The following is a 143,198-nucleotide window of genomic DNA, read 5'->3' on the forward strand; positions in this document are numbered from 1 at the left end:
CTAATCTGTCCAGGGAGAATACTGGCTTCATTACACTTGTATAGTTGAGTTCTTCCAGCATTACCGCTGTTTAATAGAACATGATTAGTCATCACCGAGAAGAAAGCATATTAGCCGAGGAGGTAGTTACGCAGTGCGCTCTGATGATTGCCACGATGTGATTGCAATACTTCTTAGCAGCACCACATCATCCCAGACGTGTTCTTTCGAGCCCTTGGAGCCCTCCTTTCTAAATTCACTGTCATAATTTAGTATCTGTTTAATTTTTCAGTCCAAAGAGAGGAAATCAGTTGCTGAGTATCATTTGACTGGAGTCTCCTTGGTGCAAATACAAAATGGAAAAAATAAATAAGAGTAAGTCAGAAATTCAAAAGGAAATCACGAATTCAAGCTAATAACATTTCGAGACCATGTAGTAAACTCAGTAAAGGCATAAAAGGCTACCCCCTGCCAAACCTAGGAGATATTTTACTTCCTTTTGCCAAGGTGGATGTCTTGGGTCTCGGTCACTGCCGGGCCACGCCAGAGTGTCCCACAGGCTTCTGTGTCATGTCTTTAGCTAAGATTGTGAAAATCTGTTTGAATAAAGGAAGTTCATAAATATGCATTGATTTTTGTACAGACAAATGGCACCTCTGTTAATTTATAAATTGAACTGGATGTGAACTAATAACACGCAACTAGTTGAGATAAGAGGGTTACAGATCATTGTACATGGAAAGCGCTCCTGGCAGCAAACGCTTCCATTACTGTGATCGACGGCTTTGAAAAAGGAACCTACCCGAAGAAGATGGTGGTACAATTTGCTTATTAAAATCGAGAAAGAAAAAGAAGACACTTAGATCCTATGAGAGAAGAGGGGGTGGGGAGGCGGCATGTGATTTCGCCTTACTTAGATCTGATGCCGCTTCTGCCAGCCTGGAGGAAGAGGCCGTGGGGAAGCCGGGGATGAGTTTCTGAGTCCCGGCCCTGGGTGGTGGGCAGAGGCAGGCCATGACCGGCCGCCCACAGCTCGGTGGCACCAGCTGGCCCGCGGGCCTCGCTAACACTTCCCTGGGTGGCCAGGCCCTCCATCTCCTTTACTTGGTCACCTGACCTGCTGTGTCCAAGCTGTGGGGTGGCTTCAGACTTCCACCACCTTCAGCCTGCTGGCCAAACGAAGTAAAAACCAGATCAAGACACCTTAGGTTAAAAAGGAAGCGGGGGTGGGGGGGGGGGGCGTGCCTGGAGCCCTTTAGCAAGTCCGAGCAAGAAGAGGGTCGTCCCCCTGGCAGGCGACCCTGGCCCTGCTGCCACACAGGAGCAGGGCCACGTCCGCCCAGCAGCCTCCAGGCAGGTCCTTTGCTCTCCTACATTAAACCTTCTATTTTGTAAGAGTTTTTCCTCTTCTTTCACTTTTTAAGAAAAAAAAATTTAGGTGGGCAAAAAATAAAGCTTTACACAGAATTTATATGTGGGTCAGTGTTTCATGGACATTTGTAACCTTGATTCCGCTGCATGGAAGCCAGGAGGCTCCGGGAACAGCAGGTGCAGAAGCCACGAGGCTGAGAGCCTTGACAACAGGTCCCTAATCCTCCCTCCCCACCCCCACCCCCGCGATTTTTAATTCTGTGTTTCATCACTGTGTAGTTATTTTAAATGTGAATAGGAAAAAAAATGTCTGCCTATTTTTGAAGAACGCGTTACTGTTCTAATCCAGCTATACACATTCGCCTCCACACAGCCTTTAGCATAGAATTTATGTAGTGAACGCAGATATAGTATAAATGAAATTCTTAAATTATTTCACTGTAGTTAATTCCCACTATAGGAATGCTCTATCATATAACGAAGCCTTGTTTTGAAAAGAAACGGAATTCCTTGTAAGGCTTCTCTTTGAGATGTATATGAGTGTGTACATATTATTATATGTGTTTATAATATAATATTTTCCCAAATGACTTCTTTTTTCACTTAGCCTTTCACGACCTGAATGCCAGATTTGTTTGGGGGGTTTTGTTTTTGTTTTTTTCTCCCTTCCCTCTCTCCGGCGCGGGGACTTCATTGATTCCTTCTCAGAAAACTTGACCCCTCTTCTGCTATTTCTAGCAATGTTGATCTGCGCCAGGAGGTGGCCAGCCTTCCTGAGCCTGAGTTTGGGCAGCAGGGCAGGGGCGGTGGTGGGTGTCAAGGGTTTTCCTCAAAAATAAAGGTGGCTGGTGGCCGATCTGTTTGTATTTCAGCGTCACACCAGAAGGCCTTTCTTCACCGGCAATATGCTCTCATTCCCATCTTAAAGCCTTGCTAACACTCAGGCGGGGAAGCAAAAAGCCACAAGGGCCGGTGTTAGAAATGACCAGCTCAGGAAGGCGGCCGAGTTGTCACTGCTCCCACGGAAAACACCAGTGCATTATCTTCATAGCCTTTTCTCTTCAGAAGTAAATTCCCCTGAACTTGAAACCACCTGCTGGGGTAGGCACAGGTGCACATGGTCACCAGGGAGGGTAGCTTCACCATCTGGCTGGATTCCTTCTGTTGGCCACAGAAACCCTGCAGAGGAGGAGCCTTGATTCTGATCCTGTGGGAGCAGACTCCCAGGCCTGGTAGGAAGATGGCTCACCAAGCCCAAAGCCCAGTCATGGGGCCCCGGCCCCTCCTGTCTCCTGTCATCCCAGGAGATGAGCAGCTCGAGGGTGAGTGAGTGACACGTTCATGAGTCTTGGGCCCCATGAGCGGGCGCCGTTCCATGTCTCCCTGTAAGAGCACGCTGCGCGACTATCCCAGAGAACAGGGGAAGGCAGTGGGGTGCTTGCTGATCCCAGGGCTGTCAAGGGCCCTTGTTGGATTACTCTTGACCAGAATCCTAAAAGGAGCCCATTCTCTGCCCGTGAGCCCGGGCACCGAGGCAGGGCCTTGCTGTTCACCTGTCTTTTGAAGTTTCGTCTAGCCTGATGAGGTCGGCTCACACCCAGCCTCTGCCATCTGGCCTCAGGACCCGTCCTCCCAGTTTTGTAACACCTGCCCCCTCCCAGGGTCATTCTCTCCATCCGTGAAGGAGCGGTCACTGACCTGATGAGGGGGAGAACAGGGTCCGGTGATGAGAAGGACAGCCCTGGGGCTGAGCAGACCCGGCCTCGGCTTTGCTGCCCCTCCTGGGTGGCCCTGGCCAGGTACCCAGCCTTGGGGCGCTCTTTCCTCAGCTGTGAAATTGGGGGGAGTGGCCTTGCAGCACCCGATGACCAGTTGGTTTCCAACCAGTGTGATCACTGCCAGCCAGACACTCCGCCGGGGCTGGATGCTCAGGAAATGGGAGTGTTCATTAAGAACAGAAATGCTGACGGCCCCAAAGCCAGAGCGCCGGCCTGGAGAGCTTGCTTCCTCAAGCCGGCGCCCTAGGGAGCCCGGGACAGCATGCTCGCCAGCCCCCCTCCCCTCTGCTGAGCCAGCAGGGCCCTCCCCCACCCCCGCGGGCAGGGAGCAGTGTCAGAGGAGGGGTGAGGCTCTTTGTGAGCCCCGACGACGCCTACAGAGCCCCTCTCCCAAGGGGTGAGCCGCACTGCGCACTTCCTGGCATTTATCCCCGATTTTTGTAGTCTGAGTTTGCTTTCCCAGAGGCAAAGGAAAGGTTGAGTCTTACCCTCATGTGCTCACTGAGGTCACTTGAGGCCCAAGGTGACCCCTTCTGTCCAACACCCTCTTGGGTTGTTGGCTCAGACAGGCCTCCCGCTCTTCAGAAGCCACCAGGAAGCTGCTGTCCGCACTGGGTCCTCAGAGCGCGCTGAAGAGCACGCTTTACTGGCAGAGCGCCGGGCCTTGCGGCCTCTTGCTTGGCGTGGACGGTTGGACGGTGAGCGAGCACCACGCTGTGAGCTACTCCCCCTTTTGAGGCTGGCGCTTGGCTTGTCTCGTGCCTGCGCTTGGTGGACGCGTCCTCCCCTCTCGACGGTGGCCATGGGGTCCTGCCCAGCCCCCAGCCCCAGCTGTGCTCCAGGGTGACATGAGTCACCGTGGCTCCAGCTCTGCCATTCCTTCCTCCTTGCATTTAGAATGTTCTGGAAATAAGAAATCCACATTCCCACCTAGGGAGGTTCAGAAGCCTTGCACTGATGTAGAGCCTCTACAAGTAAGTATGATCTAGGCTCCAAAACTTCTACAAAGGCAAAGATAATTTGAAAGCAAATCCATTACCCCTCCATGGGCTGTTTCCCCCTCCCCCACCTGCTCTATTTCCATCCCTCACGCGCCCCACAAGGTCGGCATGACTTTCTAGAACTCCCCTGGATTGTATTTATGTCCTTCAAGCAAACAAACTGAAAAGCAGTCAGGAAGGAATTCAAATAGAAATGTGCTGAAGATACACATCTTTCTTTCCCAGGAAATATAATTTATTCAAACTGCCTCCTCAAACGTGGGCTTCACACATTGTGAGGTACTGTCTTCAAGTGATTTTCACCCTCATCCTTCACCAAAAAGCTAAATAAGGGCCTTTGGCATCCAGAGTTGGATTCTTTCACTTTGGGCCATTATCGACACGTTGCTTTTTTGAATTCCCAAGAGGCTTTCTTCTGGAAGTCCTGTGGTCAGTGAGTCTTTGGTGTGGGCCCCGCCCCTGCCGTGGCCCCGCCAGGCCCCCAGGTGTGTGGCTCACGGGGGCAGGGGTCTGGCTTCCCCACCTGGCCCGCTGGGGGGTGGGGTCGGCTCCCTGCCCTGCTCGGTGCCCTGCACCCTGATGGGTCCTTCGTGGTTCAAGCATCTCAATCAGGTCGCCTTTCAGTCAAAACGTGGAATTGCTTTGTTACGCAGAAGAGAGAAGGGGGAGTGGGTCAGTCCATGGAGCAGACAGGAACAGCGTCAGGCTTTTATTTCCACCGCGGCCCAAAGTGATCCCTGGAAGCCAGAACGGCCAGGCGGCTGGGGAGGAGAGAGCATCCGTGCGGCTCGGGGTCAGCAGGCCCCCGCCGGGCCCTCCCCTCCCACCTCTCCAGGAAGAAGGGACAGGTGACAGCTTAGAACTCGTATTTCAAAAACACAGATGTTCTTCCCCTTAGAGAAAGGCTGTCCTTACAGAGATTTTTTTTAAGCAATATTAATGGATTCCCCATTTCATTTCTGATGTCTGCTGCTTTTTGAGCACAGAGTGACACTTCTTTCCAGTTCCAGTGTTTCGGTGTGGGTCAGAGTGGAAGATTAGGGACATTTCATCAGCACGGGATTCCATGAGACCACAAAGTCTGGGTTTTAGTCCGTGATTTTTAAGTGCCCAAGTTCTAGAAGTAATTCAGTTTCACTGGTGTGGGAAACACCCTCCCAAATCAAGGATTCAGGACCGCAGATTTGAAAGCCTCTCCTTTCTGCATTTCATTTGGGGCCGGGGGCTGGTTTTGCTCTCAGAGGACAGCATTTGTTTCTGGGGCTCACACCTTGTTGGTAAAAACGCCCTTGTCCAAGGCCCTCATCCCATGCAAAGGGCCTGCGGTGCCCAGAGGCGGGCAGGGTGAGGCAGGCGTGCCCAGCAGCGACCCGCCGTGAGCCGCCCCCGCCAAGTGGACAGACAAGCTCGGGGTCTGGCCGGGTGTCACCCGGCACCCGGCAGCTGTGGGGTCCTTGCGGGGCAAGCCACCTTCGTCGGGGTGCAACAGGTCAGCTCGGGGCTTGTGTTTCGTGTGGGCCTGGTGTGTGGCTTCTGCAGAGAACGCCCCCCGGGGGTCATGATGGCGCCATAGGATAGAGACTCGCCTGTCAAAGCCAAGCGAGGTCTAGTCTAGAATTCATGGTCCGTGGGAATTCCGCGTCCTTTACCTTGAGATACAGGTGAAAGAAAGGAACCATCCTAGATGTAAGAGCTTTGGGGAATCTTCCAAACGGAACAACCAGGTGTTGGGAGCAGCCGCCCCCAAATAAGAGTGTGCCCTGATCTCCCCGTGCCAGATGGTGTCCACGATGGCCCGGGAAGCGAATGTCTGAGTTGGCCCAAACTCGAGTAATAGGATGTGGCACCAACCCCTAGAAGCTCACGTAGTCAGTGATGCCTCAGGTAAGCTGGTGAGTGTCCAGGCTTGACGAAAGACGTTGAAGGGCTTTCCACCCCTTGTCCAGAACCCAGATGTAGAGAGCCTGAGTGACAGGCCTCTTTCAAAGACGCTGGGGGCAGCCCAGCTGACGACCACTGCACCTAGCTCTGCACCTGACATTCCACTGAGTGGCCTGGGGGAAAGGTTCGTCCTGCCTGGGCTCTTCAAGGGTCAGAGGACAGAGGGGCCCAAGGGTGCATGAGCTGGAGCCAGAGCAGGGAGTTAGCCCTCACTGACCACTCCCAGGAGCACATCACTCCCTCCCCGCCCCGCCCCAGGGCGCACGGGCAGACCCGAGTGAGGATTGGGCTGTTCCATGGTGCATAGGCAACAGGTATGTTTAGAAACTGCTTTATGGCACATCACAAGTCTCGAGGTTAGAAGTAATGCCTTCTCCAAACCCTGAAAAACCTCAGCGGTTTCCCTCCTCCAACTGGGCTTTGGTCTAAAATATATCAAACTCTTGAGGCTGCAACCACTGTCCTGATCTGAGCACCCACGTGCTGGGGAGGATGCCATGTGGCCTTGGCCAAGGGCACTGCACAAAGCCTTGGGAGCCATGAGCTGGCTGCCCTGGGAAGGGCTGGAGGAGTTGGCCGCTCCAGCCCCAGGCACGGCCACGTGGGTCCCGAGAGTGCTTCCTGCCCCCAAACAGCCCCCCACTCTCCTGCCGGTGACCTTGAACAGGGTACTCATGGGGCCATGGGTGTGTTTCTGAACGGGAGCCCGAGGAGGTCAAGGGTGACAACCGAGAGGCATTTCTCAGAGGGAACAGGGAAGGCCAAGTCTCTGCCCACCTCTCAGCACATTTTTCTGTTTCTGTAAATAACAATGTATAGAAGATGGAAGAGTGGCCCAGGGTTTATCCAGAGATGGGTTTGGTTTCTTTGGGGGTTTTTTTGGTCGTTTTTATATTACCTCATTCAGCAAGTTTGTTTCACAATGACTCAATGATGCTTTATTTATATTGTTTGTACTGTAATTAAAACCATTGACAGACATTTCACTTTGCTTATTATTTCATATGATTTTGTTTTGATTAAATATGCCAGTTTGTATTTTCCTGCATTGGGATTTTCTTTGTGTCAGCTGTACAGTATTCTAAGGGGGAAAAAAAGAGAAAAAGAAAGATGTGTAAAGTAAAGGGGAGAGGTGGCTATAGGGTAGAGGCCTCTTTCTAATAAAGAAATGAAAATATGTCTACACTGCTTCCGTGGAGGTTTTTGTGGGGCTTGGGGGCGGGGGGGTGTTGGCCATTGGTCACGACTAATTGGATGTGTGTGCTCAGGCGAGGTAAATCAGAGAGGAGAGGTGCTTACAGAAGGGAGGCGCTAGGCCCAGGCCACCTCTCTCGAGAGGAAACTGATGCACACACACGTGCTGTAGTCACGGCGTCAGGATGATAAGGAGCATCTCTTCCCACTTGTTCGTCTCCAAGCCACTCCGAGGGGCCGTGGCTCCCCAGCCAGGGATTGGCTGGGCCTGAAAGTTCCCGATGCTTGTGAAGTGTCTTTCGCTGGTCCACGCTGCCCCAGATGTGTGATAAGGACTCCCAGGTGGCTAGGAAAGAAAACTGTTCCGGAATGCTTTTATCAATACTCTCTGTGTGAGAAAAATCACATTTTTCTCACACAAAATACATTGTATCTTTACCCCCAAACTCAGAAACTTAAAACACCCAACTGCCACCACCCAGACATCACCAATTTGGTGAGCACCTTCCAGATGCTTCTCTCTGCAGACAGGTGGGTGTCCTCCCCCCTCACCCACGCTCGCAGGGCAATAGACATAAAGCCCTGTGATCCCACGACATGTCCGTTCTGATACTGGCTGCGGAGATTTTCTCACGGCATGGGGGGGGGCCACAGCATCCCACCCGGCCACACAAGGTCCCACGGCCCCTGGCAACGTGACCCCACAATAGCCGGCAGGCCACATGCAAAATGTGACGAAGGCTCCTCGTCTTACAGGGGAATCAAAGCAAAAGGAGGACAAAAAAGTGCTCGAGGAGGAATCTGTTGCACTTACACGCATGTTGGTTCTCTTGGATCTGGTAACCGGTGGCTTAAATGAAGTAAGGGACTGGGCAGCAAGCCAGGGCAGGCACGGGCACCCAAAGACCCCTCCGGGGCCCAGCCTCCTCCTGGCCATCTGGTCAGCCGTGGTCCGTGGGTGCGTGTTCCCTCCAGGGCCCCACATGAGGCTCTTGCATTCCACACAGGAAGGAGAGAAAAGGCAAGGGGAGAGGCAGCAGCCTGGCCCCTCCTACCCAGTGTTCCCCAAAGCCCCACTCGTGGCTCCATTGGCCCCCCATTCCTTGGCCACACCGGGCGAGGTCATTTGGGGCTGTGAAGGAGGCCGGGGGATGTGGCTCAAGGGGGCAGGTTCTGGTGGTAAGGAGGGGGGAGAACGGGTGTTACACAGGAAGCACGCAGTCTCTGCCCATCCACCCTATGGTTCCCCAAAACGCCCGCCTCCATCACTACCCAGAACAGTGGCTCCCCCAGAGACATGCCCGGTGGGCTGCCTGCCCCGGTCTTGCTGCTGCTCGGCGGCTCCTCAACGTCCCAGTCGGCGCTGCCCAAGACCGTCCCCACCTTCCGTCCAGCGCTCCTGAGTCGACCTCAAAGCGTCCGTCCAGGCCCTGGAGCACTTTGTCAGACCGGCCAGGGAACACACGCAAGACTGAAGCTCTAGATTTTACAGCCGAGGGTCTTCTAAAGCGATCGTCAGCGCTGGCCTGACTCCGGTGGGACTGACACGAACACGCCATTGAGGGAAACGAAGTCGACCCGCATTTCTGCAAAGCCGTACGGGATCGTGTAAAAGGCCCTGAGAGCCTTCCCTCGGGCGCAGGAGCCCGGGGCCTACACAACACCTCCACCCGCTAAACATGTGGTGACTACGTGAATGGATTTGATGCCGTGGAATGTGCCCGAGGAGTAACGTGGCTACTTCAACATTTGCATGAGAGACGTTCGTGACTACGGTATTTGTCATACTATATGGGGAACAAGCCCAAAGTCTAACAGGAGGGGGATAGTGAAATAAATCAGTGTACATCTATAAATGGAAAGATGAGTCATTTCAAATGTATTTATCGCATGGGGAAATGACACCACGTAAATTAAAAATTAGGATACAGAATATACTCTATTAGTAATGTATATAAGGTGTCTTAAAGATCTTTTTATATCCTTATTTCATATGGAGGAAAAAAAATCCAAAATGCTTGCAGTGCCACCTCTCTGGGGAGTTACTGTCCACCTTTTCTCTGTATTTTTAAAAAGTTATTTTGAGGTACATTTTAAAGCTCAAGGTTTGCCATTGACTTTGAAGAAAGTGGTTGGGTTTTTTATGAATACATTTTTCACTCATACTAAAATCGGAGAAATGGTTGGTTAATTGATTAATAAACGCCTGAAACAAATTGATTAAAAATTAGGAAGCATTCGGGCTAGGAGCAAACCATAATTCACAGAATCCGGAAGAATAAAGTTCAAAGAGACCTCTCACTGCTGACTCGGCACATAGAACCTTCTGGAAGGCCTAGCCACCCCAAGCCCCCTGGTCTCCTCCCCTCCCCTTGCAGGTGCTCTCCCTCTGCTCTCAGCCTACCCAGCCCTGCCCCAAGGGGCCACAGCTGCTCCCTCTGCCTGCTCTTGTCCACCCCACAACAATCCTGGGGATCTGATCTCGCTGCTACCTGCATGAGATCCTTTCACAGCTCCCCACTGCTTTGCTTTTCCCTTTTTTTTTTTTTTAAGATTATTTATTTTAGAGAGAAAGCAGGGAGCAAGGGAGAGGGACATGCAGATGCCCCACTGGGCACGGAGCCTTACCCTCAGCTGGATCCCACAACACTGAGATCATGACCCGAGCCAAAGTCAAGAGCCCGATGGTTAACCAACTGAGCCACCCAGCCGCCCCCCAACTCCCCACTTCTGACAGCAAGTCCGCAGTCCTAAAGGTGGTCCCCCCCGTCTGCTTGCTCTGCCCTCCTCTCCCCCTCACCTGCTTCCTCAGGCCTCTTGGCCCTTCAAGGTCAGCTCCAGCCATGCCCCAGCATCCTGGTCTCTCCTGCTCTGGACCTTGGTCCACCTTTCCCTCCCCCTGGGAAGACCCCACTGTTTGTGGCTAGCTCCTTCTCATCTTTGGGGTCTCAGATGAAACACCCCTCTGAGAGACATCCCCCACACTAACCCCGGCTCCATCAGGCCTCCCTGCACTTGCTCTTGGCACCCTCCCTGACCTTCCCTGTGCATTTTCTCTGTGGGACAAGTCAGCCCCCTCCTGTGCCTCCCGTGGTTCCAGGACCCTGGGTCTATCTGGGTCTGGGATACTGGCCCCGCTAAGTGTCCCCTGACCCAAGGCAAGCATGAAGAAAGGAACAAACTCCAGCCGCCCACGGCCTGCCCCACCCGGGCACCGGGGCGCCCAGGGTCCACTTGCACCTGCCATGTTCTTCAGGTCGGTCTGCTTTTCAGGAAACTGAGCCTCGTCGTCACCATGGAAGGTCTGAGGAGTGCCCCCCGCTGGACGCTCGGGGCCTGTGGGGACCACGCCCCACCAGGCCTGTCCCACATCCCCCCCAGCCATCCCAAGGCATGCGGGTGGGACCTCGATTGTGGCAGGTGGGCCAGGGCCTCCATCCGGGGCTGGATGTGCGGAGCTCGCTCAGGCTTCCCTCACACAAGGCCCCCCGCCCGGGGGGAGATGCCCCTGGTGGGTCCTGGCCTGCCCCCTGCCGTGGCCCACACCGGGACAAAAGCCTCACTCGCCCGCTGGGCATGCCAGTGGTGAGCACGAGCTCCAGTGGCCCCACGTCCCCAGCACGTTCCCAGAAGCCGTGGAGTCACAATTTATCACCGTGCCAGTCCAGTAAGGCGCCTAATTGGCCCATAAATGTGGCCCAATAACCGCACCTGACACCCAGAGACACTGCAGGCAATTAGCGCTTATTTATTTGCATATGGTATTGACCAATCTCTAGCTCCTTTCACGTTCAAGATCTGTTTATTTGCAAAGCTGGAGGGACACGAACCTCATTTACCGCACTAGACAGAGCACACTACAAATACACACCCATCCGGACAGACACACACACACCCCACAGCCGGACAGACACACACCACACACACACACACACACACACACACACCACACACCACAGACACACACACACCCCACACATCACACACATCCATACACACCACATACACATCACACACACCACACACATCATAGATGCACACACACATACACACCAGACACACACACAACACAGACACACATCACACACACCCCACATGCCACACACATAACACAGACCACACACACACAGACCACACATATACAACACAAACACCTTCACACATACACACCACACACAAACACACCACAAACATCACAGATGCACACACAAATCACAAACACACAACACAGACACACACTCCACGCACATCATAGACACACACACACAACTCAGACACATACACACATCACACACACACACCACACACCAGACACACACACACATTCACACACCACACCACAGACCCACACACATCACAACACACATCACACAAAACATACCACAGACACACACACAGAGACACCACACACACACACCACACACACCACACACACCACACACACACCACACACACCACAGACACACACCATACACTACACTCACACCATCCACGTTCACACATATACACCACAGACACACATACAAACAGAGCACGCATTCTCACACACACACACACACGCAGGGATGATGGGAACTTGGCACTGCTGCTAGCTGAGGAATTCAGTGATTAACATGTGTGCAGGGCCCTCTCTCGTGAAATACTCAACGGATCGGGCACCAGAGTGGCTGCCGGCTCAGGGCAGTCTGTCCAGGTGACTCTGCATGGGGCAGGCTGGGGAGAGTGGCCCGGGACCTGTGGCCTGGTTGTGCAGACTTTCAAAATGCACAGAGATTTGGTCACTTCCATTCTGTTCCATTCATCTTGGTTTTGCCAAACCTCACACAGGAAAACGACTTCCTGAAAACAAGCGATGGCCTTGTTGCCGAGTTCCCCAGAGAGCTGGGGCTGCAGCTTGTCCCAGCCCCTGAGCTGTTGGGTATGGAAAAGACATTACCTTCGAATGGGGGAATGCCATGCTCATTGCCAAAGCCACGTACTGGGCTGGTGAAGGCGGGGGCTGTGCACCCAGACAATCTGGGCTTCCGAGGCCCTGTGAGCGCTCATCTGTAAAATGGGTGTGAGTTGTGAAGACTTAATGAGTTAATAATACATAGAAAGAACTCAGAACCGTGCTTGGTCCTTCAGGAGCTCACAGTAAGTATTAAAACTCATCATCATCATTATTGTCACAGAAAATTTGGAACATCCAAATAAGGAACATCATACATAACATTAAAATTCTCCCTAATCCAGGTGCGCCTGGGTAGCTCAGTCGTTAAGCATCTGCCTTCGGCTCAGGTCGTAATCCCAGGGTCCTGGGATCGAGCCCCACATCGGGCTCCCTGCTCAGCGGGAAGCCTGCTTCTCCCTCTCCCACTCCCTCTCTCGCTGTGTCTCTCTCTGTCAAATAAATAAATAAAGTCTTAAAAAAAATAATAAAATTCTCCCTAATCCATATGCAAGGAAAAAAAACTATCCGAGATGGAAAAATGTTTATAAAGCAGAAGGAGAATGTGCAAAAGCAAGTTATCAGACAGCATGGATAGTGTGAGTCCTTTCTTAGCAGGAAACTATGTAGAATTACATACATGTAAACATCTATATACATAGAGACCCTCCTGAAGAACGTGCAGCAAGTGTTAATGGGAGTTCTCACGGAGATTAATCTTGATTTTAATTTGTTCTCTGCCTGTTTGGATTTTCTGATTCATCTGAACATCGATGACTTCCATAACTATTTTTAAAAATAAAGAAAATGAAATGAACAATTTCCACCCCACCCCCACCCCGGATAGTCACTCCCCACTTGAATGTGTGTCTTTCAGCCTTCTGAATTCACATATATGTGTACTTTTATTTGAAACACAAAATAGGGGTGCCTGAGTGGCTCAGTCGGTTAAGTGTCTGCCTCCGGCTCAGGTCATGATCTCAGGGTCCTGGGATGGAGCCCTGCCTCTCCCTCTCCTCCCTGCTCATGCTCACTCATGCTCGCTCATCTTAACTCATGCTGTCGCTATCTTTGTCTCTCTCTTAAATAAATAAATAAAATCTTTAATAAAAAAGAAAATGAAATGAACAATTTCCAATCCCCCCAATAGTCACCCCCACTTAAATGTGTGTTTTTCAGCCTGCTAAATTCATATATATGTGTACTTTTATTTAAAACATAAAATAGGGGCACCTGGGTGGCGACATCAGTTGAGCATCCGACTCTTAATTTCGGCTAAGGTCATGATCTCAGGGTTGGGAGATCGAGGCCAGTGTTGGTCTCCACACTGAGCGCAGAGTCTGCTTAAGATTCTCTCCCTCTCCCTCCCTCTGTCTCTCCCCACCTCTCTCAAACCAAATAAAATAACATTCTTCAAACTATTTTGTAGCCAACTCTTCCCTTCAAATATTGGTTTTGAAGCTTTTCAAGCCAACAGAAAAGTTGAAGAATGGAATATTTCAGCAAACACTCAGAGAAACCTCATCTGCATTCACCAATTATTCACATTTTCACATCTTGGTGATGTACAGATAGATGATACAGAGACGGTACATGGATGATACCTAGATGACAAGAAGTACACACACTTGCTGAGCCATTTGAAAGTAAATCACCAACATCATGATTTTTCACCCTTAAATAAATAAGCACAAGGACTTTCTCTGTCGTAACTACAAGACCATTATCACTCCCCAGATAGTTACCATTGATATGATATAATATGCAGTCCATATTCAAATCTCCTCAATTGTCCCAATAATGTCTTTTATAGCTGATTTTCCTCTCATCCAAGATCCAATCAATAATCACACAGAGCCCTTAATTGTCACGATAACCTACTTCTTTAAACTTAAATGAGCATGAACAACTTTTCATGTCAAAAAAAAAAAATAGCTAATATGATTTAAACACTCACCAGCCAGGAAGGAGGCTGCCTGGTTCCCGGCACTTCACCAGGACCAGGACTAACATTTTATTTAAGTTTTTCCAAATTTAAAGGCAAAAATTAGTATCTCTTGGTTTTTCTGCATTTCAACACTGCTGGGTTGCGATTTTTTATGTTTAATGACACCTGGCATTTTGTCATTGTTCCCCCTGCATCTTCTCTGCTCACGTTTCTTTTGGAGCATTTATCTTTCTCTTAATGATGTGTGAACTTGGAGGGCGTTACCCCCTCATATGTCACATGTTATAAAACGTTTCTCATGGTTTTATTTCCCTTTTAAACTTTGCAAGTTTTTAATGTGCAGAATTTTGACACTTGTGACCTCCACTCAGCGTTTACTTTTATGATTCTTGGCCATAGTGCTACAGTTAGAAAGTCCTCCCTCACCTCCATTTCTCTTCTAATACATTCCTGTTGTTTTCTGGTACTTCATTACAGTTTAACTTTTCATCCCTCTTCCGTTTGTGAAAATTGTATGTTTCTCCAAATGGTTAGCTAATCATACCAATCCATTCATTTTTCTTTTACCAATTCCATTTATAAACAACAGGAGGGAAGTCCTTATTAAATGAATGACACATAAATTATGGAATTTCCATGTAATGGACTAATAATTGGCCGTTAAAAAGAATAAGGTAGACAGATAGGTCTTACAAGGGAAAAACAAAATTTCAAGCTGCAGAGCAGTGCACATACATGTAGCATGTGACCCCCAAAGCAAATGTGTATTTGTGTGTACACACATACACACACACAATACGCTCTCTTGTCCCTCCTGCTCTCCTTTGCTGACTGTTCCTCCTCCTCTTTTGACTTCCAAATATTTGGAGTCCCAAGACTCAGGCCTTGAGCTATTCTGTACCTACAGGGTCTCCCGAAGTGACCTCATCTAGGCCCATGGCTTTCAATATTTGCCCTTGACTTCCAAATTTATCTCTAGCCTTCCCTCTCTTCTGAGTTCTAGACTCTTCTATACATTGCTAAGTAGATATTTGGATAGTGTATAGTTAGGAATGTTTTGGCTACAAATAATAGAATACTCAAGTAACAGAGGCTTGAACATTACAGAGATTGAATTGTATCACATACAATATTTTGAGGCAGACAGTTCAGGGCTGGTTCTGTGGCTCAGCAGTGTTATTTAAAAAAAAAAATCAGGTTCTTTCATGCTGTTATTGTTAGCAAGATAGCTGCCACAAGAAAGGGGAACCCTCCTACACTGTTGGTGGGAATGCAAGCTGGTGCAACCACTCTGGAAAACAGTATGGAGGTTCCTCAAAAAGTTGGAAATAGAGCTACCGTACGATCCAGCAATTGCACTGTTGGGTATTTACCCCAAAGATACAAATGTAGGGATCTGAAGGGGTACGTGCACTCTGATGTTTATAGCAGCAATGTCCACAATAGCCAAACTGTGGAAAGAGCCAAGATGTCTATCAACAGATGAATGGATAAAGAAAATGTGGTATATATATATATACCACATATATATATATATATATACACAATGGAATATTATGCAGCCATCAAAAGGAATGAGATCTTGCCATTTGCAATGACGTGGAAGGAACTGGAGGATGTTATGCTGAGCAAAATAAGTCAATCAGAGAAAGACATGTATCACATGACCTCACTGATATGAGGAATTCTTCATCTCAGGAAACAAACTGAGGGTTGCTGGAGTGGTGGGGGGTGGGAGGGACGGGGTGGCTGGGTGATAGACATTGGGGAGGGTATGTGCTACGGTGAGCGCTGTGAATTGTGCAAGACTGTTGAATCACAGATCTGTACCTCTGAAACAAATAATGCGATATATGTTAAGAAAAAAAAAAGAAGAAGATAGCAGGAGGGGAAGAATGAAGGGGGGTAAATCGGAGGGGGAGACGAACCATGATGGATGGTTCGATGGACTCTGAAAAACAAACAGGGTTCTAGAGGGGAGGGAGGTGGGGGGATGGGTTAGCCTGGTGATGGGTATTAAGAAGGGCACGTTCTGCATGGAGCACTGGGTGTTATGCACAAACAATGAACCATGGAACACTACATCACAAACTAATGATGTAATGTATGGTGATTAACATAACAATAAAAAATTTTAAGAAGAAAGAAGAGAAGAAATAAAAGCTGCCACAGCTCCAGACATTGCATTCACATCCATGGGATAAATGGATGGCAAAAGCCACGTCTATGCTTTTTATCAGGAAAGCAAAGATGTTCCCGGATTTTCCACCATCCTCCAGCAAATTCTCCCTATATGACTGTCTCATTGGGCAGAACTTGGTCATGTAGCCATATGCAGAGACATTGTAAGAGAAAATATGGGAGCTCTCCTTTCCAGCCTCTGTTCTGTGGGTGGAAAAGAGAAAATAGAGGCTGGGAATAGGTGTTGGGTTGGCCAATAATAGTGCCTCTGATAACTATCAGTCATCTCAAGTGCAGTTTCCAAACAAAAATCCAGTATTCCTTTCCAACACAACCCTCCCACATATGCCTCATCTTAGTAAGTAGCACCTCGTTCTCATCAGCACCTCTTGCCCAAATGCACAGGAACCATCAGGGACTTCTCTCCTTCTTTATCAGCCTGTTCTCTCTTCTCCAAAGATACAACCTAGTGCTGACTGCGTCTTATTCTCTCCAGCTCGGCACCCATATCCAAGCGCCAGGTTACTCCCATAGCCCCAGGCTGCTCTTCCTGCTTCTTCTGCTGACCTCTTTGTTGAATCTCCGTCTGGAAGCCAGAATAACCCTTTTATTTTTTTAAAATTTTTAATGAACAAATAACGTATTATTTGTTTCAGGGGTACAGGTCTGTGATTCATCAATCTTACACAATTCACAGCGCTCACCACAGTACTTACCCTCCCCAATGTCCATCACCCAGCCCCCCCATCCCTCCCACCCCCTCCACTCCAGCAACTCTCAGTTTGTTTCCTAAGATTAAGAGTCTCTTATGGAAAAAAAAAGAGTCTCATGGTTTGTCTCCCTCTCTGGTTTCGTCTTGTTTCATTTTTCCCTCCCTTCCCCTATGATCCTCTGTCTTGTTTCTCAAATTCCTCATATCAGTGAGATCATATACTTGTCTTGCTCTGATTGACTTACTTCGCTCAGCATAATATCCTCTAGTTCCACCCACATCATTGCAAATGGCAAGATTTCATTTTTTTGATGGCTGCATAGTATTCCATTGTGTATATATACCACCTCTTCTTTATCCATTCGTCTGTCGATGGACATCTAAGCTCTTTCCACAGTTTGGCTATTGTGGACATTGCTGCTATAAACATCGGGGTGCATGTACCCCTTCGGATCCCTACATTTGTATCTTTGGGGTAAATACCCAGTAGTGCAATTGCTGGATCGTAGGGTAGCTCTATTTTCAACTTTTTGAGGAACCTCCATACTGTTTTCCAGAGTGGTTGCACCAGCTTGCATTCCCACCAACAGTGTAGGAGGGTTCCCCTTTCTCCGCATCCCCGCCAACATCTGTCGTTTCCTGACTTGTTAATTTTAGCCACAGAATAACCCTCTTAAAATGTAAGCTCCTAAAACACTTGTGTTCTCAACGCTGATGGCTTCTAGCATCCCTAGAATAAAATCCAGTCGCTTACCTTGTTCTGCCCTTCTCCTCCTCTGACCGCTCCTCCACAAGCTGCCCTCCCACAGGTGCCCTGGGCTTGCTCTTCCTCAAATGTGTCATTTGATGGCCTTCCCATCTTTGTACATGCTGTCCCCTCTCCCATTCTGTTCCTTGTCCTGTAACAAAGATATCAAAGTTTTATCTATGTTCTAGGAAATGGACCAGAGACAAGGGAATTTAGAATATGATAAAAGTAGCACTTCACATCAGTGGAAAATATGAACCATTTAATAAGTGAGGAGGGACAATTGGCTATGCATTTAGGGTCAAGTATACTTCAGCTCTTACTCCACCATAAGCAAAAATAAATTCCAGATAGATTGAAGCAAAACATAAAAACAGAAGTTACAAAAATACTAGAAGTGGACAGAATATTTTTATAATCCTGGAGAAGCCTTGTCTCATTGAGACATAAAAACCAAAAGCTTAGAAAAATGGAGAGTTTGACTACATAAAAATGAAAAGTTCTTATACAATAAAATGCACTGTTTTTCTTTTCTTAGAGCCATCCTATGCCCCAAGGACTTTAATTACCTATAGGAAACACACAGGACAGAGAAAGAAACACTATTTGGACAATTCTAGTCAGGAAGGCATTCTGTGAGAATATTCGCCTAAAGCCTTCAAAAAGTCAATGTCAGGGTCCCCCGGGTGGCTCAGTCAGTTAAGCATCTGACCCTTGATTTTGGTTTAGGTTGTGATCTCAGTGTCATGAGATCAAGCCCCATGTTGGGCTCTGTTCACGTGGAGCCTGCTTGAGATTCTCTCTCCTTCTCCCTCTGCCCCTCATGCTTGTGCTCTCTCTCTAAAGTAAATAAATCTTAAAAAAAAAAAGTCGGTGTCAGGTGTGTAATTCTAGAGTAAGAGAGACTAAAATTTATAATCACCAAGTGCAATTTATGAACCTTGATTGGATGCTGGTCTTTCATGAAGCTATCACATGTGAGATGTTGGGGGGGGGGCGCGCCTGGGTGGCTCAGCTGATTGGGTGTCTGCCTTAGGCTCAGGTCATGATCTCAGGGTCCTAGCGCTTGCTCTCGCTCTCTCAAATAAATAAATAAATAAAATCTTAAAAAAAGAAGCGAGGTGGTTGAGGAAATCCAAACATAGGCTGGGCATTGGAGAATTCCTGTTAGTCTTCTAAGGGCGGTGATTGTTCAAGTAATGTGGGCCCATGTCTTTACTCTCAGAAGATGAATGAAGCTTTAGAGTGACTCAACAGCCATAAATTATAAAAATAAGTTGTTGACAAATGGAGAATGTAAGCAAATGGTATACAGATGTTCACATGCTGTTCTTTTAACTTTTCTATATGTTTGAAACTTTTCAAAATAAAAATCAGGAGACATTTGTAATTAGATGAGGTGCGATAATGGAATGGAGTAAATGTAATCAGCTATGAAAATTAATAATAAAGTAACCCACCATCCCAGTGCCTCCATTGGAGATAAACACTACCTTGAATTTTGTGCTTATCTTTTCCTTGCTTTAAAAAAAATACTTTAGTCATATAGCACATTGCTTTTGTTTGTTTCTGGGCTTTCTAAGTCTGAAATCCTATTTTTTTCCCACTCAACTGATTTTCTAAGATTTATCTATGCTGTGTGTCACTGAAGTTCATCCATTTGTACTGTTCCAGAATGTGAATGGACCACAGTTTATTTATTCATTCTCCTCCTGATTTGAAGTTCCAGTTTTTGCCATCACCAAGCAGGCTGCCAAGAATATTCTCATACACTTTTCCAGCGCAGGTTTTTGAGAGTTCCTGCAACCTGGTGTAATGCACCTAAGACTGGGCTTCGTGGAGGGAAAGTGGAAGACGGTGTCTTGGTGAAAGCAGAATGGGTAGAAAGGAGGACATTTGGAAATTTGATTAAATAGGTTTCCTTAAAATCATCAGTTTCTCATTACTCCTTGGAAAGTCTTTGTATGCACCACTGTTCTAGAATAAATACGTAAAAGTAAAATTGCCACATGGCTGTGTGCATGTTTGACTTCACAATACAAGAGACAAGTCATTTTCCAGCATGGTTGTATGAATTTACATTCCCACCATCTGTATGTGAGGGTTCCAGGTCTCCACACCTTTGCTTTTAAGTTTTTGCCAATCAGATAGATGTAAAATGATATTTCATAGTGGCCTTAATTAAATTTCTCTGGTTACAAACTAGATTGAGCATATACTCATAAGTTTGCTTGCCAATCATGTTTCTCATCTATGAAATATGTACTTTTCTTATTTCTTCCTGACCAGTCTGTTCCTTTTTCACTAGTAGCAGCTCTTTTATTGTTTTTTATACCAATTCCTTACAAAGATTTTCTTCTAGTTTGTGGCTTTTAAAAAATGCTCCCATTTGATGAGCAGTACATTTTGTAAACTGCTGAAGAAATCTTTTAGAAAACAATAGTCTTCTCTTTTTGCTTCTAATTTTTCTTTAACATGGGGCTTGAACTCATGACCCTGAGATCAAGACCTGAGCTGAGATCAAGAGTCAGACACTTAACTGACTGAGCCACCCAGGCGCCCCTGCTTCTAATTTCTTTTAGATTTTGTCTTTTCCATCAATATCTTTAACCTATTTGTAATTTGTGTGTGTGGTGTATGGGGGAAGCATCAGTTTCATTTTTTTTCTGGAGAGATAATCAATTGCTTTAGCACTATTTATTTAAAATGCTGTGATAAACCAAATTTCCATATATACATGGGGTATTACATGCACTAGGCCTTCAATTCTGTTTCACTGTTCAATTTGTCTATTCCTAGGGCAATACTACATTTCCTTAACTACCAGAACTTTATAAGACTTGATATCTTATAGGATATACCCCTCCACTCCACCTATTTTCTTCTTCAGGTGTATCATGGTTATTCTTAACCCAAGTTCTTCAAAAATCCTCCTAGGGTTTTGATAGGAATGACTTTGAATCTTAAAACCAGTTTGGGAATAGTTGACACATTTATGACACTGAATCTTTCCATCCACAATCATGGTGTCTCTCTCCATTTATTTTTATATTCTCTAATGTCTCTCAAGAAAAATTTGTAATTTTCCCCAGTTACCTTATATCTTTATTGTTTTTAAATGTATGCTTTCATTTCCCCCTCTTCATCTTTACACCTTTTAATTTTTCTTATCCTACTGCTTTGGTTAGGACCTCTAGTTACAATCCTGACTAAAAGTACTAATGGTGGTTTTTTATTCTTTTTTTTTTTTAGATTTTATTTATTTGACCGAGAGAGACACAGGGAGAGAGGGAACACAAGTGGGGGAGTGGGAGAGGGAGAAGCAGGCTTCCTGCAGAGCAGGGAGCCCCACACAGGGCTCGATCCCAGGACTCCCGGATCACGACCTGAGCCAAAGGCAGACAGACGCCTAACGACTGAGCCACGCAGGCGCCCCTTCTTATTTGTTTTTTGATAGTAAAGTTTAATGCTTAACAAATTTAAAATAGACTGAGAGAAAATTTGCCCTACCTCTTGAGCCTGGATCCTTTGTCTCTCTTGCCCACAACCACCTCTGTGGCTCCTTGAAGTCTGGCTTATGGTGGCTGCTCAATCATTATTTATTGAATGGACGTGCTTCCTCCAGCCATGAATGAGTGCCACCTCACTGTCCTGTATCAGTGTCTGGTCTTACAAACTTTTTGTATTGTAAATTCTTCTATTATTTTTATATTATAAACTTTGTTAAAGGATTAAAGTGTTACTTCATTTTAGTCTTAATTTATATCTCTTTGAGTTTGACCTATTTTATCTTTTTTTTTAATTTAAAGATTTTATTTATTTATTTATTTATTTATTTGAGAGAGAGAGAGAGAGCACAAGCTAGAGGGGGAGAGGCAGAAAGAGAGGAAGAAGTAGACTCCCTGCTGAGCAGGGAGCCCAGGGTGGGGCTTGATCGCAGGACCCTGGGATCATGACCTGAGCCTAAGGCCGACACTTCACTGACTGAGCCACCCAGGCGCCCCTGAGTTTGGCCAATTTTATATGTTTATTAGCAAGTAAAGAAAAAGTATGCATTCCTCTGCCCAAACCCCTCCAGTGGCTTCCTGTATCACTTGAAATAAAATCCAAGCTTCTTTCCAGAGCCTCCAGAGCCTTCCATGATCAGATGCTTGGTTAGTACCTCTGGGACCCCAGTGTCCCACACACCACTCTCCTCTTCCCCAGTTTGCTCCAGGCGCAGTAGTCTCATTGCTGGTCCCTCTGCCTGGATTGTTTTCCCCCCAGATCTGTACATTTCTTGCTCCCTCCTTCTTTCAGGGAGCTACCCACTGTCACCTTATCAACGAGGTTGCCCGTGACCTTCTTATCTAAAATAGCACCTCCCACCCCCGACCTCTTTACCTAGGCTTGTTCTCCTTCCTATCACCTACTTGTCTGCAAAACACCTGGTATTATATGACATTCACTTATTGGCTTGTTTAATGTCACTCTCACCCCCCAGAATGCCAGCTACATCCCAAGACCAGAACAGTGTCTGACAAGTAATGTGTCCGCATAAATATTTGTGGGATCAATGAGTTTGCTTTTCACCTGCCGTGAAAGGCCCATCCATGCCCCTTCCCAACTTCCTTTCCCTTTTACTCTAGTCATTGAAGTGGAAACATGTTTCTGACAAAGTATTTTTCCCAGTTGCTCCTGATATTTTTAATTGTTTTGTCTTTTTAATGAAAAGGAGGTTCCGTTTTTATATGTAGACAGCTTTGCTATTCTTCCCTGTGTCCTCCCCACTCAGCAGATAATTATTTAGCTAATCCTCTTTTGGAGGTTTTGAAGGTTTCCCTTTATACATTGAATTCTGTAATCCATCTGTAATTGATCCATGGTAAGGTGGGAGGTGAAGATCTTCTCTTTTTTCCCAATTAACCAGTTTTAGCAAATACCATATATGTAATAATTCTTCATTTTCCACAGATTTGTGGAACTTTATCATAGATTCAATCTTCATATATTCTAGAGTCTATTTCTGAGTATCTAGTCTGTCAATTATATAATGTAATCTCATGAACCTTAACGCTACAGCCAGTCTGTCTGGATATATATTCTGAATCTACCAATTGCTAGCTGTGTGAACTTGGGACCATTACTTAGCCTCTCTGTGCCATGGTTTTGCCATCTGCAAAATGTAGGTGACAATAATACAAAATTGCCACTTTGTAGGTTCAAAATGCTAGCAAATACCAGCCATTTCATATGGTAAAACATAATACTTACCTCATTGGGTTGTTGTGAGGATTCAAGTAATTAATAAATGCCAAGTGCTCAGAGGAGGGCCCATCACCCATGGATGTCAGTTGTTTGCTCTTATTAGAGCAAATGCCCCTCCTCATTATGCTTCTCTTTAAAAATTCCCGTCTTGGGGCACATGGGTGGCTCAACGGTTAAGCATCTGCCTTCAGCTCAGGTCATGATCCCAGGAGCCTGGGGACTGGGCCCCGAGTCAGGCTCCCTGCTCAGCAGCGAGTCTGCTTCTCCCTTTCTCTCTCCCTCTGCCTCTGCCCCTGCTCATGCTCGTGCACTCCCTCTCTCTCTCAAATGAATAAATAAATCTTTTAAAAAAATAAAATAAATAAAATAAAATAAAAATTCCCCAGCCACATTCATCTTTTTGCTTTTTCCAGATGTACGTTGGAATCATTTGCTCACTTTCACTAAGTCTTCTGCGACTCTGGTTGGGACTGCATGGAGGTAATCAGTTCATTTGGGGAGCCCTGGCGGCCTTAAGATTCCTGTGCTCTCCCCAGCCACGGGCTGGTCTCCAGCTGACTCCAGTCTCCTCCCATGTTTCTGCACAGAGCTGAGGGAGGAGCAGGATGAAGTACTGGGAACTCTCCCGCCTGGAGGGGGAGTCCGGGGGGGTGGGGCGTGGATCTGACCTAAGGGCTGGGGGGGCGGGGGGGGGCACAGGGGGTCATCTTACTAAATCATTATTTCAAGACCAAGGCAACCCTGTCAAGGAGAAATCACGTCAATGAGAAAATTTCCTGAAAGCATCACCGAATTCCTCCCGCTGAGGCAGGTGGAGGCGCAGGGATGTTGGCCTGCTACAGGCCTCATCTGCTGAATTGCTCAGAATCTGTGGGCTCTGACCTCACCAAGGACTTCGCTAAATGTCTCCATATTAGGCTGTAAACCCCTCCACTTACTTGGCTGCCAGGTGGCTAGAGCAGGGTAATGCGGGGTGGAAGGACCATTATCCTTAGTAGTGGTACTGTTATTAGGAGCAGGTGGGGAGCGGGGCCAGCACAGCCCCCAAGAGCTCAGGGCGGCCTGGGGCAGCCCACCATGGAGACCCTCATGCCCCCAAGACACATCGAGGCCATGGCTGTCCTAAGTCCCAAGAAGTGGGATGCTGAACCAAGTGTGTCTCAACCTTTGGGAGCGGGAGTTGTCTCTGAAGAGAGAGACTGCCCCCGAGGTGGGTTCGTTGTCAGCTCAAAGCCCAGGTGCCCTGAGAGCTGGGTTTCCACAGGAGCTAGCCCAGCTGCTCAGCTCAAATGGGTGACGTTACTCCTACAGCTTCCGAAGCAGGATGCGGCTTATCCGGAGCAGGAACGCTGGAGCCAAGGGGGCATCTGCGTGGAAGAATCGGGTGACCCCTGAGGGCACGGAGCTCTAGGCAGCGAGTCTGGGGGAGGCTTGGACACGAGCCCTGCTCTGTGGATTCCACGGGGGACCTGGAGCTGCCCTGCACAGACTCATTGCCCGGGGAGCTGGGAGAGGTGCTGGTGAATGAATACCTGCTCATCCCACAGCCACTGCCCAGGCTCCCCCAGCCTGTTTACCCTTTTTGTCCATGCTGGTTGGGGATGAGAGCCTTGCCTTTAGCCTCAGGGCACACTGGTCTCTCCACAATCAAAGTTGCTGTCTCACCCTTGGCTCCAAGGGCCCAAGGTCGTATACAGCACCCCGACAGTCCCGTCGGGCCCCCCATGCCTAGCACAGTGCCAACAGAAGTACTCTCAACCAGGGACAGTTCCCCTCTCCTTGAGGGCACTTTTGGCTGTCAAATGATGGGTCACACCTCTGGCGTTCTTGGGACACTCCCACACCACCACAAACAAAGACTGTTGTGCCGGCCAATGTCCGGGGGCGGGGGGGGGGGGGGGGGGGGGGGCGGTGCGGGGAGGCGCTCTGCATACAGGTGATGCTGGGGTAGGCAGAGTGCAGCCTCAGGGGCGCCCTCAGGAAGCCAGGACACTACTAGGGTCCTCTCATCTCACCCCCAGGCGGCCTCCACTCCTTCTGGAGGAAGAGAGTAATTAGGGGGAAGAATGGAAATCTCCTGACTTTACAAATGTGACTTTGCAAAATGAGGCAGGAAGACAAATCTGTCTTCACTATTATTCATTAAGGAAAGTCCTTTATAAATCCCAAATTAACAATTTCTCATTTAAAGATGGGCAATTATCATTCTTTTCTGGCAATTTATAGCTTTCAAAATGCCGAAATATGAAAATTATTGGCGAGAAAATTCCAGCCATGGTCATGGAAAATGGAAATCCACTTCAAAACTATTGATAAACATTTAAAAAATGACCCATCCTCTAAAGTCTAAAACCAAAAATCACATGCCTACCCGTGAAAGGACTGCTTTAGTATATTTCAGATGACCCCATGAAGGTCGACACACTGGATGGCACAGAGCTCCCTGTTCCTGGAAAACGAGTCTAGCCAGATGGTATACAACCCGGAGATTCACTGACCAAGGATTGTGACACCACGGCGTTTGCATTCTGAGTTTTTCAATGCTCAGGCTCCTACCAGCTTTCTAAATAATCCCTCCAGACACCTCTGGAGGGAGATGGGTGTCTGTGCAAAGGAGTAACGGCAAATATTAGAAATGATGAAGGCCTTTCTGAAATGAGACTTCACGTCATTAGTCATGATTTACACATCCACCGAGACCTCCCCTGCCGGTGTCCTGCTGAAGACTAAGAACAAGCCAGAGGAGGACTCCCGTGGACAGCCATGCCTCTCTCCCCCAGGGGCTCCTGACTCTGGGGGGTGCTAAGGTATCCCTGCACATGCTGAGATGGTCTCCGTGGGTTAACAGAAGAGGCAGCCTGCTGAGGTCCGAGACTTCATTGGCCAAGGATGGAAGCCCAGGCGGTCTGAGTTTGAGGCTGTGTACCTGGCCCTCCGTGGGCTGCTACCGTGGCAGGACGTTACTATTCACCTCATCTGAGTTATATCATTAACCTCCCCAGAAACCAAGACATCTTGAAGGTTGTGACCCTTGTGCCAGGTCATCAGGTGAAGAGACAATGGTTCAGATGGGTGAACTGGTTTGATCCAGTCCAACTAAGGGGAGTCTCTACAAGGATCTGCCCCCCCCCCTTCCTGTGCCCTTTGCACTGTTCTGTGCTCCATCTCCCCCAAGATCTAGCCAATCCCAAGGAAAGATGCTGGACTCTGTGAAGAAAAAGGGAAACTTGAAACAGGACCAAAGTGCCCCCAGCACCCACCCCACCATCCCAGATCCACCAGCAAGAGTGCCGTCTGGAAGCCCTTTCCTTCCACCGGCCTCCTCTTCTCCCACCTCATCTCCAGCAGGCCTATGGCTCTGCCTCCGCCCCTGACTGGGGGGCCGACGGCCTTGTCCTGAGCCCCCAAGGCTTGTGCAGAGACAGAGATCAGGTTTTGCAGTGATCCCAGGACAGACCCCACTGCAAGCACCACCCAGCTGGAGGCGCCTTTCTTGTGGCCTAGCTACTACTGCAGACAGGCAGCCTCACCCCTGCCTCCCCCAGCAGCTGTGAGATCTGAGTGGGCAGGGACAAGCGCTGAGTACAGGGTGGTGTCATTCCTGATTCTATTTGCACTCTAGGCCCCAGCTCCCCAGCTGGAGCCCTGGGAGCGGTGTCGTGGAAGCTTAAGAGGCTGAACCACCCAGCTTGGGTTCAGACAGGCTGGGCTGGGCTGACCCTGCCTGCAGGGAGGCCAGTCCAAGGCCTGGTGGGGTCACCCCCGCCCCCCGCCACCGCTGGTTTCCATCGCCATGTGGCCGGGCTCGGTTTTTGTCATTCAGAGCCAGGGCCATGCTCCCACCCTGGGGTCAAGCGGCCACTTCCAAACCCCCAAGGCGCTCAGCTCCCTGCAGGGCCGCCACACCAGGTGCTTGGGCAGAAGTCGGGTTGGGGGCGGGGAGAGAGGGAAGGGGCAGGGGATCTGAGTCCGCCGGAACCCGGGCCCTCCGGCCGGGCCTGGGGAAGCGAGGGTGGGGGAGGGAGGCTTAATGGGATCAGGTTGGTGTAATCCCATTTCAGTCTTTGTCGTTCCGGCGGCCGCGGAGACCAAGCTGGGGGGCCGGGCCCTTTAAGACGACGTGCGGCCACACCAGAGACAGACCAGCACGACAAAGGCCCCGAGGGATCCAGTGGCGGGAAATCAGGAGAGGAAGGCGGGTGGAGGAGGGAGGGTGGGCGCCCAGCATGACGTCCGCCTCCGAGGCTGGGCTCTGCAGCCTGGACACCAGGCCGCTGTCTCCAGCCTTGGGCGCGCCTTTGGGCAGGACCTGCAGTATTGGGCGCAGGGCCCGGGAGAGTTACCCCAGCAAGGTCGGTTAGGGTCGAGAATGAGAATCACAGCGGGATGGGCGGCCGCGTCCACGGACGGCCTCCCGGCCTCCATCAAGCTCTGAGCTGCGGGGGCCCCGGGGTGAACAGATCTGCTCCTCTCTCCTTTAGGGCCCATGGGGTACACGATGGATGGTTCGGGCAGAACAGCCCCTCCTCGTGGTCTGAGGACCCCTCCCTGAGCTGCCCTGGCCTTGGCTTTCCCCCTCCTTAGCCCAGCGCATCGCGCAGCTCCGGGGTGGACACGTGGAGTCGTTGGGATCTGTTCCAGGAAGAGCACAGTGGGAAGGAGTAGGCCAGGGTCCGAGCACTGGTGGAGGTGGGGGTCGTTGGTGGTGGGCTGCCAGGTTGGGAAGGAGGGACAGCCCAGAGGCCACACTCGGGGCTAGCTCAAAGGCCAGAGGGGGTGTGATGGAGCAGGACATGGACCTCAGAGGGGGTCATCCCAGAGACTAGAAGTGGGGGGCGGTTGGTGCCTGCATCGTGGAGGTCAGGGATGTGTGGGAGAGCACAGAGGCCAAATGCAGTGAGGGGACCCCGACTCTGGGGTAGGGGGGCCAGAGACCAGACTCTGGGCCTCCATGCAGTGGGAAAGAAATAGGGTGGAGCACAGAGGTGCAGGCCCCTCCCGTGGGCTTATGGCGGTGGACAGTGTGGTCCACGAGTCGGAGGAGCCCCAAGGCCAGGCTCGAGTGCACAGTGGGCGCTCAGCTTCGATGGGCGCTCAGCTTCGATGGGCGCCTCTGAATGGCGTTTTTGGTTCCTCCAGTGGGGTGGTTCTCTTGGCCGTTGGGGATCCAGGAAAACGGAGAAGCACGGCAAGGCGGGTAGAGACGTAGCAGGGAATTGCACGACTCCACACGCTCACACCCCCACCCATACGCACTCACACCCGCGCTCGCCAAAGAGCCCACTCCGTGGGGAGGGAGCACTCGCAGGGACCGCCAGGTCCGAACTAGAAATCCAGCGGCCTCAGGGCAGCTAGAGCAGCCCGCGCGGGGGGCGGAGGGGGGGGTGGGGTCCTGGGACCCAGACGGGGCGGTAAGCCACTGCAGCCCCACCGGCACCGTGCCTCGCAGGGCGTCCATGGTTGCGGGCCTGTCCCCTTCCTGGGGCGCGGAGCTGGAGTGTGCGCCCTGCATCAAGTGCGCTTCCCGCCCTGGCGCCACCAAGCCGGTCCGCAGCTCCCGCAGGAGACTCTAGGCCCAGTCACCGGGTCCGCGGCCAGTCGGGGGGAAATGCGCTCCCTGACCTTAAACCAAAGCCACGGAGGGCGGAAGTCAGCTGAGGTCTCTCACTTCTGAACTATTCAAATAGGCAATCCATTTTTATGATGTAATTTATAATTTATGCAGGTTGTCTTCGTACATATGGTGTTGCTTTTGTGTGTCGGGGTTTCAGGTGCTTTATTACTCTGACGCTGCGATTTGCATTCATGTTAGGTTACCAAGATCGTATTTCTCCTGTTTACACCATAAGGGCCCAAAATGAAGATTAATGCCTCCTCCCTTCGCCCGGGGCCGCTCCCCGTAGACCCTAGACCGCAGCTTCCCCCCTCGACCCCAGAGCCTGGCTCCCCGAGAGCCCCGGTGCCGAGCTTCCGGAGAAAGAGGCCCTGGCCTCAGGGTCTTCCAGGAAGCCCTGCCCTGCAGAGGGTCCAAGCAGGCCACCTGCTTAGGCTGTGCACGCTGGAGCAGAGGCCTGGGGTCTCCGGGGACAGAAAACAGGGGGGCGCATACAGGAGCCTCCTTCCCAGGGAGGCCATAGCTGGGCGTGGGCAGGCCATTTGGCTGCATGGTCACTCCAGTATCCCACAGAGCCAGTCGAGGTGGACTCTACTGCTGGGCCGCCGGAACCACACCCCCCCCCCCCCCCCCGCCAGCCGCAGATGGCAGATGAGATCTGGGAAGGCCTAGGATCGGGGAAGGTGGTGACCAGATCCTGAGGTTCACCGGAGTGACCCACCTGACTTCCAGTACATCCAGAAGCCCCTGCCAAGGGTGGGGGGGGGACAGCGGACGACTCCACTTGGGACAGACCCAGGCGGAGGGAGCTGCCTTGGGGGGCCCTCTGCCAGGCTTGCCCGACACAGCTGAAATGATTAAGCCAATTAAGCTCAAACAAACAGACGCTAGGCTAAGCGGGCTTTGACCCCGAGAGAGACCGCAGTCTTGGAATGCAGGTGCTTGGGCCAGCCATAGGCCGAGAGGGAACTGCAGAGGCTCAGGCAGCCATAGACTTGGGATGATCTTGGGAGGCACACCAGACCTGGAGGGCCCCCCCCCACCCCAGTCCACCCCAGTTAGCTGAAAAGCTCCTGTGAAAGAATAATCCAGGGGGCTGAAGACTAGGAGGCAAAAGCTGGATGTAGAAGCATGTGCTAAATCTCAAAAATTCCCTCCGGAATGGGGTTGGGGGAGGATCCAAGCGCTGGTGGCCCAGGCTGCCCCAAGGATGTCCCCAGCCCCTGAAGAGAGGGGTGGGAGGGGTTGCTTGGGGGCCGAAGACCAATCTCAAAAGGGCTCTGCTCAAGGAAGTGTAGATGTGTTTTCAAAGTACCCTTGGTTCTCCAAAAGGCGGGGGGGGGGGGGTCACCCAACACCCTGGGGAGCTAGGGCAGAGGGTCCCCGTTAGTGTGGCGGTTCCTTCATCCCCCTGCTACACACCCCTGTCCAGGTTGGTGGACAAGGGGTGCCGGCAGCCCCGGGGGGCTCTAGTGGATGGCTGGGGGCGCAGGGCCGGGAGCTCCCAAGCGTAATTATTTGATCTGCAGATGTAAGTGGAATTTATTGTAACAACAAATATAGTGATGTCAAAACCCAACCTTGGATTAAAGCCGGCAGCCAAAGGGGAAGTGTATTAATTTCCAACAGCATCTCAGGCCAGAGCCTATTAGAACAAGCTATTCTTCAGGCCCCCCCATCAGAATTAATCATTGGGAGTTAATTTGAAGCTCAGACAAGTTGCTGTTAATTTAGTGCAGGGAGGACGGGATGGAATAAAAAGCTGAGGTGCTGGCCGAGCCTCGTGGGTCTCATTAATCAGCCAGCTGAGACGGCCTGGCTTGATTACAATTTGCAAAAAAATTCATTAGGGCCCGGGCGATTGACAATTTTTCTCTCTGCCTGTGATGTGACTCATTAGGCAGCCAAATGAAAGCCATGATGACGGCCATGATGACAGCGGCCATCAAGGGCTGCTTGTTTATCTTCCTCCCCTCGGCCTGTCTCTCGGGCCTCGGCCTCCGCACCGAGCTCTCGGGGGCGCCCCGGCATTCAGGGGTTGGGGGGAGCAGCTTCCCGAGAGCGCAGAGGGGCTCCGCATCCATCCGCAGGCTGGGGGAGCCCTGGCCCTCTCCTTGTGCTTCCAAAGGGCGGGAGGGCCGGGCAACTTGGTGCCCCCGCAACCCCCAGCGGGGTGGGGATTCCTGAAGGTGGCCCCCAGTTTCTAGGGAGCTTCATTTTCCCGCGGGGTCCGTGTAGCCAAGGCTCTGGGTCCCTCTGTGCCTTCTATCCCTACCTTGGGCTTCTGGAGAAGATGAGTAGGAGTTACACCTGTTATGGTGTCAAGGTGTACGGGAAGTGAGGACACTCCAGGATCTGCCGCGGGTCCGGGGCTCTCCATACCCAGGGTTCTTCCCGCAGGCCCAGAGTGCCGAGTGGGGGCGCCCCCGCCCGGGAGGCCGCCGCTCCTTCGGCTGGGACTCCGCACCACCAGCCACAGTTCCGCCGGGGGCGCCTATCCATCCCGCCCTGGGACCAGCGGGCTCAGGGGTGTGGGGTGGGGGTGGGGGGGACGGGACGCGGTGGGGGCGGTGTCTCCGCTAGCCTCGAATGCGCGGTAGCGGCGTGTGGCCGGGGCAACCTGCCTCGAGCACATGACGCCAACGCGCGATCCGGGTGCGCTCGCCCGAGGGCCACTGGCGGGATCCCGGCGGGCGGCCGGGCCTGGCGGACTGGGCGCCGGGGCCTTTTGCCCCCGGGCAGTGGCCCTCCGGCGCGGGGTCAGCAAAAGGCCCCGGCGCAGCCCCCAACCGCAGGCCCCAGGGCCCTGGGGGGAGGGACCTCAAGGAGCCCTCAAGCTCTCCGCGCCCCGCAGAGCCGGCTGAGGCCTTCGGAGGTCTGGCCACTCCGTCTTATTGTGCTCGAAAACCAAGTCTGGGCCATTTTCCGCCCCTGGAAATCTCGGGAACACGGTGGGAAACGCTGCCTTGGTCGCCTCCGTCCCTCACCTTGCGCGTCAAGTGCCGGCGGAGGCCTCAGGCCCCATGGCCCTCCGGCGCGGGGAGGTGACGGGCTGTAAGCCGTGTAAATTAAGTCAATACCAGTATTGACCAAGGGCGACATGTCTCCCCTTCTAGGGCTGAGATCCGTGGTGGGCACCGCGCGCGGCTCCTTTGGAACCTGCTCCCCACGCGGAAGGCCGAGGTTGGCGAAGCCTCTGGCTTCTTTCTCTTCGCCCTTCAGCCTGCAGGTTAGCGGGCCGCGCTCACTCTCGCTCGCTCGCTCCACGCCCCTAGAGCAACCCCGGGCCCGTCCACGACAATCTCCAGTGGGCCTGGCTCCGCGCTTCGGGGTCGGGAAAGGAGCGGGCGTTCTGGGCTGGGCTCGGGGGCGCGGTGCCCGGGGGTGAGGGCAGTGGGACTTGGGGGGGTCGGGGCACGCCCTTCCCGCGCCCGGTGGGCCGCCCCGCCGAGGCGGGAAGCTGCCCAGCTCTCGGGCACACTTGCGGACCCGGCCGCCACCCCGCCGGCCTTCCTCTCCCCTACCCTCTTTGTGCGGCCGACGGCCCCAGAGCCCTTGGGGTGGGGCGGTGGCCGGGGCCCGCCCCTCCGACCCCGCCCGGAGAGGGAGGTGCCCGGCCCGCCTGTGCTCGCTGCTCGCCTCCTCCTTCGAGCTGAGCGCGGCCGGCAAGCCCAGCTCGCTTGGGTGGGTTTCTGCTCCCGTTGCAAGATAACGCCCGGAGCCTGATTTATGGGCGCTTGGCCCAGCTTGGGGAGCGAGCACAGCTCCTTTTCCGACCGGGGATGTTGGTAAGAAAACGCGTTTCCTCCCTGGCAGGGGTCGGTTTAGAACATCAGGAGTTTGTGAAAAGCCGCCAATACCCGCACTCGCTTTCTCTCCTCCGGGCGCCCGCCTCCTCCTCTGGCCGAAGTTTGCCAGCCTTCTAGGTATTGATTAGATCATGCAAAAGGGGAGATGTCAGCTTTCTAAGATGAAAATTAGGTTTCCTTAAATTTATAACTCAAGTAGAGCTCTTGCTCTTCACTTGAAAACCTGGTAAGGTGCAGGGTGGCTAGTGTCCAGCCAGCCTGCAGAGACCAGGACAGCAGACCTTTATCCACTACTGGCCCCAGACCAGCCACCTGGTCATACCCTAGTAGTAGCCTCTAAACAGTCAAGTCTGGACACACTTATGAGACCCAGAGATTGGTCCTTTTTTCCCCTTCTCTCTCTCTCCTTTTTATTATTCACAAGACTGCGATTGTTTAAATGTCATAACTTATAAGAAAATAAGCTACATTGAAATAAATTAAACACAACGGAGACGTGCTTCAAACATGGCTCAGATAGGATGTGCAACCCCAGGAAAGAAAGCCAGGCAAAACCAAAGCAAAGCAAATTTCCAGGCTGCCCAAAAACATCTGCTTTTCAGTCAACTAAAAAAAAAAAACAAAAAACAAAAAACAAAAAACCAAAAACAAAAACCAAGATAGAAACAAAAATGAGCGTAAACCCCATGGTTCGTTCTTGAGTGTCATGTTTACCTTTGGAAAAGTATGGAAAGGAGGCTGCTATGCATGGCGGATTACAGCAGAGGTTTTGTTTTCTTCTGGAATGTGAGTGGAGAATATTACTGGGTAGTTTGGTCCTATAACTTTCAAAATACTGCAGCTGAGATCCAGTTTATATAGATATATATGTACAAAGTAGGATAGTATAATAAATATTTAGTGTGTCTTCAGGTGTAGCGGTAGCCCCTTCGAAAGCAGTCTCTTAAGCCTTTTTAATGAATATACTCTCAATGTGCTTGGGATGTCCAAAGTTGAGGGGGGGTGACTTTGAGTTTTGCTTCAAACGTGGCAGAGGCCACCGTGGTTCCCTCCAGAGCTATGGCTTCCCCACGGTGGTCCAGGCCCTGGCTCTCCCGGGGCCCTCAGGGTCGGGCCTGCTCCAGCTGCTGATGCTGACTTCTGATAGCGAACCTGCTGACGTGGACGGGGATGGGGACGACGATCTTGGGGTTCCTGGAGGGCTCCCCTGTCTTGGAATTGGCATTGCCAGCCTTCACGCGTTTCCACTTGGCCCGGCGGTTCTGGAACCAGATTTTCACTTGCACCTCGCTGAGTTTGAGGGCGTGGGCGATCTGAGAGCGCTCGGTCAGCGAGAGGTACTTTTTGCAGTGGAACTCCTTCTCCAGCTCGAGCAGCTGCTCACTGGTGAAGGCAGTCCGCCGCCGCCGGTTCTTGCCGGTGGACGTGGTGCTGCCCGCGGCGCCGCCGCTCGGCGGGGTCTCCTCCAGCGCATGGCCGGGGTCTTCCTCCTTGTGAGCCGCCTGGCCAGTCAGATTGTCATCCGAGCTGTAGTCCAGATCACTCTCCAGCGAGAAACTCTCCTCCTTGCCCTTCGGGTCGTCTTCCACCTTTGACTCGTCTTTCCCTTGCCCTCTGACAGCCCCGACTGAAAGCAAAACCAAACGGCGTTTTATTACATTTCGCACACTGGCCTTCCTTTCCCCTTCCCACCCTCACTTGGGCCTTTTCCCCCCTTAGCGGATTGTCTTTCTATGACATTAACACATTGTGATTTCCTGGCCTTTGAGGGGCAAAGAAGGGGGGGGGGGGCGTGAGAAAGCTCAAAGGAGGAAAGAAGACAGTACAGACGACGGCCCTTTGCCCAGAACCATCACTCAAGGGGCCGCCAGGCCACGTCTGCACCCTCCCAGCCTCCGGCAGCTTAAGGCAGAAGTAACAGGAGGCGTGAGGCCCAAGAGAGCGTCCCCTTTGTCCCCAGGGTGGGGGCTGGGTGAGGACGGAGGGGGAAATTCATGATCCATCTTGTGCCCCCCCAATGAATATTTAGTGAACCTCAATTTACATCGCAGTCAAAGTGGGGACACAGGGAGGTACAGATCCCAGACCGTGTCTTTTTTTTTGAGACAGATAATGTTGGTAAAAGGGAAGTTCTGTAGCCTTAGGAGAAGTTCCCACCAGACACCCCAACGCACAGGCAGACGCACAACCTCCCAGGAATCCGCTTCTCCCGGGCAAGCCCAGTGAAGGGGTTTAATAGGTCTGGGCGCCCCCTTCCCCCCCCCTCCCGAGCACACGCACTGCTGAGACGCACAGCCCAACCCACCACCCCTAAGGGCTGAAACCTATCCAGGATCCCAGGTCTAGGCACGCGGGAGGGGGGATAGACTCATCCAAATTCGCCTCGAGACATCAGCCGCCCCGCGCAGCAGCTGGTCCCGGGAGCTAAATGCCACCCCACCCCCTAGCTTGTTGCTCGGCTCTAAATGCCCCCCGGAGGCCTCGCGGCACGGCTCCGCCGCGTCCTCCTGCTGCTCAGGAGGGGGGAAGCCGGGGCGGGGGTCGGGAGGGGGCTCGGCCTCGCCCCCTCGGCCCCAGCGGGAACCCGGAGCTGGCTCGCCCCCGCCCCCTCCCGCCCCCGCGCCCGGGTCGCGCGCGCCGCCGACTCACCGAGCGACGCCTGCACAGCCTCGGCCGCGGAGAAGGCAAGCAACGAGCCCTCCTTGGCCAGGAAGCCTTTGCCGTCCTCAGTGTCGGCTTGCAGCGCCTCCGCCTTGTCGAAGTTGCCGCCACCCGGCAGCGGCTGCGGCGCGAACTTGCGGGCGGCCGCCGCCTCCTGGTGCTGGGGAGACGCGGAGAAGCCTCCGGGCAGCGTAGCCATGAGCGTGGAGGTGAGCGCCATGCCCTGCGCCAGGCTGGAGCAGAAGCCGGTGGGCAGGCTGGGGATCTGGTGGTGAGGGTGCGCGGGCGGCAGCGCGGGCTGCAGCGCGGCCTGGGGCAGCGCGGGTGGCGGCGGCGGTGGTGGCGGCAGCACCACCGGCCGGTAGGGCATAAACATGGGGTAGCCGGTGTAGACGAAGTGGCCAGGGCTGGGCTGCGGCGGGCTGCCGATCAGCGAGTCTATGCTGAAGGCGGTACTACTCCCCAGCGGGCGCTGCATCATCATCAGCGACGGCGGGAACGCTGCGCTCATAGACGCGCTCGGGAGAGGCCAGCGAGAGGCGAAAAGTCCCCGCGCCGCGCCGCCGCCAGGAAGCCCGCCGGGCGCCGGGAGCACAGCCGGGTGCGCCGGGCAGGGACCGGCTGGGACCCTGAAAGCAGGCGCCGCCGACCCTCAGTCCTGGGCGGGTTGCATGCCCGGCGGGAGCGCGTGTGGGCGGTGCGCGGGGTGAGGCCGTGCGCCCGGGAGTGGAGAGGGCACCCGGGCCCCGCGGGCACGCTGAAGCCGCTGCCCGCCGCCTGCCCGTCGGAGCCCGCGCGCGTCTCGTCTGCCACCCTCGGCCCCGGCTCGCAGCCGTCGGTGCGTCCGTCTGTCGGATCCGCAGTCCGTCGCCTCCCGCGGGCCGCTGGGGAGCGCGCGAAGCTGGCGCACTTGTCTTCGGCGGGCGCCGCCAGCACCTTTAAATCGCGCTCCTCTTTCTCATTCACATTTTGCCTGCTGCCAGGCCGGGCTTACCTCACGTGGGGCCGGGCGCCACCGCCTATTGGCTGCGCCAGGAGGGGGCGGTGTCGAAATCGGGACTCCGCCCCTTCCACCAGGGCTGGCGGAGAGCGGGCTGCGGGCGCCACCGGCGGAGCGCGCGGGCCCGAGAGCCGGAACCTGCGCCCCGAGCCCGCGCCGCGCAAACTTGAAAGGGGGCTGTTGGTTCCAAAGCTCCACGGCTCGAACCCCGCGGCCCGACAGCCTTGTCGAGGCCTCCTCCCAGGGCAGCTTCCGGAGTTAGGACCTACCGCGGCTGGGCCAAGGGCGTTTTATTTCTTCCTCAAATGCACTGGAACAAACCTGCCCGCGGCTCACCCTAGCGTTGGGTGCTGCTGCTGCGCCCGTGGTCCAGAAGAGGTTCCTGGAGTTGGGAACAAGGTCCTGCCCCTTCACATCCGCCCCTAGGGCCCTGGTCGGGAACTGGAAGGCCCCGGCCACCGGCGGGAGCTGGCCGGGTTGCTCGCTGCGCCCCCCGCGCTCCCAGGCGGGGCGGGGAGGCTGCTGGTTCCCCCATCCCGACCTGGGCCCTCCTGTAAGCGATCCCTTCTCATTTTTCATGACATTCTTAATCATCGCACCTATTTACACACTTTGCCTGCGCGCACCAAAATAACAGCCACGATAATTATGATAATAAAGCGAGTCCTTTATCTGCTCCATCCTCGGGGAGGAAGGGGGAGTTGCTGTGCCTCCAGATTGTATAACGTGAGATTATCCTGATGAAAGCTTTATGATGTTTGCTCAAATAAAAGCTGCGTTTTGTAAATAGGCGCTAATTAAGCACGTTGAGAACGGAGGGAGCGCTCACCCCGGCGCCGCCACCCGGTTTCCTGAGCGAAGACTCGAGCGCGCGCGGTTCCCCTTTGCCTACTGCAGGATGGAGCCAATTCCCTCAAGATGTTTCCCCTGTCTCAACAATGGTAAAACCCCAGAATTTGGGAGTAAGGGAACTGGCGGGGAGGGAGTGGGAGCTAGGGAGGTGCTTATCTTCTTCTCTATGACAAAAACAAAAACTTCCAGGGCTTGAATTTCTCTTTAAAAATGGAATCGTTCGTGGCAAAGGCAGCCCGCGCAGTGCGCGCCAGCGCGCGCGGGGCTTCCACGCGCCTCCAGGGCCTGGGCTCCAACTTCCCGGGTCTAGACGTTCGCCCCGAACCGCTGACAAGCACCTGGCTCTCGAGGAGAGGAGAGAAGGGCATTGTTATATCAGTCATTAAAAATCAGCTCACGCCGAGGAGCTAGTGGTTGGGGAGTTGGCCCGTGTTGGACGTGTGCTATGTATCACTTACAAGCACATTTAATTGGGAGATAAAGATAAATCGATCTTTATGAATTTATCGACCCTATTCTTTGAAGCTCTTCTTTCTCGCTCTTCTTTCTCCCGCTCTAACCCCAAGGCCCCCAGGGGGACGTCTTAATTCCAGACCGCCTCTTCAGCCAGGAACCCACTGCCCACCCAAAGGGGCCCGGAGGAAAGAGAGGAGGGTGCATCCCCGGCGCCCCAGAGTGCTGGGAAAACTCGCCGGCCCCGCCGCCAGCCTAACTCCTCCTGCTCGCCGCCTCCCCCCCCCCCCCCCCCCCCGCGCCACCGCCACCCGGACAAAGACGTCTCGAGCGCGTTTCCCCACTCCAGGCCGCAGTAATAGATGGCTCCGGCAGCAGGCGGTTTGAAAGGAATTCATTAGGACGCTGCTGACTGCACCGCCTGCACTCCCTTCACGCCCAGACCCCGAGGTGGCTTAGGCGGCGTGAGGGGGAATCGTTGGAATCCGCGGGGCAGGAGGTGTCTGTGGGGTCTCTAAGCTCTATCCCTCTTTCTCCACTCCTACAAAAGAAGAAAAAGAAGAAAAGGAAAAGAAACAAAAAAAATCGAAGCCCAGGGCAAAAGGCTGGTTTCTTTATGGGCATAATAAATACTCCATCTCATTATGAGATAGTTAACAGACACAGAGTCTCTGGTATGGTTACCTTGTTTTTTGAATACTAAGGAAAAATGTTCGACTCCTTGCTTGATTTACGTTGCTACAGCCGGGTCTTTTCGCCGCTTGACACTGGGCCTGTGTAAGCTGTTACTCATTTTACCTAGGCAGATTTGCCATTCACTTTGCTATTTCGCCGGAAAAATATTGTTCTAGGGACTTCCGTCGCCTGATTACCCTCCGAGAGAGACAGGGATTCCTTTGATTATTTTGGTGATAATTCTACATTTAAAGTTCAGCAAGAAGATTTAGGTCCGTTGAATTATAGCTACACTTGAAATAATTTGATGGCATATTATTTGCATCCATAAATTGCTGTGAAAAGTATTGACTGCGGGGGTTACAATACTAATCTTCTTTTATTAGTGAGTTCAGAGAATTCTCATCAATATGAATTTTATTTACTAGTGTGCTTTTTCTCGAATGCAATGCAGTGATATTTTCTCATCTAATGCTTAACTGCTCAGAAAACGACTGTTGGCGTCAAAAAAGGATTCTTGTGCTTCGCCGTGATTAACAAGATTCATTCGGGGCACCTCAGCTACCTGCAAAGCGTTCAGAGCACGGGGACTGCGTATAATAAAAGCCCCTAGAGTTCTTCCTCGTCTCCTCGGAGAGATTTATGGGTAGCGAGCGACAGGTACATGGTTTATCCATCCTTTGGATTCCTACCTGCTTACCTCGGAACTGCCTCCAACTGCAGAGCCCTTGGGGTGACTCGGCTCAGCCCAGGCTGCGCAGGAAAACCACCGGGCGCAGATCTTTGCAACTTTGCCTTAAGAGGTCCCCCACCCCCAGCTCCCTGGGATTAGGAAAAAGGAAGGACACAACCGCAGGCACCTCTAGGTCCTCCAACTCTAGTTAACTTCTGCGAACCCCCCCACCCCCCCGCAAGGCTCCCGCGGGGATGAAGGTGGCCCACCCCCTGGGCACTTTCCTTGGCCGGTGCCAAGCTGGTGTCAAGATCGTATTAAGGCACTTAAAATCTCAGACGTCAGTAATACTGAGGGTAATTAAGTTGTATCCACGCTTCGGGGCTGTCCCAGTCAACGTTTGCATGCAGGTGTATGGAGGCCGAGTATAAAATGCTAAATGCACAAGTAAATGAATATTCATGTGGCAAACTTGCGTTGGCCCACCGAGTCCAGCACCGAGGAGGAAGCACCGCGAACCGCGCCTTTTCACGCCGCCGCCAGGGTGGAGGTCGCGGGCGGTCGTGGAGAAGGGGCAGCGTGGGCGCCCCAGGTCTCCGTGGGTGCGGAGACACCCGCAGACCTAGCGGGCCGGGTGCTCCCACCCGCCACCCAGTCCCAGGAGACAGGGTGGTTTCTCTGGCAACCGTGTTGTTTTTATTTATAGAGACTTTGAGTGGCCTGATCATTCGGTCATTGCAGCAGCTCTTGCTCCTGGCAATCGTTGGGAAATAGCTTGGGATGGGTTTTATTTATGGAAGGGCACTTGGGATTCACACCCAGCAAACCCACAACAGTCCCTCCCAAGCCCAAGACGCACTTACAAAGGGGTGCTTGTGTAAAATTCCCCATCAGACACACCAATTTGCAAGTAGCAGAAAGCATTGAAGCCTCATCTTTTTTAACTATTTTATTCAGTCTTTTTTTTTTTTTTTTTTTTTTTTTAAATCTGAAAGCCCAAAATAGACTCCATGTGGTTCTAAGTGAAGTCAGCCCTTGGCTGGCTTTGAAATAGCTCCTGCAATTATGTAAAAGAGCCATTCACTAACAGGACGGAATTAAAAGGGATCTCGCCCGCTTCCCTTTCATTGCCAACTTCTCCTGTTTGGCTTTTCAAAGCACTTCCAACACGATGTCTTTCTCCAGGACAAAAGGCAGAACAAAAAAGTCTCCAAACTTGTAAATTGAACGTCAAGGGAACTTTAAACAATTTAAAGCCCATAAATAATGATAAAGGGGACTGGCAAAAAAGGCAAACCCATTCAATTAATAGAGTTTCCCAAGCAAAGATCAAGTGGTTTATAAAATGAAAGTCTTTGGTTTCATTATCCTCCTCCTTGACCATGCAGAAAGCAGGACAGGGGGTTTTTCTAAAGCGCCCTGAAGAAGAAACACTTTACGGGACTGTGTGTGCTGCGACATTCTTATGTAGAAAGTTTTGCTTTTTGTCCCCCACCCTCAAAGTAGCAGAAACAAAACCGCAAACCAGAAACGTGACGGGGAGGAGACTTTTTTTTCCTGGTGCATTTTCTTGGGGAAGTTGGAAGATGTTCCCGGCAGGCCTGAAGGCCGGGAAACCTGACCCTTAACACCTGCGCCGCCCTCCCCACCCCAGTGCAGAGCAACACGCGGAGCCACGGCCCTCTGGCCTGCGAGCGGTGCCCTCGTGGGATCTAGAGGCCGGGGTGAGGGGGTTCCTGCACCGCCTAGGAGCCTGGGGGCTGCGGGCCTGGACTCGCCGACCTGTCACCCTATCCTGGGCTCGGCTGCAGACCCCGGGCCTAGGCGTTCCAGGGTCACTTTTGGGAATAGTCATACAGGTTGGAGTGGGGAGTGCGTGACCACTGGGGGTACTGGATGGCCCGGGAAGCCCCGCGCCCGCGCTCAACGCTAATCGCCCCGGGAATACCCAGCCCGGGGCTGGGGGGGGGGGGTGGGTAGTGTGGGGAGAAGGGGTATCTTCTGCAGGGACTGAGCCCGGCCGCCCGGGGTTCCCAGCATGGGAAGAGGGCGCTCCAGGCGGAGGCCCGGCGCAAGCCGGGGCCCCAGGGCTGCAGCTGGGGGACGGAGGCTGAGGCGCAGACGACAAGGGACGGCGAGGGCTCTGGCTGGGCTGCACAGGAGGAGCGTCCACTTGGGTCCGGCCCGGGGCTGGCTGCTCGCGGGGTCCGGGAGGCCGTGCGGTCTGCGAAACCCCGGCCCTGGGGCGCTGGGGGAGGGAGGCGCAGGCCGCGGGGCGTTTCTCACCTGGCTCTATCTCCTCGCATCTGCCCCCTCGGATTCCCGCGGCCCCACCTTTCAGGGACTTCAAACGACCCCCTGCCACCCGGCGCCCGACTTTCATCTCCCCGCACAGCGGGCATTGTTTGCGGGACTTCACAGATATGCTAATCCCGGGGCCGCGAAACAGGCGGCCTGGGAGGCGGGCAGAGGGCACGGAGGGGTGAGGAGGGGCGCAGCCCGGACTGGGGCCTCGGGGACCGCCTGTCGAGCAGGCGTCCTGGGACGCCGGGGTCCACTACCGTCCGCTCGGCCCGTCCGGCCCGCCTTCTCCTGGAAGGCCCCGGGCTGGACACGGCCGACTTCCGATGGATGCTGAAGTCGGAAGCGTCGGGCTCAGCCGTGCGCCCCGCGAGCTTCCAGCTCCCGAGACGAGACCGTGGGTCGAGGGAGAGGCCGGCCAAGGACTCGCGCGCGTCTCCCCGATGGCTGGGAGTCGGGAGACCCCCCTCCCCCAGGTTCTCGCCAAGCAGGGCCCCTGCCGCCGCCCCGCGATAGCCCAGACTCCTGTAGGCGGGTTGTCTTTTTAAAAAGACACGGTTTACCGCGACTTCATCCATTTAACCCTTTCGAACCCACCCTGGAGGGAGCAAGAGAGTGTTTGGGTCAACAGCTACCCGCATCTGGGGCGGCGCTCCCACTTTAACTTCTGCGGGGACCGAACAAAAAGCAGCCATGGCTTTTAGGCGGAACTCCGCTTCCCCTTCTTCCAGAAATACTTGCAAAGCGGAGCCCGCGCTTGCATTGGTTACCGCCCCTTCCGATTGGAAAACAGAACCTAGAGAAGAGGTCTCCAGACTGGGGCGAGCCATTGGGTGTAAACACAGGGGAGAGAAGTTGGCTAACCGGGGAGGGAGCATAAGAATGGCCTCTGTGCCTCCTGTGGATTTCCGGGGGAAAGGTCTTTGTAAAAGTGCGCTTAGCAGTAAGCTCATCTAGAAAAACTCCAGGTGGGTATGTGTGTACCTGACCAACCTAGCTCCGCTGAGGGTTCCCAGGAGGACAGTTGTGACTAGTAGGGACAGCAACTCAAGGAGGGCCACCTTAAATGTCAGGCTTTCCCAAGGAGAGGGTGGAAGGGATGTGTGCTGAGGAGGCCTGGGGAGAACCCTTCTATTAGTCCACAATTGGAGGAAGCTAACAATAGATACCAACCCCTTCTCAAAAGGCAGGCGGGGACACTTGGCTTACAATAGAGCACCCAGCTTACAGAACCAAGGAAAAGACACGTGCTTGTTCCAAAGCCACTGGGATGGACGCATTCCACATTGGAGGAAGATCCCAGGGTAGATCTTTGACTCTTGTTTGAGGGACTAAAAAGACATTGAGCAGCACAGCCAGTGAGGAGGGCCGTGAGTAGAGACTGGCCACAGGACTTAGCACTCTCTCCACCCCCCTTTGCTCACCGATCTGAGGTTAGCTGTAGGCCATTGCCCGTAAGCGAGTGAGCCAATTTCCTTCAGTGAGGTTTGAGAAGTGAAAATCTAAGTAGCCACCTGCATTTGCCAGGCGGGGACAATCTAAAACCATCCCCTAGTTAATCATACGTACTCACCATCTTGACTGCTCTCTGCTACTGCATGAGAAGCTTGCAGTGGTACAGGAAGGAGACCGTCCTTGTTTTTAGGCCTCTTAATTCCCTGCTGCCTCAGGTCCCCTAAATATACAGCCCCTCATTGGTGGGGTGATCGCAGAAATGATTGGAGATGCTGACCTGCCAGGCCTTGGAAACAGAAGAATCTCAGTATTCCCCCCCTCCCCGCCCCCCGCTTGTCATCTGAAAAAATGCAAGGGAACTGAATTTGCCTGACTTTGCTGCCGGCAGTGATCTCCCTTATGGGAAGAGTTCCAGAACTTTAGGGAAAGAAGGAACCAAGAGCAAGGATGGAGAGCGAACTCTGACATCCCAGAGTGTTTTCAGCTAGGGGCCAACCTGCTAGAGCACCTGTGGATCACACAGGAGAAAAGGGGAATGAGGAGAGAGGAGCTCTTAGAGGCCCAGCAGGAAAAAATCCAGAAAACTCGAATGCTGACCCCATACTGTCCTAGGGGACACTTCTGGGTTTTGTAGGAAATGAATTTTTTTGTGTGTGGGGGGGCATGTTGCCCTTGTGTGTGTGTGTGTGTTGAGAGTGTGCCTGCTTTTCCTCCCCCCTCCCTCCTTCCTTCCTCCTTCCTTCCTTCCCTCTTTCCTTCTGTCCTTCCCTCCCTCTTTTCCTCCTTCAATCCCTCCCACTTCCCTTCCTTCCTTCCTTCCTTCCTTCCAACAGAGAGTTAAAGAAAGCCTGCTGTTCCTCATACCTTACTATCTAGTGTTTATTCTGCACAGTGACTTTGAAACACCCTTTGAAGGGAAGTTATTCACGTGGGTGTCCACACTGAGGGTGACGGCTGCCTTCAGGGACATTGCCACAGACACCAGGAGAGGGGTTCAGAGGCTGCTTCTGGGGGCCCCTGTGGGTGTCCGATGCCTGTTCAAACCAGCCCACAGCAGAGCAGCGGTCCAGCGCGGTGACAGATCTGGTGATGGGGCAGGGGCAGGGCTGGGGGAGAGGGCCTCTTGCAGGCCTCTGCCTCAGGCTCTCCTTCCCCCCCCAGGCAAGTGTGAAAAACTAGGTTCTGCTGGGAAATGAACCAAAGCCAGAAGCCATCCTGCTCATCTCCACCCGGACAAACCTTCTGTTCTCTGAAGTCTGGGACAATAATGAACGGGAAGCTTCAGAACTAGCAGAAATTGATCATGATGGCTCAGAGAGTGAGGGTGATTGGCATCATGTGACCAATTTGATGCATTCACTGAGTTCAGGGACCTCCCCCCACCCTGCCCCGCTTGCTCACCATGTCCTCTCCTTCTAGTCATTTTGTTTTTGAGAAGATGAGTATTTTAGAATCTGTTTGTTATTGTGCTGTCGATAGTCCTAGCTTATCTTTTGTTTATTATAATTTCCCCCTGTTCTAAGTTTCTCTCAGACCCACTTAAATTGCGACAAACACCCACCACCACCATCACCACCACCAACAAAACCCAAGAAAACCTCAGGACACTTAAGAAATGAGAGACTTTTTAAAAGTTCAACTTCATTCTAACCCAAAAAACATTCAAATTCAGTTCATTCCATATTACTGAATGTTATTTGGAAATTTATACTTTAAAATGTAATGAACTGAATACGTTCTTGTATTTTGCAACACAAATTTCACATGGCACATTTTCAATTTAATGATGTAACAAGGCTATTTCCTATCTGTAAACAGAACTCAAATGTGTATTATGTATTTTAATAAATTAATGAGGGAATGACAGGAAACATTTTTATTTGAGGCTTCCACAATTTCCAAAGGATTAACAGCCTGAAAAGACGTGGGTGTGCAGAGCGCTCGGGGATCCGCATCGCCCCCTATGGGCCATGGAAGTAATGGCATGTGCTATAGAGCCTGTTTGGGCTCCGCTGTTCCAGGGGAGTAGACCGATCCCCGGCTCCCCTTCTCGGAGATAAGAATGCCTGAGACGTCTATTTTTTTTTCATGCCTACAATTACATAAGAAAAAGATTCCCAGTTTCTTTTCATTATAAACGTCCAGGGCACAAGAGAAGCTTTTGTGACAAACGAAGGGGGAAAATCAGAGGCACGAAGTACTAGGAAATATGATCCGATTTTGGATGTGATAATAGAAACCCCACCTCGGCTCTGTTTAAAACCCAAATTTTCCTTACTCTGACTCATCCTGAGCAGCCTCATCCAGGAAGTGGATGGATAAGAAACCCTGTAACATCTGGGCCTGACTGGCATGGGCGCACCGCCGAGCTCACCGCGGCCTCAGTTGCTCCATCTGCGTAATGGGCGGGCTCTCTCCCACCAGCGGCCCGACTGCGTTTCTAAAACGGGGGTAATTAATAAAGCTCCTGCCACGGGTTGTCGCGGAACCGAATTAGATCACGTAGCACTCCTTGGCAGGGGGCCCGGCCCAGAGTGGTTGCTCTCAGTAGGGTGGCTGCACTGGGCGCCCGACTGCCAGCCCGGGGCGTCGCAGAGTGCTGGATGGATGTGGGGCAGCCAGGGCCGCAAGCCTGTGCGCTCAGAGGGAGAGTGTCAACTTGAGGGCAAGCCTCTGCTCACAAGACTCTCGAGCACTTAAAGACAAACCACAGGCCACCAATCGAACACGATACTGTGTAGTATTTAAGACACAGGACTACTGGGGGTGGGGGTGGGGGTTGCAGGTCCCAAAGCACCGCCCCCGGGTCGGCTCAGTGTCAGCCCCTCCGCACGCACTGAGACAGGTGCAGAGGCAGTTCCCCGCCCTGGGAGCTTCCTCTGCAATGGGCTCTCATCACCAAGTTGAGCACCAGAAGGGCATAAAGCACCATCTTCCTAGGGAGATGGCCTCTATCTCATTTTAGATTATTTTATTTTAAATAAAAGCTCTGTAAATTCTGTTAACGAGCTAAATAAACAAAGAGACCCTAAATCCTCAACTCTTTGGGGAGGGAGTAGGCAACCCGTGCACTTTGCCCTCTTGCTCCCCCGCCCCCAAATCCATGTCCTCAGGGCTCCCATCGCGATCTCACCGTCGGAGTTTTGAACGTGGCTGGGGTACTGGGGTGGACGAAGCTGGGGGGCCGGACGCGGGGGCGCGACCAGGACCAAGGGCTGACCGCTGCTTTCCTCTCCTGGGCTCCGTTTTCGCTGCAGGACCCTGACTCGAGGGCGCCCCCTGCGGGCCGCGGTCGGGATCGGTCCCTCGGAGCGGGGGAGCCCCGCTGTGGCTATTCCGACCTGAGGGGCGCCCCGCCTAGGTCCCGGCAAGCTGGAGTCCCCCGCACTCCCGCACTTCTGGTCTCTGAGCAGCAGGGGCCTCGAGTCCTCGTTTCGGGTGTGTGTGCTGGGGGCGCTTTTACCGACCCCCTCCCCCGGGTTTTTTTTTTTTTTTTGGAAAGGAGCAAACATCTCCAGTTTTAATGTGGCCCAATTATCTCGTTTAAACGACTTAAAATGTTTCTCTTTAACTCATTTCAATCTAGTAAATATGCTTCAGCAAGTAGCTAATTTCTCAGGGATGGCTTCGCCTCGCCATTTGCATATAAAGCGCGTCGGGGGCCGGCCCTCTCTTGGGGTGCCCAGGTCGCAGGCAGCTGGGCCATCTCCTGGCGTTGGTGGGGGGACGCCTGGGTTTGGCCCGGGAAGGCGGAGGCCGCGGTGGGCGATTGGGCCCGGGGACCAGAGCAGCAGCGGGGGCGGGGCACCTAGGCCCCTGGGAGGGGGCAACCCCTCCTCTGAGCGAGCGCCCCCCTCCGCGCCTGCGGCCTCTGCATCAACCCGCGGGCCCCCGCCTGCTCCCGTCCCAGGGAGGGGCAGCCCCTTGGATGCCACTAGGGCGCGAGGGTCGGGGGCGCATTTATCCCCAAGTGCGTTTATTAAATCGCGTCTGGAGAGAGATGGACGTGGATACGGGAGAGGAAATCGCAGCGCTCAGTTGAGCAATCTTCTGGCTTTAAATTCCGAATAAAAGTCTCAAATATTCCCGGGTCAGGGGGGCACTGTCTCATTAAAACCACTCTCGTCCTGAAACTGCAATGCAGACATTAAAGTGCAGTATTTTTCAATTAGAGCTGACGAATTCAATCAAAATTCCATAGATTAGGATGAAATGAGGCATGGGTCATTTACAGGGGAATTTAATTGCCGAGCCATTAGACAAATAGTATATTTGCCATTCCCGCGTTATCCATCATTTTCGACATCAATACCGGGGCCGCATCTCCCCGTCCGCAGCCGCCCAGCGTCGGCTGTAAACACTCCCTTCCCTGTATCTTCTGATTATATCTGATTTCATTTAGGGCCATGGGGGATTATAAATGTTCACGCAATCAAGTTCATTAGGACTTGAAATCGCATTTCTGATTGGGATCGCTCTGCCGCTGTCCTCGGTGCGCCTTTCAAACCCCAGGACGAGGCTTTCAAAAACATCTTTTTTGAATTTAAAGCTGCACATCCTTTTGTCTTCCGACGTCCCCCCCCGCCTCCCCCTCCCCCGGGGCGGCCCCCACGCCCCTCTGTCCTCCTTCACCCGGGAGCAGTCCCGAACCCCATCGCCCCGCGGGCTGGACCCCCGCGCCCCCCAGACCCGCCTTCGAGACCCCCAAGTCTGGGCGACAAACCCCCCGCGCGGCCGCGGGGCGCTCAGGACCCCCAAAGCATGAGCGGGGCGCAGGGGGGTCGGACCCCAGGCGCTGGCGGATCACGGGTGGGTACCCGGCCCTGCTGCTCGTGCCCGGGTCGGTCGCCGCGGGGAGCGAGTGGGGCGCCGGGCCCCTTGGAGTCTCGGGGCCGCAGGCCTCTTGGTGGCGATTGGGCCCGACCCTAGGGACCGACACATGGGACCCCTTTCCTGGCAGGCCTCTTTGACTCCAGAAAGGAGGGCGGGGGCGGGCCCCAGCAATTCTCTCTTCCTCCTAGCACACCCAAGAAACAAAGGAGCAGACTCTTCTGGGGAGAGCTCGGCAAGGAAGGCTTGAGACATCCCTTCCAGCACAGTTGAAAAATAACAGCTTAATATTAACTGCTTCTCATAAAAATATACTTTCACAGTGATACAGTTACAAGAAGAAACCCTCATTTTACCCCCGTACTTTGTGCTCATCGCTGTTAGCTGCCTCAGTAATTTAATTGGAATGAAACGTGAGAAATGTGTCATTTTTGAAGAATTTATGCATCACTTCCTAGAAATCTCATTGTGTTAACTAGGAGCCTACTGCGTTCTGTTTAGAACCCATAATCACATTTTTATGTGTCTGTATTACGAGTTAATGTGACTCCTGTCTTTAGCAGATAAAAAAATATTCTTTTTCCATAACATCTACATCCAACTCCGGTTTGCATAAAGTACCTGGAAACCGTTTCCCCAGTGTTCTGCAAACTTATCAACTTTCTCTAGAGCAGGGCAAAGACATGTGAATGGAAAAAGTACCTACTAAATGAATAATTACACACCAAATTAAAACCCTGCATTAAACATAGTCGACAGCAAATACTGCATTCTCAATCATGTTTATTGCTTACAAATTGCATTACAAAGAAATCTACTCTTTTTATTGGCGTGATTAAGCAGAGTGTTAGGACTGCAGAAATACCATTCTGTTAGATTAGATGGAGGCTGAAGCCGGGCTCATTCCATTGCCATGGTGAATGTATAATTTTGTTAAAGAACACGTTTAACACACAAATGAGGATTGGCTGTCATTATGGCATCATAAAAGAGTCCTCTTAAAGTTATATTTATTTATAAACACATCGCCTATAAAACGTGCACATTTAATACAAAAGAAGTAGGCAATTCCATAATCAATATTTTAATTACTGAATTTTTTATTATAGCAGCGCAATTCTATATGATACGTCACAATTCTGTAGCTTTTCTACATTCTCCTCCCCTTTTTGCTGTGAGCTAAAACCTTGTTTTCTTCTCTTCAATTCTGGGGAGAGTGGGTTGGTGGTCGTGGGGAAGACGTTTGCTTATGGCGCCACCTGCAGGATTCTATGGAAATGAGTTTCAATCCTTGCAATCCTCCGCGGGGCTCTAGGAATGTAACCTCAGGCTTGTTGTAGCAATTCAGTGAAATTAATTTTTGTTTTAAAATAGAACGATGTTGACAGTTTCAAGACAAAATCCTGGGGTTTGAAAAGTATACTTACATCCACAAGTAAGATGCGGTAGTGATCACAGCTGATACTTTGGGGTTTCTGAATATCCCAGGGGCACATCGAAAATTTGAGTAAGGAATGGTTTATTCTTGAAATAATGGGATAAAAGGTGCAATATTCCTGGCTTATCACTTGGTCCTTGGGCAGCCCTTAAGAGATGAAAAGCACTTGGCAAGCTAATAATATCTGCGATTGCAGTGATTAAGCTTACCCTCAGTTGCCCCGCATCAGGACCAAGTCACTGGAGCAGACCAGCTCATTCTCCAAGCCTATATTTTATACCATTTTTGTAGAGGGTTAAGTGTTCTTTGCAGAAGTTCAACAGCCTGCCCCATCAATGTGTGTCTAAAGGGTTATTTCAGAGATTGGAAAATGTGACAATTGTATATAGTTACTGCGATTAGCAAATGCTTCCTAAGGAGTCAGTCGTTTTGATTTTCTTCAAAACATGCTGCACTGGGGCAGCTGGGTGGCTCAGTCGGTGAAGCGCCTGCCTTCGGCTCAGGTCATGATCCCGGGGTCCTGGGATCGAGCCCCGCATCGGGCTCCCTGCTCAGCGGAGAGTCTGCTTCTCCCTCTCCCTCTGCCTGCCACTCCCACTGCTTGTTCTCTCTATCAAATAAATAAATAAAATCTTAAAAAGACAAAAACAAAAAACCATGCTGCATTGATGATTATCATGTAACTTAAAATTGAACAGACACAAAGACACTAAGAGACCGGTCCAATGCTGTGTTCAGAATTTTAGACATGACACGTCCCAGGGCGCCATGTCCACATACTGACCGCCTGTGGACTGTGGATTGTGTCTGGCCATCCCGCTGTGCTGTGGACGGTTCAGCCTGTGTGGGGCAAAGCCAGGACGCGTGGAGGCGGACCTCCTCAGGACCACTGCTGGTGGAGAACCTCACTTGTGTAGTTTTGAACTCTCAGGGGTCGGATGACAAGTAGTATCGTCAAAGACACTCAATAAAAGCGGAAGGAAACTATTCCTCTGTTATCTTTTTTTAGTGGAAACAGCATTTACTCTTTTGTTACCTTCTGATTCTTGAGCCGTGTGAGTCCATCATTAAAAACTAAATATGAAGTTAAAAAAAAACAGTTTAGGTCTTAGGGAATTGAGTTTATGTAATATACTCAAAGGGAAAAGTAATGATGTCATAGGAACCGTTTAAGAATGGAAAACATTTTTAGATCCTTTAATAAAAATATACCAGGGTACATTGTGTTCACTGGAAGAGAAGTCAGCCAGGATAATTCTAGCTTTAAAGTAGAACGTCTTGGGGCGCCTGGCTGGCTCAGTCGGAGGAGCATGTGACTCTTGATCTCGGGGCTGTGCGTTGGAGCCCCACGTTGGGTGTGGAGATTACTTAAAAATAAAAAAAGTAAAGTAGAATGTCTTTTTGGATATTTATTTCACCTAGCTTACTTCTCTCCCTCCTCCCTCTTCTTAGTCCTATCCCCACCCCCGTTTCTCTTTCTTGTCCTTGTAGACTTGGCCAGTCCCCCAGGAGATATGAGAACCTCCTAACACCTGTAGCGCATGCTAGACACAGTCATCAAAACAACAAGTTTTTTTTTTTAAATACAGATTTTATTTATTTGTCAGAGAGAGAGAGCAGTAGCAGGGGGAATGGCAGAGGGAGAGGGAGAAGCAGACTCCCCTGCTGAGCAAGGAGCCCCATGCAGGACTCGATCCCATGACCCGAGCCGAAGGCAGACGCTTAACCCACTGAGCCACCCAGCCGTCCCAAAACAAGTTTTTTGACAGGTATTTTATTTTTGGTCGAACAAAGCAAATTGCTAGCAGTAATTGCATTCTGAAAAACTATGAATGACTTCCATGGGATTTGATGATTAAGATAGCCCCAACCAACCCCATGAGGCATTTTTGTCCCATACAGTCATGACCATCATTCGGGAGCAAATGGGTGGCTGTGGATGGCCACTAGAACCCAGGGGATTTGAATGAATCTCTAGTGCCAGTGTATTTTCTGCCTTTTCTCGTGAAGCCGTGATGTCATGTTCCCCATGAGCGGAAGTACTCCTGATATCGTTGCTAGTTTCCTGTCGTGCATGGGGGCAGGCTGACCAAGAGTGTGGGACTGGCTGGTGGAGTGGGCTGAGGGTGCTTCTCATGGAAGTTTCCCGATGGTGTGTAGGACACAGTGGGGAGAGTGAGGGGTGGGGCGGTGCCTGAGCTTCCACCTAACCTGGGACTAAATAAGCATCTCTCATTTGATGCAGAGCCGAAGCCAGGGAGAGAGTGGCCCAGAAGGGGACCCTTCCTCTCCACAGCCCACTCCACCATGTGCCAGGTCTGTCCAGCAGCCAGGCTGACAAGTGGGTCTTCTTTGCTTGGCTGTGAGCTGCCCAAGGAGGAGGAGCCCGTGAGCCTGTCTTGTTGATGACGGGCCCTCAGCCCCAAGCTGAGCAGGCTCAGTCAGGGTGGGTTAAAGCAATGAGCAAAGGACTTAATCGGTGAGTGAACGATTAAACACAAGGACCTTTTTTTTTTTTTTAAAGATTTTATTTATTTATTTGAGTGAGAGAGCACACGAGCAGGGGGAGCGGCAGGCAGAGGGAGAGGGAGAAGCAGACTCCCTGCTGAGCAGGGAGCCCCATGCGGGGCTCAATCATAGGACCCTGGGACCATGCCCTGAGCGGAAGGCAGACGCTTAAATGACTGAGCCACCCAGGCGCCCCACCCTGCAGAAAAATGAAACCCGAGGAACTTTAGGGATTAGCTCTTGTGGGAACATCTACATGTTCTAAGAAAGTTCTTGGAGGTGAAAACAATGAAAAAGGATGAATTTCCTCCAGGCTGCTATAGGGAGCCATCTGGGCTTCCCGGTGAGAATCCTGTTGTCATTTTAAGCTGTTATTTGGGGGAAAAACATGTTTTGGGAAACCCAATAATTGATCATCATTTATCAGAGTTTTAGAAATATAAAGTCAGTATGTTTTAAGGGAGTTCTGCTTTGTTCCAGGACTCTAAGACCTCTGTAAATGTTAGTGCATTTCAGAAATACAACTGAACTGTTTTCTATGGTGGGTGGGCTGGGGAGGGTGGCTGGAGAAGCCGTCCTGTAAGGACAGCATGTTTGCTCAGCTTCTCATTTGCAAAATCCAGTGAGGACAGGGCTCCCTGGGGGCTGCTGCAGCTGTTTCTTACCCTGTACTCTTGTCCTTACTGTTTGTTCTTATAAGTAACATGACTTTGCTTTTCCACTTTTTATCCCTTTCTCGGGCCATTTTCTTCTCCTCCTCCTCCCCCTCGTCCTCTTCTTCTTTTCTTCTTCTTCTTTTTCTTTTCTTCTTCTTCTTCTTTTCTTCTTCTTCTTCTTCTTCTTCTTCTTCTTCTTCTTCTTCTTCTTCTTCTTCTTCTTCTTCTTCTTCTTCTTCTTCTTCTTCTTCCTCCTCCTCCTCCTCCTCCTCCTCCTCCTCCTCCTCCTCCTCCTCCTTCTTCTTCTTCTTTCTTCTAAGATTTTATTTATTTATTTGACAGAGAGAGACACAGCGAGAGAGGGAACACAAGCAGGGGGAGTGGGAGAGAGAGAAGCAGGCTTCCCGCGGAGCAGGGAGCCTGATGTGGGGCTTGATCCCAGGACCCTGGGATCATGACCTGAGCTGAAGGCAGACGCTTAACGACTGAGCCACCCAGGCACCCCTAGGGCCATTTTCTTCTAATAATAATGCAATCATATAACAGAAAGAACCATTTATTGAGTTTCTACTTGGGGCTGGCTCTGGATCTGGGGCTTTGCGGTCTGTGTACTCAGTGGGGACAGCCCACCAGGAGCCGGGGTGTCACCCATGCTTGTGACCCACACAACCTGCCCCCCACCCCCCGCCCCATACCTCCAGAGTCAGAATCTGCAATTCAGCAAGATCATTTTAGAGTTGGAGAAGCCCTGCCTTCCATCAGTTCTCTCATGGAATTCTGATCCAACAAGAGGGGTGCAGATACTTGCACCTTCCAGCTGAGCAAATCACATCCGATTTCGGTTAAGTAACTGTTCTTGCTCCATGGGGCAGCCCCATCTCTGGGGGGTCACTGTGGGCTCCCACCTGTCCTGCAGTGTGCTGCATGCCTTTCCAAGACAAAGCCATCTCCCCAGAGTCCCACTGTGACCACATCTACTCACCTGCTCTGTGGATCCTCATGGCTTCTCCAGTGAAGTTCAGAATCCCTAGTCTGGAAGCCAAGGCCCTCCTAGTCAGCCCCCATGCTGTCCAGCCCTTTCTTCTAGTTGCCAAAGCGTGGGGACCTTCCCCTCCAGGAGGACGAATCTCTCTTCCTCCATCATGCCCTGTACCTTCTGGCATCTCCCTGGGAAGAAGGATGTGAGGAGTCCTGAAGCCATGTGCACGCAGGCCTTTTCTAGGTCAGGTGAGTTGTCTGTCTTAGGGATGTGGGCGGGGGCGCCTGGGTGGCATCCGACTCTTGGTTTCAGCTCAGGTCATGATCTCAGGGTCATGAGATCAAGCCCCACATCTGGTTCCATGCTCAGCAGGGAGTCTGCTTGGGATTCTCTCTCTCCCTCTGCCTGACCTCCACTGTCTCTCTCAAATAAAAATAAATAAATACAATTTTTTAAAAAAAGGGTGGGATGTGGGTGGGTCAGCTGCAGGTGCTGGGGGATGTTGTCCTATCACCCCCTTGGCCCACTGTGTTGAAATCAAGGCTCAGCCTGGCTACCTGCTTTGGGATGTCTGTTTGGGATGTCTGCTCACACTGGGGCCCTGTATGGCCCCCTTTCCAGCTCTGCTGTAGGCTTCGTCATGGTGCACACATGGTCCCACCTCTGGGGCAGGTGTTTGCGAGGCTGTCTGCTCCTTTCCAGATTGCAGCAATGGGACGCACGCCCTGCCCCACTAGGTGTGTCTGAGCAGCACCTGGCACAGGCTCAAAGAGGAAAAAATGGACTCACTGCTTATCGACAGAGGATGATCATAAAGAGCTCTCGTTTTAGGGGCGCCTGTTTGGCTCAGTCAGCTAAGTGTCTGACTCTTAATTTAGATGCAGGTCATGATCTCAGGGTCATGAGATTGAGCCCCGTGTTGGGCTCTGCACTGAAGGTGGGGGCTGCTTAAGATTCTCTCCTTCTGCCCCTTCCCTGCTTGTGCTCTCTAAAAAAATATGGCATATTAATAGAAAATTTGAGGTCTAGTAAGGCCAACAGATCGAGACAATTGCCATGGAAAAGATAGTTTATTACTCACCATTCCCAAGAGAAGGGGCATATCATACCATGGGGGGGGGGGCCACATGGGGACGTACCAGGGTTGGTCAGGAGGTCGGGGGAGGGGATGCGGTCAGAAGCCTTTATTGTGGTTTTCATGGATGGAACAGGCCAGGCAGGATAGATGGTCTGAATAATTTCAGCAGGCTCTGGGGTATAAAGGCTGTCTCTACCTCTCTGGCACCTCGCCCTGGGACAGTTAGGACTGGTGGAAGGTAGCCCAGAGTGTGACAGCCCTGGAAAGGTGGTGTTTAAGGGGGTGGTGTGTCCTCTGGATTGGTTGGTTTGCATTTGAAAAGCATGTTTGGGGGTGAGCTGTCTCTAGGAATTGGCTGACCCTGGGAGGGGCAGTCCCTCCAGCGTCAGCAAGGCCCCGGATGTCAAAGCACCAGAATACAGAAAGTAAAATATAGGGTTTATACCTTGACCCTTAGAACGTCTCTCTTGTTATGTGATGCTCAGGCTGATGGCAACCTCCACCAACCCGTCTATTCCTGGCGTCTGTCTTCCTGGACTATTGGCCGCAGCTGAATCCATTGGGGTTCGGTGAAGGTGTCAGATAGAAGACTCACATGGCATCACAATGTTGGGCTCACCACCTCTCCCATGTCCTTTAGGGAGTTCTGGGCTGTAATGAGCTGGGAAGCACCAGTGGGCTGCAGAAGGGCACACTTGTTACAGAAACAGGTGTCCTCTCTCAATATGTTGTCATGTGTTGGGGACAGAGCCTTTCTAGGTGACCAGGCTCCAGGAAGGGTGGGGCGCTCCTGTGAGGCAGTCTGAAGGCTGAGGGGCAGCATGGATGTTGTTTACCCTTTGCAGGAAAATATGTATACCTTTTAGTTCAACTTCTGTTGAAAAATACTTTCTGATCCAAATACTATATTTGCAATCTTGATCCTCATAAGCAACCCGGAGGGGCAGAAAGGCCTTTTATTACCAGTTCCATTCCAAAGCGACGGTGAAGCTCAGTGAGGCCGCTGCATCGGCCAGGGGATGTGGGAGGTGCCATCCAGGTCTGCCCGTCTTCGCCCGCGGTGCTCTCCTCAACACACAGCCTCCATGGACGGCAGCCTTACTACCCGCCCCCCCCAAGGAAGCCTTAGTCCAAACGCTCTGGTTTTCAGTGCAAAACACCCTCTGGTTCCAAAAGGAGGTAATTTTGCAGGGACTTTGGCAAGGGTAACAGGGGTACGAGGTGAAAGCACTTTTTGCCAAATAACTTCCGAATGGCACAGCGACAAAGATGCTGCAGACAGCGTGGGGTGTGGGCCAAGGCGAAGAAAGACTGGTAGAAGGCCTGGTGCATCTGGAAGGAAGGCAGATGGAACATAAACCCGAGCACATGGACCCGACAGCCAGAAGACCCCATGTGTGCAGTGCCCTCCACCAAGAGGGTGTGTATATTTTTCGGAGGTGCAGTTCCTGTGGGGGTCCAAGGGAAGTCCGTTTTGGGTGGTAAGACAGATAACACAGGTTAATCTCCTCACATCCCTCTCCGCTCTGCAACCCCCCACCCCCTGCACAGTGCATTTGCTGTTGAGCCATGTGCACAGAACTCAAGTCAATGAGACATGAGGGGAAATCTTCTAGAGGCTTCTGGGAAAAAAATGCCCTCACTGTTTCTTAATCGACAGTGACTGTGGACTCTTTTGGGTACATATGTGGTGCCTGCTGCTGCGTCGGCCACATCTAAGCTCTCAAGGGGAGGCAGACACATAGGAGCAGAGCCTGTGGATTCAGGTGGCTCGGGCGGCGCCCACCCTTCTCTGGGGGTGGGGGGTTACGTAAGCCCTGATCCTCCTCAAGCCGAGCCGGGTGGGTCAGGTTTCTGCTCCTTGCAGCCAATAGCATCCCAACTGTAATAACAGCTCTTGGCTGCATGATTCCTCCCGAGGAAAACCAGTGATGCTCGGCTATGCTTCCACACTTTCCCTTTCTCTGTCCTTCTTCAGATGCCCTACGCTTCCCTGGGGATAGTGCCTAGGCGCACACGGCGGTGAGCAGAAGCACAAGGCTCTTGTACTGAGGGGAAGGAAGGGCGGCTCCCTTACCTGAGATACTTCCTCAGGAATCATTTGCCTCCAGGACTCGGACACGCGGAGCTGAGGGTAGGCGTTGAACAGAGTCTCAATAACCATGGGAGCCGGGGCACAGATCTTCAGCACCTGGTTGGAAGTGGTGGGAGACCAAGCTCGCGTTGACTGGGTTTTGGGTCCAGGTAGGGGAAGGGCCAGCAGATACGGCGGTGTGTTTGGGTCTTACTTCTGTCACCTCCTGGCCGTGGGACTGAGGACAGTAGGGCTATGGGAGTTAGTTCCCAAAAAGCACAAGGCAGCGCTCTGGGAGGGGGCCTGTCTTAGCACCATGATGGCTGCAGGTCGCAAGTCTGGGCTTAGGAATGGCTTGCTCATTCCTGTGCCCGGGAGCAGAGTCCCCACAGCTCCATGGGCTCTCCTGGTCTCTGCATTGCTGCTCAGAGCAAAGGGGAAAGTTTGGTCCAAGGATGGTGTTTGTAATTTCTTATCTCAACTTTCTAATATGTCAGGATAATGAGGGAGAAGAATTGCTTTGCTGTTGAATTTCCTCCTGGCTTGGCCTTTCTATTTTCTTTTCTGTCCCCACTGGCAAAGGATTCCTGTTTTCTTATTAGCAAGTTTTACAATTCAGGCTCATCAGTTTCATCATGAAGATGAGAACACTATTTGCTTTTTTTCAAAAATAAATTTCTTGTGATGGTGAATGTCAGTGAGCACGAAAGTAGACCCAATGGTATGATGACCTCCGTGTACCCACCATCAACCCGTGACCAGTCCTGTGCCATCCACACCCCCGTCACCTCCCCCAGGATTATTTTAAAGCCAGTGCAATGGGTCCTGTCATTTCATCTGTAAATATTTCAGTGGGACTCTTATAGGACACTTTAGGAGAAACACAACATCATTATAAGACCTGAGAAATTAACAAGCTTCTTAGCATCTTCTAATATATGGCCAGTGTTTAAATTCACAAATTTCTCTTAAATGCCATTATACGAAAAAAAGTTGTTTGAATAAGAACTCAAGTAAAGGCCAACAGGGTTGAGACTGGTCAATGTATTACCAGATCTCTCATTTTTGTGTCATGTTACTTATTTGTTGAAGAAACCGGGTTATTTGTCCAGCAGAGTTTCTCAGTGTTAGGATTTTGCTCCTGGTATTCCTGTAGGGTTTTGGAACATGATGCTCTTTATCTACTTTTTATAAATTCATAGCTGGATTGGGAAGATTGATCAAATTCAGATTTGATTTTGGGGAGGGGCAGGGCAACTTTATAGTCTTCTGTTTTTGAGGTTAAAGACTTACCAAGTGTTGTAAAATTAGTATTTCTTCATTGAGAAAACTGAGGTTAGGCAATTTTCTTAAGATCAGGCACCAAATATCCACAGCAGACAATTAACAGGCAGGCCCAACAGCTGAGCACGCTGGGGCTCTCTGAACAAAGTCAAATAGAAGACAGACCTAAATCACTCAGTATGGTTGCTCCATTCACAACTCGCTGAGTTCCCTTCAGATATGAAACCCCTTTTAAATATATTAAAACAAAACAGGAAATTAATATCTCTGTGTTTAGACATAAACACTATTGGCATTTTGTATATACTAATGTTTTACGCATTTAGACAAAAAATTAATATATACAGTAAAAGTGGACTAATATTTTGCCTATTATTTTGAAACTTGATTTTTGTCCACTCAAAATCAATTGTGAACAATTCAGAAATTACAAATGAGCATTTCAACATCATTTCAGGAGCCATATATTTTATGAATATATTATAACGTATTCAATGGAGTGACTAATGTAAATGGATGTTATAAACAATGAACACTCTTGAATATAATTCTATCTCTTTCTGCCTCCAACAATTCTTATTTAGATAACAAGATAAATCTGTCCCCTTCTGACACGGAATTCCTGGAAGTAGAAATGTAGTGTCAAGGATTATGTACATTTTAAAGGTTTTAAAACATACTGTCAATTGTAAGTTTGTAAATGATCACAACTTTTTGAAGAAATGAGTGAGAGTGTCTCTTTCTCCCCTACCCAAATAATCTCATTAATTATTTAAATTTGATAGATACAATATGGAATATTTACATTTTTGTTGACCATTTGTCTTCCTTTATAAATTGCTAAATTATGTCTTTTGCTGTTTTTCTATAGTATGTTCATTTTCTTTAGTGATTTGTAAATACACTTTATTAAGGTTATTTTTTAGTCAGCTAGTCATATTTTTTTTAGATTTTATTTATTTATTTGACGCTTAACAACTGAGCCACCCAGGCGCCCCACAGATAGTCATTTTTACAAATAACAGTATTTTCTCCTCTCAGTATAAATATTTCACATTTATTTTTCTTATCTTATTACACTGACCAGAGCTTTAAAGTTCAGTGTTAAAGATTTGTTTGTTTATGAGAGAGAGAGATATATCAAGCACATGTGTGTGCGGGGAGAAGGGCAGTGGGAGAGAATCTTTAAACAGACTCCCCACTGAGCTTGGAGCCCGGCCAGGGGCTCCATCTCACAACCCTGAGATCATGACCTGAGCCAAAACCAAGAGTCAGATGCTTAACCAAATGAACCACCCAGGTGCTCCTAAAGTTCAATGTTAAATAACAATACTGATAGCAGGCATCATCATCTTATTCCTAATTTTTTAGAAGATTTTATTTATTTATTTGACAGAAAGAGACACAGTGAGAGAGGAAATACAAGCAGGAGGAGTGGGAGAGGGAGAAGCAGGCTTCCGTGGAGCACGGAGCCCAAAGTGGGGGCCCGATCCCAGGACCCTGGGATCATGAACTGAGCTGAAGGCAGATGCTTAACAACTGAGCCACCCAGGCGCCCCAATTTGCTAAGATTTCTGTATTTAAGAACTAAATATGGTTTGTCATCTCACTTTTTTAACCTACTTTTGTCAGGTTTTAATGTGACTTTATGCCAACTTAGTCAATTTAGAAAATTTCTATCTTTTTAACACCCTGGAAGATTTTAAAAGTACATACTTATTGGAATTAAGAAGGCACAAGAGATCTTGCATTTAACTCTGTCTAAGCCTGGCCTTAAGCTGCAGGTAATATCAAATTATCATCACTTTCTCTTCCATGGTTATTGGTATACTTTGTTTTGATTTTTTCTTTTTTGAAAAAGATTTTATTTTTAAGTAATCTCTACACTCAACATGGGGCTTGAACTCACAACCCCAAGATCAAGAGTTGTATGCTCTACTGACTGAGCCAGCCAGGTGCCCCTTGATTTCTTCTTGAATCAATTTTGTTAATGTATATTTCCTGAAAAACAATCATTTTATTTTATTTATTTTTAAAAAAATTAATTCCAGTATACTTAACATACAGTGTTATATTAGTTTCATGTATACAGTATGGTGATTCAACAATTCTATACTCAATGCTCATCATGATGAGTGCACCCTTAGTCCCCTTCACCTACTTCACCCAACCCTCCTCACTGCCCCTCTGGTAACCACCAGTTTGTTCTCTAGAGTTAAGAGTCTGGGTTTTTTGTTTTTTGTTTTGTTTTGTTTTTTGTTTTGTTTTGTTTTTTGTCTCTTTTCTTCTTTGTCCATTTGTCTTATTTCTTAAATCCACATATGAGTTAGATCATATGGTATTTGTCTTTCTCTGACTGATTTATTTCACTTAGCGTTATACTCTCTAGCTCCATCCATGTTTTTGCAAATGGCAACAATCTTCATTTTAAAGAAATTTAGCATTGCATATGTATCCATCAGTGTTCTAATAGGAAATATATGACACGTTGATATAGGATCCTTCTGGAAGGAATTTATTTTTTATTGATTTTTGTTTTATTATTTTATTTTATTGATACAAGGGCTATTCAGCCAGGTGTGAGTATGGGGGAAGTCAAGGGACAGTGCACTAATGTGGAGCTGGTTTCACAGCTATTTCCACCTCTGGGCCTAAAGAGTGGAGAGTCAAGTGGGCTGTCTGGCAAGAGTAGTGATCTTGGGTTGGGGACACATAGCCAGCCTGAGGCAGAGAGGGGTCCAAGCGGAGACATCCTCTGACCTCACCCTCCTCTGGCTGTCTGCTGGGAGACTATACTGGTGAAACCCAGGAAGGCAGAAGGCCCAGAGCCTTGTCAATGTGTCCATGCAGGTGTAGAGCAAATCTGGATGGGAGATATCCCCACTATATCTAGAAATAAGCACACTTCTTCATTTGAAGTGAAATTATGAATATATATATATATATATATATATATATATTCACTATAATTGTATTTCCAGTGTTCTTCCTTGTTTAATCTTGCTGGAATTTCACTAATTAGTTTTTTTTTCAAGGAATCCCCTATTGGCTTTTGGTGACCTGTTCTCTTTTAAAATATTCTAACTCATCGATTATTGTGTTTATTGTTATTAATATTCCTTTGTCTCTTTGACTCCTTGGATTGACTGCTCAGTTAATTTAGTAACCTTTTCGGGGCACCTGGGTGGCTCAGTCATTAAGTGTCTGCCTTCAGTTCAGGTCATGACCCCAGGGTCCTGGGATCAAGCCCCGCATCGGGCTCCCTGCTCAGCGGGAAGCCTGCTTCTCCCTCTCCCACTCCCCCTGCTTGTGTTCCCTCTCTCACTGTGTCTCTGTCAAATAAATAAATAAAATCTTTAAAAAAAAATTTAGTAACCTTTTCTCCCCTTGAGTCATAATACAAGCAACTTCGAAAATGGTGTGGATTTTCCTTTGAACATAGGTATGGTCATAGCCCTAAGTTTTGAGGCACAGTGTTCTATCTTTCCTAAATATTCTGCGATTATATACCCATTGACACAGTAATTATTTGGGTGTTTGCCATGCAATTTTCAAAAGATTATTTTGTAAAAATTAGCTGTTTGCTATTAATCTCCTGGTGTATTGTATTATGGCTTTAAATGATGCCTGCTTTTGGAGTACCAAAAGTTGTACTCTGTTTGCAGGTTCAAAATTCAACATGCACTTGTCTCATTTACCATTTGAAGCTTCTACTTTGCCCACTTGATCCGTGAAAGACTGAGATATGAATTAAAAATCACCCAGAATTATTATTTTTTGTTAGCTTCTCCATTTTAACATAATGTTTCTTTGGCAGATAGGTTCCTAATGGTTATGTCTTCACTGTAGCCTGTATTTTTTATCTCTGTCAGTGAATCTTCTCTTCCCTTCAGTCTGTGTCTCTCCCAGGAATTCTTCTATGTTGCATATTAATATTGATCCATCATTTTATTTTTCATTTGTTTTTGCTACAATTACCTCTGCCTGCTCTCTAATTTTAACCTTTTTAAAATTCGTTTTGTTTTAAAGTGTTTGAGAGTCTCTGTATTGGTAATAGGGCAGTTTAAGAAATTTATAAGAAATTTATATTTATTGTTATAAACAGTCTATTTGGGTTTACTTCTGTTTAACTTTATTCTTTTTAAAAAATGTTTAAAAGATTTTATTTATTTATTTGAGAGAGAGAGAGCAAGAGAGAGAGCACAAGCTTGGGGAGAGGCAGAAGGAGAGGGAGAAGCAGACTTCCCACTGAGCAGGGAGCCTGACACGGGGCTCGATCCCAGGACCCCGGGATCATTACTTGAGTCGAAGGCAGACATTCAACCGACTGAGCCACCCAGGCGCCCCTGTTGTCTGATTTATGTTATACAGATTTGTATTTTCCTTGTGTTTATTTTTATATTTTGGAAGTATGTATCCTATTTAAAATTCTACTAGTGCTTACCTTCAAAATAAAAAATGATGGCCTATATTTTCTAAACATCAAAATTGTATCTTTTGTGTTCTAGATGTGCCATTATCTCTACTCTCCCGTTCCTCTCATAATCAATTCTTCTCCTTCCTTAATAACATCTGGAGTTTTTGTCCTGGATTATGATTATTACAAGATCGTATTTTATGTTATGTATCTCCTCCAGAAATAATTTTTGGTGTTAGCGTTTAGTTTTACAACCTGCCTTTCAATTACTGAAGTTGTTTCTATTTCTATCCCAAGCTCCTACTAGAAGCTGGGGATTGTGCTATGTCAGCGTGATACAGTGACAAGATCTGCCCTCACAGAATTTTACAGTCCCAAATAATAAAAGAATAAAAAAAGAAACAATAGAAAACAGGTGCCACAGTACTGTGGTGGGGGAATCATAAGGTACTAGAAATGGTACCTAAGTCAGACCTGGATTTGCAGTGGGTGGTGAGTTGGTTGGTCAGGGAAGATTTCTGGAGGAGGTGACATTGGAGCTAAGACCTGGCTAAGGAGGAGGAGTTACATAAGGAGAGTTCTGAAGACAAGAGTGTTCCAGGTGAACCAGCCTGGGAGGTGAGGAGGAGCTGAAAAATGTTGGCCGGGTACGGAGCCTGATGTGGGAAGTGTGAGCCGGAGACTGGGGACGAAGGCAGGGCATGGGCAGGAGGAGCGCCAACCACTGTGATGAGGCTGGACACGACCTTGAGGACACAAGGGAGCCCTGGGACAACAAGCGAGTTGGGGAGTGACAGGATCAGATTTTAATTTCAAAAGCATCACCATGGCTACAACATTGAGAACAGTTTCCAGGGGCCATATTGGAGGCACAGAGTGCAGCTTAGGGGACATCTCCACAGGCTAGGAGAGATGGTGGCAGTCAGGATGGAAGGAGGAGGAAGATCCTGAAAGACAGTTAGGAGGTGGAGTTGAGGGAATCTGCAGACTTGAGTTTCCCATCCCTGAGATGGTCTTTCACCTCATCTCTTTGGCAGTTGGGGCATGTCCACCCCACGGGACTTCAGCCCAGGGCACCCCAGACAAGCTGCCCTTGCTAAGAGCACCCACAGGCTCCTACATCCGATGGTGAGTGCTCTGCCTTGCCTTGTGCTGCATCGGCCACATCTGACACGGTTAGTCAGGTCCTCCTCTATGATATGTTCTTCACTTGGTTTCTAGGAAGCCATGCTCTCATTCCACCTCCCTCACTGGCCCCTCCTGTTTCCTTGGTGGTCTTCTCATCGCTCCCTCTTCTTGATGTTGGCACACCCCTGCATTCAGTCCTTGTTCCTCTTCGTTTTCTATGTATTCTCACTTCCTGGTGATCCCATCCAGTCTCCTGGCTTTAAATACCATGTGTATGTAAAGAAGGTGTGGGACATATGCACGATGGAATGTTGCTCAGCCATAAAAAAGACCGAAGTCTTGCCATTGGCAACGACGTGGATGGGGCTAGAGAGTATAATGCTAAGTGAAATAAGTCAGGCAGAGAAAGACACATATCATACGATCTCACTTATATGTGGAATTTGAGAAACAAAACAAATGAGCAAAGAAGAAAAGACACAAACAAAAAAACCCCAGACTCTTAACTCTAGAGAACAAACTGGTGGTTGCCAGAGGGGATGCGAGGGGGGATGGGTGAAGTAGGTGAAGGGGACGAAGAGTGCAGTCATCATGCTGAGCACTGAGGAATGTACAGAATTGTGGAATCACTGTATTGTACACCTGAGACTAACGTAACACTGGGTGTTGATTCTACTTGACTAAAAATAAATAAATACCACCCACATGCCCCTGGCACTCAAAAGTGTATCTCCAGGTCAGTCAAATCCTTCCCTCAAGCTCTGGACTGGAACAGCCTACTGCTTCCTTGGTATCAAAACAAGCCCCGAGTTCTGTTACTTACTCTACCCACAACCTTCCCACCTCAGCTGATGGCAAACCCATCTAACCAGCCTCTCGGGCTGAATGCCTTGGAGTCATCTTTGACCCCCTCTCTTTCTCTCATGTCGCACATCCAATTTGCCAAGATATCCTGGTGGTTCCACCTCCAAAATACATCCAGAATCAGAGCGCCTCCCTCACGCTTGCCGCCAGCGCCCCTCACATGGATTCTGGCAACAGCCCCCTAACCTGTCCCTCCACTTCTGTACTCCTCCTGCTGACGTATTTCCTCAGCGCACAGGCCAGAGCATCCCCATCAAATGTTAGTGGGTCCCGCCACTCTGCTCAAGCCCCTCCCATGGGCAAAGTCATGACAGTGCCTTATAAGACCCCATACCATCTGAGCCTCTCCTCCACCGCTGGTCTCATCTCCTACTGTCACCAGCTCTCTCCACCATCAGCCACACTGGTCCCCTCATTCTGCACACAGGTCAGGCCCACTCTAGTCTCAGGTTGCATACTGGCTGCTGGTTGGCTGGCCCCTTCCCCCCTAGATACTTGCAATGCCCACATCCTCACCTCTCTCAAGCCTTGACTCAAAGCCACCCACCCTTGCTACTGCACTGACAACTGCAACTGCTCACCCTTTCCCCCACTTTCTCTCTCTCTAGCCCTTATCATCTTATTGGCCCATTTTTTATGCTCATGGTTTAAAGACTGTCTTCCCCTTAGACTATAAGCCCCACGAAGGCAGGAATACTTCTTTCCCACTTGAACTGCTCACTCATATATCCAAAGCACCTAGTATGTTGCTTACACATGGCTGGTGCTCAATAAATATCTCTTGACTAAATAATCAAATAAATAGCAGTATTTTTTTGATGCATTAGGAAGGCATGTCTTATGAGCCCCTGATATCTAAAAGTGTTTTACTTTTGCCATCAAAATGAAAACCACCCTGGATGAGTCTAAAATTCTAGCATCCAAACTTTTTCTTTAAAAATCTGAAGATGGTATTTCCTTATCTCATGATACTGTGGCAGCAGAGAAATCAGAGTCCAGCCTGAGTTTTATCCCTTTATGAATAACTGTTTTCTGCTCGGATGCGTGGCAAGATTTTTCCGTGCTTTTTTAGAACACTTTTGCTAGAATGTATATAGGAATGTGTCTCCCAGGACGCCTTGCTGGCTCTGCCGGTAGAGCACGAGACTCTTGATCTCAGGGTTGTAAGTTCAAGTCCCATGTTGGGCATAGAAATTACTTAAAAATAAAATCCTAAAAAAAAAAAAAAAAAGAAATTAAAAAGAAGGAATGTGTCTCTCATCACTGATTTGCAGAGAATATCCATTCAAATTCTAGGAGTTAAGACTTCTAGTGCAGCTAAGTTTTCTTCTATTATGTCTTTAATTACTATTTTTGATCCATTTGCTCTAGGCTCTTCTTCAGTAACATCACTTTTCTGTAGGTTGGCTTTCTACCCTCTGCTCTTCATGACCACCACTTTTTCTTCTATTTCTTCATTCTTTTTTTTTCTTTCTTTTGCACTTAGGAAATGCTTTTAACATTAGTCCTCCTTGTAGTGAACACACTGTGGTTGATTTTCCAACACTCCAAAGGGTTAGTATAATTCAGTCGGGGTAACTCCATTTTCCTTGTCATCTCTGGTTTGGGAAAGTGCATGTTTAAGTCAGCCTGGGCCAGTGAAACACAGGAGGGCCACCTCAGGGCTTCCAGAGAAAAGCAATTGGATTTGAAGCTGGCTGGCCCAGTTGTTGCTGGAAGCCATCTTATGACCAAGAGGTGAGACATTCTGAGGATAAAGCTGACTCACTGAGGTTGGAAAAATCTGGTTCCTTGATGGCACCATGGGACACAGAAACAACCAATCCCAAAGCCTGCCTTGCTTCTCCATTTCTTGTTATTTGAGATACAGTGGAGGCTGGAACTAAGTCAGGAGCTGCCCAGCGGGGGCTGTGACCATGAGGAGGAGCCGTCAGGGTGCCAGAGCCTTGGAGATGCAGGTGCTGCTGGCAAAGCTACCAAGGCAGAGAAAGAGGAGAAACACCCTGGCTTCATTTTCCTTCCACACCTAGTTTTCCATGGTGTCACCTTCTGCTGAAGCTGGCCAGAAGCCAGCTGGTATGGGACTTTGAGCTCAGCTTGAAAGGTCTAGCTGCGCTGCCCGCCTCCCCTCAACATGCAGAGTAGACTGTGGGGACACCAGGGAGGGGATCTGAAGGCACACGTGCCAACAGCACAGCTCCCTCACTTACATCCCTGGCTCTGTGCCCTTTATGAATCGGTTCTGCTTTTTGCTTCCTTTCATGTGCTCTCCACCCTCCCACTGTATAACCTTGCGTCCTCCATCTTCCCTTTCACGCCATTCTACTGCCTTGTCCCCGTAACCGGCTCTGTTTTAGGGACTTAGAGGCTATGTCTTGCACTCTGTAGATGAGGCACCCATGGCACACAGTTTCTGATTTTCTTCTGGATCTTCTGATGGGAGGTATGGGTCTCCTTTCTAGTCTCTGGATGCTGTCTCCGTTATTCGTTTTTCTGCCCCCCTTTCCCTGTCATGGATCCATTTATTTATCTCCCTATTCATCTGTGATTAAGGCAAGATCAGACACGAGGTCTGTTAAAATGCAGGAGAAGTCCGTGGTGCCGTTCTCATTCCACTTGGGAGACTGTGGAGGGGCCGCGTGGAGGAAGGCTCGCAGGGACGACGCCCAGCCCCGTTCCACTTCCACATTCACCTGGTAACTGTGCCCCACCGGGAGGTCTCTTCTCCTACCCTCTTCCCAGCAGAGTCAGCTGGTTGCTATGCAACCCGGGTTCCTCGGTTTCCACCTCTGCACTTTGCTGCATCTCCTAGAATGCACTGCATCTCCAAAGGCATCCCGTATGGCCTGGTCGACTTTAAAAACATTTTTGTAATGTCTGCCTGATTGCCTGAAAACTTAGGGCAGCGTGGCAGAGGAGCGGGGCTCCCTGACTCCGACATGAGGTCATCGTGTTGGTGCTGCGGATTTGCTCTTTCTCCCCGCTCCCTTCCTATCTCCCTTCCCTCCTCTTGCCTGTCTTTGCAGATGTGACAGTACGAAGACAGGAAGAGCTGTCCTTCAAAAGCTGGTACTCACATTACCACTGTAAGAATGATCACCACTGGGCCCCTCCCTACCCGAAATTTGTTTTTTGTTTTTTTCCCCAATCCATTACTGTTTTGAAGTCAGATGTAAGCGGGCTTTGGAGCAGGAGAGAGATGGAATGGCAGAGCGAGAGCCAGGCAGGCAAGCGTCTTCCTACCCGAGCCTTGCCCAACCTTATCCTTTCACCGTTGCACAGTGTGCCCCCGAAGTGTGGATATTTCTGGCTTCCACGAGCCACCACTAACATGCCATTTTCTGGAGCACGGTAGTCTCTGATTTCAGTTGTCCCCCTTGTGCGCTGGGAGGAAACCAGGCCATGAAGAGGAGCGGTTCACACTGGACCCCTCCAGATCTAGTCTCCTAAGCCATTCCTGCTTCTTCAGACCTTCCCCCGGCTACCCTCACCCAGCCAGTGACCCTGCGTTGGCCCCCTCCCTTCTCTCTGCAAAAATGTTAAATGGTCCCCAGGGACTGCACGCGACAGGGAGGCCTCTCCCGCACTGTCCCCCCAGGAAGAGCTGCCCTCCCTCGGCAGATGCTCCCCCTCCTCCCTGGGGCCCCTCCTCCCTGGGTCACAGACTGTGACCAAGTCTTATTGCCTGTCTCTGGGAATTCATTTCCTGTCTCTCCTCTGTTCCACTTCTCTGGGGCTCCGCGGCCCTCCCCAATCCCCCGGCACTGTGCCCCCTCATGTTTGCCAGGCAGCTGGCTGCTTTCATTATTTTTATGCCAACACAGTTTAAAAATCTCGGCTGCCTCCTTGCTGTCTGCAGAGATGCAGACTGACATCCTGGTGTCATTAGGGTCCACGCACACTCTCCTCAGCTAATGAGGCGGCAGAAAGAAAATTAAGGGGAAAAAAAATCACACAGGCACACTGCTCTATATGTAGATGGAGAAATAAAACAAGAGCAAGAAAAACAGAGGTGCACCATTTACGAGGGCTCGCCTGCCTCCTCTCCCCTGGGGAGGGGTGCACATGCAGCTCGGGTGGAGACAGGAAACGGAGTCTGGTTTTTGACTACTGCAACCCCAAGATTCTCCCACTAAAAAGCTTGTGAAATTGGGAGTACGGTGAAGTCACTTTACCTAATTCTGTATGTAGGTAAAACGGAATCGCAAAAACTTGAGGTCCATCCTTCCAGCGTGGTCAGTGCCCAGAAAGTGAGGAAAGACTAGAGCTCTGCAGATGTTTCTAGAATCTGTCATTCTTGCCGCCAACCTTCATTTCCCATTGTGGAAGCTATCTGCATGCCTCACCTAGATCGCCACAGCGGTCTGTGCTTTTCCACCAGTCCCCTGCCCTGGCATGTTCTCTACACCGCAGCAGAAAAATCAACCCCGGTACTCATTTGATTATGCCACCTCTCCTGCTGCAAATGATGTAATACATTCCCATTGTTCTTAAGACAAAGGCCAAAACCCTTAACCCCTGAAGGCTCTTCCTCTGGCCCCCTCTCACTACTTCCTCCCAGCTCCTGGGGCATCTTTCAACTGCGCCCATTACAGTGCTCCTTCCGCCCTAGGACACTTGTCCGTGCTGTTCCTTCTGCCCCCAACGGTCCTTCCTCTCTTCACAGGGCTGAGTCTTCAGCCTTCAGGTCTGGGCTCACTCCACACGTGCTCGGAGGGGCCTTTCACCCCATCCTCTGCCCCAGCCAGCTCAGGCCCCCTGTTTGGCACTTTCCAGCTGCAGAGGGCCTTGTTCGAACAGCTCTCTGACCGTGGCAACTTCACCCTGGGTGTGTGGTGGTCTAAGTCAAAGCTGGCCCCCACTCAGGTGGCAGGCAGCTCCAGGAGGGCAGGACATACGCATGCTGTGGTCCAACACGAACTCCTGCCCTGAGCACAGGAGTTCCGAGAAGCGTCTGCAGAAGGAGTAAGAAAGTGCGGGTGGGACACACAGCCCGTGGGTGTGGTTCGGGGACGAAGGCTCACCGCTGCTGCTGTCCCTGCACGTCCCCCGCCCCTGGACCCGGTCCGAACCATTCAGACGGCCCAGGCCAGGGGCACAAGGAGCAAGAGACGTGAGCAAAACCCTTTATTCCAGACCAAGCATCCGACTAGTGACAGTTGCAAAACAAATTCGGGTCCCCAGGTGTGTGTTTCCCTGCCCTCCTGCCTGCTCTCCTGCAGGCCGGGCCCCCGCCTACGCTGACAACTCTCAGGATTCAAACCCGGCTGCAGCCTGCCACTGCGCCTGCACCTGCCCTCGCGCCCCGACGTCTGACTCCGGTGTTAACTAGCGGGCAGCCGGGCAGAAAGGCCTGGCACTGTCAACATGCTCGCTTCCCAAGCCGTGACACCACTTTGATTTTCGGGGCAGAGCACTGCGCACGGCTCCGATGGATGCTTCGAGTCCGCCTGCCGCGGTGACGGTGCCTTTGTCTGGGCATGGGGGAGCTGTGATTTATGTCATAAGCTCGCTGTGAAACCTTTGCCTCAGTAATTCTGAGCTCCGTGGGTGTCTCTTTACATCTATTTAAAGCACGGCTGCTGCCCACGGGCGGCGTGCTCTGTGACATTCCCCGGTGCCTCTGCGTACGCCCCGCCATGGCGCTGAGTCTTGCCTGCAGAGCATCTTTGTGGCTCGTTTCAGTGTTGGCTGCGCACTCCAAGTCTGCTGAGCAGAGTCGGATGTGTCCCTTTGATGTCCTGCGTGGTGATTAGACCCGTTCCCTGGTGGACCACGTGCAGGGGGCTGGGGGGAGGGGCATGCTGCTGCCTGATTTCCAGAGTTTGCCCTGTTTGTCTTGGGGCGGCTAGTACAAACACGGGCGCTTGTATCTGTGTTTACAGGATTCTCAGCGGGGTGGTAAATGCGTTCCCCTTTGCAACCTGCTCCAGATCGGAGCGCCAGGAGCTGGTGGCTGTGGACCCCGTGGGCACTCCTCCGTGGGGTGCCCCCTAGAGGTGTGGGGGACCTCAGCGTAAAGAAGTCAGATCCCCATTTCCAGAGATCTAACCTGCAGGCCACTGGGCCCTGGAGTTGCTGGAATCCCCTTCATTCATTCAACACTGAGGAATTGCAGGTGTAGGCACTGCCCTACGTGTGTGTGTGTGTGTGTGTGTGGGGGGTGACAAGGTGGCAATGCTTTATTGTGAACGCTTCCTAGTATTAAGATTTCTCAAGGAAGCTCCAATCTCTTCCCGAATGGTGTGAAATTGCTAAGAGATTCATTGTCACTTTTAGGAGCCAGGCGCTTCTCACGGCCTCTTGGTCCCTGCTATATAATAAACGGCCTCCAAAGTCAAACCTACCTGCAGCTTGCACCCCCAGTGATGATGATGCTCTAGTGTCATGTGGCTGATGAAGTATGTGGGCATCCCAGGAGAGGGCTCTTGGAGGCCCAGACGGGAGACGCTGTGCCTTCTCCTGCATCTTGAGGTGAAGGCAGGGTAATTCTTATAGCTCTGAAGACAGTTCAGGTGCTAGAGGCCCTGTCCCCAGCGATGACGTTCGTGGGGCTGCACTTAGGACTTGGAAACCTACAGAGATCACTCAGATCGCACGACTCCAGGGCTAACAGCAGATTATGACTAGTCACTACTGAAATATATTGACTTTTTTTTCCTTTCAAAGAATTTGCCCCAAATATTTTTCACTTTTGGCCCATTGCGTAAAGCCATTTGTGTGTTTCTTGTTCCTTCTGTACGCAGATTCATGCTGGGAGGGGTGAAGTGAGTAATGCAAACATGGTGTGACCTGGAGGGGCAGCAGGGGTGGCCTGTTTCCACTGTGCCGGCTGATGAACTAACACTGCTAATATTGGGACACATTGCAATGTAAATGATGACTATAAAAGGTAATTTATATTATATTATATATAATATAAATGCTGGTGTTCCTTTTCCAGAATCTGCCATACTGAAATCCTGCAGTAGTGGAGTGTAATGGAGAACAATTCAAAGATACTGTGAGAGGTAGGGGAAGAACCTGGTCACAGTGTTGGTGAGGTAAGGACACACCCAGGGAGTTGTGTGGGTGGATTTCCCCCCTTTCACCCATGTTTTAACAGACACAAGCGTTACTCAGCACGCATCTACAAGGCAAAGTTGGCATTTGAGAGAGATGTGTGGATTTCACTATTTCAGACCACTTAGAGTGCTGTCCCCCCCTTTTTTTTTTATTGTTATTAGAGTGCTGTCCTTTTAAAGTAGAAGCTTTTTAGCTATTTGTTCAAAACTTACCTGGCCAAAGTATGTCTCCTGCATATGATCAGTGAGTCTGGGGATGATTTTTAAGTCAAGCACACTCAATTTATACCTAATGGAATGACTTCTCTTCTAATGGAGTCTTTTTAGGAGGACGAGCCCTTATTCCAACCAATATTTGGGGGACTCTTTTTTGGGAAATATTTTCCATCTTCTAAGTACTTTCTCTGATGGGCAATCTTTACTCTTTATCTTTGTCACTTCAGGGTAGATCTGACACGTGGAAAAAGCGGCAGGCTGCTCAGAGTCAAGTCTGCAAAGTGGGGCTGAAGTCCCAACACAGCCCTGACCCTGAACTGGGCATTTCACCTGGTTGAAACCCAGGTAGGAGAATCTCATGTGCCTGGGTCATGTGCCTGGCGTATTTTGCAGGAGTGTGGTTTGTACTGAATGACAGAGATCTGCACCACGTGTCAAGTGCTTTCATTAATGTCATCAGTAAGGTAGGTGGTCAGATTGGGTATTTCGTTTCAGATCAAACACTGGACTGACTTTCATTGTTTACCAATTAGATAAGCTGCCAAAATATTTTGAGCCATGATGGCGTCATCCAACTAAGTGCCCAGGGTCCCCAGTGTAACCAGTTTTCTTTCTTTTTCTTTTAAAAATTATTCTTTAAGTCGGCTCCATACCCAAGATGGGGCTTGAACTCACAACCCTGGAATTAAGAGTTGCATGCTCCACCAGCCAGGCACCCGGGCAACTGAATTTTCTAGCAACTCTGGCCAGGAGGCTTCGGGGCCCTGCCCTTCCAAGTGTGGGTCCGAGTCCAGCAGCCTCGGCCTCACCTGGGAACCTGGTAGAGCTGCACTCCCCCACCTCCTGCACCTGGGCATCGGGAGCTGCATTTTGCCTGGTCCCCGGGGGGGGGGGGGGGGGAGTTGCGGGGCCCCTTAAAGTTTAGGAAGCGCGTGGAGCCCCGGCTGCAGGCTCGTCCCTGGGGCCCTCTTCTTACCTTGGGGAAGGCGTCGGGCCACACGGTGGGGGAGCCGTGGTTGAGCAGCGCCTGCACCGTGCGCTGCGGCGCGGCCTCGGGCGCGCAGGCGGCCGTCTGCAGGGCGCGGGCCAGCGGCGAGGCCCCGCCATAGTCGAGCGCGCCCGCGTCGGCGCCGTGCCGCAGCAGGAGGCGCGCCAGCTCTGGGCACGCGCGGCCGCAGGCCTTGTGCAGTGGGCTGCTCTCGTCCTCGTCGCGCGCGTCCGCCGCCGCCCCGCGCCGCAGCAGGAGCGCGCACAGGCGCAGGCAGCGCGCGTGCTCGTCGGGCCGCCGCGCCGGGCCGCACGCCGCGCTCAGGGGCGTCTCGCCGCGGCCGTTCCTCGCGTCCACGCGCGCGCCGCAGCGCAGGTAGAGGCGCGCGTGCTCGTCCAGGCCGCGCTGCGCCGCCACGTGCAGCGGCGTGTCCCGGCCCGCGCCGCTCGCGCGGTGCACCGAAGCGCCGTGCTCCAGCAGCGCCTGCGCGCACCTGCGGGGAGGCCAAGGCGGGTCACCCGGAGGAGGCCGGGGGTGGGGGGTTGGGGGGGGTGGGGGTGGGGGTGGGGGTGGGGGGGTGGGGGTGGGGGGGTGGGGGGTGGGGGGGTGGGGGTGGGGGGTGGGGGGGGTGGAGGGTGGGGGGGTGGGGGGTGGGGGGGTGGGGGGTCGGGGTGGGGGTGGTGGCGACTTCCAGACAGTCTCGACCGGCCGCCTCCGCCCGCCGCTCCGCTCCACCCCTCGGGACGAGTTGGCTCCCTGGAAAGCAGGGGCGGCTCTCAGTTCAGCTTTTCCGTGCCCGGGAGGGGGGGAGTTCGGACTGAGCGGGGGAGGAAACGAGATTATGGCCAACCCTGGGGGCCACAAATGGTGGAAGTAGCTAGGAACGTTTCCGGAGAATCGCTGTGCGGAGTAGGACCTTAGGAGGAATTGGTAAGGGGCTTGGTGCTACTTTGCAAGGTAATGTGGTTCAAGTGGCAGTGCTCGAAGCACTCATTACCGGAGCTCTTTGTCACAGCTGGCAGTCACAGAGGGCCTAGGAGTCCTGGTTCTAAAGAGGGGCCCTTAGACTGTCAGGCTCTTTCTCCTCCCGCAGGTATCTCTGCCGTAAACTGTTTGGCTTTGGTGATGGTGTGGACTCTGCCTCTTCAAGGCACTGACACAGATTGGCACTGGGGTGTCCTCAGGACTGGAAGAAGGGGGTGGAGCTCACAACCGTGCGTAATTGTGGGGCTACCTTTGTTTCAATCGGACTTTCCTTGGAGACTGTGAATTTTGGCTGGGCCCATCTGGGTACAGACCCCAGTGGTTTCCTGGGGGGGGGGTCCCAGACTCCCACGGGACCCTGTGGTTCCCCCCCCCCCCAGAGGTGGGAGTCTTCTGCTGCCTCGAGGTCCACCAGCTGGAACCCCAAGACCAGTGCCTCTCTCAGGAGCGCGGCTTCCGCAGAGCCTCTCGACACCTGGGAGAACGCTCACACAACTACCGAAGCGCAGATGGCGGGCTGCTGACCAGGCCAGGCTCACGCTGGGCCTTGGGCCTCAGACCCCGATGGGAAACTGTAGGCTGAAGGCAGGAGGCCCGCCGCACAGATCCTCCGCCCTGGGGCCAGCCCTTGTCCTTCGTGGGCACTGCCAAAACACCAGCACCACTTCAGAGCCCTGCTCCCGGGTCACCGTCTGGACAAGCCATGAGTGTGCTTGCCTCACCCGTGGAGCCTCTGGCCGCGCCTGTTGGTCCCCTTCTCATCTCCGCCCTGTTGGGACTTGAGTCGTAGGCCCCTCATCCCTCAGCCCCCCCCGGCATCCTTCCTTCCCCGGGCGGCACTGTGGTCACTCTTCTCGGCATCCCGGCCCCTGGAACTGGGGGGACGTGGCCGTCCCCCACGCCAGATGGCCGCGTCTTCCATGCGGAGCCCGGTGGTCATCCACCTGCTCTTCCCCACTTGGCTGCTGAGTGCCCTCAGAGGAAACGCCGTTCTTGGACCCTAGCCTCCGGCCTCCCTGGGCCCCGGGGAGCTCGCGTTTGCCCGGCAGTCCACTTTTGAAGGCCAGTTCCTCCCTCCTTGCCCTTTGATAGCAACTCCAATTGTGGGTCCTTAGCCTCTGCTCCCTATTTCTCCCGTCTGCTCCATCCGCCCTCTCGTCCTGCTTCCTTCGGAGCTCCGGCTCTCTCAGGAGCGGCCACCGGTCCTGCCTTCTGCGCACGAGTCCACCCTGACACCCACTAGGATCTGTTTCTGCAGCAAGCATTCTGTCCTTGCCCCGTATGTCTGGGGAAGGGAGTCCCGTCTCCATCAGCTGCCCCCAGATTCAATCCTCTTCCGCCTCCCTGGGGGTCTTGTTCTGTGAGTTACTTGTTCTTTGCCTTTTCCTTGTCACCCAGCTGCCCCGCATTTCAACTGGTCACTCGGCCCCGGGGACTCCACCTGGTCAATGGTCACCGGAAATGCCTCCTCCCTCCACTCCCACTTTCACTGCCCTTTGCGGAGGCCCACATCATTTCTAGCCTGAGCCTTAGCCACGGACCCCTACTCTGCCCCCTACTCTAATCTAATAAGCTCCATACTACCTGGAAAGAGCCTTTCCAGTGTGACTTAAGACATGCGCCAGCTGAAAACCCGACGGCTCCTCCTGCCCACTGCACAAAGCCTGTGCCCCTCCCCCCCTTCCCCCCCCCCCCCCCCCCCCCCGGCCCCCACGGGACACGGCCTGACGCAGCTCCCGTGGGCCTCCCTGGCTTTATTTCCTGGAGCTCCACCTTGTGCTTCAGTCCTGCCTGGCCAGGTTCTTAGAACACACTTGCTGTGTCGTGCCCTCACACCTTCTGCATGCTGCTCCTTCCTGAGGGCAGTGCACACATTCCTAACTTCCCCTCCTCTTATTCTGTGTCGACTTCCCTGTGTCATACCCCTGTGTTGTCCTATTCCGTATACATGAAGTGCCCGGGCATCGCATTTATCACACCAGGTTTCAAACGTTCACTAGCACGTCTGACTCCTCTCTTAAGACCGGTGGCTCCTTGAGTGTAGAATCAGGGGTTTTATTGGTCTCTGCACATTGGTGCCTGGGGCAGAGCTAGACCGCCATGGGTATTTTCCGAAAGCACGGTGCACCAAGGCATCTGGCTAATGAACATCTTTCAGCTCTCCTTCCTGTGGCTGCTGTTTTTCCTGTTATTTACCTGGCTGGGGCTCGGAACGAGATCCCCCATTGAGGGTGTCCAGGCTGGAGGTGGTTGCTGCCCTTCGATCCGTTCATGTCTCCACCCCAGGTCTCTCAGTATTTTTAATTCTGTCTATTTCTCTAGCCTCCCGATAGCAGTATCTGGAGAAGTGGTCTGTCTTGGGGGAAAAATCTTTACAAATAAGTACAGTTTGATGTGAAATGTCCTTTGGGACAATAACCAGCTAAGAGAGGATGCAAATTTCACAATCAGAGTGCTTCACATTTGCTTCCTCCTTGCCTCTCTGGGAGGCATTTTGAACAGTGCAGCAGGAGGTGACAAATCAAGGGTTCTGTCTCATTTTGCCGCTGAGCCTGTGTGTGCTCACAAACAATCACAAAACATTTTCTTCTACTATTTTTTTTTTTTTTTAAAAGCGCCCAGCCTCTCCAAAGAAGTCTGCTGGGAAATACAGCTGGGCCTCTTTTCCCCGTCCAGAGCCTAACTGGCGGATGGCCAGGTTGTTGTTTGCAACAAGGATACCCTTCAGAAGAATGAGGGCACCGGCCCAACCTCCGGAGGGCTGCAGGTGCCCTTTTTTGTTTTTAATGAAGAGCCTCTAATTGGTTAAACCTTGGCACTTCCTTCGAGCAGGTAATGATGTAAGTTGCAGACCACAGGCACAAGAGAAACAACACAAACAATTCACTGAGGCAGATCTCTGCTGGTGCACACTGGGCAGTCATCAAAAATGAAGGTGTGGGAGCCTGTTTAATGACATGGAAAGCTATTTGCAGTGTTATGTGAAAAGATTAGGTACAAAACAACACTGAACTGTCTTGTTTAAAAAAAAAAAAAAGCAGAGACGTAGGCATCGAGAGCAAGCAAGCCCAGAATTTGAGAGGCCGATGTGTGTTTACCTATGGCTGATGGGGTGAGGGGTGCTTTGATTTCCTTTTGGCTTGCCTGTATTTTTCAAAATGTCCGTAATGAATCAGAGTTACAGTTTGAGAAGGGAGCAAGAGAGGCTGATAATAACAAACCCATTCCCCGTCGGCTGTTGCGACAGTTCCTGGATTCTAAGAGTGTCAGCTCAGTTTTCCAGGTTCCCAGAATGAGCTCAAAGTTTCCACTGCTCTGTCCAGGTCCAAGCCGTGCTCCCAGAAAGTATGTATGGCAGTACCCCCGAGAAGGTGAGCCTGAAGGTGGGCAGGGGCTGTGAGAAGCAGAGTGATAAGTGATAACAGTCTTGGGGACCTCCTAGACCTGACCTTGTAGGTGTCAAGGTCTCCAGTGGAAGAGGAAATGGCCCAGCAAGGAAAGCCCCACCCAAGCTTTTGCACGAGTCTGTGGGCAACTCAGCTTTGGCTGAGTCCTTTCCTTGGGGGCAGGTTTTGTGAGGTTTCCTGCTATCCTGCTAGGCAAGTCAGGAAGGCCTGGAGCTAGTGTCCAACAGTCACTGTCAGGACCCAAGGGTACATTCCCATCTAAGCATGTCAGAACCAACTTGTCTCTGTTTTACAGGAATTCAGGAGACACTGTGCTGTCTGAACAGCCTCTGATCCAAAGCAGCTGGGGTGAACACTAACGTCCCCTATTCCTCGTCGCTGTCTTTGATAATGATCGTGGTGACAGGTTGTTACAGTGGCCCAAGGTTCACAGTACACGGAAAAAGTAGCTTGAGCCAAAAGGCAGGAGTTAATAGAGATGAGCCTATTAAGGGCTGTTGAATCAGTGTCATCTTAACTTATTTCTAAGTGGGGAAGTAGGACTCTGAGCCCACATCCCCCACACGGCTCCCATCTACCTTCCAATGTCTTCCTGGGGCACTGCCTAGTTACCTCCCAGGTGCAGAAGTCCACACCAGTCCTTCACCTGGGCTTTTCTGCTGTTTCCTCGCTCCTGTACCGTTTGATACCACCTGCCAAGCCTCCCTGCATCCTGTGAGGCAATGCCTACTCCAGGCTTTCCTTCTTCCATCCTCCCTCCTCCTCATTATTCGGTTTACACAAAGCCCTCAACAGTGGGATTTCAGAGCCTCTGGACCTGAGCTGAGAGGTCCCCAGTACTTGATTTTTAAATTTATTTTTAAAAAATGTTATCTGCGGTTTTTGCAACAAATCTGCACTGTGGGTGGAATTTGCAGGTGGGAAAATTGAGGCTTAAAAGACCAGTGACTTGCATAAGGACATACAGCCAAGGTCTTCCTCCTCTAGCTTCAAAGCTCTCAGCCATGCCACCCATCTGCTGCCTGTTCCCATCGGTATCATCTGTTAAGCACTCTCTCCGAGCAAGGCACTGTGCGACGAATTTTCCGTAAGTTATTTCTGGACTTTTCTGCCAGTGCTTCATGCATTCACTTGCTCATTCAATAAGTGGGGGGGACACTGTCCGTGCTGTGTTTAGTACTGCCCTCAAGGCAGGGAGAAGTGTGTCTTGTCTGAGCATGTCATAAGAATTTCTGGACAGACTTGCAGCAGGACAAGGCAGGGGAGGTCACCGGCCTTGGGGACTTGGTGCTGAGGCCACAGCAGCCTGCTTCTCATCCAGTTATGCCAGCAGCTCTGCATGCGAGATCTCATTCCTCCCAGCTGGACTCAGTTTTTGAGGTTTGGGCAATGATCTCAAGGGTAGGGACGTGGGAGATGAAGGTGAGCCCACGGCCAGCACATCTTGCTTGGGATGGGAACCCCAGCTATCACTGGATAATAGCATGACTCAGCAACCACCAAGAACTGGTACTGAAAGAGCAATGCAGCAAACAGTGAGAAGGAACTATTCAAAATCACATGAAATTCAAGATTCAGAAACCTCGCTTCATCTTTTTTGTGGGGAAACAGACATGGCTCCTAAGCACTTTGTTCGCGTGTTAAGCATCTGCCTCCTGAGCAGCGTTTCCTATGGCTGGAGATCGCCAGCATCCTTGGACAACCCCGACTGCCCTTCACCATTCTCCTTACATGACTGCTGCCCAATCCCTCTGACAGGCAGAAGGGTTTTCACGCTCGATGATGTGCACAGTGAGTGTTATGAACCCCTCTCCTTGGATCATCGTTGCTACTGTGTTTCCTCCTCAGAGCTGACATGCAGGCTGATGGGCTGGAGACAGGTCCCCGGGGCAGGGTGGCTGGAGACCCAAGACTGGGGTGGAAGCCACCATCTGAGCCCTGGGCAAGAGCCAGCCTGTGGGGGGCAGGGGACATGGGGGAGAGACTGAGGAGGAAAATACAGCCCTGTTTTCTTAATGAAGCCATTGCAAGAAGTTTCCCTCCTGTGATTAGACACCCCAGCTGGCTCCGAATGAGGGACGGGGAAGCCACTGCCCCAAGACTGTGATGGAGGAGAAGTTCCACTTTATTTCCCTGGACCTTCTGCTGAGGTTCTCCTTTGGGGACTTGCCACCTGCCCTTTTCTGTTCTGTCTTTCTTCTCTTTCTCTTTCTTCAAGGATGCTAAGCTGTGAGACTAAACAAGCATACATGTTTACAGTTGAAATGGCTGATGTGAATGGACAAATCCTTCAGGGTAGGGGGAAGATTGAGAGAGAAATTGGCCGGCCATTTCCATCCGTATGGTTTCTCTCGGAGCAATGGCCATCACTTACATTTTTTCTGAAGTGAATGATGGCTGTGGCTGGTGATGATATCTTGGGCAAATTCTCCCCAGATTGCAAGTGAAACCCTGCATTTTGGTGAACTGAGAAATGATTTAAGGAACAAACTGTGAATTCTGCTTCGCTTGCCCCTGAAGTAGTATCTGACTTTTTAGAAGCTTCACTAGTGTCCCTTCCTCAACAAGAAATGGACAACCTCTCTCTCCTCCCAATATACTGAAGAGGAAGACCCAGAAGCATCAGAATGATGAGCAAAATGAAGAATGGCACAAGAAGAAGGAAAGACTCAACTCCCTTTTTAAGCAGGTGTAGGGATAAGGTGGGGGGGGGCTTTGAATTGGATGAGAGAAAAGTTTTATGTATGTATGCATGCGTGAATGCACGTATGTATGGATTTTAAAGTGAGGGAAACTTTGCAGACAGAGGAATGCACAGGACTTAAGACTAGAGTTGTATACATTTAGACAAAGGAATACACCTGTGTAAGTAACATCCCAGTCAAGATGTCGAATATTTCTATTTCTCCAAGAAGTTCCCTTGTATTTGCTACCAGTCAGTCATCACCCCCATAGGCAACCACTGTTCTGATTTCTCTCATGATTTAATTTTGTCTTTTATAGAATTTTCTCCTTTTTGGTATCTGCCGTCTTTTGCCCAGCATAATGTCTGCGACGTTCATCCATATTGTTGCATGCATGAGTAACATTCATTTTTATTTCGGAGTCGTATTTAATTGTATGGATATGCCACAATTTTCAAATTCCCTCTTCTATTGAGATCGACAGACATTTGGGCATTCCTGTTTTTTTGGCTATTATGAATGAAGCTGCTATGAACATCGTTTTTAAAAACATATTTTATTTATTTGAGAGAAAGCACGAGCAGGGGGAGGAGCAGAAGGAGAGGGAGAAGCAGACTTCTCACTGAGCAGGGAGCCTGATGTGGGACTTGATCCCAGGACCCTGTAATCATGACCGGGGCCTAAGGCAGATGCTTAACCTACTGAGCCACCCAGGTGCCCTGCTATGAACATCTTTGTGTAAATCTTCTTGAGGACATATTTTCTGATTTCTCTTGGGTAAATATCTAGAAGTGGAATTGCTGGCAGGTGTATATTTAACTCTAAAAGAAACTGCCAAACATTTTTTGAAGTGATTATATTTTTATACACTCCCAACAATAGTGTCCATGAGTTCTGGTTGTTCGGCATTCTTGCTGATGTTCAGTATTTGTCAGGGGTTTTGACTTTAGCCATTCCAATGGGTGTGAAACAGTGAATTTTTCCTTGTGGTTTTAATTTGCATTTCCCCATGACTAATGATGTTGAGCACCTTTTCATTTGCTTATTGGCCATTTGTATATCTTTCTTCAAGTGTCTGATCAAAGCTTTTGCCCTGAGGGTAAAGGTTTGATTCAGCCTGTATTACCTCTTTTCATTCCTGACAATGAGTTGTAGATGTTCAAATAGGACTTGGCAAGTGACCAGAAAGCGGACACATCTGCCTGAGAGGCCGTCCAGGGTGGGGGGAGGGGAGTACACCTGTGATAGTACGTGTCTGAAAGGTGGTGGCTAGATAACCGAGTTTTTGAAAAGAACTTAGGTGGGGACGCCTGGGTGGCTCAGTCGTTAAGCGTCTGCCTTAGGCTCAAGGGAGAGGGGATCTTTCAGCGTTGGTCCTTCTTACAACACTTGGCTTTTGACAATTTCCACCGTGTGCCACCTTACTAGCAAAACATGGGCCTTCGATGAGCCTCAGTTTCCTGATCTGCAGACTGGGGATAACCATGCCTTGAAGGTCTGCTGGAGGACTGTAGGAAGTAAGACAGTTGCAAGTGCTCAGGAATGTGTGATGTTCTGCAAATAATCAAATCACCCGATGGGGTCATCCCCTCTCTGACACCTTGCTCTTCAATAGCCTTCTGCTGCTTCAAACTCCTGTTGGATCAGACCATGTTTTCTCCCCTCAATAAATCACTCACTCATCTAGGGTGTGGAAAGTGTGGACAATTTTCTGGATTATGTATCAATGCCCGAGAGCCTGGCACCTTATGCAGGTAACTCTTCCTGTTATTCGGTGGAGACTTTTGGGGTTGGTGTGGGGACTTTGAACAGTTTTCCGTGCTTGAACCTGACCAGAGTGTGCCTTTCTTGCCTCAGGAAACATAATACCCTCTTTCTCTCTGCTCAGATTTCAGCCTGCCTGGTCTGAACTAGAAAAGCATTGTCCAGTGATTTTCTTCAATGATTTTAAAGGTAATTAGCTGCTTTCTCAGGTCCAACGCTGGCTTATGAATTATTTTTTATTAAGTTAAATTAATCCAGCTGGGACAAAAAAAGTAAACACGCGTGCTTTTTACACATGTTCGTGAAGGAAGCGAGTCCTCCTCCCTTCTATTTAAGTCAAGATAACTTTACATGAAAAAAAGAATCAGGACTCTACTAATTCTTTTCTCATTTTAATTATTTCAGAATTTAAAAAAGGGTCACAAGAGGAGTCTGATAATAAATAGGGCGAGGCTGACATGCAGGCTACTAACGTGAAGAGAGTAACTTTACTGGAAGTTTTCTTTTTGGGAAAATCTCTTCAAAAGGCTCCTAGATTAAAGCTTCGATATCCCTTTTTGTGTGTTGAATTCTGAATTCTGAAGCTTGCTGGTTGGAAGGAAGCACAGATAATTTTTCTTTTTTAATCCCAGGAACTCAGAGATTCAAAGGTTTTAAAGTCCTGCACCCATGGTGAATTGCTGACTAAAAGGGGTTGGAGCAGAAGTGGGTCCCTAGGTGTGGAGACCATTGTCATCAAGAGTAAGAAAATGAAATGGCTCTGTATGTAGGTCAACGACCCCCTCTCTACTGTAAGGTAAAAAAATTAAGGATGACCTAAAATCTACTATGTATAAAAAGATTCTGGAGAAAGTAGCTCTTTCTTGTCAAAGTGATAATATGTTTATACTACCTGAAGCCAGACCTCCTCGGAGTCTAACTTTAGGGGGACTCTTTAGAGCTGAAAAGCTGTGGTCGAAACCCCAAGCCCTTTCTGACATCTATTACCTTTTTATCCTTCAAGGTAGTTGGCTATGTTATTGTAGAGGTGTTCAATGGAATCCACCAGCATTTCCCATTATAATCATTGATATCGAAGGGATTCTCAGTCAGCTGTTGCATAGTTCAGCCTGAACTTCTGGTATATTCATCACTTATCTCAAACTTTCCCCCACTAACCAGGACTTAAATAAGTCAAGACTGTCAAATGAAAGCACCAGGGAGAAATAGTCACATAGAGAGATACGTAGAGGCAGAAGAGAAATGAGAAGAAGAGGAGGAGAAAGAGGAAGACAAAAGAAAAGAGATTTAAAAAGCTCCACATTAATACAGAGGCATTTTAAAAGTCCTTATTAAACCATCTTCTGGACCTGTATGATTTCTGAAAAGCCAGCTCAAGCCAGGAAATTAGTTCTTATCACACAGTGTATAAGCTGCAGCTCTAGTGATCTGCATACATCTCAGATCTTTATGATATCCAAATGTGAGCTTGGTGGCTTATTGGAAGAGCTATTGATGGGAGTCACAATAATTTGTACTCTGAGTAGGTGTTTCTATCTCATTTTCTTAGTAAAAAGCAATACTTTTCTAATATTGTAAAATGGGAGGTTGGAGCCTAGGGTGTAAAGCCAACTTGGTTTTAAAAACTCTTCTTATTTTAAAATTATTTTAGATTTATAGAAGAGTTGCAAAGGTAGCACAGAGAATTTCCAAATGCCTCTCACCCAGCTTCCCCTAAAGTTAAGCTAGAAAGTGGAGAATGCCTGCAGCTGAGGACAGAAATGGATCACAGGGTTTGAACTTACCAACATGATTGGCAAACACTGAACTGCTTGACCTCTCAAAGGACCTCTGGGCTCCCAGACTGGGGCTCAGTGAAGGGGTCCTAGACAGAGCCCAGTGGACTCAGAATTGAGGAGCTGGATCTAGGAGTCTGGGGAAGCCAAGGCAGGTGGCGTTTGCAAGGCAAAGTACCTGGCAGGGGTGTCTTCACAGAGAAAGAACTTTGCAGAGGGTCCCCCTGAGTATGCATTTGAGCACTGATTAGTGTATGTGTGTGAGGGAACTGCTCAAGACTGGGGAAATAGTCCCCCAAAAGGGCTAGAGGGAATTGTGCTCATAGCATGTACGGGTTCAGGAATAGTGCCTGTTCTCAACAACCAGAGTGTAAAACCTCAGAAATAATGGGGCATGGCTTAGAGTACTAAGAAGGGTGTTGTCTCAGTAGTGGGGAAAAAAATTAACCTTAGACTAAATACTGCTCTGATCAAGACCCAGAAAGATTATAAAGTTTTTCAAAATAACTTTACATTCCAGGGCAGAGATCAAGAATATTGATAGGGATACAAAAATATCCAGCACCCGGTGAAATAAACAAAGGGAAAAAAAAAGAAACTGACCTAGATGACAGAATTAGTAGATAGGTAAAACAGTTATTACAATTATTTCCATATGTTTGAGAAGCTAGAGGAAAGACAGAACACATTAATGTTTGGAAAGATGTGTTCCATCTTCCACAAATGTGTGGAAGATATAAAAGAGACTTAACATTGGACTTCTAAAGTTGGAAACCATGACTGAGATGAAAAATACACTGGATGGGAATAATGGTAGATTAGGTATTTTAGAAAAAAAGATAAACTAAGTACAGAAGAAAAAAATGAACAGAGCATCAGTGAGCTGTGCAACAACTTTGAATGGTGTCACATACATGTAATTGGAGTCCCCGAAAGAGAGGAGGGGATGGTACAGAAAACATGTGAAGAAATAATTGCCAAAATTTTTCCCAATTTGATCAAAAGTATAAGCCCACAGATGCAAGAAACTCACTGAATCTCGAGGACAAGAAACATGAACATCGAAACACATTATTATCAAATTGCTTATAATCAGTGATAAGGAGAAAAGAGTTAAGCTAGGAAAAGGGCATTATTACAAAAGAACAAACGTAAAAAAGACAGATTTCTCATTTAAAAATGGAAGTTAAAATATAGTGGAGCTGTGTCACTGAAGGAAAAAAACTCTGCCAACCCAGAATTCTCTACCTAAAAAAGCACCTTTCAAACACTCAGGGGAAATAAAGACCTTTTCAAACATACAACATACACTGCAAGGATTCACCACCAGCATATCTTCCCTATAAGAACTATTAAAGATAGCCCTTCAAGCAGAAGGAAAATGATACTAGATGAAATCTTTGATCTATACAAAAGGATGAAGGAAACTGGAAATAGGAACTCCCTGGGTAAGCATAAAAACTTTTTTCTTATTATTTCAATATATTTAAAAAATTATTGACTAGTTGAACAAAAACAGTAACAAGTTATTGTGGGACTTATACGTAGAAGTAAAATACGTGATACCAATAGCACAAAGGCTAGGAGGAGAGAAATGGAAGTATACTGTTGTACTATATGTGAAGTAGTATGGCATTACTTGAGTGCAGACCGATAAGGTAAAGATGTATACTATAAACCAAAGCAACTACTAAAATAACACAACAAAATATTGTATAGGTTAAGCCAAAACAGGAGATACAACGGAATCACAAAAAATCCTCAATTTTTTAAAAAAGATTTTATTTATTTATTTGAGAGAGAGAGAGAGCAGGGGCAGGAGAGAGGGACAGAGGGAGAGGGAGAGCAGATTCCCCGCTGAGCAGGGAGTCTGATGTGGGGCTTGGTCACAGGACTCCGGGATCATGACCTGAGCTGAAGACAGAGCTTAACCAACTGAGCCACTCAGGTGCCCCCCAAAATCCTCAATTAATACAGAAGAAGGTGGAAAAAAAGAAGAGAAAGGGAACAAAGAATGGATAGAAAAAAAAATAGCAAGATGTTTGATTCAAACCTAGCCATGTCAAATCACAGTAGATGTAAATGCTTTAAGCATCCCATTAAAAGGCAGAGACTATCAGACTGGATTTAAAGAAAGATCCAATTATAAGCTGCCTACAAGAAATCCACTTTAAAAATTCAGACACAAAGTGAGATTGGACTTCAATCAATTGTCAGCAAGAAACTGAGACCCTCAGGGGCGCCTGGGTGGCACAGTCAGTTAAGCATTGGACTTTTGGTTTCGGCTCAGGTTGTGATCTTCGGGTTGTGGGATGGAGCCCTGTGTTGGGCTTCTCGCTCAATGCAGAGTCTGCTTAAGTTTCTCTCTCCCTCTCCCTCTGCCGCCACCAAGCACTCTCTCTCTCTCTAAAATAAATAAATAAAGCTTAAAAAAGACCCCTGAGACCTTCAGTCCACAGTCCCTGAGGAACTGAATCCTGCTGATGACCCTATGAGTGTGGCAGCAGATTTTTTTCCAATTGGTTCTTCAGATGAAACCCCAGGCCTTGATGACATCTTGATTGCAGTCTTGTGAGTGACTCTGAAGTAGAGAACCCAGCTAAGCCATTCCCAAACTTTTCACCCACAGAAACTTTGAGGTAATAAATGTGTGTTGTTTCAAGTCTCTAAGTTTGTGGTGATTTTTTTTTTAAGTAGGCTCCAAGTCCAACATGGGGCCTGAACTCATGACCCTGAGATTAAGACCTGAGCTGAAATCAAGAGTTGGGGGCTTAAATGATTGAGCCACCTTGGCGCCCCTGTGGTGATGTTATGCAGCAATAGAGAACTAATATAGATGGAAAAAGATATACTAATGATAACACTGTTCAGAAGCAATTTATATTAACATCAGACTAGATATATTAATATGAGACTAAGTAGTTTTTATTTTATTTTATTTATTTTATTATTTTTAAAGATTTCATGTATTTGACAGAGAGAGACACAGTGAGAGAGGGAACACAAGCAGGGGGAGTGGGAGAGGGAGAAGCAGGCCTCCTGTGGAGCAGGGAGCACAATGTGGGGCTCCATCCCAGGGCCCCAGGATCATGACCTGAGCCGAAGGCAGACGCTTAATGACTGAGCCACCCAGGCACCCAAGACTAAGTAGTTTTTAAAAAATTAATTTATTTTATTTTTAAAAGATTATTTATTTGAGAGAGAGAGAGAGCAAGAGAGTGCAGGGTGGGGAGGGGCAGAAGGAGAGGGAGAAAAGAATCTCAAGCAGACTCCACACCAAGCATGGAGCTGACATGGGGCTCGATCTCATGATCCTGAGATCACGACCTGAGCAGAGTTGGATGCCTCACAGACTGAGCCACCCAGGCGCCCCAGGACTAAGTAGATTTTAGAGCAAAGAATATTACTGGGTGTCATATGCAACTGATGAATCACTAGATACTACCCCTGAAACTAATCATACACTATATGTTAACTAACTTGAATTTAAATAAAATCTAAAAAAAATGATAGAGGCCAGTTCTTCAAGAGGACATAACTGCTAAACATCCATGTATCTAATAACAGGGCTTCAACATATTTGAAGCAAAAACTGATAGAACTGTAGAGAGAAACAGACAAATCCACGACTGTAGTTAGAGATTTCAACACCTCTCTTTCAATAACTTGTAAAATAAGTGCGCAGAAAATCAGTAAGGATATAGAAGACTTAACACTAGGCAACTTGACTCAGTTGACATTTATAGACTACTTCTCCCAACAACAATTCCTTTCTGGTGTACATGGAACATTTGCTAAGACCGAATATATTTTGTATAATAAAAGAAGACTCAAATTTAAAAGGAGCAAAGTGATACAAAGTAAGTTCTCTAATCACATGGAGTTAAATTAGAAATCAATACTAGGTCTCTGGAAAATACCCAAATATTTGAAAACTAAATAACACACTTCTACATAATTATGGCTCAAAGAAAAAAAATAAAAAGAAATTAGAAAGAATTTAAAACTAATTGAAAGTGAAAATATGACATTAAAATTTGTGAGATTTTGCTAAAGTAACACATAGGGGGGCATGTATAGCACCAAAAGCATATATAAGAAAATTAAAAAAAAATCATCAAATCAATGACATTAGTTTCTATCTTCAGAAATTAGAAAAAGGAGAGCAAATGAAATTCAAGATAATCAAAGAATGGAGGGTAAGGAAGGCCACCAGGGAAGTTAGTGAAATAGAAAACAGTAAAACCAACCAACCAACCAACCAATGAAATCAAAAGCAAGACTGATCAGGGAAGAAAATAAAAGAAACGATATAATGAATTCCAATATCATGAATAAGAGTGGTGATATTACTATAGGTTCTACAGATTAAAAGGATGATAAGAACAATTTATGCCAATAAATTCAACAATGTAGATGAAAGAGCTAAATCTTTTCAAAGATACAAGCTATCAAAGCTCACTCAAAAAGAAAGAAATATTTTGAGAAGTACTATAGCTATTAAAGAAATTGAATTAGTAGTTAAAAAGCCTCACAAAGAAAACTCCAGGCCCAGATAGCCTCACTGATGGATTCTACTAAACATTTAAGAAAGAAATAACAATTTTATACTAGCTCTTCAAGAAAATAGATAAGGAAGAGACACTTTCCAACTCATTTTTGAGACCAGCATTACTCTGACACCAAGACCAGAAAAAGACATTACAAGAAAAGAAAATTATGGACAAATATCTTCCATGAACACAGATACAGATTAAATTTTTTTCCATCTAATGAAACTCAAGAATTTATTAAAAAGGATAATACTCATAGACTGTAGTTTATCTCAAGAAGGCAAGGTTGGTTTAACATTTGAAAAACAATCACTGTAAATCATCATCATCATAACAGACTAAAAAAACACACCATATGATCATCTCTAAATGTGCAGAAAAGGCATTTGAGAAAATTCTATATCCATTCTTAATAAAAACTCTCAGCAAGCTAGGAATAGAAGGGAGCTCTCTCGATCTGAAAAAGTTCAGCTACAAAATCCAACATCTAATATCGTACTTAATGGGGGAAGACGTAAGGCTTTCCTCTAAGATCAGGAATAAGAAAAGTTTTCTGTCCCTTACTACGTCTATTCATCATTGCAATGGAGGCTTTAGCCAATGCTATAAAGCCAGAAAAGGAATAAAACGCATCAATTGGAAAAGAAGTAAAACTGTTTATTCAAAGATCACATGGCTGCCTACATAGAAATCTTATGGAATTTACAATGAGTTATGAGAACAATTAGTGAGTTTAACAAGGCTGCAAGATACAAGATCAATATGCAAAAAATAAATTATTATTTTATATAATAGCTACATATGATAAAAATTTAAATTTAAAAAATACCATTTACAAAGCACCAAAAAAATAAAAAAAAATATTTAGGGATAAATCTGACAAATATGCACTAGTCCCATACACTGAAAACTAAGAAACAGCAGAGAGAAATTAAAGACGTAAAGAAATGGAGAGCTTTATTGTGTTTGTTATATCAATTCTCCCCAAATCTATAGATTGATCCACAGATTCATAGCAATCCCAGTGAAAACCTTGCAGCCTTTTTTGTAGAAGCTGACAAACTGGTTTTTAAAATTTATATGGAAATGCAAAGAGCTAGGATAGCCAAGAACAACTTTGACAATGAACAGTGCCTGAGAACTTCTACTACCCGACTTCGAGATTTCTTCTAGAGCTATAGTATGTAATACAAGTGGTACTGGTGTCAACATTGACAAAGAGATCAACGAAATAGAATACAAATTCTGTCATGGAGCCCCGGCAACCTTGTATGTATCCACATAGGCCATGCAAGTGAAAGTCTTGACCCACTGCTGATCTAAGTCTTGGCAGGACACTCTGTGATCTTTATGGATGGGAAGGTTGTAAGGTGCTGCTGTAAGGCCATTGTCCACTTGCCTCCCTATCATAAGAGTTTTTCATCATCTTTTGGGTTCTGATGAGGCTTGGGACTTCCTGCCTTGCCTCCTCAGAGTGGAGCTGCAGACTATAGAGCCATTCAGCTCAAGTCTATAGTTGGCTGCTCGGCAACTGGATATCCTACAACTCACACAGCTAATCATCTGGCCCCTTTCATTTAGGTGTTGGCCTTCCTGATGTGTGGGGGGAAGAGGTGGCACCTTTGGCTATTCCTCTCTTCACTGCTTCTATAGGTGATAAATGGTCTGAATTTAAGGGTGGCTCTTTGGGTCTTTACCAACTGAAACAGTCAGACCTTGTCCTGTCCTGTGTGTACATGACAAGAGAGTCCAGAAAGAAACCCACACATATAATCAGTTGATTTTAGACAAAAGTACAAAGGCAATTCAGTGGAGAAAGGAAAGGCTTTTTGACAAATGGTGCTGGAACAATCGGACATCCATGTGCAGAGAAAAAAGCTTCAATCCATACCTCACACCATATCCAGAAATTAACTAAAAATGGATCACAGACTTAAATGTAAAATATACAATTATTAAATTTATAGAGGAAAATGCAGGAGGAAATGTTTGTGACCCTAGGTTAGGCAAAGATTTTTTTTTTGACGTATAATAACCCAAGATAATCCCCAAAAGAAAAAATTGATAAGCTGGATTCCACCAACATTAAGAATCGCTGTTCTTCAAAACACACTTTTAAGAGAAGAAAATATAACCCATAGATCAGAAGATAATATTAACAAATTACATGTCTGATGAGGGACTTGCAGCCAGAATATATAAAGAAATCTTGAAATTTAAGAAGAAAACAGCCCAATTTAAAAACACGGGCCCAAGGTTTAAAGATACTTCATTAAAGCGAATATATGGATGTCAAATAGGTACATGAAAAGCGGCTCAACGTCACTTGTCATTAGGGAATTTCAAATCAAAGCTACAATAGTGTAGCTTTTCTACACACCTATTAAAATGTCCACAATTAAAGAGTGATCATACCAAGGACCACTGAGGATGTGAAGGAACCAGAACACCATTGGAGGGAATGTAACATGACCCAGCCACTTCGGAAATCAGTTTGGCAGTTTCTTAAAAGGTGACCTTTTAATCATATCATAGGAGTCAGACATTCCAATCCTAAGCCTACATCCAGAAGAAAGGAAAGCATACACCCCTACCAAGGCTAGTACGCAAATGTTCATAGCAGCTGTTTTTGTTATGGCCTCGGACTGGAAACAATCAAATGTCTTTCAACATGTGAATGGATAAACACATTGTGGTATTCCCAGATCACAGAAGACCACGGAGCAATGCAAAGGAGTGAATTGTGGATCCGTGAAACAACATGATGAATCTCGAAGTAATTATGTTGCACGAAAGAGACCAGACAAAATAGAAAAGTCTGGCAAACTCAGACTAAATTAGAGTGACAAAAAAGCAGATCAGCAGGATAATGGAAGAGGTAACAGTGGGGCAGGGAACCTTCTGATGGGGATGGGTGTGTGCACTATCTGGATTGTGGGGATGGTTTCATGAATGCATATATATGTCCACATTTATCAGATCCCACACTTAAAACGTGCAGTTTACTGTATGCCAATCACACCTGAGTAAAGTTACTTACAAAAATACATTGTTAGAATATTGTTTCCTTCAGTCGCTCTGAAGACCTGGTGGTCCTCGAGCCTTTCTGAGTCCCTGTTCTCCTCTAAAGCGATACTGGTAGGTGGTGCCCCTCCTTGGGTCACCGAGAGCCCAATAGCCCTCCCTGTCTGCTCTTACAGTGGTGATTTTATTTAATCCTCACCCCAGTGATAGAAGAAATGATAACCCCAAGGGCAGGGACTAGAACATTTTGACTAAAGAAGTGTCAAGATGACAAAATGCAAGCCGAGAAACCCAAGCGTAAGTCCTGTGCTACGACGCAGTGGCCCCCCCACCCCCCCCGCGGCCTCTCCCGGGCCCTCGTGGGCCCCGTGGGGACAGACACCCTCCAAGGTCAGCCGCGGGGCTGGACAGGCTGCTGCAGACCTTGCAGAACCCCGGCGCCTGGGCAGGCTGAGGGCTCGGTGGGCTGTGGTGCCCCCGCAAAAGCCGGGGACAGCTCGGCTTCCTGTGGGACTCCGAAGCCCCGCCCGAGGAGCTAACCATTTATGTCACACTGTGACAATTATTCTGCATAAAATTATCATTAAAAACCCTAATTTTTCAGCCTCCAACCCCGCCAGTGGCCTTTTAGCATTCTTCAGCGCCGGCGTCTGCAGGCCTGTGATCACCGCGCTCATTACCTCGGTGTGGCGCCTCCCGCCTCGCGCTCGCAATCAAGCGCTAATTATACCCGCCCGGGGGCCGGGGGCCGGGGGCCGGGAGGTCTGGGTCCGGGGTCCGGGGTCCCGGGCCCTGGGCCGGGAGGAGGATCAGTACAGTCCCGGGGCGTGGGGGGCCCTGGGTCTGGGGTCTTAGGAGTTCGGGTGTGAGTCGCGAGGCAGGGGCAGGGGTAGGGGCTCAGGTCGGTCCGGGGTCCCGGGTCAAGGATCAGGGGTTCAGGGTCTGGGTGGGGTGGTGGGGGCCGGGGTAGGGACCAAGGGCGGGTCGCGGTCCGCGGTCAGGGCGGGTGACCAGATGGAGCGGGCCATGTGGCCGCTGCGGGGTCCCGCGTCTGGGTGGGGTCAGGATTCAGGAGGTGTCTGAGGTCCGCGGCCAGGGCCCGGGACCAGCTGGGTTCTGCAGCGGTGTTGGGTGGGGGGGGGGCGGCCACAGGGTCTGGGGGCGGAGTCTGGAGGTGGGGTGGGGCTGGCTGGGTTCCGGAACGGCGACAGCGGCCCGGGTCCGGATTCGGGGTAGGGTGAGGACGCGGGGTGTGCCCGTGTCCTGGGGCATGGGCCGAGGCTGGATGCAGGGTCCAGGGATGGGGCGGGGCGCCGTTGGGTCCTGAGGCGGGACCTGCGGGGCCTGGGGGCGGACCCAGGAGGCGGAGCCAGGGGCGGAGGGGCGTGGCCGGCTTCTGGAGCAACGGCCCAGGTCCGGTCCGGGTCTGGGGCCGGGCCGGGCCGCGTGTCCTTACCCGAGCGAGGCGGCCGTGCGGCAGAGGTGCAGGGGCGTCAGGCCCTCGGCGCTGAGCAGGTCGGGGTCGGCGCCGTGCTGCAGGAGCAGCTGGGCGCAGGCGGTGTGGCCCCCCAGGCAGGCCTCGTGCAGGGCTCCCTGGCCGCTGGGGCTGGCGTCGGGGTCCGCGCCGCGGCTGAGCAGGTGGCGCACGCAGGCCGTGTGGCCACGGGCCGCAGCGATGCACAGGGGCGTGGTGAGCTCGCGCTTGTACTCTAGGGTCCAGAGGCCTGGGGGAGAGGAGAGGTAAAGTGAGTGGGGGTACCGGTTGGGCGCGGTGTCCATTAAGGCCGAAATAGGGTGAAACCATCTCTTAGAAGTAGCTACCAGGTGGGCATGTAGATACATAAAGATACACATAGACCATATAGAGGTATATAAAGATGCGGAGGGTTGGCGCCAAGAAACCCAGTGAAACCCAGTGAGTTCCACAAATGTGGGAGGGGGGTGGATATCTTCTACCCTAGGGAGATGGAGGTGGGAAGACAGAGGCAGAGTGAGGCAGAGAGAGATCTTGAGGGAAAACGGGGTATGAAGTTGGAAGAAGGAGAGCCAGGAGGCCCAGGAGAGGCCTGGGGAGGGAGGTGGAGACGCAAGGGGGAGAAAAGGAATAAAAAAGAGATTGATAGGGGCCACAACTGAGCCAGAGGGAATGGAGGGTATTGAGAAGCAAGAGGGTCTTGCCAAATATGGGGGTAGCTGGGGACTTGGCTGGGATTTGAGGAGTGAAGGGCTGACCCAGTGGGTGGGTGGTGGGAGAATGTAAGGCAAGAATTCACATTTTCCAGGCTCTGAATTAGGGACAGCTTGAGGCAGGGAAGTGAGCTGTGGATTTTTCTGGAATCCAGCTTTCTCTCATTGAACCCCAAACTTATCCCTTTATCATTAACAGGAGAAGACAGCAGACAGAATAAACTGACCCGCTGAGCCAAGGTTGCTCAAGGAAAGGCCTTAGAAAGTTTAGTCCTCTTGGAAGCGCTGCGTTTCAGAGGCTCTCTTTGATGTGGTGTCCACATTCAGCACAATTCTGGTTTGTTTCTTTGCGCTTTTTAGGGTTGTGTGTGTGTGTGTGTGTGTGTGTGTGTGTGTGTTAGGTTGCTCTTTCTTGGTGGATGAATGAAGCAGGTGCTATACATTGTACTTGTCTGAAAACTTGGGGCTTTCAAAAGGCCCGTGGAAGGTTGTTAGCGGCCAGGAGCGCTCGTGGAAATGGGGAAGCAGTCCCCGGTGAATACACTTCAAGGGACAGGATTTCACATGGCAGGAATGCCTTCTGATAATGATGGAAGAATCGATACCATGGCTGTAATGAGCTGCAGAGGAGACCCTTTTCACAGGCCACCTCCTTCCTGGGACCCATGCTGAGCAGGTTTTGAAAGACCACTCATAATTACCTACCTGCATGTGGTGCGGAGTTCCAGCCTGCCCCGTGTCCCCAAGGCCCAGCTCTGTGGGCTGTTGCACACTCGGTGGGGGATGTGGGGCCTATTGTCCTGGTAGTGGATGATGTTGGCCAGAGGCCCTGGGGATGTGGGCCTGCATGGGTTTGATCTCCCCTTCTCAGGGAAGCCCAGGGCTGATTTGGAGGGGGATGGATGCATATAGTTCTTGGTGATAGCAGTGGTCTACATTCCTAGAGGGGCCAGCTCCTGGTTTTGATTGTACTCATTTTCCTGAGCTAGGAAGTCTACTTACTGGGTGGGTGGGGGGCTAGGAAGGAGGTGCTCCATTCTCCAGGGCACACCAAGTTCCCAGCCCAACTCTGCCCATGCCAGCAGCCCTGTTCACCCAGCCTGGATTCCTGAGACTTCCCGTGGCCTGATGGAAGGGGTCTCTGGTGGACCTTTAGCTCAGCCACTGTGTATGGCCAGCACCCCTGTCCAGGTCCTGGGAGACGGTGATAAGCTTCCACAAGGCCTTCAGGAAAACCTGACTTCTGAGGCAGCTGTCTGGATCAGAAAGCTTGAATCTGCTGCCTATAATCCCCACTCCCCGGTCTAGGTTCTGCCACCAGGAGGAACAGGGACATAGGATTCTCTCCATGTGGTACATCCCTCTAAACATCAGCTGCTCATGCCAACGCTCTCCTTGGACTGTGAGCTGGATGAGGCCAGCATCGCATCCTGGATGTACTGAGGTACTGGGGGGCTGCTAGTGTTACCCCCTTGCCCACGGCCCCCTTCAGGGGGAGCTGTAACTGGCCACCAGCAAGTCCTCATATGAGAGAGGGCACTGTTCCCAGGCTGAGTTTGGTCATTTCTGTGGCTTGGGTGAGCTGCAGGGAAAGCAGAGTGGCTGAGCAGAAAAGAGCAGGGAATGCAGCAGTCCCCAGTGCCACCCACCTTCTCTTCCCAGTCTGCATGGAGGCCACAGGTCAGCACCGGCTCTCAGGGCTGCCCCTTCCACGGCAACAGCTTATCGCCTTGGTGGGCAGCATGTCCTAACTTTCTGTGGTTCGGGTATGCTCTAGAAAACCAGCAGAACTCAGGAGTGGAAAGAGTAAGGTGGAGAAAAGGAAGGAGCCTTTGGATTCAGACCATGGGTTAACATTAATATTTATTTGAAATGGCAACATTTGAGTGTGGTGAGTGTGTCCAGGGCTGGGAGGCATGTGATTAAAAAAAATTGACATTGATCGAGCATTTGAGCTGTTGGCATTCTTGGTCGAATTACCACCCAGCTCCTTGGAGGAATGTGTGCCCCTGTCTGGGACAGATGAAGGAGGGGAGGCCCAGAAAAGCTCTGGGACCCCCTGAATTGGGGGGTGGTGTGGCCCCAGACCACAACTGCACTTGCCTCCCCTGAAGCCCCCGCCGCCTCACTGGTTGCTCTGAGCTGCTTAGCCCTTTGACAGTTTTGGGTTTATTTCCTTCTCCCCGTGGGGGGTATAAACGGGATGATGTCCGTTCTTTGGAAGCTGACCTTCTGATTCTTTGCCTGCCTGAACCCACAAGGTAGGTACATGGGACACGGGACATTGGCCGTTGGCCCACTGACCCCAGGGTCTCAAATCCTTTTGGTCTGGCAGAGCTGCAGTGGATTCCAACACATGAGCCCTCTTGGTAAATGTCTTGCATCTGGACACCCCAGGGAAAGGGTGCCCAATGCAGAGTGTCAGCCGAGAAAGCCCTGGCTGCAGCCTGGTGGTCAGCGAGTCTCTTTATCCCAGGTTGGGGGGTTAGGGGAGTATCTCTCTCCTTGGCGGCTCTCTTGCCAGCCCAGCATGTAGTGGTGTTCAGGCTGCAAGAATGCACTCAGACATATGACTTAGGGGACCTCTGATTTCTTCCCCCTCCGTCCCCCACTCTCAGGCTCCCCTGGGTTCCTGGAGGAGCACCAGCTGAGTGCTCTCCCTCAGTTGATGCTGGCTGTGCCCCAGCCACCCTGCTGTAGCTGTGGTGTTCACAGGTTCATGGAAGGACCTCGAGCAGAGCTGCGTGCCAGGGGACCTGCCTCCTTGGCTGCCAGACACAGACACTAGCAGATCAGCACCCAAACCAGTGTTCTCTTTTAAAGACAAGAAGAACCTTCCAGCCTCAGGTGGTCACTTCTCACCCACATTTTGGCCTAATTTGATTTCTCGCATCTCATCATCTAAAACATTGTGCGGACCAAATTTCATTTATAGACGTCCCTCGCTCGTGTATGTTAAATGCGGCGCCTATGTGAGCAGTCTGCACACCAGAGTTACACATCCAGAGGAGTGTTAGTAGCTCCTTAAACATAAATAGCTGAGCTTTAAAGGAAAAAGGGTACCTGACAGTCCAAATGTGGCTAGGGATTTCACCTGCCACTCCATCTCATCCTTCTTGATCTCAAACACCGCGTTGGCATCCTGGAAGAACCGGTTCATGAGCTGCTCCAGACGGCTCAGATCTCCCGTGACCAAGGCAGCATGGTACTCGAGCACTGGGGACCCAGCTCTAGCTTGAGGCTCTTTTTTCATCTTCTGAAAGATTTGAAGTTCTCCTCTAACTGGCTCTGGCCATCTCTCCATTGTAATGCTGTTGGTTTCAGAAAAGTTCTCCAGGAAGGGGAAAGATGGTCTTATGGAGTGTGAGCTATTTCTATTGTCATTACTCAATTGTCATCCAGTTGGGGCTTGGTGGTGGTGTATTTATAACTCCTGCGGGCCCCGGTGTGATCATGGTTACTTGATATGACCAGCATCGTGTGACCACTGACATGCCAGAGTGCTCAGCCACCCTGTTGTGATTATACAGATTCGACTTCCAGAGACAGACACATCTGTTTATCTCCACAACAGCTCTCCACACAAGGGCAGACACCCAAAGATGGGTGGGGCTTCTTTTCCTGCTCTGTAGGGTGTCTTCTTGTTGGCCTATCACTTTCTTTGCTGCTGTGAGCAAGAGTGGGTGGACGTGTGTTCTGAGGGCTGTGTCAGCCCTGAGCATGTATAAGGGAGCCCCAGCTGGACGCTGCAAATGACCAGGCTCTCTGCAAGTGTCCCTGGGTGGGAGGCTCCATAGGGCAGACCAGCGATTCCCAAAGGCATCATCTGGGGCCCCTGGTGGCCTGTGAGTTCCTTCCAGTTGTTGAGAACTCATCCCCAAAAGTGCATCCCTTGCTGAAGATGGGAAATGCCACAATTTCTGTTTCCTAAATGAATGGTAACAGCTTTTTATTGGCAACTTACTAGTTATTTGTTACAGTTTAGTTCAGGGCTTTATTTTATTGTCTAAAAGTTAATAAAGTCATCTTTTTCTCATAATATAGGTAATACACAATTCTTACATCTTTTTTCCCAATTCTTGTTTTTCTCCTAGGAAGTTGGGATGGGCCACTGTGGTTGGGCAATCACATCCTTTGCCATGTCCGGTGTCAGTGATGATAAAACGTGTGACCAGAGGCTAGAGGGAGGACGGAGGCTCAGGGAGGGTGCTGCCTGGATGGGCCAAAGGGGACATGCTGAGCACGTGCCTGGGGCAGTTACGCACAGAGCTGCTGAGAGAGGGTAAGAACAGGAGCCACCACCCACAGGGTACCAGCGCTGGACACGCACCTGTGGGATCCTGTCGCTATACGGTGTTGCAGTCAAAGGAACGACAGAGACGACAGGAAGAAAGACTTGAAGTCAAGGAATAGGGGTCACGGAGGAAGCACATCTTTCACAGCCACACTTCTTAAGCACCCTCTTCCCCCATGTTCCTGTTTCTTGATCTCCTCTGTACCTCAAAGCACCCCTTGACTCGCTCTGTTCTTCTAAGCACGCTCCCCCCATACCCCAGCCTGAGCATGCCCTCTGTGTTGGCTCTTTGTTTTGAACCGTAATTTGGCCCCTGGAGGGCCCCTTTCACCAAGACTTTCCACAACAATAGGGGGCCCAGCAGAGTACCCTCAATCTTCCTTAGAAGAGGTAAAGGGTGAAGGTGAAATCACCTGCATTTATCATTTAATAACGATATGTTCCCACCCTGGTTGTATATGCCTACCCTACAGGCGTAAATGTACATGCACGGACTGATCCAAAGCCTGGCGTTTCCCTCGCATGGTAGAACTCACATCTCCTCTGCAGAAGAGGGCTGCAGGGTTCCTGGGAAGAGGGAGATGTGCTCATCTGTCTGGTCACTGTGATGCCTTCATGCAGGCAGATAAGCAGTGTTGACCGTGTCCCCAAAGTTGAAGGGCTCTCATTGGTGACAGACAGCTTGGGGGTGGGAGGGAATTGGTCACTGCCTGAGCTGGCTGCCATGGGGACTGGGTCTATTATCCTCACTGTGGTTGTCTGACGCCTGGGCCGAGGCTCAGTACAGAGGATGCAGAAGGGCCCATGGAGTTCGGCTCTTAGGGCATGGGGTGAGCTGCAGGAGGAGGCTCCTTCTACCCAAACATCCCCAGCAAGTGGCTCTCTGTCCAGGGGCCCCATAGGTGGACAGCCTTGGTGCCATATGCAGAAGAGGAAACCGGGACTCCGAGATTCAGGTTACTTGCTCAAGGTTTCTGGATCCTGAGATGGTCAGCACCCAAACACCTCCTGTGAGCACAAAGACTTCCTACCTCACCCTCACTGCTGTTGTTGACCGTGACACATTTTAGCACAGGGATCAGTAGTCCCCTGATGGTGTGTGGTGTCTCGGGCCTCCAGGTGTATGCACACGCTGTCCCCTGTGCCTGGCATTCTGGTGTTTCCCTTGTCACCTGTCTGGGGTGCCACCCATTCTTCAACGCTCAGCTTAGATTCCCTTCACCTCTATGGCTAGTCCTGATGTCTGTCCTGGCACTCTGTCCATGGTACCCGGCTCACTGTTGGTTACTGCTCTCGTCTGTGCCCCTACTTGACCACGAGCTTCTGCTTCTTAGTACCTAGCACAGTGTTGTCACTGTGGTCCTCATCTGGTCCTCAGTGCAGATAGTGAAAGAATGAATGGACTGATCTCTTTGAAATTTGCTCAAGTGCATTGAAATTCCTCTTGTTCCTGGCCACCTGCTACCTTTATCCCTTAGGGAATTTAGATGGTAACCTGGCCCCTTGGCTGGCCAAGGACAGGGCCTCAGATGCTGGGGCTGAGGTTCTACCTCAGATCTGTGACCTTCACTGTACACCCTACCTTTCCCTACATGTCAAGATGCCTTACCAAATTTCACAGGACTGTCTATTGAATGCTTCATGGGGGCTCTTTGTTTTTTTATTCCAGTATAATTAACACCTGGCATTATATTAGTTTCCAGTGTACAATACAACAATTCAATAATTCTATACATTTCTCAGTGCTCATCACGGTAAGTGCGCTGTTAATCCCCTTCACCTATTTCACCCATCCCCCATCCACCTTCCCTCTGGCAACTACCAGTTTGTTTTCTGTCTTTAAGAGTCTTTTTTGGGGGTCTCTTTTTTCTTTGTTCGTTTTGTTTCTTAAATTGCACATATGAGTGAAATCATGTGGTATTTATCTTCCTCTAACTGACTTATTTCACTTAGCATTATACTGTCTGGGTCCACCTGTGTTGTTGTAAATGGCAAGATTTCAGTCTTTTTTACAGCTAATATCCCATTGTATATGTATACCTCATCTTCTTTATACATTCATCCATCAATGGGTACCTGGGTTGCTTCCATATCTTTTGTACATAATGCTGCAATGAACATAGGGGTGTATATGTCTTCTTGAATTAATGTTTTTGTTTTCTTTGGGTAAATACCCAAGTGGAATTACTGGATCAAATGGTAAATCTATTTTTAATTTTTTGAGGAAACTCCATACTATTTTCCACAGTGGTTGCACCCATTTGCATTCCCACCAACAGTGCATGAGGGATGCTTTTTCTTTACATCCTTGCCAACACTTGTTATTTTTTGTGTTTTTGATTTTAGCCATTCTGACAAGTGTAAAGTGATATTACTTTGTGGTTTTAATTTGCATTTCCTAATGATTAGTGATGTTGAGCATCTTTTCGTGTGTTTGTTGGCCATCTGTATGTTTTTGAAAAAATGTCTATTCAGGTCCTCTGCTCATTTTTAATTGAGTTATTATTATTTTTTTTTGGTGTTGAGTTGTGTAAGTTCTTTATATATTTTGGATTTTAACCCCTTATAGGATATATCATTTGCAAATATCTTCTCCCATTCAGTAGGTTGCCCTTTTGTTTATTGATGGTTTCCTTTGCTGTGCAGAAGCTTTTTATTTTGGTGTAATCCCAATAGTTTAATTTTGCTTTTATTTCCCTTGCCAAAGAAGACATATCTAGAAAAATGTTTCTATGATTGATATCAAAGAAATTAATGCCCATGTTTTCTTCTCGGAATTTTATGGTTTCAGGTCTCACATTTAGGTCTTTAATCCGTTTTGACTTTATTTTTGTGTATGGTGTAAGAAAGTGGCCCGGTTTCATTCTTTTGCATGTTGCTGTCTGGTTTGGTGGAGACTGTCTCTTTCCCATTGGATATTCTTGCCTTCTTTGTCATAGATTAATTAACCATATAAGCATGGGTTTATTTCTGGACTCTCTATTCCGTTCCATTGATCTATGTGTCTATTTTTGTGCCACTACCATACTGTTTTGATTACTACAGTTTTCTAATGTATCTTGAAATCTGGGATTGTGATACCTCCACTTCAGCTTTGTTTTTCTTTTTCAAGACGTCTTTGGCTATTTTTTTTTTTTCAGTTCTCTTTATATTTTGGGATTATTTGTTCTAGTTCTGTAAAAAATGTTGTTGGTATTGGGATTGCATTAAATCTGTAGATTGCTTTGGGTGGTATGGACATTTTAACAATATTGGTTCTCCCAACCCATGATAATGGATCCATGAGGGCTCTTTAAAACCTCATTTCACATGTTTTAAATTTTACCTCCCTTGTCTCCATCAGCAGCGGCAAAGACAGAATCAGTGTCATCAATGGAACAGCTGGGATTTTTTTCAAGGCCCCCCTGTGTGCCTAAAACACTGCTGGGTGCTATGGACAATGCAGTGGTAAAGAATATAACCACATTTGCAAGGAACGCACATCCTCCATCAGACATTAAGAGGCTTGTGCATACAGAAAATGATGAAAGGCAACACTACATAGACCATATCCCGTATCAGTTGTACACTAAAATAAAGCCAACCACTCTCCCCACTTCATTCACATACTATGCAGTTACTCTATTAGTTCTTTGGATTTTTCATTTCTATAACCTTAGCCATTTTGCCATGTTATTTTTCTCAGATTGACTGTGATTAGATTCATTTCTGAAGGACTTATTCATACACAACTATAAAATGATCCAACTTGGACTTCACTTTAAACCAGAGAATTCCTTTGTTCCTGATATATTTTGTCATGGGTTATTTTTAAAAGGGGTGGGAAAATTGGAGGTGAGTCCAGGGATAAGAGCCATTCTGGCCTGTGTTCTGTGGTAAATTTAGCTTTCCATGCATTATATTTGTCAACAGCGCCCTAAATATCCAAGCTTGATTTCGGTGGGTAGGGAGTAGTAGTCCAGAAACAGACACGGTTCTTTGTGAGAGCTTTAAAAATAGCTTGTGGTAGACAGCGTTGATTTTACAAGTAGGACATGTAGATTACTTCAGGAGCATGATAGAGGCGTCTTGTTTTTGTTTTTTTAAAGAGCAATAATAGCCATATGTGTGATTATTACATTAAAAAACAAAATAAAACCCAAAAGACCCTACAAACACATAAACCAATCCATTCGTTCATCTATTCATTCCATAAGCATTCATGGAATATTATGCTCTAGGGTGTGTGGTTAGGTGTTGGGGATACAGAGACAAAACATACAATAATCCTGCCCCCAAGGGTCACACAGGAAAGAGCAGGGACCACAAGACCCTAACACACAAGGGTCCTCCTTCCCACCAGCCGAATGATGTCCTTAAGTGACAGGTGAACGGCACTGTTTCCTGATCCAGCACTGGGCTCCTTCTTGCCCATTGTACAACAGTTCTCTCCATCCATACCTTGCTTGGGTCAGGCCATTTTAATTTCATTTTCATTGTCCTTACCCTTCTCAGCTTAGTCAGAGCCAATGCATAAGCTTCAAGATATGACTCGAATCTTATCTTCTCTGCCTATTTCAGTCCATATGAAAACTCAAGTTCTTCCAGGAGTGAATTTGTATATGGTGTTGCTGAGCAATTACCAAAATCCTTGAGGAATTGTGATAAAACAGAAGGACCAGAAAGACTGGAGTTTTAGTTTTCAGATAAGTAAAGAATTTGCTTCCTCAAAGTCTGAATTGGCATCAATGCTGGGCAAGATCCCTAAAAAGGATGAAAAAGATGGTCTGGGAACATTTAGAAAAGGGAGTGGGGGTACTTGGAGCTCTCTGGGTCACTAGGAACAAGTCACGGTGGATAAAAGAATTTTCCTTTGTGACATGGAATTATTCATTAATAGGTAGAGGGGGTGTAGGCATGGGGTATAGTTCTACCTGCAGTGGAAAGTAGAGAAGGTGGAAAAAAATATGGGTCTTTTTTTAGGAAAGTCTTGCTAAAAACTCCAACTCAAGAAATAATACACATGGTACGTGCAGAGCGATGGTTCAAATCTTGGCTGTAAAGTGGAACCACCTGGGGAGCATTAAAAAGATAAGGATGTCTGGATCCCAACCTGAGAGGACCTGGTGTCACGGGTTGGGGAGTGCAGCCTGGCCATCAGGTCTGTTAGACACCCGCCCCCCCTGCCCCACTGGTGCTTCTAATGTGCAGACAAGGTTTTCATTCTGATCCCGTAGGATATATGCTTATGGATGATTTAACTGAACATATAGAATATAGATGCCCCAAGGTGACATTAAAACCCCAGTCACATAGGATCCCCTTGTCCTCTGGGTCAAGTGGCTGAGACCCTTGCACAATGCCGCGGGCTCCCGTTTATGGTACTAGACTTTTCTTCTTGATTTTAGGGTCAGAGGTTAGTGGTGCTATTGTTGATATTTATACCCAAATTTAGGTGACATAAATGCAGCAGATTATTTGACGGTATTTTAAGCCATTCAGAGAGCACATCGGTACAGAGTAACTTGTGTCAGTCAGGTGTCAGTTTGAGTTCCCTTCCTCCCTGGGACCCTGACCGCACCTGGACTTTGCCTCCTCGTGTTTTTCTTGACCCCCCTGTCTGCTCAGGCTGTGTATGCGCTGCCCTGCCCCCGCGCTGGGGCACAAAATTAGCTCCTTAGGTTTTTGGTTTGGTTTGTTTGCTTTTCAGCCCAGTACCAACATTACGTAGGAGTTTGGCGACTCTCCTGAAGCTATGAAGGGCCTGGCACCATGTGCACAGTCTTACCCCTCCTCTCTCCCCCATGGGCACTTCCTCTGTCTCCGGCACAACCACCAAAGTCCGCCCCCCTCCCCCCTTCCCCTTCAGCGTGGTTCCACGCATTCTCAGAACCTGCCAGTTTCAGCTTCTCCTCCAGGGACCTGGTCCAGGGAAATTCTTCTGAGCAAATACAGCACCCTTCTTGAAAGAGGGGGATTCTGATGAAAATAATCTTCTCCAAATCGGTATGCTTACTGGTTTTGGTTCCTCAGAAGAACTATCAAATGGTACCTATTTGATGGAGGAACTTCCCTTGTATCTGTGGACCACTTCAGAGTACTAAACAAACTTGATTGTGGTGGCCTTTTATTGCATATGGTGGAGTAATCTTGGGAAAAGAAGGACAAAAATCCAAATAGGGGTGGACACCCAGCTTCTATCTGGACAACTCAGTGAATGGACTAAATATCTCCAATAACTACCCAGGTAGTCAACTGGATTTAAATATAATTTTGCAAAGAATATTTTTGGGACTTAAATGATAAACATAATGTTTTATCCATAGGAGACACAAAAACTGAAGGGTAGGTAGCTAATGAGAGGGAGTTCTGGCCTCGGGATCAAATGAGACGAAAAAGTGAAATCCACCTTAAAATTATAATGAGATATACAAATGGTAAGTGTTTGAATGAATTATAGTTATTATTCTCAAGTGATGTCAGGATCTTTGTATCCTACCATTGAACTGACGAATGATTTTCTTTTGCTCAGAAGTGTCTGAGGATGAGCTCTGCTGGTAGTTGGTGGAAGAATCTAGTTGAGCTAGAAATGTGGGTTTTATTACAGGCTCGGGCTGTTGTTTCTCCAGGACAGAGACTTTACATGTGCTCAGGCCACGAGGTAGAGTTTCCAGGCTGCAAGATGCTCTGCCATTTCTTTGTGTTCTTGGAGAGAGCCAAACATATGGATTCTTTCCTGGGTCATTGGGCAAATGTCTGCTTCCTTCTGGGATCAAGTATCCAAGTAAATGGACAAGCTAGGACAGCAAGTCATTCCCCAGGTGGACATTGTGAGATTCTGAGCACTTTCTCAAATATGTGAGTGTGAATTGTTAGCCTGGTCAATTCATACTTCCTACATGAATCGTTTCTATAAATGGCCATGTATGAAATCTGATCAGACCCTAGGACACTCACATCACTACTGCTTGGCCAATAGCTAAGGTCTTACAGTGAACTACTTTCATTGTAAATCATTTTTTCTTGTTTTGGTCCTCACTCTCCCATTTAATTTCTAAAACCCACTCCTCCTTCATCCCCACTCCCTGTAGCTTTTTCAAATAAAAAAAAAGTTTTTAGAATAATAAGCTAGGCGGGTGTTTAAGGCTCTGCTTTTAAGAGCTCCAGGACACATTCACCCATCTACCAGAGTTAGTCACACAGACATTAATATAAAAAATGTTAAAATATCTCAACCTTTTCTCTGAATAACAATGTTAGCACAGCACACCTCATTTAACAAAACATTAAAACATTTTACTTCCTCAGATCAAGTGTATCTATTAATAATGACTTAAATTGTCTGTACTGATTTCACATTATTAAGAAATCTCATTCCCATCATATGGAAGAACACAATATGGCGGGGGGGGGGTGGTGGTGCAGCGGGAACACCTCGCTAACCTATTTTCCTGACATTGCTACCCAGCCCAACGAGGATCACACCAAACAACAGAGTCTCCTTACGAATGTGGTCTTATCCAAAGGTCAAGTGCTGCTTTCATCCATTGCCCAGGAGGGCTTTTTTGGAAGCTCAGAAACAAAGGTGCCCTTGGATGCCGCATAGCCACTGTGGTGGAGTGTGGGACAGAACAGCCAGATCCTCAGCATGCACAGCCACGAGTAAATAGCCCTGGAAGCACATTTATAGACTCTGGGGACGTTGCTGGAAAGCATATTATCGAAGCTTTCCCTGATAAAGGTGACAAAGTTTCTTTACGACTGTCATGGGGATTTAATTACATGATAAAATTGCAGCTCCTGCCCTCTTGAGACAAATTGCATGTTAAGACTGATTGTTTTTTTATGAATCTCACACAGGGAGCAAAATACTTCTCTCTTGAAGTTGCTTTGATCTGATCGTTATACCCCGTCAGCCTTCATATCCCTTCTAGAAATGAGAGCTTGGCTGATCCTGCAGTTGAGGAGGGAGGGCTCCTGGTGGGCTTACTTGGTTGCTTTGCAACTCTGCATGGAGCAGAGTGGGGCCAGTTTTTACCTGATGGATTTAAAGTCGACTTCACTTATTTTTCTGTTGGTAAAAGATGAGAACTTTGGGCTTCCAACAGAAAGATAGGAAAAAGACATTCTAAGACATGTAAATGATTATTAAAGACATACACAATACACAATTTTACTAATTTCAAATGCAAGTTAAAAATAACAAGATTTTTTAAAAGTCAAATTTTGGAAAACTTTGGTGAAACTGATGCTTCTTAGTTTGCAGGTGGAAGGGTAAATTTCTGTGCAATTTGGAAATATTCTATGTTGAGCTTATACGTACAGGGGATTTTTTCAGGTGCCAGCAGCCTAGCAGCCTACAGAAGCAAAGAGTAGAAGTCTTTGCCTGTAAGAAGTGTTGCACTCTGTGGGTGAGATAGATGACGCAACCAGTAACTAGTGAGCGGGATGAGGTCACTGCCGTCAAGAGGCACAGGTCCGATGGGGAGAATGCATCACAGAGCATTATAGTGATAGGAAGTAGGGATGGGACAGGCTTTCTCCACAGGTGGCATCCGAGCAAAGCACAGAAGGGCTCGAGGGATAAGGCTGGCTCATGTCCCCTGGAGGGTGTCTGTTTCCTTTCCTTGGCCTCTGGTGGGGGTGAGGAACTGTATACTATTATTTTTGGCTGAGTAAGAGGCAAGGTGTAGCCTTAGCGCTGCATCACATGGGGCCCTGGGTGCTGTCTGGAAGGGGGGTCAGGCAGAGGGGTGGATGTGGGTAGGAAAGAAGCAGTGGCCAGTGCGCCCGGGGGGTCAGAGCCGAGGTAAGTGGCAGGAATAGACCTTTAGTGGACATGAAGATGGGCCGCCCAGACCCCAACGTTAGGGAAGACTTGTCGCCCCAGATGGTAACTCCTTCGGGGTTTGCCTCAGCTGCTGAGAGCCTCCTCACTCTAGAATACACTGTGAGAGAGGTCTCAGCTCCCGAGCTCCCCCAGGGCTGGCCACGCATGGCACTGTGGGGTCCGTGTCACAGATCAACTTCTCCTCTGCCAGTCTGATTTTCTCCCTCTCTTCATAGGTGTTCACGCCCTGCAAATATCCTGTGAGGCAAACTCCATGCAGCGTCAGACTGTGAGCCCCTGAGGCTCTTGGGCCCTCTGGAAGGATGGGGGGGATGTGTTGTTAGAGTAGATGAAGACAGGAGAGCAGAGACATGGCCTGCCCAAGAGCCAAGAAGGGTGTAAGGGATTGATGGTATCATTCGGGTATGGTTTTGACCACAGTTTCTAACCACTGGTAAAGGACCTGGGAATTTTTTTTTTTTTTTTTTTTTGGTCTCAATTTGCCATGGGCTGATTCTTTTTCTAAAATACAATTAAACTTAATTACAAGAAAAAACATAATAGAAAAAAGCCCAGTAATCACACACTGTCGTATTGTCAAGTTGCTGTCAATATTTTTTAAAAGCTTACTCTCAATTTCCATGGCAAACACTTGCCAGAGCATCATCTGCCTCCTGCTGTGCTCTGACTAGTGCTGTTATCCATCACTCACTGGGGTACAGGGTGGGTGAAAGGGCGCTGGCAGAAGTTGTGGGGTAAGTTAGCTCCTGGCACATCTTTCAGGCCCTTGAACACTTGCTATAAAATTTCAACAGGAAGTTGTTGGACAGGGGTCACCAGGCTTTTTCTGTAAAGTGCCAGATAGCAAATATTGTTGATTTTGTAGGTCATATGGTCCCTGTGGCAACTATTCAGCTCTGCCATGATAGCATGAAAATAGTCATTGACAATATGTAAGTGAATGAGCATGGCCAATCAAACTTTACTTGTAAAAACAGGCAGCCAGCCCTCAGTCCATAGTTTGCTGACCTTTGCTGTAGACAGTAGGGAGCTACTGCAGGTTTGTGGGAAGGGGAGAGACATGTGCTTCCAAATAGGAAACTGTCGTTGCACCCTTTTCTCTGTGTGCCTTTCTCACCCCTCACTCCAGTTGAACCTGCTCTCTATTCTCAAGGCAAACTTGACTCAACAACAGTCAGCAGAGCATACAGGTACCCTGGCAGACATTTGGCTTATTTCCCTCACCTATATCCGGTTCCAGTTTGCGGAACTTCTTGAATCTGTAAATTTATGTCTTTCATCAAATTTGGGCAATGTTTGGTATCTATTTCTTTAAATATTTTTTCTGCTCCATTATCTTCCTTCTCTCTTTCTTGGACTCCGGTTGGATGTTAGATCTTCTCAATTGTCCCTCAGTCTCTGTTCATTTTATTTTCTATCATTTTACTTGCTGTTCTTCAGGTTGGATAGTTTCTATTTTCAGGTTGGATAGTGATCTATTTTCAAATTCACAGACCTTCCTCTGTTAAGCCTGTTGTTGACTAGAACAAAGCTGAACAAGGCCAACTCTAGCTTCAAGGGTGGTGGGCACATTATATTGCCTCAGGGACTCCATTAGTAAAGAAGGAGGCACCTTCTCGGCACCAGTCTCTCCACTGCCATCTTTCCTATGTAAAAAGAGTTTTTGTTTTTTCCAACTCAGGTGATCTCATTCCACTGCTGAAAGGATACTCACTGCCTTTCCAGGTAAGTGTAAACACCTGCCTAGAATTTGTAGTCTCACAAAGTACTGTCCCAACTTACTTACCTTGACTTTCCTCCCTCTGCTCTGATTTACACACCCTCATTTCCAGGCAGGTCCCTCTTCCTTGCACAGGGTGGTATGCCCCCTGTGTGCTCCACGTTTGCTCCCTCTGCTCCCTCTACTTGGATTCCCTTCCTTTCGATCATAGCCTGTTAAGAACAAGTCCATCTATCAAGAGCCAACGCAAGAGAATTTTAGTGTCCCCCATATGCTTTTTTGGTCTAATTAATATTTATTATGTGCCTGGTGTGTGCCAGGATATGGTGAATAGGACAAACCCAGGCCCTGTTCATATCCAGTTGCTGACTTTGGTATTGGAAATTAATGGGCAATGGGACGGAGAAGTAGAGCCAGGCTACAGGTAGTGAATTTGCCACTTCCAGTTAGTGCCTTAGGAATGTTTTTCCTGAGTAGAGCACACTGTTGCAGGAACCATAATCCTCCTGGGAAGGAGAAAAGCCTCTTTGCTATCATCCTCATTTCTTTTTGTTCTTTCAAAACTCTCTAGTGTGCTTGGGAGTGATGCTAATAGAAGTATGTCATCAGCATACATTATTTCTTTATTAGGCTGTTTCTCAATTTTGATTCTGAAAATATCCTGATTTAGTCTAATTGCAATTTCACTGTGTTCCACAGGCAGTGACAATTCATACTGGGGGGAGCTGAGACGTGACCCTGTAGGATTTTTCTTCCTGCCCCATATGAGCTGAAGCTGGACCATTAGCTCTAAGACATGCATCTCATCTCATCACAGTGATTCAACCTGCTTCTGGGAAAGAAGAGAGCCTAGGGTGTGTATCTGGTTGAAAGAAAAGAAATATCTTTATTCTAGGTGGTGGGAGATATTTTTCTGTATCTAAAGCAAAAGCTTGAGCCATTTTATTCCTAAATAATTTAACTATATTCAAAGATAATCTGATGTTATTGTAGGAAAGTGTATTTCTAATAAATTCCACTTGATCTGGGTGAATCAATTCAGGCAGCGCATAATTGAGTCTGTTAGCAAGGACTTTAGCAAGAATTTTGCAATCAGTGTTAATTAAGAAGATGGGACAATAATTTGTGCATAATTCCGGATCTTTTCCTGGCTTGTGAATCAAAGTAATAAGAGCAATGCTCCGGCTGGTGGTGGGATAGTGTCATTAGGTGCTGATTTATAAGTACTTAGAAAGGTTTAATTTCATTTTGCTTCGAGCAGGGTCTCCCTGCCCCCACACTGTTGGCTCAGGGTGTGCAGCCAAGATGGCGGAGTGTTTCCCTCTCTATGCTTCCCTGTCGCCGCTGACCTCCTGCTTTCCGTTTCTATTTTATTCGGCAGCGAAAGATCCCACTTACTCATCCGTGTTTTTTCTTAATACTCTTATTTGAATTATTTGAAATCAGAGACTCCATGCTATTGATGTGTGTGGGTATGAGTATATGTGTGTGTAAGGTAAAGTAAAAAGGTTGTATGCAGCTTCCGTGGGGAAATTTGTTCATGGATCTTCCTGCAAAATGTGTCTGGGTGGGTAAGTATCAAGAGCCCTTGACAAAAACTCAGGAAACATACCTTGTTTACACACTGCTGCTAACTGGCTATTGACCAGTGGAGGAACAAATGTGAGCCTCAGTGTCCCCGTCTGTAAAATGCAGCTGTAAGACAGATGAACTACAGGCATCATGGAATGCTGGGAAGAGCATTGGATCGATACTTTCTACCAGCTGTGGGACCTTGGGCGTGTAACGTCACCTCTTAGAGCCTCGTTTTCCTCAGCTGGGTAAGTGGGAAAGACAAAAGCTCTTGGGAAATGCATACTTCATGAAGGTCCTTGCTAACTGTGATTCCTCTCTCTTTGCCTCCACTTAGAGCTGGTTCCAATCCTAGCATGTTCTGGTTTGGTGACATATTCTTCCTAACAATTAGAACAGGCTGGTCCTGTGCCAAGCTGCTGCTTATTTGGTGCATTCAAGTTCACAAACCAGTCTCCCACCAGCCCTCCAGGAGATACCTTCCTTCCCTCACTGGTGTGGAATCAGCCATCTCTTTGGCCTCTGTTAGGATGCACCACACTTCCGAAGGCAATGGGGTTTTGTTAATGTCCTCCACAAACACAAGTCATTGGTCTCAAAACCTTAGCGCAATTTGTAAAGACCCTGAGAGATGACCTGACCAATCCCATTTTTTTTAAAGGGAGGATATTAAGGTTCAGAGAGATGGACTGACAAGTTCGAGACCACAGAGGCAGTGGTAGAGCCAAGGCAAGAATCAGGGTCATCTCACCATTAGTCTCTTGCCGTTCCCAATACACCCCGTCTCAGAGCCACCAGCAGCATGCATGCTTCTGTCTTTAGTTCAAATGTGACTCCTACAAGGGAGGGGCTGTGCTCATTTAACTGACATTTGACTGTTGGGTTTGTCCTGGATGATATTCTCCTCCATGCGTGGTGGAGGGGTGGCGGATGTGGCCCTAAAGTGATGGCAGATTCAGTGTTAAGCCTGCAGGGGTGCTGGTTGGATGAGAAGTTGAATTCCACAAAGAGACCCCATCTTGACATGTATGCACATGCCTATCACACGTTCCCCACACTCATTCCCCACGTATATACATGCTGCCGGATGCGATCTCTTAATAAAAACCCAATTAGTATTTCTTTAACTTGCCTCCAGATGCTTAAATACCATTACCCCAAACACAACATAATGTCTCTAGTTTTCTGTTTCAATCAAGAATTCAAGTAGCATCTTGACTTGTATATAATATATCAGCAGCAAAATCATGGAATGCTGACATCCTTAATAATAGCAATTAGTAATCAGTTGTTTCTTAAGTAGTTTGATTACGCCAGTTACCAAATTGTACAGTTGATGCATTTGGGGGCAAGAAGGGTCTCGCCACCCCTCCCCCAGCCATCCTTTCTCCCTTCCCATGTCTTGGTGGTTAGTGAGCTGATAGGCATTGAAGAGAGGCAAGGACAAATGATACAAATGTCACTAGTATTAAACAGCAGAGACTAGGTTTTGGCCGAAAGTAGAATTAAATATTTCTTTGCAGAAAGACTAATGCCAGTAGTATCTATGGGAACGCAATCTGTGCCCACCCACCTAATGCAGGCAAAGGAGCTTAGCCTGTCTGTGCCAGGCAGGATGCACAGATTTTGAGCTCCTTCTCAGGGCAGAGACCCTGTGCTAGGCTCTGGATACCAATAAGCATTCGGCAAGGATCTCACCTTCAAGGAGTTGTTTTTAAGTTTTAAATATCTGGTGGGTATAACAGTTAGCCCAGCAAGGCCATGTGTTTCAGTAACCAATGGAGACTGAGGGCATTATGTCCTCGTGGAGGGAGGAGAGTCTCCAGCGGAGGCCATCCACCAAGCAGGGTCTGGAAGAAAGGGGTGGCCTGAGCAGAGGAGGTCCTCACGTGCCTCAGAATTTGGGTGCAGCCCTGGTGGGGAGGTTCCTATTGGAATGGGGTGGATGGCATAAATGGGGGAGCTGGTTATGGGGGATCTGTGTGCTCAGCCCTGTTCAGCTTATCACACACACACAGAGAGAGAGAGAGAGAGAGAGAGAGAGAGAGAGAGAGAATGCCCCACTCCCAGTCCATCCCAGTCCATCTTTGCAGGGGCAGGTGGCTCTGCAGGGGACACGTGAATTGTGTCTTTAGGGAAATCCCAGTCGATGACCATTCCCCTGACTCTCTACCAACTGTGTAGGGAGGATCCATGCTGTACTTTGCCCCATGATTTGCTAGGGCTTAAAATTTCAAGTTCCTCTGACCGCTGCCCTCATCAAGGGGGGACATGTACACCTGGGGAGGCTTCTCCAGAAAAAGCCATTCCCACCATTTTCTCAGCTGGTGCCTCTTTTTCTCTATGCTTTTACTGTGACACTGACGTGGATGCATCAGAATAGATTATTATTATTTTTTGTGTTCCCTTTGGTGGAATAATAAGTTCATAGTGCAATGAACACGGGGATTTCACTGACAGATAAAAGGTCCTTGTGTGTTCATAGTGACAAGAACATAGGAGAGAACGGTTACTTTTCTTTGTCTTATTTCTGCAAATCGTCATCTTTGAGCAGTACTCAGAAACCTGTCAACCAGGGTTGTCCTTGGGATGGAAACTTTCCTCCTCTCCCCTAAATGCACTTGCCAGCATGCTGCTTGGCTCCTGCCTCTCCTGGTCCGAGTGGGCATTCCCCGTGTTGGTCCTCACTGCCCAGCCCCATTCCCCATCGGTTCTTCACAGTATCCATTCCTAGTATGGGCTGCATTTCAAGGTATTGCCATAAGTTCTGACCACTCTTCAAACATTCTAAAGACCCCACATGTATATTTAAATCCAAACAGCTCTCGTTCCTGCCAAGCATGGTCCCCAAGGACTCACAGTGGCCTTGAGAAAGATCTCATTTGCTCCCACACTCAGCACAAAGGAATCCATGCTCCATTGCAGGCTGTGACAATGAGTGTTTGGGGTCGTAGCCTCAGAGAAGCGCAGAGATGGACGGGACCTCAACAGTGAATCAAGTCAGCGTTTCCCAAAAAGCATCTACAAACTACCAATTCCCCCGGTGGCAAAACCACAACGAGCCTTTACTATACGATTGTGTCGAACTCCAAGCGTATGATTCTGCAGGAAGCATCTCCCAAGCTCATTCCACCATGGACCTCTGTTTGGGAAGCCCTAATTGAGTTTCATGTCACTGGCCCAGAAAGGGGAAGAGACTTTCCTAAGGTCACACAGCTCATTGGTGGCAGAGCCCAAGTTTCCTTCTGGAACATCCCACTCCACAAACGGAGCTTCTCCAGGCCCCTGATAACTGCCCGGTACTGATGTTGCCTGGGCTGTGAGCCTGGGAGGCATCGTGCGTGTTACTCCTGTCTGCCTTCTCCACTCTCCATGCTGCCAGGCACACAGCACAGGCTCAGCACACTGTCACCATCAGGTCCCTCTGTTTTCAGTCTCCGTTGGTGGCACCAGCCTCTACTTGTTACTGAGACCTTCCCATGGACCCACCCATGCAGTTCTCATCTTTGTCACTGATCTTTGTGTTTATTCTGCTCTCTTGGTTGAGACCCTTGTCGTCTCTCACCTGGAAACTGCCTTCAGTCACCTTCTAAATAGGGTCTCCTCCCCCCTCTCTTGTTTCCTTCAAATCCGGCTTTCACATTGTGCCGAGAGCAGCATACCCAGAACACAAGACAGCATACCGCACTCTCTGCCTCAGGTTCAAGGCCAGCCTGCTTTCCCTATAATAGAGCCACTGGTAACAAGATGTGCCTTAATCATTCAGGGTACGATCGCCCTGAAAGGAAAACAGCCCTGAGCTAACGCAAGCCCTTAAAACATGTCATCAGCAACGAACTTTTCTTGCCCTTCTGAATGGTGCAGTTCGGCGGGGAGAAGTATACACATATGTGATTTAGAATGTAATGGGTTCATCGTGGGAAGGAATGAAACTCTCTTAACACAAATGTCATTGCTTTCAAGTGTTCAGCAAAGTTGTGGTGCGGGGACAGTAAAGATGGTGCCGGGCAATGAGTCATGTGGAAAGAATGATATTTTAAATTGGGGATTTCAAATACACAGATCCCCAACCAGCTTCGATGGCTTTGTAAAGGGGGATGTGGAGAGGGGGGACTTGCTTTTAAGCACAGCAGAAAACGGAGGGCTTAACCACGGGGTGTAACAAAGGTAGGCGGGGTTCAGGGAAGCCAACTAGGGGTGGCATAGCCAAAGTGGGCACCCTCATCCCTGTGTCTGAAGGGGCAGGCAGGGAGGTGAGAACTGTCAGCCAGGAGCTGAGCCTTCGGCACAAGGATCAAGTCAAATCACAGCAGAGATCCAGCAGGGAGGGGTCCCTGGAGCAAATACCCCACTTTCCCTGCTCCTCTTAGCACTTTCCCTTAGCTGCCTCCAACAAGAGTCAGAGTGCTTGAGGCAGGTGATGCAGTTCATAAGGTCAGCTTCACAGGTGGGCACAGGGCAGGCAGTGTGCAGCGGGAAGGGTGGCAAATGCAAAGCATAGAGCTCAATGCTCCTGGTGAAACTGCAGTTTATGATGACAATTTCCCTCCTCACAACCCAGTGCGATCTTCTGCACTGGGGAGCGTACCAGGCGTTGGCTTGGCGAGACTGCAGTGCCTGTCTGCGTAAAGCTAAGGTCAGAACAAAGGCGTGTTGTTCTTTGGGCTCGTGGCTCCTGGGCCCTCACCCTGGTCGTGGCCACAGATATTAGGAAAACCAAGGAAAGAAGGAGCAGGAGACGGTTGCTCCCTAAAGCCTAATGCAGCTTGCTTAAGTCCCCCGTGAAAGGCAGCTGAGGGGGTACACGCACGCCGTGAGGGAGCAGAGGGATTGTCACCCCCTTGCAGGACTGATCTGGATCTCCCTCTTCATCACATGAAAGCCCCACTGGCTAGCACCAGTGCCCCATGCACACTCCCTTTTGATATACTTTCTGCACGTGGGAGCATGTGTTTGTGTGTGTGTATGTGCTGGTGTACGTGTGTGTGCACGCACCCATGTATGTCAGGAGGGACTCAGTCTAGTGGGTGGGAAGAGCCTTCTGTACACCTTGTAGGGGCCAAGCACATCTGACAAGCTAGAACACAGCAAATATGGAACATAAGGTAAAGCATGGAGGTCATTAGGAGAAGGAAGGGAAAACTGAAGGGGGGCGGAATCGGAGGGGGAGACGAACCATGAAAGACTGTGGACTCTGGGAAACAAACTGAGGGTTCTAGAGGGGAGGGGGGTGGGGGGATGGGTTAGCCCGGTGATGGGTATTAAGGAGGGCATGTACTGCAATGGGCATTGGGTGTTATACGCAAACAATGAACCATGGAACACTGCATCAAAACTAACGAAGAGTACTTCATTACAGTAGTATGGTGACTAACATAACATAATAAAAAAAATAAAGTAAATCGTGCACCTGGGCAAATAGTTCCATTTGTTATACAAAGAAGTTCCACAAAATTTTTGACCAAAAAAAAAAAAAAATAGAAATGGGGAGAGATTGCCCATCTGAATAGACAGGTCCCATGTGAAGAGGTCTACAAAGAAAAACAAAGCCTTGTGGCTAAGACTTTGTCCCGAGCAGCAAAGGAAGGACGGGTGGGCAGGCGGTGGACAAGGGCCAGCGCTCACTTTTTCAGCTGGTGGCTCAAGGATAAATACTCATCACCAGCAATGTTCAGGGTGTGGTGAGACACACACACACTGTCAGAGGAAATAGAAAACCTTTCAGAAAACAGTCGGGTGACGTTTCTGTCCTTGTTTTTTGTCCTTGGAATTCTGCTCTTAGGAATTTATTTTAAGGATATAACCTGAATAGGAAAAAAAAGCCATACGAATGCTAATAAAGATGCTAATTACGGCATTACTGATAGTGGTAAAAATGTAAACAAATATTCTTCTCTTGTAGGCATTTGGTTTAAGTATTTTGTGATTAATCACCTCAATAGGTGATTGGAATTAAGAAGACTATGCAGCATCACGGAAAATACTTTAGATATATTAACTCAACAGAACAGAACACAAAATTATATCGAAGGCATGGCTGTGGGGGAGGGGGATTTACACATGCATTAGCAGTGGAGAAACGGAAACGGGCTGTGGGAGGGCGGTCGCACCACGGAGTGCTTTCCCTCTGTGGAAGCTGTTTGTAGCTCGGGCCAGGGGTTACATAGCAACACACGCAGTATATGCGGCCTGTGTGTCGGGATATAAACAGGCGAGCAGCCAGCAGGTGGGTTTTTCACGCATTCACCCTTCCACCTCCAGGAATGGCCCGCCCCTGACACGCGCTCATGATGGGGAATTCGGCGACAGATCATTCCGGTTACCTGTGAGCACGCTGGCGGGCAGCTGAGCCGAGGGGTCCTTCATCCAGTCATCATTGGCCAGTTCTATCACGGCGTCCACGTGCCCCACTTCGGTGCAGATCAAGTGGCTCACTCTCTCCTCGTCCCTGGCGTCCAGCGCAGACGTTAATCTCCTCACCAAATCTGAGTGGAGCGGGTAATCCGGAAGGCGGTCAGAGCCGGACATTGTGATGTTGTTTGTGCATGGACCAAACTTCTCTTCTCAACGGAGTCCAAAGGTAGCAGCTGCGCCGCGCAGGGCACTGTGGGCGTTGCTATAAATAGAACAAACCTGGCTCGAGTTCCAGGGGCTGGGGAGGGCCACTGGCTGGCGGCCTTTTTCTTCACGGGGCCCTGGGAATCAGTCTTCCTGAAGGTCTCGGTTAAAGATTATTCTAGAGATGGGGCAGTAGACATTTTGGTAAGTGGGGGAGGAAAAAAAGGGACAGCATTGTGAAAGAGAACTCTCATAGGTACTGTTGAACAAGGACTTCTTTTAGCAAACGTGAGATTCTGTCCTGAAACGGATTGAAAGGAGAAGTAGTAGCTGGAGCTCCCCTTTCCTTCTTTCCTTGAACATGACCGTGATGTGTGGAGATGTGGCAGCCATTTTATAGCCATGAGGTAACAGTCAAGAGCGAAGGATTAACATACTGAGGAGAATGGAATAGAAGGAGGGGAAGAGATGGCTTCTCAGTGACATTTCTGGACCTTTGCTTTAGCTCTGGGTCGCCAACTACCAGACTTCCCGTCTTTATTCCTTAAGCACTGTTCACGAGTTTTCAAGGACTTGCAGCTCAGAGTGTTCCTGGTTGATGTAGGTAGTGTATTCAGTCTGCCTTTAAAGTCATGGGAATGTCCCGGTTCAGTCTACAGAGATGTAGCAGAAGTGGCTCAGCCTGTCAGAAAGAATGTGGATGATCTCCCCAAGCCTTCTGGTCTTTGGCAATTGAACTCTTGCCTTCCTTAGATAAAATCCCACTGTATATTGCTTGGACAGCAGCCAACCCCAAAGTCCTTGAAGGAGGGGCAGTGGCATGGTGGGCTTGCTCATCAATGAGCAAGCAGCCAAGGCCACTTAATGGACTGCCTTCCAGGGTCACAGGAACTGAAAGTGGACCTTGCTGGAGACGTTCTGGGAATCCTGGGCAATGTGTTTTTGAGATCTTAACTCAGTGGATCAGTCTTCAGTTCAGATGTCTGACCAACTTGCAGAGAGGGTGGTTGGCCTCTGATTCTTCCTTCCACCAAAGAATTATGAGTTTTGAGAGAGATTTTTGAACGTGAATTTCCACGCACAAATGCTTGGCACTATCAAATGCCTTATGTTTAGGAAGAAATATAACAACACCAGCACCATTTGTGTAAATACAAAGAGAGGGAGGGTAGTGGCCATAGGAAAATTATCGGAATTTGGGTAAGGTAATTTAAAGAAAAAACCCAAGAATTATTGAGATTGCTATCAAACTTCAAATCAGAAGGGAGGTAAAGATGAAGCACTTGTTAGGCAGATAATAAGATGACAAAGCCTCAAAATATGGCACTCACTGATCTTAATTACCAAGCTATCTGCTGGGTGTTTAATCAGTAGCACATATACTATGCTAATTATTCTGGCTAATTTTGTTATAATGTAATTCTTTATCAACCCTGCTATGTATGAATTAGGAATCGAATTGTAACTAACACAAATTATATTTAAGGCAACATGAATTTCTTTATTTCAGTGTGAAATCTTCTAATCGTTATTTCTTTGTCTTTCCTTTTTTTTGATCAGCCCATGTGAACCGCCCCCTCCACTGCCCACCCTGCCTCAGTGCCCAGCAACCTGACTATTATTTGAGGAGAAAGGAGCCCAGCACCAATACCCTCCCCCTAACTTCTTGGAAATCTTATATGTGACTATCTCCTTCAGTGATTGTCCTTGAAAGGTGCAGAACGTATTTAAGCAATCAGTGGTAGACAGACACTGGCTTTCTCTGAATCAGATAAAGGTTGCTTCATTGTTCTACCTTAATGTTTAAGTAATCACCAGAGGGTACCATAATTCACGTATTTTCAGTGATATATTGTATGTGACTTATGTCAGTTTGTTTACAAATGTGTTTAGTTGAGAACTAATAACACAGATCCTCACAGAAAAGCACAAACATTATCTAGAGGTTTTTTTTTTGTTTTTTTTTTTTGTTTTTTTTTGTTTTTGTCATTCAAGCTTGCAACCCAGTGAGGTCAGGCTGGTACAGAAATTGGTGGAGCTGTGCGGAGCACACTGGCATGCCTTCAGAGACTGCGGGGCCGTAGAGCTTTTTAAAAAAATCAGTATTTTTGGTTTTGAATTATTTTGCAGCAAAATAACAATGCTTGTTGAATCAATGCGTCCAGTGTGGGTCTAATTTAGTCTCAGCAGCATCAGTGAGAGTCAGTTGCCGATGGAAGATCGTGGTCTGGGAGAAATGGCTAGTCCCAAATACTCATACCCCACTGTGAGCTCAGCGTAAGGGGCAAGCACTGGGCCTATTTGGACTAACTCCAAGAGACCATGAAGAGGATCCATTTCTGAGACTGATTTTCTTCTTTGACCCTGAAATGCCCCTGCTATTTCCCGAGATTCTAGAGAGCTGCTCCTTTGACATACAGGTCCCCCGCTATTGGCCCCTGAGTGCCCTTAGCTCACACCTCACCTTTAAATCCAGCTGCAGAGGCTTCCAGCTTGGGGCTGCTCTGGGGCTCCCTTCCCAAGCCATGCTCCTATCTCTCACGATTCTGTCTTCTCTCGGGTTCCCGCAGCTCGAGTCCAGAGTCTCCCACTTCCCTGCTCCAGCAACATAGATCTTCTCCCTGTGGTCAGAAGCTTTTTGATTTGGCTGAAGTTTCCTCTAAATCCCTTTTTAATGGGTCTCTGATAGCTTTTCAGTCCTGATGGTTTCAACCAGGACATTTGTGTGAATGTATTTACCATTGTGTGGCTGGACTGGCTTGCCCATCAACCTACTAGGCCACGGGGAGCCACTTTGTGAAGTGGCATTGTTAGGTGGTCTTTATGGGCAGCTCTTTGTGCAAGGAGAAAACAGAAGCCCCTTTCATTCCCTTTGTATTTTCCAAGGCTTGAAACAACACAATGGGATGTGGGCACAAACGAGATGTGATGAAAGCCATTTACAACTTTTGCAAGTTTTTTCTTTTTTCCATTGGGGCATGATTTATGATGGCACAAGGATGGAGTTGTATAATTGGAGATGCAGACATTTCCATTAATAAAACCCTCAAAGACAAAATAACAAATGAGTTTCATTCAATGAACACTTTTTGAGCCCTAGCATATGCCAGGCACTTCTCCATGTGCTGGGAGTATAAGATACTATATACTGCATACTGATTATATGGTTCGTGACACACCAGGCACTCTTGTAAAGGTATTGTGTATTCAGACTCTTTTTCTCCTCACAACAGTCTTGTGAGGCAGTGCTATCACTGCCACTTGACAGAAGGAGAAACTGAGTAGTGAGACAATTTGTTTGCAGTCACACGGCTGCTAAGTGGCAAAGCTAAGATGCAAATATGTGCAGTCTAAGTGTGCTCCTTCAAACTCCGGGTCGAGCTTCTCCGCTGTCTGATCCCTCCCTGCAGTTCCCATTCTGCTCTCTTGTCATGTTTCTTCCTCATCCTTCCTTTCTGTTTTTTTTGCCTTTTTTGAGATGGAGTCTTATGAGAAAAAATGAAGAAACAGTGGGAGGAAGGAGAAAGGCACAAGGGCAAGGTAGGGACTGAGAGTATTTGGGGGAACTTTGGGAGAAAAGGGAGTTGGAACAACTTTCACGAGTGCAGGAAGTGGACAAAGAAGGAAGGAATCTTTGGTTGCTGGATGGTGTTCCCTTAAGCCAGACATTGTGTTGAGACTGGACCACCAGGGCATGGCTTTTTACGAGTCTTACCAGCTAATTATGTTATCAGTGCCACTGACTGGGAGACAGACAGTGAAGCATCCATCAGGCGCAATGATGGGAGGTGAGAAGTTCGCCTTCTGAGGAGTGAACGTGAAAATCAACAGATAGTGCCGTCTTTGGGGACGCCGAAGAACTGTTTGAGGGCAGTAATCTGCTTTCAAATTTAACTCTTCTCATTTCAGATAATATTAGCAATAAAGGAAAAGGAGAAAAATGGAGAAAATCTATGTCAGTGGTTGAACTGAGGGCAGAGGGCATCACCATGACAAAAATGCTGAGAAATTCCTGTGAGAAATAGCACAGGCAAGATTGAGAAAGGGCTGACCAGCTCACCGTTGGCGTAACTGGAAGGAAATGCAGAGAGGAGCCCTGGGGTGAGTATGGGGCTGATCTTGCCTCATCAGCAGGTTCAGAGAGGGGCCCCGAGAACCACAGTGCTTCCAGAACACCAGCGTCTCATGTCACATCCCATTCCTGTGCCCGGCACACGCAGGCAGAAGCAGCAGTGGTTTCTCGGGGGGACAGTCATGCATGTTTCAGAAAGGGGCCCCACATTGGCCATTTCAAACTAGGAACAATCCAAATGTCATCGACAGTAGAATGGATAGATAAAATGTGGTATGTTCCCGCAGGGGAAGAGTTAGAGTAACGAGGAGGAATATTCCGCGGTTACTTGTAACAAGTGCTTGACTCTCACAAATATAATGTTGAATAAATGAAAGTTGCCAGACACAAAAGAATAAATGCTGTAGGACATCATTTACGTAAAGTTTTATAAAACAGGCACAGGTAAACTATAGGGGTAGAGGTCAAGACAGTGATGACTTTTTCCAGAGAAAGTGGAGGTAGTGAGTGGGAAGGGACGTGGAGGAATTTCAGGCAGTGTTTTCCTTCTTGAACTGCTTGATGGTTACAGGGGTGTTTGTGATAATTCATTGGACTGTTACGTCGTCTGTGTGTGTGTGAACTTTTCCATATGCATCTTGTACCTCATAATATAAAAAAGATAGACATAGACTGTTTCAAATAAAAAAGCAGCTGACATAAATACAAGACAGAAATAGTCTGAAGCGCTTTTGTTGAGAGTTTCTTCATACTTTGAAACCAAAAAATGATGGGCTAGGAGAGGTGGAGTATGGATGACAGTATCCCCCTCCCCCACCCCGCCACGACAGATGAAGACCTGGACTTTCCATTATGAATACCAGGGAGCCCCATGGGGGCTGATTCAGGGCTGAAGGGTCCCTTAGCTCATCTTCTAGACCCAGTGTTTCAGAGGTCAACCTGTCAACCAATCAACATCTGGTTTGGATGATATGTGTTGTTTCCAAGATTGTCCAGTTTCTTCTTCTCCCTCTCATTGACTTGTCACTTGTGGGAAACTCACTCTTAGTGGTCTGAATGCTCAGAATCCTAGTTTCAATTAGAAAAAGGTAGGCAGCCGAGTGGAAAAGTGGACAAAAGACTTGTGGTGGAATTGTGCTGTGAAGATAAATACTTCTGATCCAAGATGAGATGGGACGGTAATCAGTAGGAAACAGCCCAATGTTCTGGGTGGTCCACTATTATATGATAGATAGATGTAGAAGATACATATTGTACTTTGCAGTATGTTAATCAATAGCACATAGATTTTTCAAATGTCCTTGCAGTGTTTGTTGATGCACAGACATTTGTTCTTATCCAAAGCCATACAGAAAGTATTAATAAATTTCCAGAGAAACATATTTATATTATCTGACCATAAGTGTATAAATTGAAAATATAACAATATCTTTAGGACAAGCAAAGACTATCAAAGCACTTGGGTATTAAAAACAAACAAAAACATTTTTTTAAAAAGATTTTATTTATTTATTCGACAGAGAGAGACACAGCGAGAGAGGGAACACAAGCAGGGGGAGTGGGAGAGGGAGAAGCAGGTTTCCTGCAGAGCAGGGAGCCCGATGCTGGGCTCGATCCCAGGATGCTGGGATCATGACCTGAGCTGAAGGCAGACGCTTAACGACTGAGCCACCCAGGTGCCCCAAACAAAAACATTTTTTAATGGGGAGCTCAGAGGTTATAAGATAAATCAGTGATAAGAAATTGTTTCACAACAGATGTTGACGAGGATGCGGAGAAAGGGGAACCCTCCTACACTGTTGGTGGGAATGCAAGCTGGTGCAACCCCTCTGGAAAACAGTATGGAGGTTCCTCAAAAAGTTGAAAATAGAGCTACCATATGATCCAGCAATTGCACTACTGGGTATTTACCACAAAGATACAAATGTAGGGATCCGAAGGGGTACGTGCACCCCAATGTTTATAGCAGCAATGTCCACAACAGCCACACTCTGGAAAGAGCCAAGATGTCCATCGACAGATGAACGGATAAAGAAGATGTGGTATATATACACAATGGAATATTATGCAGCCAACAAAAGGAATGAGAGCTTGCCATTTGCAACGACGTGAATGGAACTGGAGGGTGTTATGCTGAGTGAAATAAGTCAATCAGAGAAAGACATGTATCATATGACCTCACTGATAAGAGGAATTCTTAGTCTCAGGAAGCAAACTGAGGGTTGCTGGAGTGGTGGGGGGTGGGAGGGATGGGGTGGCTGGGTGATAGACATTGGGGAGGGTATGTGCTATGGTGAGCGCTGTGAATTGTGCAAGACTGTTGAATCACAGATCTGTACTTCTGAAACAAATAAGGCAACATATGTTAAGAAAAAAGATAAAGAAGAAGATAACAGGAGAGGAAGAATGAAGGGGGGGAAATCGGAGGGGGGATGAACCATGAGAGACGATGGACTCTGAAAAACAAACTGAGGGTTCTAGAGGGGAGGAGGTAGGGGGATGGGTTAGCCTGGTGATGGGTATTAAAGAGGGCATGTTCTGCGTGGAGCACTGCGTGTTATGCACAAACAATGAATCATGGAACACTACATCAAAAACTAATGATGTAATGTATGGTGATTAACATAACAATAAAAAATTTAAAAAAAGAAATTGTTTCAGATGAATGACAATGAGGGCAAAGTATAACAAAATTTACCAGAGATGGCCAAAGCCATCCTCAGAAGAAAATTCATAGCCTTCAATGTTTTTATTATGAAACAAGAAAAAAGGGAAATAGAAGGACAAGCGTTCACCTCAACAGCAATATAAAGGTAAAACCAAGAAGGCAAGAATGTAGGACTAATAGATTTAGAAAAGAATGACACAGAATAAATAGAAAAATAATCAAGATAATTTAAAAAGGCAATATTTTGAAAAGAAAATATTAAAAAAGCTTCTAGCAAGATCAATAAAATACTAAGAGAACAAGCACAAATACTTAATCTTAGGGAAAAAGAGCTCTCTCTAGATAAAGAATATAGTTTCAAATCTTCAAGAAAAATATTTTTTAACTCATCTGAAAGTCTTAATGAAATGAGTGATTTTTCAGGAAGATGAAAAGAAATAAAGATGAAATAAAGGGCAGAAAATCAAAGTACATCAGTTTTGTTGAGGAAACTAAAAAATTCTATCAAAGGAATAGTCACAAAAGGCCCAGGTAAAACACAACAAATCCACCAATGTATTGAAAGAATAATACATGTGACCAAGCAGTGTTTACTGTGGGATTGCAAAATTTAACTTTAAAAAATCTACTGATATGTTTTATCTCATAATATGTCAAAGGAGAAACAATATAGTTATCTCAATAGATGCTAAAATAACATTTAATGGCATCTAACACCCATTTCTTTTTTTAAAAAAACTTTTATTTATTTATTTATTTTAAGTAATCTCTACACTCAATACGGGGCTTGAACTCAGGACCCTGAGATCAAGAGTCACATGCTCTATCAACTGAGTCAGCCAGGCACCACCTAACACACATTTCTTATTAAAACTCCTAGTAAGCTAGAATTAAAGGATGTTCTCCTACATGATAGAGGTTATCTTTCTAAAAGTAACAACTAACCTCATATTTAATGCTGAAACAGAGATATTTTTACTATGATCAAGAACAAAACAGGCAAGCTCACTATTGTCACTTCTTCCCTGTCTCAGTTAGGAATCAATTGAGTGGAGGCATCAAACAGATGTGGCTCAAAAGGTCAGCTTCATTATGATAAAGCCAACTGAAGAAGGTGGCTTCAGATCTGAAGCCAGAGAAGCTGGCTAGCAATCTCTGAATTAGGCAAGATGCATAGTCACTGGCAGCTCTGACCTTCCTTTCCCCACCCACACCCGACTAGGACTGACTCTTTCCAGGAAGCAGAGAGATCAGAGAGTACCCTCTCAGATGGGCAGACCCATAGAGAATCCAGAAGGGGCTGAGCCATGGGAGCTAATTCTTTTTTCCCAAAGATACCAATAAAATGTTCCCAAGGTGAAAAGATAGGAGATGAGAGGGAAGCCAGGAGCTCTATAAAAGTTCAAGTTCTACATATGGCAGCATGAGGCCAAGGGGACCTCTGACAGTATTCTATGCTCCCCGATAAGTTTTAGCTAGTGTGATAAGCAGAAAAAAGAAATAAGAACAATAAACATCTTTAAATAAATCAGAATGACCAATTATTATCTGCAGATGATGCAGCTCTTTGGAAAACCCAAGTGAATTAACTGAAAAAAATATTCATTTGAACTTCCAAAAATGTTCTGTAAGCTGGCCTATTACCCTTCCAAAATGAAAAAATTAATAGCTTTTTTATATATTACAGCAAAGTTAGAAAATTGGGCAAGGTGTGGGGGAGGGAATCCTGGAAAAATAAATTAATTCCAATGTCCAACAAGCTACAGTAATTTTTAAAGTGTGGTTGTGGCAGAAGAATCTAAGGAAGATCAATGGAAGAGAATAGAAAGTTCAGAAACAGAACCAATAAGGTTTTGAATATGAAATCAGGCATTTAAGTCATCAGGAAAGGAAAGATTTCAATAAATAGAGCTGAGATAATTGGAAAAATAAAATGTCAAATTTGTCATATTATACACCAAAAGAAATCCCAGATGATTTAAAAATTTATTTATTTATTTATTTTAAAGAAAGATTTTATTTATTTATTTATTCGAGAGAGAGAGAGAGAGAGAGAGAGCATGAGCAGGGAGGAGAGGGAGAAGCAGACTTCCGGATGAGCCGGGAGCCAGATGTGGGGCTCGATTCCAGGCTCCCAGGATCGTGACCTGAGCCAAAGGCAGATGCCTAACCGATTGGGCCACCCGATTGCCCCTAAAAATTTAAGAAAGGAAATAAAACCATGTAACCATTAAAGGAGAATATAGATGCATACTTTCATTACTTTGGGATGAAAACGATCTCTCTAAATATTAAAATAAAGGCAGAATCTGAAAGAAGACAGATTTGTCCAAACAAATAAGAACTTTTAAATATCAATAGCCCTAAAAGCAAATGGGAAGAGCACTTGTGAGAAATATGAAAGATGATCAACCTTCAGATGTAAAGGACTTCTTAACAGTCAATAAGCACAACTCCAACTCTCCAATGGCAAAAAAAGGCCAAGAATATTTATGGATGTTTCACAAAAAATAAGTTAACATGCCAATAAATTGCTTAAAGTAATGCTAAACTTCACGAACATTCAGAACAATGCAAATTAAAACAAGATATTAAACTGACAAGGTTTCAAAAACATGTTTATTTGTGTGTTGAAGTGACTGTAAGAAAAGGGGCATTTACAAACACTTCTGGTGGGTATAAAATTTCTGGAGGTCAGAATGTATAGGGTGATTTTATTTTTGGTACAGTACCTATGATAGTATGCTTAGAGAAAGACTGGAAAGACGGATTTCAAATACTAACAGTGGTTATCTCTAAATGAGTATTTTAGATTTTTATCTGTACTTTCTGTTTTCCACAATGAAATGATTACTTTTGTAATCATGCTGAAAAAGCTAATTTCTTTAAAGACAAGAATACATATGTGTGCTAGTTCAGGAAACTTTGAGGAATGAGTGAAAGACGAGAGCTTCCCCAGAAGGTACACAGGGACAGTGATTAGAAGTGTGGTGCAGTGTGGGAATTAACAGACCAACGGAGCAGGGGAGATGGTGGAGAAATAGTCCTCAGTGGATATTAGATCTTAAAATTGTTGAAGCTGAAATACTCTCACTGGGAGGATTGCAAGCCGTTTCTATGGTGGGATTTTTCTCTGGAAGGGTCCATTTGGCTAACCTCTGCAAGTTGGAAACAACCCAAATATCCAACAATAGGGATTTGGGTAAATAAATTATGGTACATTGATTCAGTGGAGTTGCACAAAGCCATAAAAATGCTGCGATGGTAGAATATTTAATGGCATGGAAATTTGTTTACAGTTTATTGTTAGTAAAAATCTTGTTTCAAAACAACACATATTGTGAACCAATATTTATAAAAACATGCATTTATTTAAAGACTTGAAGAATGTATTTTATTCTGCTCACTTAATTGCAGGTTTTTTTTTTTGGGGGGTATAATGAGCATCTATTTCTTTCAGAGAGAACACACGATAGATAGAGTTGATATAAAAATGTAAAAAGGTAGAATTGTTTTCCGGTCAGCAAATTCAACTCTAAAATGACTGGATGAATAAACACATCCAAGAAGGAATCAGTTAGAAGAGGGTTGATCAGCAGAAGACAAGAGGAGAATGCTAATGCCGAGTCCTGCTCAAGGGAGAAGACCTCTGGCCTCTGGACCCCAAATAGTAAAGACCCACAGGTCATTCCACCTACTTTTCAAGGTGGAAGTTTGAGGGCACCCTAGCCTGGGGCCGTGACACATTCCAATCATCACCCCTTTAGTTCTCTAGATTTGGTGCAGGGAATTGATTCGCATGATTATGGAGACTGAAAAGCCCCACAGTCTGTGGTTTGCAAACTGGAGATCCAGGAAGGCTGGTGGTGTGTTTCCAGTCTGTTTGAAGTCCTGAGAACCAGGAGGACCACAGGGGCAAATTCCAGACTGATGGCGGGGGCAAGACCAACGTCCCAGCTCAACCACTCCAACGGGCCCGATCAAGTCGACACATAAAATTAACCTTCACGAGGATGAACCTGTAATTGTGAGATGCAGAGATCTGAGCATTTTATATTCTAGGAGGTAAAACCTTATATAGAGAGAAATATTGAAAATTCTCCGGAAAGGGGAAGAAAGTGATGGAATTAGGGCTGGTGACCGAACAGTGGGGCTGGTGAGGGGCCTGAGTTGGGGCCGGTGATGAACACAAGGGCTGGTGACGGGAGTGAGTGTAAGGCTCAGGCTGCAGAGGAGCAGGAACATGCCTGATGCTAAGGGAGGGAGGATGGGACAGGTGTCCTAAAGACAAGGTAAGTTTGTCCCCAGAGTCCAGATTCTTGCGGGAAGAGGTCTAATGGTGTCTTGTCTTCGGTGAAATTAAGAGTGAGAGTCTGTGGCTGAGAGGGGGAAGAGGGGATTGGGAAGGGAGTGTGAACACAGCAGTGGAAATTAGAAATATATGTTGTGGCTAATGGAAGAGGTTGGTCAGGAGCAAAGAGAAAATTGGTGGATGGCACTGCAAGCCCGTGAGTTTTGGCGGCACCTACAGTGGAGGAAGCATCCAGCTCTGAACTCATCATGTCTTATTCTTCTTTCATCTGTCAGGAAGGGTTAAGGAGGGACATGGTCTCTCTCTCAGTAATCTTTAATCCAAAAGCATCGGCTCAGGGAACTCCTATTTTAGGCTACAGAAAGGCTTGCAGAGCAAGGCTCCTGGTTCTGGGCCAGCTGGACAGAATGCATACTATGGAACTTGATCAGCCCAACCAGTAATGGTGGGGAGATGACTTCTTGTTGTAATCATCAGAGAATTTATGGGCAGGTGGCATTTGAATGGATTCTTATGGAACGGGGAAGCTTTTGATAGATGGCAAGTTTCCCTCCCAGATGGAGGAAGAGAGTGAGCAAGGGGATGTGGAGGGACCACTTGGTGTGTAGACCAGGCCAGCAGGGGTGGAAGGTGTGTGTGGGCATGGTGTCACGGGAAGGGGGCATGGGTCAGCATGTGGGGCCCTAAGGGCCGGGGATAGGCTGTTATGAACAGTTCTTCAATTACTTGGAGGATGTTTGCGAAATGACCAGAGTGGTGCTTTAAGCAGATTAATTTGGCGTAGTTTATAGGAAGGAGAGGAAGGGGAGCCTCGGAAGAGGGGGCAGGCCCCGTGTCAGCGACATCTCAAAAGAGTGGCTAATGAGTGGCAAAACAATGAGATTAAACAATCCATGTGATTATGCATTTATACGTCTAATTTTAAATCCAGCACCCTAATTAAGCATAAATTATTTTGCCATTCAAATGTATTCTGGCTTGAAGCCCCCTCTCTGTTGGTGGCAAGAGGGGAGGAGGGTGGAGGGGAAGTGAGCACAAGCCAACAATCAGAATTACCTGTACTTTCTACCATTGAGCCCCGAGGGCATGCGGACGTTCCCCAGGTGTCTTATCTTTTAAATTGGGCTCGCCCTTTGCCAAGCTGGCTGGTTTTGACCTTCTTTGAGAGGTTGCCATCCCAGGGTATGGACCCCATTCTTAGTGGCCCTCCCCCCGCCCCCCCCCCCCACGTCTGCAGCCGAAGGGCGCGGGAGGAGAGCATGGCAGGGTCCAGCCGGGGTGTGGTACGGAAGGGTTCTGGGGTCTCCATGTCTGGGGGAAATCAGAGGCCCAGGATCACCAAGAAGAATTTCCAGGCACCAACCGGGGTCATCTAGGACATCTTTCCATCAGGGAGGGCACGTCCACACCCAGCTGGGGGTGGGGGCGATGAGCAGCACCATTGAACTTCGATGGGTGCTTCAGACTCTCTGAAGGGAAAGTTGGGTAGAATCAGAGAGGGAACACAGCAAGGAGGGGACACTGGTTTCATATAAATGTGCAAGAGCCTCCCGTGCGTGTGAGAGCTTGTGGTTCTGCCCCTTTGCTGCTTCCCTGCAGACTGATGGGCCAGGGGGCTAATCCGTCATGCAGTGGGAATCCCGTGGCCTCACCCGTTCTACCCCCGCAGGGGGAAATGTGTGGGGGTCAGGGCAAAAGAGTCACCACCTTTCATGAGTCTGCGCTCAATGCCTTCTCTGTTCCTGACCCTATAAGAGGGTGGAGACAGTAACCACACAGTCTCTCCTCCCTAGGTTTCATAACACGTTGACAAGACAGCTAGACAACTAGTCATGAATCTAGGGAATGCTTTTAATAGACTCCGTCAAAGCGAAAGGTGGTAGAGATGATGTGTAAGTGAAGGAGTTCATAGGAAGAAAGATTAATGTGATTTTGGGATTTTTTTCTGAGGACTTCCTGGAGGAGGAGAGAGTGAACCTGGCCTTAGAGCAGAGCATGATTTGGAGAGACATGGGAGGGCTTCCTGGTCGGGACACCACGACAGAAGCAGGGCCAGGGTGGAGGGCAAAGGAGGGACCAGGACTGACTGATCAGTTTATGAACTCCACCAGTGATCCTCTGGTCCAGCCCCGTGGCTGGAGGCACAGCCGTGAACCAAAGCAGCAAGGACCCCACCCTCCGCAAGTGTCCACCGCGTGGAGACAGAGGGTGCAGGGTGCCCCGGAGGAAAATAACAGGGTGGGAAACGTGGGTATCCAGGATGGTTTCTGTTTGCTGTGGGTGATTAGGACAGCTCCTTCAATGAGGTGACATTGAGCAACGCGGAGGGCGGGTGGGGGGTTGGAGAGAGAGCCTTGCAGATGGCGGAGGGAAGAGCGTCCCAGGCTAGCGGAACGGCAGGTGCGAAGGTCCCTGAGCAAGGAACACACTAGGTGTGTGCGAGAAGCAGCCAGGACGCCGCGGGCTGCAGTGCCACGAGAGAGTGAATGGGGCCTGAGTCCCGGAGGCGCTTGTTGGTCATTGTACGGATGCCGGCTGCTCTGTGGGGAGCGATGGGATGCGGCTGGAGCGTCTGGAGCAGAGCGGAGCCTCACTGTCTCGGTTGCGGAGCTCAGGGCAGGTTGCGGCGACGAGGGTAGAACGAGGGAGACAAGTAGGAACTTACTGCTGCAATCCAGGGGAGAGTCGATGGCGTGGACCGGGGCATTGGCAGTGGAGGGCATGGCAGGAATTGGGGATCTGGATATAAGCGGAAGATGGAGGAGACGTGAGGTGGAAACCCTTCCCCAGGATGAACGAGAGCTCCCGTCCAGGGCTCCCTGAGAGGGGCCGACCTCAGTGGGGGGCTGGGGAGGACGTCTTCAGGGTGCTCTGAAATCCGCTCATAGCTCCTTCACCCATTCCCTGGCAGGCCTCGGGCCAACAGTGGGGACAGATGACTCCCCCCATCCCTGGCCACACGCAGACCTGCCTCCAGCCGCTCACTCCTGCTGTGCCTTCCCCCCCCCCCCCCCCCCCCGCCCCGAGGTCGTGGCTGCTGAGCCCAGGCCGCCCAGCAGGGGGCAGCAGCGGCCAGCGGTCAGTCCTCGGGCTGCTACCGGCAAACCGCCCGGCTCACGCCCAGGCTCAGAAGGTTCAGCACAAAGGCCTGGTAGGAGAGGCTCTTGAGGTGGGGACCGGGTACACCGAGCAGGATACTGTCTGTCCGTCTGAAGGAGGAGTGGGATCAGCTGTAGGAGTTGGAACCACAAGGACCTGGGATTTAAATCAGTCAACTTGAGATGGGGCAGAACCCCCTTGCCATCTTAGTTAGTCTTTGGAGCCAGTCCAGGTTCAGTTTACCAGCCAGGTGCCTTGGGCAGTTAACTGATTTCTCTGTGCCTTCGTTGTCTCACCCATAAAATGGAGGAATGTAGTGCTTTCTTGTTCTGATACACAAACAGTGCTGGCCCATGACAAGGACTCAGTGAATGTTCCTTTATGGTTCTGTGAACGTTGTTCAGTGAGGCGTGAACGTGGCACCCTCTGTGTACGGTGGGCATATGAGGACCTTTAGGGGCACAGGAGCCTCTCCTTCCTTGCAGGGGACAGTGGATCTATTCAGCTCATAGCTCCTGTGCACGACAGTGCTCCGTACTTACCCCCGGGCGGCCCCAGGTGAGAAGTCCAGGCCCTGTCCTCCCGGGGTTCTTGGACTGTAGTGACAACCTCACCAGGGCGGAGGGGGTGGCGTAACAGACAGCACAAACTATCCAAGGCTGGCTGCAGGACACGGGGTGGTGGCCCGGGTCTGTCCCTTCCTTCTGTGATGTGTGGTCTGCTTCCCCAGGTGGGCTTGGATGAAATGATCTCTAGGGTCCATTTTAGTTCAGAAACCCTTGATGTCTGAACAAGTTCGTACTTCGCATCCCCCAAGGCAGGTATGGCGAAGATAAAAAAAATCAGCGAACATCTCCTCAGCCAACAGGACCTGAATTTCCGTTAAGTCCCTGCTCCAAAGCCAGCTTTTCCTGCTGCTCCGAAGGCCGGAGGAGTGTTGCCAGGTGGACCTCACTTGCCAAGCTGGACCCAACTGCTGGCAAATAGAACAAGCTTCACTTTGTAAGGTAATGAGAAGTGGTTGCCAGGTTGTTCCACTTTACTCTTTCCTGGAGGTTTGGGGAACCGACGCAAGCCTGTAACCGAGAAGAGCAGATCAGAGTGTGTTTGAAAGGAAATAGCCCATTTAAAAAAATTATAGTAAAATATACATAACGTAAAATTTGCCATTTTAACCAATTTGAAGTGTATGGTTCAGTGGCTTTCAGTATATTCTCACTGTTATGCAACCATCCCCACCACCCCTCTCAGACTGAAACTTCCCAGACCGAAACTTTGTACGCAGTAAACTCTAGCTCCCTATTGCTCCTCCCCAGCCCCTGGTGACCACCTTTCTACTTTCTATGTGACCTTGACTATGCTAGGATCTCATATGAGTGGAATCATGTTTGCCTGTTTGTGATTGGCTTATTTCATTTAGTATAAGGTCTCCAAGGCCCATCCATATTGTAGCATAGACAGATTTTCCTTCCTTTGTAAGGCTGAATACTATTCCATTGTATGGATAGACCACATTTGTTTATCCACTCATCTGTTGATGGGCACTTGGGTTACTTCTACATCTCAGCTCTCATGAATATTGCTGTTGTAAACACGGGTGTGGACATGCCGGGAGCCCATCTTGCTCCTTCCTTTCACCATGGGCCCTTACCCCTGCTCAGAGGGGTTGCAGAAGTTCCTATCCCCAGAGCTGGGGCTTCTTGCAAACAAAGTGATTCCAATCTGCTTACTTTCTCAAACATCCAGGTGTCTTCCGAAATGCTGCAACATAGAACAGAGAAGAAATGAGTGTGGTCTGGAAAATTGTAAACCAAGAATTCCTTAATGTCCACTTCTACCAAAATAGAGTCTTACTATGCTGCTGATAGCACTGTGTATTAGAGTCAGCCCTGGGTATTAGGATTAGGACCGCATCCTAATGGAGCCTCCAGGACACATTAGCCACATTATGAACACACCCATCCCCCTTCAAATAAGTACAGACATTAATCTGTTGAAGAGCATTGTATAGAAATATCTTCCAGAGCCTTCAGAGATCTGGCAGAAGCAACTGAGGTTTTGGCTTGTGTGTTTGGATGCTCTTCTTGACAATAGTTGTCCAGTAAGTGCAGCTTATTCTAAAGGCTGTTTCTGCAGGTCTTTCTGTGAATGTTTGAGCATGCACATCTCCTGATTTTTTTTTTTTCCTGGCAGGGATGCATGATTTCTATTCCTCTGAAAACAGCACCGAGTTTTTTAGTTAATTAAATTTAGTTAAAAGGAGGGAAAGTGGGCAAAAGATGCGAACAGACATTTCCCTGAAGAGGAGATGCAGATGGCAAATAAGCCCACGAAAAGAGGTTCAACATCATTAGCCATCAGGGAAACGCAAATTACAATGACAATGAGATATCGTTGCCCACGTAATCTGGAGGGCTAAAGTAAGAAATAGTGACAACACCAAATGCTGGCGAGGCTGCAGAGAGGCTGGATCCTTCAGCCATCGCTGCTGAGAATTTAAAACGATGCAGCCACTCTGGGAAACAGAATGACAATTTCCTGTAAAACTAAACATGACATTTTCACAGACCCAGAGATTTCATTCCTGGGGCATTTATCCCAGAGAAATGAAAACTTGTGTTCACACAAAAACCTGTGCACAAATATTCACAGCAGCTCTTCTTGGGGGGAGGTAATAACTTCAAATAGAATAACCTAAATGTCCTTCAACAGGTAGGTGGTAAGCAAACTGTGGTATATCCACATCACGGAGCCCTACTCAGCAATAAAAAGGAATGAACCGTTGACACAGGTAGCGTAATTGTTGATTCATTGTTGCCAGGGGTTAGGTATGGAGGAGGCAGTGGGGAGGGGGCTGGGGCGACTCGAGGGATGGTCGTGATGGAAATGTGCTGGGTCCTGAGTGTGGTAGTGGACGCAGCAACGTGAATGTGAAAAAATTGCATAGAAATACACGACATACACACACACACACACACACACACACGGCTACAAGTGAAGCTGGAGAAATCTGAATAGGAGCAGTGGAGTGTGTGTGTCTTTGTCAGTGTTCTTGTTGTGACATGGTACATTGTGCTATAATTTTGCAAGACGTTAACACTGGGCGAGACCCGGTGGAGGGTGCACATGATCTGTCTGTATTATTTATTAAAACTGCTTGTGAATTTACAATTATCCCAAAGTAGAAAGGCTAATTAAAAAAAAAAGAGAGGGCTGAGCTGTCAGACTTTGTTTACTACCTTTAAGATGGACGTTTGCTCTACCCGAGGGTGGCCCCCGCCCATTCTGATGCTTACGGTGCCCGTAAATTCACCAAGGAATTGGGACAAGCCTGGTCAGCAACAGCAATTGACTTAATAGACAAGGAAACACTTATGGGCAGGTTGCACCAATGGGTAAAACTTCCAGGAACCAGGTCTTTTCTCTCTGGGATCTGCAGATGTTTTGGGAGAAAAGGAAAAACACAACTATCCACACGCAAGCATGGTGTGTAGGGTCTTGAACATAGTTTAATTTGCAAGTGGAGCCATGCGATTGTATTTGCAGTCAAAGCTCTAGCACGTATCTGGTTACCTGAGCAAAAGAAGATTGCAGAAGGAAGACACATAAGGATAGAGAATACGTTAGAGAAAGAATATGAAACAGTAGTGCGGGTGTTGTCTTCACTGTTGTTCTATGCAAAACAGGGAAACTGTCCATAAACAGACTTGTAACAAGAGCAGAGGTTTATGAGGGCTGTGTTTATCACTTCTGCTGGGGCTGGAGCCTTTTTGTCCACTTACTTAGCCTTTTGATGACCTCAATTAATGCAGAGGAAGATCTTGGAGAACCTTGGGGATCGTTTCATGTTCTTGGTGAAGTTGTTTATAATACTCTATCAATTGGGGTTGGCCATAGACTGCAAGTCTGTGTCCCCCCAGAATTCCTGTGTTGAGATCTACCCCCTCAATGTGATGGTATTGGGAGGTGGGGTCTTTGGGGGGTGATTAGTTCATAAGGGTGTTGTTTATTAGCCACTGAATCTGTGATACCTTTGTTGTAACAGCCCAGATGGATGAGTACAGGGTTAAAAAAAAAGAATATGGCAAATAGCAAGCTCAAAACAATGAAAACAAACCACACACACACACACACACACACACACACACACGTAACCCTAGTGTAGCTAAGAGTACAGAGCACCCGAAACTCGGATACTTTGCTGGTCAAGCGTAAATTGCAGTAATCACGTTGGAAAACTGTTTGGCAAATATCTAACACTGAAAACATAGAATAGAGCATACACCCAGCAATTCTACTCCTGGGTGTATGTCCATCTTATATACATACACTCTTTAACTGAAAGTCTTCTACAAGAATGCTCTTCGTGACATGAAGAAGGAACTGGAAATCATGCAGACACATACCACCAGTAGCGTAGTTAAAAAATCATGTTCCCATAATGGGATGGTCTGTAGCAGTGGGAATGAACAATCTGCAGCTATATGCACAGAATGGATGAACCCTGCAGAAGGCTTGAGTAGAAGAAGCCAGAAACAAGAGTACACAGAGTGTGATTTTATATAAGGTTCAAAACAAAGCAAAAGTAAGTGGCGGTGTTAGAAGTCATGACAGCAGTTATGCTTGGAAGGAGGGTAACTGGAGAGGGGCACAGTGGCTTCTGGATGCTCCTTACACAGGGAGCTTCGGCTGGTGAAAACTCATTGAGTTGTCCATTCATCACATGGCTCCTTTCTCGTTACGTGTTCTATGCCGATTCAAAATAGATATAGGGGTTTCGTGGCATTCTTTCATTCATAAACAGGTTTATTGAGATATGTTTATTAGTATAAATAGATAAGTGATAGTATAACATTGTGAAAAAATTGGGGAGAAAAGCCACCACAATATAAGAGTGATTACCTTCCACAGTGCCTCATTACTTCTTGTTTAATATAATGTCAAAGTGGTTGAGGATAGCCTATTGAATAGGGTTCAACCTAATAAGTTTTTAATTGCACAATTTCCAGATATAACCATTCCTTGAACTTCACAGTATCCTCTTTAAGTGAAGTGTATAAAAAGAGATTTATAACTTAGGCCTATTTCCAGTAAAGTTTTCCATAGTTTTTCATGTTACCTAGGGACAAATAGCCACATGCAAGTTAAGGTTGTATACTTGTTTTGAATCATAAAAAATGTGTTGCTCATTATCAAGATTCAACAAGGAGCCTATAGATTGTTTTCAAGCCTTTGACCTCATGTATTTCCAGCTGGGAGAAAGGCAGGGGAAGAACACGTGCCACGAGGTATATTGTACGTGGGAGTGGAGACAGGTGGCCTTAAGCCGGCAGCCCAGGCTCAGAGGACAGGGCGTTTTGCCAGCCCTGCAGCTTTTGTGCTAGGGGAGGCCAAGCAGAACTTATACCTTCATGAGGTATAAGTGACATATAACGTTCTATTAATTTCAGGTGCGTAGCATAATGACTTGATGTTTGCAAAATGATCACCACAGTAAGACCAGTAAACATTGGTCATCATACATAGTTAGAAAGTTTTTTTCTTCTGATGGTAACTTTTAAGATTTACTTTCTTAGCAACTTTAAAATACACAATACAGTAGTATTATTAACTAGCATTACCATGCTATGCACTGATCTCCAAGATGTCTTATTTATACCTGGGAGTTTGTACCTTTTGAGCCCCTTTACTCATTTCCACCATTTCTTTGGCACATTCTGTAACATTTCTTAATCATGAAAGTAATCATCAGCTCTTAGCTCCACCAGGCAGAATCACCGAGTCTCCTTTAAGCCGTTGGTCATCGCGGCCACACAGGCCAGTGGCCTCTAGCACCTTGTCACCTGTCACAGCCTGCAACGCTGCCCCACCTGTTTTATTCCCCACAGTGGTGATCTTTGGGAAGATCTGAGCACTCTGAGGGTTGTCTTTGAAAGTCAGAATCTTTCTGAGTAGAACGTCAGTTTCCTGCAGGCCCTGCCACCTGGAAAACCCGTCTTCAATGTCAGGTGGTACCCAGCTTGGCAGAACGCGCTTCCTCTCGGCCACTGATCCATCTCCATTGGGTGCCAGTTACTGTCTTCACTCTAGCAAATGCCTGAGCACTCATGACTTGGTCCCTCTGAAACAAGCGAACTGTGGGACCGTATGCACCATTATCATGACATTTCTTCTGTCAGGGAGTGAGTCCATCATCCCGAAGATGCTGCTGCGCAGATGACGTCTAACTGGACATGGATAGGCAGGGCACCTGGTTATATATTTTGTCTCCGGTGCTCCCGGGTATAGCGCACTCATGTGGTCATTTGGCTATTTATCTAATGGCAATAATGCCCACAATGATCTCTGGTTTGCCCCCTTTCTGATTCCCAGTGCGTAAGTGGTGCCTAGAACAGAACACCTGAAACTTTATGTGTATTTGAGTCACCTGGGGCATAATAAACTGCAGATTCTGATTTAGTAGGTCTGGGGTGGAGCCCGAGATGATGTATTTCTAATAACTTTTTTGGGGACCAGCTGCATCAGTATCATCTGAGAGCTTGTCATAGATGCAGAATCTTGGGCCCCAATCCTGACCTGCAGATGAAGAATCTGCATATTAACAAGATTCATAGGAGATTCAAGTGCATAAACTAGCATGAAGAGGCGCTGCTCAGGGATGCAGCAGTGCAGGCCACTGTAGGAGGCCTGGTCTGCAGGTGACCCTATACACACAGCAGCTGCATTAGGTTATGCCGGGAGCCCTCTCATGCTGTGCAAGTCCCTGAAGACCAATCTGGATCATTCCTCCTTTACCTTTCAGGTGACTTTGATGACCCACCACCCTTCCCTACTCTTCCCATCCCTGGTGGTATGTTTCCTATGGCATAAACACTTTCCAAATCTGCCATGGTCCACTATGAACTCTTCCTACTTAATAGGCATCTGTTTTGTGCAGTGGGCCTTCTCCCCACCTTGCTATCTGTGTTCCCTAAAATTCCAGAGACCCCAGGCAGAGATGGGGTCTGGTGGGTAGGATCTGAGGACATTTTGTTGACCTGTAGCACCCTAAGGCACCCTGGAGGCAGCCACATGCCACCAGCATCTAGTTTCAGCTGCCCTTCACAGAAGTCAGGCCCTGGGCTCTGGGGATGATGTGCAGGAAGAAATCTCAGGAGAGTTTATTGACCTAATAATGCCAGCATGACACCTGGGTGAAAGCACCGTGGGGTCCCCTTGTGTCTCCAAGTAGCTAACTTTCAAGATTTTATTGGCCCCAATATACTAATATCCCCTCCACTCTCCTGGTTTGGCTTCCTTCTTATCACCAAGACAAACTCCATTTCAGAGGGATTCATCAAGGCAACCAGGAGGAAGGCTCTGACAAATGTTTCCTATGACAGGGGCCTAAGCTCTTTCCTCCACACTTGATGGAAGTCATTAGGATTTAGCACTTCCAAATTATGTATGTCAGCTGAGATGTGTGTGCATGTGTACACAGGTGCACATGCATCTACATTTGGCAGTGATGGTGGTATGATCAGGTAAATGCAGCGGTCATATTCCAATATAATGGCCAAGACAAAAAGAAGATCATGGGCAAACACAGTTATTTGGCTCTGGAGAAGTCCCATCCAATCCTAGTTCTGATAAGGAGAGAAGGAGAAGGAGCAGATGTCAACTTTTCTATTCTTTGGCATTTCTTCTAACTCTGTTTGAATATTAAGCCCGTCCAGTTAATATTCATGTCTTGAAATATCGGGTCTTTGCAGCCTTAACTTGCTACTATTACTCTGTGTATAAATTATCATAGACGTTAAAATAGGTAATATCCCCTTCCTCACAGCATAACCCCCTCTCATTCCGCACCCCATTCTCTCCACCATTATGACACATGCCCTTGTGATAAAGTGGGGTATCTTTATGAAGATGGGGGACTGAGCTTGCAATGGAATCTTCACTTGAACATCAGAAGTGTTTGTTTTCAGAGGTGAGTCTTGTCCTCCTTCAGCCTTGTGCAGGCAGTACTGCCTACATGAAGCATCTGCTCCCTTAGGGTGTTTGGGACTCAAGGGGAGACATTAAGATGGATTCATCTATTCCTGGATTCTTGGTGCTAAGGATTTGCCCCTTAAGCATCTAGCACAAGAAGAGCCCCTTTAGAGCATCCATCTCCAGCATCCTCTCTCTGTCCTATGGTGCACCAGTCATAACTGCATGAGGGAAGGTAGAGCACCACCCAGAGAGCGGGGAGGGGTAAAGGTGGAGGCTGCTTAGTGCGGGCCTCTGCCCCTTGAGCTATGGCAGTGCTTACAAATCTCCACTGGAGGGCACTGTGACCCCAATATTGTTTTGGTGTCCCCTTCACCTGGGCCCTTGGGCTGGTGGCCAACTGGTCCACCTCTTCATCAAACTCTCAATGTGCTGGTTGAGAAATGAGAGCATTTTCCATTTTCCTCAAGGATGGAGGCCTTGAGGCAGGTGACTGGCATGCCTGGTATCTCTGCACAGAGACAATATTGGATGTGAGTGAGAAGAGTTGGTCCAATCTCTGCAGGGGTAGTCAGTTCTCCGGTGCTGCCAATGCAGGGGTGGCTACCCCAGGTTGATCTCTGAGTGGTGGGAGAGGGGCTGGGTCTACCTTCCTCACAGGGCTGAGGGCCTGGGTGGAGTGTCCAGCCTCAGAAGCCAGGCCTGAAGTAGCAGCAGAATCCTGTCATCCTGGGGTTATCTCCGTATCAGTTGAGCTCAGGAAGTCCTCTCATTCCTCCCCTTCCTGGAGAGAGCAGAAAAACTAGGAATAGGCCTCACCAAGGCCAAATGTACTCCAAATTCAGGTTTTGAACATTTGGAAGAGGGCACAGGCCAGCCTCTGTAGGAGCAATGTGCTCCCCGGCAGTCCTGAAGTTCTCCGCCCACCGGACATGGCACCGCCACGCTCCAGGGACAAACACAAAACCTCAGTAATTCCATTTTCCATCAGCTCATTTCCATAAGCATTATTTAATCCAACGGCACGACAATCCCTCCCTTGTGTGTGCGTGCGTACGTATTATGCAAGATCCAAAGTCACCTGATGCCATGAGGAAAATAAAAACTCTGCATAGGGCAGAAATAATTTGCAAGGCTGACTTGGGTAAGAGTCGTTCTCAAATGAACTCCAGTGGACCCACAGCTTTCAGAGGTCCACACAGGCCCCCCTTTGAAGAGCTGCGTAACAAAAGGCCCTGGCTGGGTACATTATAATTTGCTCCAACTAGTTCCAAAGTACTCATATTTTCAATGATGCGAAGAGAAATACTAATGTCCCAGGATGTGGGCATTGTGCTTAGAATAAATACACGCACAAAAGCTAAATGTGGGTATTTTGGATGTCTTGTTGGGGAGGATGTAATTGCATTTACCTTAGAGAACGCTTTGAAGTAGGAGGCTAACTGTTTTATATAAAGGTACTGTTCCCCATCAGCTGATCTGCCAGTTGCAGAATTCACACAGGATCAATTAATTTCCATGTGGAGTAAAATCTACCTTTCAAGAGGGACTATGTCATCCTTTCTCTGGCTGTTTGATCAAGCATCGACTCACCTGTGGGGATGATGTACTGTGTTCAGAGGGCCTTGGGAGCCCCCAGGACTCCTGTGGGTCTGGGCTGCTGAGCACAGCCCCCCTCCACCCCCCACCCCATGTGTGCTAAGGAGACCTAGGTGTTGGGCTGGTATCAGCTTATGTGCAGGCCTGGTGCTGCCGGAGTGCAGCATAATGAAAGCTCCACACCCTCTGAACCTCATAAACATTGGAGCCTGGCTTGTGGGGTGAAGCACCACATCTCACGGAGGATGGGTTGAAAGTGGTCCATGCTACTCCATACCTAGGGTGAAGTGTTGCTCCCCAGTTTCTCCCTGTCCCAGGTCAGAGGGCTCAGAGCGAGTGTCTTGCACCTGCTTCCTGGCTGGCCCTCCCTTCCAGCCTTCTTGTCAAGGACAAGCTTGTCCTCCATCTTCCCCACATCATTCACATTTCTCCAGACCAGAGCTGAACTGACTATTTTGATCCAATATTCCCACTTTCCTAGGGGTCCCCAAGGCCCAAGGGCTGTGGTGGCAGGTGACAGTGATCACACTTTAGCAGATCTGAGGCTACTGGACTCAGAGTCAAGATAGCACAGAGAACAAAAGGAATGAGGAAGACCAGAGGGACTGCGGGGTTGGCAGATGAGTAGGGATGTGTGTGTGGGGATGCTAACTGGGGCTCCCCTTTGGCTCCCTGGCTCTCTTCTTTGAGGCCAACTCATGCTTGGATGACCAACCACAGGCCTTGGAGTGCGACACAATGCCAAGCCAGGCCCAGAGGGGGCAGTGACTGTTACCTGGGGATGCAGGCGGGGGTTACCAGTAAACTCTGTAGCCCCTCTGTGTCTATTTCTTCTCCTCTAGAATTTCTTTTTTAAAAATTTTTATTGTTATGTTAATCACCATACATTACATCATTAGTTTTGGATGGAGTGTTCCATGATTCATTGTTTGTGCATAACACCCAGTGCTCCACACAGGACGTGCCCTCTTTCATACCCATCACCAGGCTAACCCATCCCCCCACCCCCTCCCCTCTAGAACCCTCAGTTTGTTTTTCAGAGTCCATCATCTCTCATGGTTCGTCTCCCCCTCTGACATACTCCCCTTTTCTTCCTCTCCTGTTATCTTCTTCTTTTTTTTTCTTAACATATGTTGCGTTATTTGTTTCAGAAGTACAGATCTGTGATTCAACAGTCTTGCACAATTCACAGCGCTCACCATAGCACATACCCTCCCCAAAGTCTATCACCCAGCCACCCCCTCCCTCCCACCCCCCACCACTCCAGCAACCCTCAGTTAGTTTCCTGAGATTAAGAATTCCTCGTATCAGTGAGGTCATAGGATACATGTCTTTCTCTGATTGACTTATTTCACTCAGCATAACACCCTCCAGTTCCATCCACGTCGTTGCAAATGGCAAGATCTCATTCCTTTTGATGGCTGCATAATATTCCATTGTGTATATATACCACTTCTTCTTTATCCATTCATCTGTCGATGGACATCTTGGCTCTTTCCAGAGTTTGGCTATTGTGGACATTGCTGCTATAAACATTGGGGTGCACGTACCCCTTCGGATCCCTACATTTGTATCTTTGTGGTAAATACCCAGTAGTGCAATTGCTGGATCGTATGGTAGCTCTATTTTCAACTGTTGGAGGAACCTCCATACTGTCTTCCAGAGTGGCTGCACCAGCTTGCATTCCCACCAACAGTGTAGGAGGGTTCCCCTTTCTCCGCATCCCTGCCAACATCTGTCGTTTCCTGACTTGTTAATTTTAGCCATTCTGACGGTGTGAGGTGGTATCTCATTGAGGTTTTGATTTGGATTTCCCTGATGCCGAGCGATGTTGAGCACTTTTTCATGTGTCTGTTGTCCATTTGGATGTCTTCTTTGGAAAAATGTCTGCTCATGTCTTCTACCCATTTCTTGATTGGATTATTTGTTCTTTGGGTGTTGAGTTTGATAAGTTCTTTATAGATTTTGGATACTAGCCCTTTATCTGATATGTCATTTGCAAATATTTTCTCCCCTCTGTTGGTTGTCTTTTTGGTTTTGTGGACTGTTTCTTTTGCTGTGCAAAAGCTTTTTATCTTGATGAAATCCCAATAGTTCATTTTTGCCCTTGCTTCCCTTGCCTTTGGCGATGTTTCTAGGAAGAAGTTGTTGCGGCTGAGGTCGAAGAGGTTGCTACCTGTGTTGTCCTTTAGGATTTGGATGGACTCCTGTCTCACGTTTAGGTCTTTCAACCATTTGGAGTCTATTTTTGTGTGTGGTGTAAGGAAATGGTCCAGTTTCATTCTTCTGCATGTGGCTGTCCAATTTTCCCAACACCATTTGTTGAAGAGACTGTCTTTTTGCCATTGAACATTCTTTCCTGCTTTGTCAAAGATGAATTGACCATAGAGTTGAGGGTCCATTTCTGGGCTCTCGATTCTGTTCCATTGATCTATGTGTCTGTTTTTGTGCCAGTACCATACTGTCTTGATGATGACAGCTTTGTAATAGAGCTGGAAGTCCAGAATTGTGATTCCGCCAGCTTTGCTTTTCTTTTTCAATATTCCTCTGGCTATTCGGGGTTTCTTCTCGTTCCATACAAATTTTAGGATTATTTGTTCCATTTCTTTGAAAAAAGTGGATGGTATTTTGATGGGGATTGCATTGAATGTGTAGATTGCTCTAGGTAGCATTGACATCTTCACAATGTTTGTTCTTCCAATCCATGAGCATGGAACGTTTTTCCATTTCTTTGTGTCTTCTTCAGTTTCTCTCATGAGTATTTTATAGTTTTCTGAGTACAGATCCTTTGCCTCTTTGGTTAAATTTATTCCTAGGTATCTTATGGTTTTGGGTGCAATTGTAAATGGGATCGACTCCTTGATTTGTCTCTCTTCTGTCTTGTTGTCGGTGTATAGGAATGCCACTGATTTGTGTGCATTGATTTTATATCCTGCTACTTGACTGAATTCCTGTATGAGTTCTAGCAGTTTTGGGGTGGAGTCTTTTGGGTTTTCCACAGACAGTATCATATCATCTGCAAAGAGTGAGAGTTTGATTTCCTCTTTGCCGATTTGGATGCCTTTGATTTCTTTTTGTTGTCTGATTGCTGTGGCTAGGACTTCTAATACTATGTTGAATAGCAGTGGTGAGAGTGGACATCTCTGCCGCGTTCCTGACCTTAGGGGAAAAGCTCTCAGCTTTTCCCCATTGAGAATGATATTCACTGTAGGTTTTTCATAGATGGCTTTTATGATATTGAGGTATGTACCCTCTATCCCTATACTCTGAAGAGTTTTTTTTTTTTTAAGATTTTATTTATTTATTTGACAGAGAGAGACACAGTGAGAGAGGGAACACAAGCAGGGGGAGTGGGAGAGGGAGAAGTAGGTTTCCCAGAGAGCAGGGAGCCCGACGTGGGGCTCGATCCCAGGACCCTGGGATCATGACCTGAGCCGAAGGCAGACACTTAACGACTGAGCCACCCAGGCGCCCCTGAAGAGTTTTGATCAAGAAAGGATGCTGTACTGTGTCAAATACTTTTTCTGCATCTATTGAGAAGATCATATGATTCTTGTTCTTTCTTTTGTTAATGTATTGTATCACATTGATTGATTTGCCGATGTTGAACCAACCTTGCAGCCCAGGACTAAATCCCACTTGGTCATGGTGAATAATCCTTTTAATGGACTGTTGGATCCTATTGGCTAGTATTTTGGTGAGAATTTTTGCATCCATGTTCATCAAGGATATTGGTCTGTAATTCTCCTTTTGGATGGGGTCTGTGTCTGGTTTTGGGATCAAGGTAATGGTGGCCTCATAAAATGAATTTGGAAGTTTTCCTTCCATTTCTATTTTTTGGAACAGCTTCAGGAGAATAGGTATGAATTCTTCTTTAAATGTCTGATAGAATCCCCCTGGGAAGCCATCTGGCCCTGGGCTTTTGTTTGTTGGGAGATTTTTGATGACTGCTTCAATTTCCTTAGTGGTTATAGGTCTGTTCAGGTTTTCTATTTCTTTTTTTTTTTTTTTTTTTTGCTTTACATCTTTTATTGCTAGTGTTTATTTTTCAAATTTTTTTTTTTAATTTTTTATTGTT

The 143,198-nt window shown here is 48.4% G+C and overlaps 3 protein-coding genes across 14 annotated transcripts in view; 1 reads left to right on the forward strand and 2 right to left on the reverse strand.

Moving 5' to 3' along the window:
• The window catches only part of AGAP1 (ArfGAP with GTPase domain, ankyrin repeat and PH domain 1), a 527,767-nt gene extending 520,514 nt beyond the window's left edge, over positions 1 to 7,253 (forward strand). For all 11 annotated transcript variants that reach the window (XM_027588845.2, XM_027588846.2, XM_027588847.2 and 8 more), the window contains one exon: positions 1 to 7,253. This exon is cut by the window's left edge and continues 726 nt beyond it. The gene's annotated coding sequence lies outside the window, so the exon portion shown is untranslated.
• Positions 7,254 to 33,556: 26,303 nt separating this feature from the next.
• Positions 33,557 to 35,625, reverse strand: GBX2 (gastrulation brain homeobox 2). Of its 2 annotated transcripts, none has more exons than XM_027591209.1 (2): positions 35,103 to 35,625; positions 33,557 to 34,080 (listed from the first exon to the last, which is right to left on the reverse strand). In XM_027591209.1, exons 1-2 carry the CDS (start codon positions 35,623 to 35,625, stop codon positions 33,557 to 33,559), a joined length of 1,047 nt encoding a protein of 348 aa, XP_027447010.1. The 2 variants fall into 2 exon arrangements, with proteins under 2 accessions (XP_027447010.1, XP_035582789.1); XM_035726896.1 differs by having other exon boundaries at positions 33,888 to 34,080; positions 35,069 to 35,625.
• An 18,582-nt stretch (positions 35,626 to 54,207) lies between these two features.
• Positions 54,208 to 115,415, reverse strand: ASB18 (ankyrin repeat and SOCS box containing 18). Its single transcript, XM_027591464.2, has 7 exons — positions 115,149 to 115,415; positions 105,232 to 105,238; positions 95,489 to 95,588; positions 91,695 to 91,962; positions 72,036 to 72,540; positions 56,090 to 56,203; positions 54,208 to 55,344 (listed from the first exon to the last, which is right to left on the reverse strand). The coding sequence occupies exons 1-7, from the start codon at positions 115,367 to 115,369 to the stop codon at positions 55,159 to 55,161; spliced, it is 1,401 nt and encodes a 466-aa protein (XP_027447265.2). The 5' UTR covers positions 115,370 to 115,415; the 3' UTR covers positions 54,208 to 55,158.
• Between the last annotated feature and the right edge of the window lie 27,783 nt (positions 115,416 to 143,198).

The sequence above is a fragment of the Zalophus californianus genome, chromosome 3 (assembly GCF_009762305.2).
Source record: "Zalophus californianus isolate mZalCal1 chromosome 3, mZalCal1.pri.v2, whole genome shotgun sequence".
Lineage (NCBI taxonomy): Eukaryota > Metazoa > Chordata > Mammalia > Carnivora > Otariidae > Zalophus > Zalophus californianus.

Excerpts from the sequence above, each read along its gene's own strand:
- ASB18 (XM_027591464.2), bottom strand. The coding sequence starts at position 115,369 with ATGTCCGGCTCTGACCGCCTTCCGGATTACCCGCTCCACTCAGATTTG. Across the intron at positions 91,963-95,488 it reads AGCCACATTTGGACTGTCAG|GCCTCTGGACCCTAGAGTAC; the intron begins GTACCCTTTTTC and ends CCTCTCCCCCAG. Across the intron at positions 55,345-56,089 it reads TTCCTGAGGAAGTATCTCAG|ATGCACCAGGCCTTCTACCA; the intron begins GTAAGGGAGCCG and ends CCTTCCTTCCAG.
- GBX2 (XM_027591209.1), bottom strand. The coding sequence starts at position 35,625 with ATGAGCGCAGCGTTCCCGCCGTCGCTGATGATGATGCAGCGCCCGCTG. Across the intron at positions 34,081-35,102 it reads GGCTGTGCAGGCGTCGCTCG|TCGGGGCTGTCAGAGGGCAA; the intron begins GTGAGTCGGCGG and ends TTTTGCTTTCAG.